This window comes from Oncorhynchus masou, chromosome 6 (assembly GCF_036934945.1).
Source record: "Oncorhynchus masou masou isolate Uvic2021 chromosome 6, UVic_Omas_1.1, whole genome shotgun sequence".
Taxonomy (NCBI): Eukaryota; Metazoa; Chordata; class Actinopteri; order Salmoniformes; family Salmonidae; genus Oncorhynchus; species Oncorhynchus masou.
The window spans coordinates 83,358,727-83,481,362 of record NC_088217.1 but is presented as its reverse complement, the minus strand read 5'-3'; the positions used below and the strand labels follow the sequence as shown (position 1 = coordinate 83,481,362).

General features: G+C 44.5%; 2 protein-coding genes and 2 pseudogenes across 2 annotated transcripts; 1 reads left to right on the top strand and 3 right to left on the bottom strand.

Annotated features, from left to right (window-relative positions):
- Positions 1 to 2,793: 2,793 nt before the first annotated feature.
- Positions 2,794 to 8,517, top strand: LOC135541719 (T-cell surface glycoprotein CD3 zeta chain-like; the record flags this gene model as incomplete). Its single annotated transcript, XM_064968028.1, has 7 exons — positions 2,794 to 2,918; positions 6,838 to 7,010; positions 7,141 to 7,182; positions 7,262 to 7,336; positions 7,441 to 7,474; positions 7,585 to 7,655; positions 7,963 to 8,517. Coding segments are annotated over 7 exons (586 nt in total), but the record flags the coding sequence as incomplete, so codon positions are not given.
- A 149-nt stretch (positions 8,518 to 8,666) lies between these two features.
- Positions 8,667 to 20,653, bottom strand: LOC135542814 (POU domain, class 2, transcription factor 1-like; annotated as a pseudogene).
- A 732-nt stretch (positions 20,654 to 21,385) lies between these two features.
- Positions 21,386 to 33,384, bottom strand: LOC135542813 (serine/threonine/tyrosine-interacting-like protein 2; annotated as a pseudogene).
- A 15,755-nt stretch (positions 33,385 to 49,139) lies between these two features.
- On the bottom strand, positions 49,140 to 112,846 carry LOC135542811 (prolactin receptor-like). Its single transcript, XM_064970032.1, has 9 exons — positions 112,543 to 112,846; positions 78,809 to 78,921; positions 57,184 to 57,325; positions 55,532 to 55,701; positions 53,276 to 53,454; positions 52,292 to 52,445; positions 52,059 to 52,146; positions 51,744 to 51,813; positions 49,140 to 51,171 (listed from the first exon to the last, which is right to left on the bottom strand). The coding sequence occupies exons 1-9, from the start codon at positions 112,554 to 112,556 to the stop codon at positions 50,446 to 50,448; spliced, it is 1,656 nt and encodes a 551-aa protein (XP_064826104.1). The 5' UTR covers positions 112,557 to 112,846; the 3' UTR covers positions 49,140 to 50,445.
- Between the last annotated feature and the right edge of the window lie 9,790 nt (positions 112,847 to 122,636).

Sequence of the window (122,636 nt, the reverse complement as noted above, 5' to 3'; positions counted from 1 at the left end):
TCCTCTTACACGCTTATTAGAGAACGTGTCAGTGTTGTCAATAGCTTCTCCACTTTGAGCTTTATGATTTGCTCATTGTGTTTGCATTAGAGAAACAATCAATGTATTTCAACCTCTCCATTTAATTTTCAGTTAGCGGTTCTCTCCTTTCTGCCAGTTGGCTGTGCCATTTTGGGGAAGCTTTGTTTTTGAACCCGTCATAGAACAGTGTTTGGTGTGAGATACATTACTGTAACCATGACAGGGTTGGGGTTGTCTCTCACTCATATCCCACTGAGACAGAGAACCATGTAGGAGGGCCTTCTGTTTCCGCTCTCAACAACACAAGAGTTTGAAAGTTGATACTACCAGTTACACTAACTAATTAAATCCCAATGACAAAAAATGCAATAGTCTATTCAAAATGTTTTAATGCAATTCATCCAGCTAAATTGCACCCTTAATATTGGCCTGTGTGTTAAACTAAACTATGCTGTCATTGCTCAACAGGCTCTAAAGACTGATCAGCAATCTCTGAAAAATAAAACATAAACATGTTTTTTTTACTACTCAAATCATCTGATTATGTAATTGAAACAAACAGTGTCTTCAGAGGCAAAAGCTGAATGGAAATGTATTCGTCTTCCAAAAGAGTTTTCCGTGGGTGAAATCACATCACTCAATGACGGTACATCAAAGTTGCTGAGTGTCACTTTTTAAACAAGGATTTTAACACACCTACTTGATTCTCTCTTTCCAACAAACTTCTTCCGAGAAATGACAAATGTTGATGTCACCACATTGCAAAATAATCTATCAAAACAAAGATTTCAGTCCGTTTCCTTTTAGGAGACCAGTGGATAGATGGTATGTTCCATCAACACGTCACTGGCAGTACATGGTGCTAAAGTTGGCAATAAAAGACCTCAGCAGCAAACTCTTTAACAACAATTAAAACGCTTGTGACCTTTGACCTTACATTCAAATTGTCACCGTTTACCTGTGGCCACTGCACTGGTCAGGCCTGAGATGGACTAGACTGAGGCTACTATTCAATCAAACACACAATCCTTGTTTTATGGGCTATTTCAAAATGAACTCTCCCTTAATGTAATAATCAATGTTGGATTCACATACTCAGTGAAAAACAGGCGAGGTTCCCACACAAACGTAGACAAATTCCAATATTTCTGTTTAAAATATTTTTTTCTGGCAAATTCACATGCATACATTCACACACTCAAAACTGTGCAATATATTATACAACTGGAATCTGTTGTGTCTCAGGGTTTGAAATACGAACTCTGACCGCAATGCAGAGAGAGAGACCGAGATATGGCCTTGTAGCGATGCAGCTATTTCTTAAAAATAGTTATTAGGAAACAACCTGCGGAGCTCATCATGTCAGGTCTGATACACCTGCCCCCCACCACTTGTATCCATGCCCCCCCAGCCTCTCACTGACAGCTTCACACTCAAAGCTTCCTGTGTCAGATATCACTTCACGATGATCTGCGATCTAGTACATGACCGTAATCATACCTCACGTTTCATGGTGCTGGGGTTAATCACATTACATTAAATTTCCTGTCAGTAGACCTCTTACAGGACATGTGGTTTCTCCATATCCCTGTAGTTCAGTTTGGAGTGTGGGTGTAGTTGACCCTAACCTAAGGCGCACAACATGTAATCAGGGTTAACCTTCACTTGTTCACGTGTAAATGTGTTGCACAATGGAAGTATTGCACAATATGGTGCTATAAAGCATCACATTTGAGTATGAAGTAATGATGAACACAGATCAATTTTTTTAATGTCAACCTTAACGTGATGAACTATCTGGAGCAAGTACTTTGAATTGGAGACAAAGTATTGCGGGGTGGCAGGGTAGCCTAGTGGTTAGAGCGTTGGACTAGTAACCGGAAGGTTGCAAGTTCAAACCCCCGAGCTGACAAGGTACAAATCTGTCGTTCTGCCCCTGAACAGGCACTGAACACACTGTTCCTAGGCCGTCATTGAAAATAAGAATTTGTTCTTAACTGACCTGGTTAAATAAAGGTAAAATTAAAAAAAATGCTGTTCCTGCCACATGTGTTTGGCCCTTTCTGCAGAGGCCCCTGAGGAGGCTTTAACCACACTAAGGTTTACCTGTGGTGGGAAGGGAGAGACTGTCTGTAAGGCGACCACAGCCACGATCATGGCAGTGCTAGTGATAGTGGAAACGTCTCCCTCCTAGGTCAAAAGACAAAAAGTTACTGAAAACTAATCAATTGTTTACTGAATGACCTCATTGTAAATGTTGTTTTGTAGTATGTACACATTAAAAGGTGCTACTGTTCATTTAGTCAATCACTCACTCAATGTCCAATTCCGCTCAGTAAACTGTAGGCCATCTGTCATTAAACATCAGAATCCTCTTTTATTCCTACCCAGAATATGACTTGGTGCTGCTAGCAATTAACAATCTAGTGAGAGAAACAGAATTTACACAAACTGCTCTATTCATTCCGATCCGCTTTAGCCAACATCCGCACAGCGGCCGCTTCGGAGGTGCCGGAGGTAGGACTGTGTTAGGAGCTGTCAAATCCACAAGCGGCTCCTGGCATTATACCTAAAGCGGACATTGCCATTGGCTGCACGGAGTGGCATGAACAGAAATCCCATGCAGCCTTGTTTCTAAGTCAGAACAGTGGAATGTGAGATGTGATCTCCACCTCCATTATGACGATAGAAACGATTTCGTTGAATGTTTTTCAATGTGAGCGTCATGATTTCTAGAGCCTCCACTTTCTCCTTCTGAACTTCTAACGCCAGTGGGACAGTGTGGCTTCGTGACAATGATCGCAAGAGCAGCTGCTCGCCGATTTGTTGGCGCCAGCGCAGTTCCACCTCCTTCGACAACGGCGAAACATCTGCTATGCGGGTGTCTGCTATCGCCGGTTAACCCTTGATCTGATTGAAGCCAGAGTTTACATACATTATACAAAAAAGTCAAGTGAATACAGTTGATGCGGTGTGCAACGCTGTGCACTGCCTCCGTCCTCAGTCTCTACCGTTTACACTGAGTGTACAAGACATTAGGAACACCTGCCCATGACAGACTGACCCTGGGATCTTTGATGACAGCTGTTAAATCCCTTACTGATGTCAAAATCCACTTCTCCCCCCCACTGTTTGTCTGTTATCTTCCGTCCAGGTACCTAATGAATACGACCCAGCACCAGTCTGCTACTGGAGCCCTGACCCTGTCTTCTATGAGTCACATCCTGTGTTCTGCCATGGCTTTTAGTGCAGGTGACATGAGGCGATGGACATTTTCTTTTAGGCTGGTTCAACAACCCTGGTGGTACAGTGCTGCTAATGCAGCCGGACAAGTTCATCGGACCACATATCCTCCCTCTCTCATTCACTGACTGACACATGAGCTCTGACATTCAATAGCTTCTGCCTCCGTCCCACATGATTCACTGACTGACACATGTAGACTACTGCTCAGCCTCCTCTCTCATTCACTGACTGACACATGTAGACTACTGCACAGCCTCCTCTCTCATTCACTGACTGACACATGTAGACTACTGCACAACCTCCTCTCTCATTCACTGACTGACACATGTAGACTACTGCTCAGCCTCCTCTCTCATTCACTGACTGACACATGTAGACTACTGCACAACCTCCTCTCTCATTCACTGACTGACACATGTAGACTACTGCACAACCTCCTCTCTCATTCACTGACTGACACATGTAGACTACTGCACAACCTCCTCTCTCATTCACTGACTGGCACATGTAGACTACTGCACAACCTCCTCTCTCATTCACTGACTGGCACATGTAGACTACTGCACAGCCTCCTCTCTCATTCACTGACTGACACATGTAGACTACTGCTCAGCCTCCTCTCTCATTCACTGACTGACACATGTAGACTACTGCACAGCCCTGGTGGTCATTCACTGACTGACACATGTAGACTACTGCACAGCCTCCTCTCTCATTCACTGACTGACACATGTAGACTACTGCTCATCCTCCTCTCTCATTCACTGACTGACACATGTAGACCACTACATATCCTCCCTCTCTCATTCACTGACTGACACATGTAGACTACTGCACAACCTCCTCTCTCATTCACTGACTGACACATGTAGACTACTGCACAACCTCCTCTCTCATTCACTGACTGGCACATGTAGACTACTGCACAACTTCCTCTCTCATTCACTGACTGGCACATGTAGACTACTGCACAACCTCCTCTCTCATTCACTGACTGACACATGTAGACCACTACATATCCTCCCTCTCTCATTCACTGACTGACACATGTAGACTACTGCACAACCTCCTCTCTCATTCACTGACTGACACATGTAGACTACTGCTCAGCCTCCTCTCTCATTCACTGACTGACACATGTAGACTACTGCTCAGCCTCCTCTCTCATTCACTGACTGACACATGTAGACTACTGCACAACCTCCTCTCTCATTCACTGACTGACACATGTAGACTACTGCACAACCTCCTCTCTCATTCACTGACTGACACATGTAGACTACTGCACAACCTCCTCTCATTCACTGACTGACACATGTAGACTACTGCACAACCTCCTCTCTCATTCACTGACTGACACATGTAGACTATTGCACAACCTCCTCTCTCATTCACTGACTGACACATGTAGACTACTGCTCAGCCTCCTCTCTCATTCACTGACTGACACATGTAGACTACTGCTCAGCCTCCTCTCTCATTCACTGCAGGTGCAAGCGGACAGCAGATTGCAGTAGAAAACATCTCCACATCTCCACATCTACATGTATTATTACTAAACAGCAAGGGCTCTGTGCATGCAGACAGTTACCTGGAGGTCACATGATCATCCAGACACACAGATCAGGAAAAAAGAGAATTGAACTTTTCTGAATGTGGAAACACACACACACACACAACCTCCACACTCATTCACACACACATGTAGACACACACACACTTGTCTTTGTATTCACTGACTGACACATGTAGACCATACATATCCTCCTCTCATTCCCTCTGAAGGTAAACTCAGTTCAAGGCCAGGTGTTCTTAATGTTTGATACTCAGTGTATACTGTATACACTTCTTAATTTACTGACCACAGTGTTTCAGTGTCTCAGCCATCCTGAGGCCTGACCACAGTGTTTGTGTCTCAGCCATCCTGAGGCCTGACCACAGTGTTTCAGTGTCTCAGCCATCCTGAGGCCTGACCACAGTGACTTGTGTCTCAGCCATCCTGAGGCCTGACCACAGTGTTTGTGTCTCAGCCATCCTGAGGCCTGACCACAGTGTTTCAGTGTCTCAGCCATCCTGAGGCCTGACCACAGTGTTTCAGTGTCTCAGCCATCCTGAGGCCTGACCACAGTGTTTCAGTGTCTCAGCCATCCTGAGGCCTGACCACAGTGTTTCAGTGTCTCAGCCATCCTGAGGCCTGACCTCAGTGTTTCTATGTCTCAGCCATCCTGAGGCCTGACCACAATGTTTCTGTGTCTCAGCCATCCTGAGGCCTGACCACAGTGTTTCAGTGTCTCAGCCATCCTGAGGCCTGACCTCAGTGTTTCTATGTCTCAGCCATCCTGAGGCCTGACCACAGTGTTTCTGTGTCTCAGCCATCCTGAGGCCTGACCACAGTGTTTCTATGTCTCAGCCATCCTGAGGCCTGACCTCAGTGTTTCATGTCTCAGCCATCCTGAGGCCTGACCACAGTGTTTCAGTGTCTCAGCCATCCTGAGGCCTGACCACAGTGTTTCAGTGTCTCAGCCATCCTGAGGCCTGACCACAGTGATTCAGTGTCTCAGCCATCCTGAGGCCTGACCACAGTGTTTCAGTGTCTCAGCCATCCTGAGGCCTGACCACAGTGTTTCAGTGTCTCTTTCAGTGTCTCAGCCATCCTGAGGCCTGACCACAGTGTTTCAGTGTCTCAGCCATCCTGAGGCCTGACCACAGTGTTTCAGTGTCTCAGCCATCCTGAGGCCTGACCACAGTGTTTCAGTGTCTCAGCCATCCTGAGGCCTGACCACAGTGTTTCAGTGTCTCAGCCATCCTGAGGCCTGACCACAGTGTTTCAGTGTCTCAGCCATCCTGAGGCCTGACCACAGTGTTTCAGTGTCTCAGCCATCCTGAGGCCTGACCACAGTGTTTCAGTGTCTCAGCCATCCTGAGGCCTGACCACAGTGTTTCAGTGTCTCAGCCATCCTGAGGCCTGACCACAGTGTTTCAGTGTCTCAGCCATCCTGAGGCCTGACCTCATGGTTTCATCGGCTTCTGTAATCCTGATTGCGCCCTTATCGTCAGTCTCTCTCTTGAAGGGAGGCCAAACTGTTTCTAGATCAGATATGTCCTAGTGGAAATGACAGATAAGGAGGGGGAGGGTGTATTTTGCAGTCCATGGACCGATACCTATCGTTTGGATGTGGCTGATTTGGTCTCTAAGCTTTAGTCAGTCCTGGTACAAAGTAATTTGGAAATAGGTCTTTGCTGATGCCATATAAGTAACAGAAACACACACCTGGGGCTCACATAGGCAGTTATACCACCTCAGACTCAGAACGTGTTGCAGCTGAGGAAACCACTGAGCTAGATACAGCTCCACTCACCCCCACCACAAAAGGCCTAGAGTCACAGCAACCACACTGAGCCTGACTGTCATATGACTGTCTTCCTGAGACGCACAGAGAGAGAGAAGTGAAAAAGTTAACTGTTTCTGTTCTATACATGTGAGAAAGTGAGTGCACATAGACACATACCCACTCTCACCCACACACCTACTTCCATTCACCTTCCTGACATAATCTTTCTATCAGTGAGGGGTGGGTTTTACCGGGGTGTTTGTGTGTGTGTGTGTGTGTGTTCTCATTAATGTCAACCTCTCCCCTGCAGAGGCGCTGACCCCACTGTACGACCCTAAACTCTGCTACATTCTGGACGGCTTCCTCCTGCTCTATGGTCTCGTCATCACTGGACTGTTGCTCAGAGAGAAAGTGAGTCCAGGTTTACACACCACTATATGGGTAGATGCAGATTAACCTCTGACTGGATATACGGGTACCAGTTTGTTTTAGGACCAGTTATTGTCTCAACATATTTGGCTGATCTCTCTCTGTCTTGTAGTTCTTCAAGGGCAAGATATTGGAGGATGACGATATCTACACTGTGAGTAGTCGTGTGTGTGTGTGTGGCAGGGGGGGGGGTTGTGTTAATGATCCTGGAACACTGTCCCTGTGTTTTCTAGGATCTGAAACCTACGGACGGGGGCGGTTATGGACGAATAAACAGAAAAGATCCAGAGAGTGCAACGGCACGCGATGTAAGTGTGTGTGGATCTATATGTCGTGTAGAAGAATGAGATTCGTATTACCCCAATCATGCATCAAAAGCCTGATTCTGTGTACCTTGTTATATTATTCACAGAATCGCAGGAATAATGACGACACTTACACGGTACGTGCATTACCCAACATACAGTATCATTTCATGTTAGTTTAGATATTATAATAGATATGGATGTTTCTCATAACTCACTGTTTCCCTTCGCAGTCCCTTAAAAACCAACAGACGACACGTACAGGGAGATCGCTGTGAAGGACAATCAGCGCCGCAGGAACAGGAACGACCAGGTGTACCAGGTGTGTAGTTGAAGTTTATTTGTGGGATGCACAGGATACACATGGTTCACACAGTCCAATGAAACGCTTACTTGCACGTTCCCTATTGACCACGCCCCACCGCTGAAACCAACCAATTAACAAGGCCCGAATACACAAACAGCCCTTTCACTATTAGTTTCTCTCTGAGGGGACAGTGGTAGGGAAGTAGATGAGAGGGAAGGAAGTGTGCAGTGAGAGGTTTGGAACAAAGTGGATGAGGCAAGGGTTCAGTGAGAGATTTGGGATGAATCCTAGTTGACTGTGTCCCCCTCCATCTCTCTATCAGGGTTTGAGTGCCGCCACCAAGGATACCTATGACTCTCTCCAGATGCAGCCTCTCCCTCCTCGCTAACAGAAACATCATGGAGGATCACGCCTCGTCCAGCGGTCTGTCCTGTTTGCCTTTCTATCTGCAACCAGTATACTGCTACAGCGTTGTTGTATGCAACAGTTACATATCCCTCTTCTCAAATAATTTTAAATTGGTGAATAGTTATTTACCCACCAACATCTAATCACTGATATCTAGAACAGTCCTTGTTGTGTAAAAAGTATGTTTGCAGTTGTGTTACTCCCTTTTTATCTTACAGGCTGTTGTTGGAAAATTTGTAGACTTTTGTGCCAGTAACAATTTCATAACTGTCTTAATATATGAACTTGATTATATGTTATCACTATTTTATGACTTTAGCTCGTCTCTTCCCCCCCCCCATACACCCCCAGTCTGTAACCTTTGACCTTGAAACTCATTCTACCAACCCTTCCTCATTGGCTACTGCTTTTCTAGTTTATACCTGGAGTAATGTAATTAAATAATAAATCTGTAGGTTGTTATTTTGCATACAGTGTACAGTGTAATTGTGTTCTCTTCCCCTCATGTTTATAATGAATAATGTGCCTCAGCACTATAATAAAACCATTACAAAGATCTGATTATCAGGTTTGTCCTTTACCACTGAGTCTTCTTCTGCAAAGGAGAGACACAATGGCAACAATGTTACTACTTTTAATGTTTATAACCAAGTTACAGTAAGAGATTTTTCATATACATTTGTAAGTAAAAAAAAAACAATGTAATCCCCCAAATACAGCAGACAAACAGGTCAACAAGATGGGACATAGTTAAACGACTACGGTCTCCCTACGTTGTTCCCGTGACAACAGTGTGGCGTGATAGTAGTTGATATAGCAGTAGTAAGCTAGTATACTGTTGAGTGGGTGTGTTCATCATCTATGTAGTCTGCCAAGTAGTGACATCACACCTTGCATTGCCACAACCATGGGTGTCACCACCTAGTGTTAGTGTGACAACTGCTACCTCACTAAACGAGACAGGACGAAGTAGGGACCAGATTTGGAGTGGTGTACTGTAATCCGTTACGTTATCAGAAAAAAATCTTGTAATCAGATTATACTTTGGAAAAACTAGATTACTTCTTGGTTTACAAAAATGTTACATTGACACCTTTCTGTTTTATCAATTACATTAAATTAGGCATTGAAAACGCGAGTCAGACCACAAGTCAGAGACCACTATGACACAACAAATGTGTTTGTTTGGATCATTTTTGTCAACTTCTAATGCCTCTAAGGGGAAAGTAATCAGATTGTTACTGAGTAATCTAAGTTAGTTAACTGTTTACAATTTCAGATAACTAGTAACGGTTACATTTAGAAAGTAACCTACCCAACTCTGTGTGGGTGTTAGAAAAAGATATGCAGGCCTACACTTTTTGTTTTTTGTTGTTAAAGTATTAAATCACAATACACAGGCAGTGAATCGAGGCAGTGAATCCTAAAACATCCAAAAAGACCTTCCATTTGACCATCTACCAACAGTAAGATCATTCTGCATTGACATCCATACTGAATGAGAAAAACAAACAATTAAGCTCTTTTCAAAACACACTTTCTGCTTGACGATATCTTCCCTGAAATGTACCATATTATACATTGCGCTTTGGATGCCAGTGCTTGGTTCTGTATCGGTCTACTACAGTATAAATACGCTGTAGGGACGGGAGTAGAAAGGGCAGCGTGAAGAGACTGGGAATGGCCGTCAGAGGCCGGGATTCAATCCGGTCCTAGGTTATAAAGGTATTACGTATTTTAAAGGCAATGTTCCCTGCTTTTGCAGAGGTCCCATTCACGATAAATGCTGCATATGTTCAGCTCAATCAGAAATTGCCTTTAAAAGCCACAACGCCTATAACCCTGCGATCGGATTGAATCCCGGCCAGAGTATTCTTTGGTATTTGTGTAGATGAAACATTTAGCAGGATTTTTGCTTTGGAATACAGCTGGAGGAAAATATCTGCCCTCTACTTGATGTAGAAACAAAACAAGCAGATGTTAAGGGGTGGGTAATCATTTAGACTCCAGGGCCACATCGGGATTTCAAAATTCAGCGGAGGGCTGCACTTTTTGGGGCCCAGAAAAAGGGCAGTTATTTTAAAACGTAAAAGGTCCATTATAATTTAGTTTTAAAAGTTCAAAAGTTTCCTGGAGTGTTTTTTCATCTGGCCATATGTTGCCGTCACCTGCATTACTTGGCGTACAAATAAAACTAAGACAATGTGTAAGAGATGTGATGACTAACTGCACAACATTCAGGTAAAGCGACTACAAAGGACAGCAGCACCACTGATCTAAGTGTGTGTGTGTGGTAGAGCGTTATGTCTTTGGTTTCTTTTGAGATGCTGCCTCCTGGTGTTGAATAGGCCCAACAGTCCCAGATGAACCCAGCACTAGACAGCCTGTCCCCCCCAAGACTGGAACCATCAGTTAGGATGTTAGTAAAGTTTACAAACAGGTTGTTTTCTAACCTGCATTAAGTAGTAGTCTGCAGATACCATATATCCCATCCATTAAGGCCACAAAATAAATCATTTTCTCCCTTGTGATGAAAACATAAAGGCATGAAAAGTACACAGTGAAAACTTCTGGCTTTACATTTTTTTGATAAAACAGCACAACACAAAAGTAAAACAGAACGCAGTACATTTCCTTAGTTACAAGAGGACCATAATGGAAACAAGCATTTGGACTTTGTGTTTATATCCTCAGTTTGGTATGTGTATCTGTTGCCAGGTCAAACAAAAAAAAATCATGGATTTTAAATTGTCAAATCAAATCATTAAACTGCAAGTCAACAGGCCAGAAACGGATCAGTCCACACCCTGTGGTGTACTTTGGTCCAGTCACAACATTTCTATCCTACAGAGGATGTTAAAGATAATGCACTACATTCAATTACAAGAACCTACTAGTTCAGATAGAAAACAGGAATATTTAATGTATATATATTACTTGCATGTGAATAGAGCGCTAGACGTAAAGTAAAAATGACCCTCGGATACATATTTCAAACTTCTCAATATAGCAGAGCAAACCCACAACAAAGACTCCAGCAGAGATACAACTACATTTCCATAAGGCTTTGCAGGAAACCCCCAGAACAAACACACTCCACCAAGAAAAGATCTAGCCATCAAACCAGCTACAAAATGAAAACGCTAATGCTTTGGTATTTAGGATCAGACAAGAATAAAGTACCATTTGGGTGAATATATGACATAATAGCAGTAGTACTGGACACTGCAGTTACAGTGCATGTGGAGTCAGCTCATGTTGTGTATCAAGATATGATTCTCTGCTGTCGTCACCGTTTCAAACGTACAGCAAAGCTACAAAAAAAACAGGTAAACATTTCTACATTCTTAGAATTGATGGTTTCAGTTTTGCTTGACTATATATTGTTTTCTTGCTGCTGAGGTATTTCAATATATTATGTTGAGTCAGTACTGATTGCAGTACCCGGGGCTCTAGTGGCAGCATATTGGTCTTACGAGAAAGAATAAGCTCAGAGAAGGCCAGACCTGGACAATCTCCTTTAACTTGTACATGCAGTGACTCACTGGGAAATGGCTGTCCTGAGAATTACTTCAAGAGCATTACTCTTGTAAATACCTTCTTGAACTCATGTAATCCAAGGCAGATTCAGTATGGGCCATGCAACTCCACTATACTACTGACACCTTACCCTACCTTCTCCAGACACTCTTTTTGGTATCCTACCTGTCTTCTATAGACCTCGGCATAAGGGAGGAGAATATCAGAGAGAAACATCTTTGTTAGTCTTTGGAAAGTCCCCTTCAAAATATTGCATTAATCTCTCCCGCTCTGGAGAGGTCCATTAGATTAATCCCTATGTTACATTACACTAGGGTGATGATAATATAGAGCTAAGTCTAGTACACTAATATTTTTTGGGTTGGATAAAGGACATTCCAAGTTCTCTTGAAGTCTGCTGTTTTTAACTCTTCCCAGAGACTGCAGTAAAGCTCTCTCACAGCCTAGTGATTCTTTTTAAAGAGTTGGAACTATGTTGAAAAACATGTTAAAGCAACAAAACTTAATAAAAGTTTTGAAAAATGTACAAACGGCAAATATCAGAGCACACAACTAACCGCACAAAGAACATTTTAGGTAACATGGAAAAACAAGCAGAGAAATCTAATCTTTAGTTGTAAATCTGATGTCAACGGTCCAGGCCTGTACAACACGCCCTCAAGTAAAACTTAAAATTAGAGAACCTAACACACAGATCATCATGAAATCTCTCTAGAAAGTTAATCCATGTCAGTTTCATTCAATACTCAGCAAAATAAAATCAAACACACATTTTTGGTTTTAGAAGCAGTTCTGAGGAAAAAGAGATTCTATTGCCAAATCTCAATCAATCTTCGAAAGGACCGTTAGGACCCCTTGTGGCAGAGATAGGGAGGAAAACATCTTAATATTTTTCCAACAACAACTTTTTGGTGGTAGCAAAAAGAAACAAAGATTAAATAACGACCAAATGAAGAGGAGGAAATGGGGAGCGACCCACCCCGCGAGTTCATTCATTGGGCCTTAGAGGCTCTGACGATGGTGTTGACTGGTGTGGTTGCCGTGGTGATGGTGTTGGTGCCAGCGGTGAGTTGCAGGCTGAGGGCACTGGCAGGGATGAAGCTGACAGGGTTACTACCCAATAAGGACAGGCTCTGGGGGTTCAGGAAGAGTGGCGTGTTCACCATGCTGGGGGCGGAGCCAGACATGCTGGTGTTGGCAAATAGCAGGTTCCCGTTCCCGTCCAGGGTGGTGATGGGGAAGGACCCGCTGGAGGCCAGAGCTGTGAGGAAGGAGGAAGAGGGAAGGTTAGACTAGCATAGTGACTGGGGATCATTTCTCCCTGAGAAAGCAAGGGTTCCACATCCCTTCTTGTAACCAAAACAACCCTATTTCAGAGCTCTAGTGACTTTTAAACAAGCCAGAAAAGAACACATTAAATGCATATTTAAGTATGTATATAAAGGTGCATAGTAGCAGGGTGTACTTGCCACTCAACACACCTTGGATGGTGGCTAGCGCTCCTCCAAAACCTGCAGTAGTTAGGTTCAGTAAGGCCCCCCTGGAGGAGCAATGAGTCACTTATGTGATAATGGACAACATCTTTTTCACTTAGATACCGAGTGGAAACAGCACTTTGTGTCTGTGTGAGCCTCACCCTGTGTTGAACTGCGATGAGGGCATGAGACCCGGGCTGATTCCCGCCGCTGCAGCCGCCATTGCAGCCAGACCCCCGCCGTTGCTGTAGAGCATTTGCCCCGCCTGCGTCATGGTAACGGCTGGCTGTGACATGGTTGTCACGGAGGAGGAGGGTGTGAGGGACATAGAGGGGACTGTAGGGGTGCTGGAGATGACGGATGCTGTGTTGCCGTTGGCTGGCACCAGGGTCCTGTCTAGAACACAGGATGGTCAACATTACACCATATAATTAATATACTATCAACATCAAATAAATAGCTACAGGACAAAAGACAAGTCTGCATCACCTTCAGCGATGAGGGGAAAAAACTATCAATAGTTAGTCTGGATATTATTTTTGACGGCATATCGTATCGTTTTGATAATATATTTTTGCGCTAGTTTGCTGTACCAGCACTATTTTTTCTTCATAGCTTCAAATCAAATTTTGTTTTGTCACATACACGTGTTTAATAGATGTTGTGAAATGCTTGTTCTCCATCTTCTATTTAAATAGGAAGCCAATTTGTTTTCAGCACTTGTATTTCCCTGACTGATCAAAAGCAGTTCTCATGTCTCTCCCTCGTCCCTCTGCAGCAGACATATGGTGAGCAACATTTTTGGAACATCGAAATCGCAATAAAAATCATAGTATCAAATCGCAATACATTGTGAAACGTAATACATATGCTATCGGCACCTAAGTATGGTGATAATATGGCATTGTGAGGTCCCTGGCAATTCCCACGATCGTAGTCTGGATAAACTAATGCGGAATTGCTACTACCCATCAGTGTTGGGATTAGTTACTTGAAAAAGTAATATTACTCATTACATTTAACAAAAGTAACGGTTTATATTACTTTGCGTTACTTTCATGAAAAATATCTCAAAAGCTCAGTTTGACTGTGGGAGAGAGGAAGGTGAACAGCTCGCTCTACTTACTACCTCGGCTTTGATCACTAGTTTCTCCTTTCATCCGTGGCGCTGCCTTCCTGTGTCAGTCTACAAGTGCTGCACTATACAGTATATGGGCTGCTTAATTAGCCATATATAATGTAAGCCAAACATCAGCTATCAGTTGTGGTTATAGCCTGCACGTATATGGACCCATAGAGATGCAGAGGACGCACTTCCACTAGACGGTGAAGCCCTCTTTGGGCTTTGCCATCACAGAGACTATCAATGGAAAGATCAGACGAGTACACCCAAGACTAGAAAAACACACACGTACCTGTGAGGCTGAAGCTGGTGACAGGCAGAGAGGGGTGACAGTCACAGTGGTCTGGGGTACAGTGTTCACCAGGCTGGCAGTAGTAGGGGACGAGAAGATGGACTTCTGGAAATCTGAGCTGCTGGGAGGGTTGATCCTCTTCTCCTTCTGCCGGCGGTTACAGAACCACACCCGGATCACTTCCTTCTCCATGTTCAGCTGGTCTGCTATCAGGGAGATCTCGTCTGATGACGGCTTCTGGTTTTGCTGCAAGGGGACAAAAAGCACCAGACTCAGTGAGGGAAAGTAGACACCTAGTGCTGGCAGTGGTCTGTAGACACCCCGACTACTTCTAAATGCACGGCGTACAGTCAAACATCCCTTATTTGGGTCGAGCTCTTCTAAAAGGCATCTAAATCTCGTCTGAACAGGTACAATCTTCCTTGTTAGAACCAGGTCTTACCTGGATGAAGCTCTTCTCCAGGGCCACACGGATGTTGGTGTCGATGCTGGTCCTCTTCTTGCGGCGCCGGCTATTGAGGTCAGACGCCAGGCTGGGTGACCCGTGACCAGAGCCCAGGGGACTGAGGCTGGGGCTGGACTCTGAGCTCACATTCTCTGCAGCCAGAGGGACAAGGAGAGTGGGTCAGAAAACCCAGTGGGAGAAAAACTCAGATACACTACCCAAATATAAAAATGTACACAATGACAGCATTTAAAAAAATTAAAATAACACACACACCTCCCTTATGAGGACCTACCTGCGTCGTTGAGCCACTTCTCCAGCAGCGGTTTCAGCTTACACATGTTCTTGAAGCTCAGGTTGAGTGCTTCAAAGCGGGAGATGGTGGTCTGGCTGAAGTCATTACCATACAGCTTCCCCATGGCCAGCCCCACGTCACCCTGGAGGGAGAAGAGAGGGGGCAGGGAAAGTAAGACTGACATCAACCAGGTTGGTAGTATATAGGGTGAGTTCCCTTCCTTAAAAAATGTAGTTTGATGCACTGAGTATTTCGGAAAAAAACCTCAAGTACAATATAAATGCAATCCCTGGAACTCTTTCATATCTTGTTTCAATGGCAAAATAATGGAGGGAAGAAAATCAGTTTTGGATAAAATAATTTATCACAAACACAAAAAATAAAATAAATTATGAGCGTATTACAGCGGAAACCAGTCCAGAGTCCCTGCGCCATACCTGTGTGAAGCCCAGTCTGATCCTCCTCTGTTTGAAGGCCTTGGAGAAAATCTCCAGCTCCTCCAGATCATTGGCATCCTCCAGAGTGGGCGTGCCCAGACCTTTAGGGGGCGGGGTCTGGCTGTGGATGAGGAGCTGGCCAGGGGTGGCAGTTATGGTCCGTGTGGGAGAGGCCGGCTGTGTGCGATAGGAGAGAAAGATAGAGGGAGGAAGAGACGTGCATGGTCTGTGTTCCTGTCCTGAAACAACCCACAGCCACTAACAATTAGGCTATTGTGAAAAAGTGTGTTTCCCCTGACCTGTGGGGCAATTGTGATAGTTGGAGTCTGTAGGAGGTTGGCTTGGCTCTGAGGTAGTTGAGTGAGAAGATTTTGGGCTTGCAAAAGATCTGTCAAATGAGAGATGGTTTAGTGAAAGGTCCTGAAACATGAAACTACTTCAGTGCTGGTGTATAGCTTACTATGATACTGAAACATACTGGGCTGTCCCTGTGGAGTCTGGGAGATGAAGAACTGAGGCTGTAGCTGGGTGGCCATGGAATGACCTGGCTGGACCAACACAAACTGCTGCAGGCCCTGCTGCTGGAGCTGAGAGAGAGGAGCCAGTGTTAGACAAGTATGAGTCACTGTGTGTGAGTGAGTATATAACACTACAGTAGATCTCTTACAGGAGTGATGTGTATAGGCTGGGACAGTGGTAGTTGGGTGGTGATGGGGGTGGCTGCGGAGGCAGAGATGGCGGCCCCCGTGGTGCTGCTGTTCTGGGCCTGGCTGGCGGAGTGCTGCTGAACGGCTGCTGCAAGGAGCTGGGCCTGAGCCTGCTGGAGAAACAGCTGCTGCTGCGCTGGAGACAAGGTCAACTACACAAACAAACAGGGAGAGAGACAAGAGAAGAGATTGAAGGAGAGAGTGTGTGACTAAGAGAGATAAAAGGGGGCGTGTAGGTGTGTATCAGAGATTTAATCTGTGGCTTAAACCCTACTACTTTTAAATTATAAAAAGCCAGTGCAACCTATGGGGATATGACTGCAGAGAGAAGGTGGGAGTATTATAATCAAAGACTGGTTATGAGGTATATGTAAATTGGCATACATTTGCATATCCACCCCACCTGTTTCTAAGCGACAGTTGGAGTGGGCTAATTAGCATGCAGCAGACAGCGCGCTGGTTTTTTGTTTCAGCGAGAGGAGGCATGCCAGGCAGCAGGCTGCTGTACTACCATTTTAACGGCTAGTTCCAAGCTGGCGCCAGGGTAGCGGGCTAAAGGCGTCACCATGGTAACGCTGGACGCAATGAATGGACCCTTGAGTAGCCAAGGGGACGGGATCTTATCCGTCTTGCCTTGGTGTTAGATCATGTTGGCTATGGAGCTAACTGACTGATGGCTTGTAGAGTATTAGAGACTAAAAGTATGCAAATTAGCATTTCTGGATTTTGTTAAAAAAAAGAATAAAAATAATATGAGTAATGCGTGGGAGTGTGTGTGTTACCTGTTGCAGCAGAGCCTGTGACTGTGCGTTGGTGAGGGACATGACAGTCTGCTTCTGAGAGTCCCGGCCATTGGTCAGCACGCCTAGAGACGGAGGTCAGTCAGAACAACACAGTCAAAATCCTCCAACATACATCTTTACATTGGACCAAATATACAGACTCAAAGTTGTTACTACTCTGTTACCACAGTACAGCACCGAGGACAACACCATCGAACCTCAAGTCAGTTCAGCACTACATATTCTGTGATGGAAATTAAACAGGCCATAATATATAAAGACGGCCAAGCTCATTCCAAGAAACACATATTCCATGACATACTAAAGGCTCTAGCTGTAGTCAAAGAAAGGCTGTAGAAACTCACCTTTGACTACGTCCCCATTCTCCATGGTGCTTTTACTGGGCACTGACAGGTTGATTATCGTGTCTGAAACAGAGGGGACAATAGAAGCTTGTAAACCAGACGGCTCGGAAACAGCACATGACAATTCATTTATTCCTTCAGAAAACAAATTCAAAGGATCAACAAGTGTAGAATTCCACAAACCATCACAGGTGTTCTGGAATACTCTATTGTCATGACACGCGGTCCAATACTACTACTAGCATACCAATTGAATAGCACTGTATCCAAACCCAAAACATTGCTTCATTCAAGTGGAATGTGGTATGTTAGTGTGGATATTGGAACAGATCTCTCACACTGCTCTGCTCACCGGCTATTGCAGTGTCCACAGTCTGTGGCATCACCGGCGTGCCATCCAGGCCAGCTGGCACTGACCCCGCTCAGTTGGGCCCACTGACCAGGAGCAATCAGAACCCAGAAGACTGGCACAGCCAGGTGTGTTAAACAGAACACAACAGGAGGAGATCCGTCTAGTGTTCTCTTTCGCTCACTGTAACAACTAGCTGCTCAGCACACCGCCTCTCTCACTGTAACAACTAGCTGCTCAGCACACCGCCTCTCTCACTGTAACAACTAGCTGCTCAGCACACCGCCTCTCTCACTGAAACAACTAGCTGCTCAGCACACCGCCTCTCTCACTGTAACAACTAGCTGCTCAGCACACCGCCTCTCACTGTAACAACTAGCTGCTCAGCACACCGCCTCTCACTGAAACAACTAGCTGCTCAGCACACCGCCTCTCTCACTGAAACAAATCAACAAGAGTGTGGCAAAACAGTATTTCTGTCTTTTTCTCCTCATTTTCTCTCTCTCTCCCTCCCTCCCTGTGGAATGGAACAGAAACAAAGAGTGCAGCTGGCAGCGTAGCGCCCATAACGAAGCAGCGTAATCAGTATTCAGCTGATTAGAGCCGTATGCAAATTCAGCCCCCGTTTCTCATTAAGCCAAGGCGCCTGCTTTGAAGTTGCGGAGAGCAATTCATTTCACACAGAGCTCCGAAAGCTTTCTGCATAATTCAAAAATCTCTATAAATATTTATTAGCTAATTTGCATATTAATTGGATAGCTTTTAAGGAGTACGTGGCACGTGCCAAATAAGTTCACTCTTGTGCGCACTCTCTCCCTCGCAACTCTTATAATTTGAGGGCGAGGGGGATAAATTACTTCCAAGCTGTAGGCCCCACTTTGCCATTTGATAGCAAACTGATAGTAAACTTTGTTTCCAAATCCAAGACATGAAGGCGTGAGTGAGTGTAGGACTACGCAAACCCTTATCATGGCCTTCTCTTCAATGGCAAATCTCCAAAACAAAACATATATGACATTGAATTTGTATACGAGACTGATGGCTGTAGGCCTACACTGAACATGTTTGAGCTTCAGCAGACAGTTGTGGATAAGAGCCTTGAGTTCCATAAACCTAATTGGCACACAATGCATTATGCAAATCATTCAATTAATAGAATTTCAGATTAGCAATGAATTATGCTTTCATGTTATTGAAAGCCCAAATGCATAATGCAAAGTAGATAAGGGAGAGAGAGCGCGCACAGGAGAGAGGGGGCAGAGAGAGATGGCAGAGAAAATTCAGCGTATTCAAATAACAGACATCCAAAATATGCAAAACACCGATCATATTCTGTGAAATTGGAGCTGAAAAACAGTGCATAAGATTCCTCCTGAGCATTGGAGGCCTTGACACAGGGCTTTATGACACTCCGTAACATTCTAGAAGAGGTCCTTTACCTTCAGGTACACCACTACAGGAATAGACGGTAGTAAAAGGAAAAATGTGAAAGGAATAGGCTAAGTCAAAAATGTGATTGTTTTCAAAGAGACTAACTGATGGATAGCCTATGTGATGAGTAGTCTACATGAGATCTACAGAAGACCTTGTTCTTCCATCAACCTCTAGTACTACTAGTACACCGTGGGGTGGCTAGGGAGGGATCTCCTACCCAACTGTGTCACATTTACTCTTCAGAAAACATGGGCTGAACTGGTACAACTATAAAAGTTATTCCACTGGCATGCCTGTAGGCCTAGCGGGGAAGACACAAACAATGACAAACTTGGCCATTTCAATTTCAGTCTGCTTTCACTAGCAAACAGAACAAACCAGTTGGGAACAGTAGCCCTCTTTGCACAAAAAGTATTCAACCTGATAGCTAGTCTGTGACCTTGGCCTGGAACAGGTACATGCCTGTAACCAGAGTTACAAACGTGGTGGCAAACTCCACTCCAAGCGGTTTAACATTCTATCAAAAAGTTTTCGTTCAAATGTCGAAGAGAAGTTAGGAAAACTACGCTATAAAGATGTCAACGTTTCCATGGATTTTCAGAGTTTTCGTTGGTGCGATCTCATTGATACTGTACCCATAACGTTGACCGTGTTCATTGCTACAGTCAAGTTACTGTAGCCAGCGAGTAATGAAAATAAGTGATCTCCTCCTAGCGGTAACCCTCCCCCCAACTGCATTGCAAATAATAGATTTACTATTATTAGATTTACTGCAATTGTTGTATCAAATCCTCGCTAGATTCTTTCAAATTATTTCTAAACATACTTCTGAGATAAATGAATATGCAAAATGTAGCTAGCTGCTAGTTAGCACGAAGTAACACTAGCTATTTGCTAGCTAGTGTCCATGCAAGCGAAGCTAGCTCGTTAACTATTGCCTTTTTTTCTGTAGTTATGTTCCATTACATTTTTTGTAAGTGAGTTAAATAGCTAGAGCAAACAACTCAACAGCGTTGCCGATTACAGATAAAATATGTTAAATCGCTGTGACTTTTGGCTATGAATATGGAACGCGCACCACACAAAGGAGGGAATGTCTTCTCCTCGAACGACAACAACAATCCTGGTCAGCTTTTTTCCTCATACACGCGCCGGGTAAGATTGTAAACTAGAGCAACCATATGGTGCTGGTCTTTTCGTTTATTTGTCACGGAGTCAGACATAATAAAATATAATCTGCAAATGAATATGTAAAATGTAGTAATGATTACCTGGTCCTGAACTTTCATATTGGCTCATTACTCCTCCGTCAGCCATATTGAATATTTAAAACAAATGCATTCAGTCAACTATAGAAGCCCTCCCACCCAGGTTGTCACTATTTGACCACGCTAGAACCGACGGAAGTAGGCCTACAGCGCTTCAAAACCCCCAAACACGATTTTAAACACTTAGACCCGACCAACCACCAACCCTAACATAATCCTACAATTCGTTTTAGAACAGATATCGTCTGTTCTAGCTCAGTTCTGCATATACTTAAAAACCTTTTGCCCGTCTAGCATGTTCATCTAGTCACTAGCCTAACACTCACTTGGCATGAGAGACAATAACACAACTACAAATAAACCATGGCAGAGAGTAGTAATGACGTTTTTCTTTCGCAAAGTGGAATAGTAGCATTGACTATGTTATTTGCGCGCGTGTATGTCTTCTGGCTTGAACTCTTCGAGTGCATACAGTACATGCCCATACTTGTAGGGCTAGACAGACGCTCAATAGGATATTGACTGCCTTGTCAAAGTGTGTCTTGCTGTAGTCTTCTATCCATAATATAACAAGTAGATAGTATGTATGGGGTAAAATATTGTGATAAAAAGCACCCAGTTCAGTAGAGATGAATATGTTGAGTTCCCCTTACAATGTTAAGTGCTATGCGATTTGATTATCATAATTCCTTTTATTCTGTCTTCTATTCTTCTACTCTGTCTCATGTTTTCGTTAAAGATGTGATCAACTAGAATCCAGGTCAGTGTCCTTAGGCATGAGGAATGAGATAAAAATAAAATAAAACAACCAGATAATTGCTTTAACATTTATTGCAATTATAAATGCTTTGAAATGGATTGTGTTTGTGCTCCAAAAATTGTACAGCATAAATATTTTTTGTCTTGAACAGTAATCTAGTTTAGATTGTTTTGTAGGTTAGTTGTTGCATTTTACAATCAATGCAACAAACAGCAGACGTGTGTTACTCTACTTGTACTGCACAAACAATGCAGTTAGGCTGAGGCAATATTTAAATATTCATATTTTGCGTCCATTTGATTATAAAATAGACTATGAGAAATACACTCGTTTGAGTTTAGAAAGCAAAGTGCACATTTTCCCTTTTCCATTATAATAAAGCTTAGATATTTGATTTAGATGAGTATTTACATGTCAGAATGATCTATAACAACTACCTATAGAATTATAAAGGTCACCCCACTTCTGAAAATAAAAAGACCACAAGCGATGTTCTAAGAAAGGTGGCTTGTGTAGCAAGTGTGCAATTTTAATTTATTAGCTGAAGAAACATATTAACATTGGATTGAGTTTCTTTCATACTATAAGTGTGACACTGTCTTTGATTGGTTAAGAGTCATTGCTTCTGTAACCATTTGACTTTGATTCTTGTTGTGCCCTCCAAGCTGCAACGATGTCATCGTCCTGCATTTCTGCCTCAGCCCGAGCCCGAGACCTCTGCCTAAGCTCGCTGAGGAATCTGTCGACATCTTCTTCCTCTTCCTTTTCTTCCTTCCTTTCTATCCTCCCCTCCGTCTCCCCTCCACTCTCATTTTGTGAGTGATGAGTAAACTTCCTCTTCGATGTATAACTCTCCTCTTCTTCCTCCTCTTCCTCAGTGGCTGTGTAGGATCTTCTAGTCCTGTAGCTGCTGGAATCCACGCTGTTGGAAGAGAATTTGCCAAGTACACGTGAGTCTGTGTCTGCCTGGAATCTGGAGCGATATCTGGATGCGACTTCATACTCCTCCTCTTCTTCTTCCTGCTCAGACGAGTCCCTCCGACCTCCGAAGTTATACACGGAGGCAGATGGCCCTGGATCAGTCTCGTCTTCTGCACTATAGGACGCTGGATTAATTGAAGGAGGCATGACGTTGGTTAGCCAATCATCAACACTGGTGTTCTTTTCTTTCTCCAGAGCGGTGGAGAGATTTAGGCAGCCCGAAAGGCCATAGCTTCGCGTAGGTGCTTTCTTTTTCTCTGGTGCAGGTGGGAGAGACGTCTTTATCTTTCCCGTTAAATAGTCATCCTCCTTCTCTTCCTCCTCTTCGCCCTCGTCCTTGGGCTTCTTCTTCTTGTAGAGTGTGCTGCGCTTGTTATCTTCGACGATCTTCTTCATCCCGTAGCAGGCCATCTTGTTCCTCATCTCCGACTGCATCTGCTTGTCCATGGAGTCCAGCTTCTGTAGGTTGACCTGGTCGGCAAAAAGGCTGTAGAGGGGCACGCTGGTGGTGGTGATCTTGCTCTTACGGGAGCCCAGACCGGAGATGCTGGAGAGATTACTGGTAGAAGAAGCAGCACTTCTACCAGAGAGCACAGACTCGGCCCTGCCAGCACTGACACCGTGATGAGCCAGCGAGCTTGAATAGGACGCTCCACTCAGCATAGAAGCCTTGTCATCGTCCAAGCCACGTCTTGCTGGCCCTACCACACTAGATGTCCCACCGAAACTTAGCACCGATCCAGCCTGGGACGGGGAGGCTCATCTCACGCTCCTTCTGGATGAGGGTCTCGGACACCACATTGGCGATCCAGTTCTGAATGCTGGACAGGTCGACCATGGGCTCCCCACCAGGTCCCTGCATTGTGGGCACAGGGATCATGGGGACTTGGGGAATGCCCTGCGGAATTCCTGAGCCCATAGAGGCCTGAGATCTGGTGCTGCGGGCTTGGGATACAGAAGACCTGCCACTCAGCATGGACATGTTGTCATCATTGGCAACACGTCCAGTTTGTGAGCCGTCAGGCTGGGCGAAGAAGGCAGAGAGTGGCAGGTTGCTTCCGCTCATGGAGCTCTCCGTCTCCCAGCCACACATGGACTGACTCTCCTCCAGCGTCTTCCGCGAGCGCTCCAGGAGCTCCTCCCGCCTCTGTCTCCTCTTGGCTGTGGCCGAGTCCTCGCCACGGCTCATCTCCACAATGTCATCTTTTGTTGCCTTGTTGTCCTCTCCAAGCCGCTTCGCCTGTTTCATCTTCCAGGTCTGGTAGGCTGTCAGGTTGACGTCCTCCAGTGCCGGAGTGCGGGCCTCAGCATCGCCATCTCCCTGCTCCCCACTGCCCCATACACCCCCGGCTCTTTTCTCCCCATCCCTCCCTTCGTCATTCTTATTCCAGCCAAACTGGATCCTCTTCACCCTCCAGCGCTCCAGGGGAGTTAGGTTCTCCTTGTTCCTCTTGCAGAAGTTATACATGGAGCTGGTGTCTGAGAGCACGCTCTCCACGTCGTCCTTGATTGTCTGCTTCTTATTTTGTATCCCCTCCATCGCCGTGCTCTCACTGTTGTTGTCGTCGTCCTTCTTGCAGTAGCGCGCTGCCGCCTGCTCCTCGATCTCCTTCAGACGCTGCTTCCACAGGTCAGAGTAGCTGCTGCAACTGGCCGTGGACACTGACTCTGAGGGGGAGTGCCGCGGGTGCCGCTTCAGGCGCTCTTTCATGGCCTGGACGTCCTCACTGGTCACGCTCTCCAGGTCTTCTGTTGCCCCAGGACCCCGCATGCCCCCCAGGAGAGACTCCTCGTCCCCAGCCTCGCTCATCAGCTGTCGCTCCCACCACTCCTCGCTCTGGTACTTCTCGTTCCTCCTCTGCCACTCGCGGATCATGCTCATGCCATCTTCATCCCCATCCTCTGTATCCTCCCCACCGTCGCCAGCGTCTTTTCCTGGCAGGGCCAGGCCCTCTGTCGTCTCTGCCCGATCCAGGCCCATCCGCAGCCCTCCAAAAACACCGTCCCTGAGGGCGGCGGCTGCGGCAGACGAGGCCACGCTACTCATCACACTTTGGCTGTCCTCCTCCTCCTCCATCATAATGGAGTGGGCCTTCACGCCCATCATGCTCTCTTCGTCGTCAAACAGGTGGGCGCGAGTGTGGGCGTCGATGACGGAGCATTGGCTGAGGGTGTCGTCATCATCGTCATCACGCTCCTCTAGTAGCGTCTCGTTAAGCTGACGCAGCTGTTTTAGGAAGCCCTCGTTGGGGTTGATGGGCCGCTTCTTCCTCAGAGTGGTCAGTGCCTCCATGATGGTCATGTGTTGGAAAATCATGAGGTAGGCAGCCACCAGCACAGCGGAGCGGCTCTCGCCCATCATAGAGGACACCAGGACCTTACCTGCAGGAGAAGAAGACAAAAACACACTTCCCATTGGTTACACTTGCAATTTATATGTAGTTAATTAAAGATACATTTGCAACATAAGGGATAAGCAAATGACAATACTGATTTCATGAATCTGAAAGTATTAGGTACCAGTTTGATGATAACAGCTGTAGCTGTAGGAGGCTAATACATTTTATGTGCAGGTAGAGCCAGCATGACGTCTGCTCTGCAAGGACACTCTATAACCAGCAGAGGGCTGTATTCCCTTCCAGGTGTGACTGTATCACTCCTAAACACTGTACCCCCCCCCCAGTTATAAACTCTGACATCATAACCCATGATATGATAACCCCAAGGTGCCAGGTTTGTAATGTGATGCGTTGCATACTCCCTCCCTGTAGCGGAAAGGACTGCGAGGACCACAGACCCACACCTATGACATGAATACTAGTTACTACTGCCTGACATTTAACCTGATTCTTAACAAATATGTGTTTATTTAACTCAAGCGGTCAGTGGATCTAATCTATTTGGGGTTTAATTAGAGTTGGGGCGGGGAGGGGGGGGGGGTGAAAAGCTTTAGAAGATGATTCACCCGCCTAAACAGAGTCCAGATATAGCTAGGCTATCCCTGTCCATTGGCTCTGAGTGACCTCCCTAAAATAAGACTGACGGCCACCCCTGGTTATGATGAGTAATTAGGAGTAGTCTATAGATTAGTCTAGAATCTAGATGGAACTCCAAGTAGTCTCTGGATTGTTCTAGAGATGGAATTCCAAGCCTCATCATCACTGGGTCCAGTTAAGCCAAAGCAAACAATCCAGAGATTGGTTCTACTATGTCCAGGTCAGCCCAGACTCAAGGTCAATGGAAATGGGAGAAAAACATGAGATCACACAAGAAGACGTTCATATCGTATCCATTAAATATCCTGGTAATAGCTCTCCCTCGCTGTCTGGTAGGATAGGTGGAACTTTCACCATATTACTTTGATCAATCAAATCCAGGTAGATATACAAATGCATAGGGTGTAGGGTCTGAGGTGGGTCCATTGAGAATTGGGCCTTGATCCACCAATAAGAACACACAAAAGAACACTGACTCACCCTTGTGTGTCAACAGGGCCTCATCCAGGAACTCAGCGCAGGTTCTGAAGTGAGGGGAGATGTCAGACTCTGCAAAGTCATCTACCTCGATACCCATGTAGCCGATGTTCATGCCAGCGTAGAAGGCCTCCCTGTGTAGACCCCGGTACCGTGGGCAGCGTTCAGGATGTGGGTGATACCCATGCGCTTCAGACGAGCTTTATTGACAGCCACAGATCTGCAATACAGAGGAAGGAACAAGCAACACTGTTGTTGTTGTGGTCAGGCCACTTTTACAAAGTATTATAAACTGGGTGGTTCGAGGGATGAATGCTGACTGGCTGACAGCCGTGGTATATCAGACCGTATAACACGGGTATGACAAAACATGTCTTTTTACTGCTCTAATTACGTTGATAACCAGTTTATAATAGCAATAAGGCACCTCTGGGATTTGTGGTATATGGCCAATATACCACGGCTAAGGGCTGTATCCATGGTATATTGACCATATACCACACCCACTCGGGCCTTGTTGCTTAATTATACCATAGGAGGTGAACAGCTATCTATCTGTCATTCTATTGACACTCAGTGAAGTTGTCTATGGTGAAAGTGAGGTGGGGATAAATCTAGCTGGAATGATGTTCCATGAGCTATGCATATAACACTGTATTTTGAAGGGCGGAGCATGTGTGTGTGTGTGTGTGTGTGTGTGTGTGTGTGTGTGTGTGTGCTTGTGTGTGATGGGTGTATGGGGAGATGTAATGCATACAGTAACCTCCACGGCACAGTGAGTGACTCACTTCTCAGCGATGAATATGTTGTTCCACACCTCGTCCACAGGGTTGTTGGGGGCCTCCAGGCGGTCCTGTACCATGGCCCGCTGGATGTCCATCACACAGGGGGTGTTATAGGGGCTGCGGTCATCGATCATGTCCTTCACCCGGTTGTACAGGTCCTCCACCATCAGCTGTTCCGCTGTCTCCAACATGCTGTCTGGGGTATTCTCTGCCCTGATACCCCGTTGTGGGAGCTCTGAGGAAAGGAAAGAGCAGACTATTCAGATACACACACACACACACACACACACACACACACACACACACACACACACCCTACTGCCTAATCCACAATATTACATAATTCATTGCATCTAAACGTGTAAGTAGGCTACAGACAGTGGCTAGATTGAAGGAAATAACTTTGTGCTGCAAAACTCCCCACCCTCTGTGTCAGTCTTTACAAACCATACCAGGAGTATGTCACATTTGCAGACAGCATCCGTTAAGGATAGACAGCTGCTGCAGGGACACCCTGTTAGAAAGCAAAGTAACCTATTCAAAGTTAGTTAGGAGCATAATTGTGGTGTGTTGGCGAACGCATTATCCCAATCAGACAGTCTAGCTATGGATAATGGCTTGGACGTCTCTAGCTGGATATTGCCATAATGAACACATTGTATTCTCAGGTAAGAGATAGAGGTGATTACTCTAACGCTACAGTATAATCAAATCAAACTTTATTTGTCACATGCGCCAAATACAACAAGTGTAGACTTTACCATGAAATGCTTACTGACAAGCCCTTCAAACCTCATAAGGATCCGCCCCTTTAAAAAACAAAACACAAAACATTTTTGTCTAAAATGACATACCCAAATCTAAATGCCTGTAGCTGAGGCCCTGAAGCAAGGATAGGGCTATTCTTGATATCATTTGAAAGGAAACACTTTGAAGTTTGTGGAAATGTGAAAGGAATGTAGGAGAATATAACAAAAAATGCAAGAGTGTGCACAGGTTCCATTTAGATTTTGGCCACTCAAACAAAGTAGACTGATGAACCATTGAATTTCTGTTCAAAATGTATTTGTGCAATTTGTTCATTAATAACTTTTCAAGTTCAAAACTGTGCACTCTCCTCAAACAATAGCATGGTATTATTTCACTGTAATTTGTAAATTGACAGTGCAGTTAGATTAACAAGAATTTAAGCTTTCTGCCAATATCAGATATGTCTATGTCCTGAGAAACTTTCTCGTTACTTACAACCTCATGCTAATCGCATTAGCCTACGTTAGCTCAAACGTCCCATGTGGGACCCACTGATCCAACAGTGCAGTTCAAGAAGAGTTAAGAAAATATTTACCAAATAAACTAAAGTAAAAATGTTTTTTTTTTTAAAGTAAAACAATAAAATAACAATAACGAGGCTATATACAGGGGGTACCGAGTCAGTGTGCAGGGGTACAGGTTAGTTGCCGTAATTTGTACATGTAGGTAGGGGTGAAGTGACTATGCATAGATAATAAACAGCGAGTAGCAGCAGTGTAAAAAACAAATGGAGGGGGGGGGGGGGGGAGGGGGGTGTCAATGTAAATAGCCCGGTGGCCATTTGATTAATTGTTCAGCAGTCTTATGGCTTGGGGGTAGAAGCTGTTAAGACTTGGTGCTCCGGTACCGCTTGCCGTGCAGAAAGTCTGTGACTTGGGTGACTGGAGTCTCTGACAATTGAATTGGTTTTCCTCTGACACCGCCTATTATATAGGTCCTGGATAATAGAGCATTGCATTGCAGTGCATGCTGTATGTATACAATGTCTCTCTGGACTGTCTTGGATTGATTATTGAACTGCTTTTTAAGCTAAATACAATTTACCCTTGTATTAAATATCTCTGTCAGGCCGAAAAAGAAGTAGCTTTGTCCGAGACATTGTGTAACCAACCGAATGGCCATTCGGGGACAAACCACAGCTTTATCTCTATGGGACAAATACAATATGTATGTGGAGCCAGGCACACGCAATGTGCTTGGCACCAGTACAGTATTTTTTTAACTAGGCAAGTCAGTTAAGAGCAAATTTTTATTCACAATGACAGCCTACCAGGGAACAGTGGGTTATCTTGACCTTGTCAGCTCTGGGATTTGATCCAGCAACCTTTTGTTTACTGGCCCAACACTCTATCCACTCTATGGCCACTCTAACCACTAGGCTACCTGGCCCAACACTCTACCTAACCAACCAGTAGGCTACCTGGCCCAACACTCTAACCACCACTAGGCTACCTGGCCCAACACTCTAACCACTAACACTCTAACCACTAGCTACCTGGCCCAACCACTAGGCTACCTGGCCCAACTCTAACCACTAGGCTACCTGGCCCAACACTCTAACCACTAGGCCCAACACTCTAACCACTAGGCTACCTGGCCCAAACCACTAGGCTACCTGGCCCAACACTCTAACCACTAGGCTACCTGGCCCAACACTCTAACCACTAGGCTACCTGGCCCAACACTCTAACCACTAGGCTACCTGGCCCAACACTCTAACCACTAGGCTACCTGGTCCAACAAACCATTAGGCTACCTGGCCCAACACTCTAACCACTAGGCTACCCACTGGCTACCTGGCCCAACACTCTAACCACTAGGCTACCTGGCCCAACACTCTAACCACTAGGCTACCTGGCCCAACACTGGCCCTGGCCCAACAACCACTAGGCTACCTGGCCCAACACTCTAACCACTAGCTGCTCTGCTCTGTATAAGGTGAACCTGCAAACAGGACTAGTGATGGCTGTTTTTCCCCGGCTTTCTTTGTGGTTCCACCCTTCAACTTTCTTTAACCTTTCGAGAGCTTGGGATAAGGTTCTATCTGTATTTTAGTCAACATGTAGTTATTGACAGCCTTGTTCTGTTCAATGTTCTCTACCTATACAGTAGTCTAAATACCCCAGTTTATGTTAAGTTCAGAAGAATACAAGATAAAAGTAGTTCAAACTACTCATTCAAACCAATGAGGGTTCAGAACTTCAAAGCCAATTATCTCAGAATCATCTTTTTCTAGATAGAACCTTATAGTCCCAAGCGTTCACTTTGTCGACAGCCATGCTTCTCTAGGTGAACAGCATTTATAAAACTGTATTCTGCCAATATGAAAGCTTTCATTTAGATGTTTTAAATCATAATGTTCAGATCCACTCACCAAGACAAAAAAACAGCATGTGAGTTATGTGTGGTTGGTGGAATGAATCTGTGTCTCACCCTCGTTGATGATTTGTTTGGCAGCTATAGCTGAGGACAGGTGAATGGGCTCCATATAGATGCTCTCGGCATCCGACCCTGATATCATGGAGAATCTGGACTCAGAGATCACGGAGAAACTGCAAAAGTATAGAGACATAGTCATAACCATATAAATATAATTACTAAGCAAACCGGGGAAGGGGGGGGTGATTGATTTAGCCTGACATGCAGGATGAGCGGAGTTGGCACTTTTGGGACATTTAAACAGCTTTGAAAATTCCAGAAAATTATGTCATGGCTTTAGAAGCTTCTGATAGGCTAACTTACATCATTTGAGTCACCATTGGACCACACAGCCGCCATACTGCTCAGGAAGGAGACGCGTTCTGTCTCCTAGAGATGAACGTACTTTGGTGCGAAAAGTGCAAATCAATCCCAGAACAACAGCAAAGGACCTTGTGAAGATGCTGGAGGAAACAGGTACATAAATATCTATATCCACAGTAAAATGAGTCCTATATCGACATAACCTGAAAGGCCGCTCAGCAAGGAAGAAACTACCTGCCAAAACCATCATAAAAAAGCCAGACTACGGTTTGAAAATGCACAAAGATCGTACATTTTGGAGAAATGTCCTCTGGTCTGATGAAACAAAAATAGAACTGTTTGGCCATAATGACCATTGTTATGTTTGGAAGAAAAGGGGGGAGGCTTGCAAGCCGAAGAACACCATCCCAACCGTGAAGCATGGGGGTGGCATCATCATGTTCTGGAGGTGCTTTGCTGCAGGAGGGCCTGGCGCACTTCACAAAATAGATGGCATCATGAAGGAGGAAATTTCTGTGGATATATTGAAGCAACATCTCAAGACATCAGTCAGGAAGTTAAAGCTTGGTCGCAAATGGGTCTTCCTGTAAGGGGCGCGTGACTGGCTGCAGGGAAGTCAGGCGCAGGAGAGCAGAACTGTGTAATAACCGGAGCAGTTTAATAAGCAAAACCAACGGTACCCAGAACAACAAAATATTGGTACAAAATATCCCGTCGTGAACCAGTCAGAGTGCACAAGCACTATACATGAAACAATTTCACACACAGACATGGAGGAACCAGATGTGTGGGAAAACAAGACAAAACAAATGGAAAATGAAAGGTGGATTGGCGATGGCTAGAAGACCGGTGACGTCGACCGCTGAATGCCGCCCGAACAAGGAGAGGAACCGACTTTGGCGGAAGTCGTGACACTTCCAAATGGACAATGACCCTAAGCATACTTCCAAAATTGTGGCAAAATGGCTTAATGACAACAAAGTCAAGGTATTGGAGTAGCCATCACAAAGCCTTAACCTCAATCCTATAGAACATTTGTGGACAGAACTGAAAAGCGTGTGCGAGCAAGGAGGCCTACAAACCTGACTCCGTTACACCAGCTCTGTCAGGTGGAATGGGCCAAAATTCACCCAACTTATTGTGGGACGCTTGTGGAAGGCTACTCAAAATGTTTGACCCAAGTTAAACAATTTAAAGGCAATGCCTCCAAATACTATTTGAGTGTATGTAAACTTCTGACCCACTGGGAATGTGAGGAAAGAAATAAAAGCTGATATAAGTCAATCTCTCTACTATTTTTCTGACATTTCACATTCTTTAAATAAAGTGGTGATCCTAACTAACATAAATCAGGGAATTCTACTAGGATGAATGTCAGGAATTGTGGAAAACTGAGTTTAAATGTTTTTGGTTAAGGTGTATGTAAACTTCCGACTTCAACTGTATGTATTTGATCCAGGTCTAGTGTGCATCATAGTGTGTGACAGTAGTAATCAGTTCTTGTGAGCACTTCTGATGAAAGACATTCTATATGCTATAAAATTGACATGGCTATACTCTCTACAAATTGACGAAATTGTGCTTGGAAGCTGAATTGAAGTTGGACAATACATTTATTTAACACACTATTAGAGCCCTTGTCACGCCCTGACCTTAGAGATCCTTTTTATGTCTCTATTTTGGTTTGGTCAGAGTGTGAGTTGGAGTGGGCATTCTATGTTTTGTGTTTCTATGATTTTCTATTTCTATGTTTTGGCCGGGTATGGTTTTCAATCAGGGACAGTTGTCTATCGTTGTCTCTGATTGGGAACCATACTTAGGTCCCCTTTTTCCCACCTGTGTTTGTGGGAAGTTAACTTTGTTTGATGGCACATAGCCTGAAGCGTCACGGTTTGTTTTGTATTGTTTATGGTTTTTTCGGCGTCATTTCGAATAAAAGAGAAAATGTACGCTCATCACGCTGCACCTTGGTCCAGTTCCTTCAACAGCCGTGACAGCCCTGGGTGGGTCATTTCCCATTACAGAACTACAAGAACAGTGGGTCTCCACGTATGCTTACCTGCTTGGGGAGGGACAGCGGAGATAGTGGGACTGAATAGATTTGACCTTAGTCGCCTCCTTTTCTCTCTCTCCATCAGGCACCGTCTGATCGCCCTCGCTTGGTGACGCCATGGCAACGCAATCCTTCCTTTCTTCTCTTCAAGGATGTGGGAAACAGAAATTCCTCTGATTCACAGAGGAAATTCATTGGTGAAACAAGCTCAGATTAGAATTCAAGGAATGTACTAATGGACAAAACACAAACTATTTCAGACACATACACACAGAATATGGTTGATAGTTACTGTGTTTTCACTGGATTCCCAAACACAATTATGTGTGTTATGAAAGCAGACATGCCTCTTTCAAAGAAAATCTAGTTCTTGATCCTGGAAAGATGTTCCAGGAAATCTGAATGTCTCTGTCATTACCATAACATTAAAACCTGAATGTCTTTGTCATTACCATAACATTAAGGAAACCTGAATGTCTCTGACATTACCATAACATTAAAGCCTGAATGTCTCTATCATTACCATAACATTAAGGAAACCTGAATGTCTCTGTCATTACCATAACATTAAGGAAACCTGAATGTCTCTGTCATTACCATAACATTAAGTGTTAACCTTGCCTCATAAGAAGTGCATCATTCTAACATATTGCTATTTCTTCACAGCCACATAAACATCTAAGACACACAGCCTCCATTTGTGGATCATGACAGACTAGAGAGATGAAAAGGGCTGTATCAACTGTTCATCACATAAACCCAATAAATATGATGAGGTACGTATGCTTCATCACTCTTAACCCTACTGATAGTCAACAGGCAGTCACTTACTGTCACATCTGAAAAACTGCAATCATCTGAGATTATACTGAAAGCATGAATGTGCGTATGTGTTTTGTGTGTGTGTGTGTGTATGTCAGCCTGAGTATTTATTTTTAGCAACAAGGACAGCTGCACAGAGCCTTCAGGCCCAGTGGTGTGACAGAGCAGTGACAAGAGGGTGAAGATATCACAGTTCTGTCCCGTAATCTCCCCTCCCCCCACAAAGGTGAACCTAACCTCGACCCTTAACCTCAGACGTTGTCTCTTACCTGAGCTGGTTTTAGCTGTGGTCCGCCTTTCACTGTCAGGACGTTGGGACTGTGGGATTGTAGGGGGCCGAGAGAGAGACCTAAACCAAACTTATAAGAGAGTCCCCAACCCTATCTGCCGCCCCCTCCCCCACCCTTACCCCTTTGTGGACACTCCCCCTGACACCTTACACCCCTGTGACATCACCACAGCTTCTCTCAGAGGAACATTATTAACCCTGTGAGCCTGGGGTCCAGCCAAGTCCACATACAAAGGTGCAGCAATTGGTTAAACACACACAAATATCTGTTTATTTAGATGGACAATGGATGCACGTCTGATTCGTCTTATAAATCTGTTATTATTTGTGTGTGTGTGTGTGTGTGTGTGTTTTGATTGTCATTCTATTTAGGGGGTCTGCAGTCTAGTTATCTCCAGCTGACAATGTGTCTGGCTCTAAATATATATATAGAGAGAGAGAATGTAGGCGAGAAGAGAAGTCACTGGGTCGGGCTCTTACACCTACCTAAGGACACACAGAGACACACGCTGAGACACACACATAGACACACACACACATACACACACACACACACACACACACACACACACACACACGCACACACACACACACACACACACACACACACACACACACACACACACACACACACACACACACACACACACACACACACACACACACACACACACACACACACACACACACACACACACACACACACACACACACAGAGACACTAACACACACCAAGACACACACATATACAATACCAGTCAAAAGTTTGGACGCACCTACTCATTCAAGGGTTTTTCTTTATTTTTCCTAATTTCTACATTGTAGAATGATAGTGAAGACATCAAAACTATGAAATAACACATATGGAATCATGTCGTGTCCAAAAAAAGTGTTAAATGAATCAAAATATATTTTATATTTGAGATTCTTCAAAGTAGCCACCCTTTGCCCTGATGACAGCTTTGCACATTCTTGGCATTCTCTCAACCAGCTTCACCTGGAATGATTTTCCAACAGTCTTAAAAAAAAGTTATATACTTTGTTTTTATTGTAGGAACACAACGAAAGTACAAATAAAGTAAAATAAAAGAACAACAAAAAAGATCTGTCAGTTACAGTGCACGTCATACCTTCATCATATTAGTTAAATTGACATCTTTGAATTAGACCTTTTTCAAGTACGAAATGCATTTTCCCAGTATTCCTGACCTCTCTCCTCTTGTGTTCAAAGGTCATATGCTCCATGCGGTGTCTTTCTTTTACAATGTCTATCCATTGTGTCACTGTGGGAGGGTTTTTTTGTAGCCATTTCCTAGTGATAGTCTTTTTACTGGCTGCCAGTAAGACCTTCAAGAGGTACTTTTCTCTATTGTGTAAGTTATCAGGTATTTCAACCAAGTACAAAGAAATTAATTAGAGAGAAATGCATCCACTGATTTTGTCTACTGTATATTTTTATTACCATGTCCTTATTTCCCTAAACTGACTGTATGAGTATCTCTGTCAGCGTAGTCTCCATGTCTTTCCATTTGGATTCGTATTCTGAATTGCACCAACACACCAGAGGTCTCAATGGGCTGACACATAATCATCTTTTAGGTTTGGTAAGGCCATACCCCCACAGTTGTTTGGTAATTGTAAGGTTGTATATCTAGTTCTTGGTCTCTTCCTGTTCCAGATAAACCTTGATATCCATTTATACCTAAACTGTTTAGGCAGGATTTCTATGGGCAGTGATTGGAACAAATACAGTAACCTCGGCAGGATGTTCATTTTGATTGTTTCAATTCTACCACTAAGATCTAAGAGAAGTGAATCCATCTGTCTAGGTCATCATATATTTTCTTGTTGATGTGATCGTAATTCATGTCAAAGTTTGGGTGTATCTTTTGGTAGATATACTCCAAGATATTTAATGGATGAAAAGGTCCAGTGGAAGTTATACCTGCTCTTGCTGTGGGGTATAATTATATACTAGGGCTTGGGTCTTGTGTACGTTAAGCACATACTCTGAATATGTTCCACATGTATATAAAACATCCATCAATCCAGGTACACTTGAGCCTGGGTCTTTAAGGAATAACAGAACGTCATCAGCATACATGCATATTTTATGTTCACTGCCTCTTATTGTTACTCCCTCTAAAGTTGGGTCCTGTCTTAATGCCTGTGCCAATGGTTCGAGGTACAAGGAGAAGGGTGTGGGTGAAAGATTACAGCCTTGTCTTGCCCCGTAGTCACAAACAAGACCTGGTGGAACCGAAAATAATAAGGGCGCCTATTTCGTAGCTTATACACATTGGTTAATTACAAGTGAAAACTATATCGGTCATGCTTGCATGTCATGAATCCTCCCCTTGATATGCCCTTCTGTCACCCGTTGTCAATGTGTCATTAATCCTTAGTTCAAATATATGTTATTAACGTGACGCAGGCCTAACATTCTTCTTTCGCTACTGATCTGCTTCATACTGAATCCATTCTAACCATAGGTTAGAATCCCGATAACCAGTTTCCATCTCAATTACTTCCTTAAGATCTTTCATCTGAACTATCCACACCGGCTCTTGGCTCTGGACAACTCCACGGTCAGTATCTGCTTTGTCAGGGACCCTGCTTGTATTCTGGCTGACTATAGAGCTATCATCTGCTCTATCCCTGGAATGCACTAGGTTATCAACTGAAACCCTTACTTTCACTACACTCCATCTTCTTCCATACTGGGTATGTAGATTTATGTAGCCCTCTCACATGATGTGAGCTATAACCTGTTTTCATGAACTACACAGGGACTTGCATAGATGTCTTCCATAATGGCTGCTCTTAGTCCTAAACTGCCAAGGAGTCAGAGGCCCCATTTGGTCTGCATAGAACTCCACTGAGACATCCTTCCCAATCCCACTCTCACTTCCTGTTTTTCCAGATCAAGTGATCTCTTATGCTTGGTTAATACTAAATCCTCATTGTCTAACTATGTGTCAATATTAACCTCTGGCCTTCTCGGGGTTCATGGTGTATCAGGAATATAATTTATAATTACTTTACCTTAAAACTAGTATTCCAAATGACCACAAATTCATTATCCAAATGGCCCTCCCCTGAGGCTGATCAGACCCCAAGAGATAGCCATGATAAGGTCAAAGGTCATACCACCCTTTTATAGTCATGTTCCATACCACATTAGACATATTAAAGAACCCTTTATCCTTAAAATAAAAAAAAATCACTTGTGTAATTAAAACGCATAAAACTCCATATGTGAGCGTGCCCCTCTAAAATACCTTTGCACTAAAACAAATAGTCCTAACAAATGTTTTATGTGTGTATATTTGCAAACCTTAATGAAAAAAAAAAAAACTTCCAGGCCCTTTTCAATTTGGTCGTTAATGGCCTCAATCTCACCAACTCTCCCCAAGATTATAGTCCCAGGAAACATCCAAAAGAGAGTCAATAAAACTCCCATTCTCCCAGAAAAAAACACAAAACGCACTAGCATTCACTATGCTACATCGATTCAGAAACTCTAAAGTGAACTATAAACCAAACCTAATGATAATTCCTCTTTACCTCATATCATTAATCATAAGTTTTAATTAACGTCAATGTATATGTATACTTAAGTGAACATGCTACCCTTAGATACAATTAACCTGATAACATTATTATCTAAATGTAATACTTTTTCCCTCTGTCGCAAATATGGTACATTTCTCAGTGTAAGAAATCAGTCATTTAATCCCAGGTATTTAATAAAAATGTAAACGTGTTCTCCCATGGCTCCTTCAATTTACATATTTAAGATAACTTCCATCCGTCCCGGAAGAAGGAATCCTACTCATACATCAGATAATACAATGTTTAATTAAGTAAAATCAACACCTAAAATCTACCATAACCAGTAACCAAATAAACAAACCAAGAATCAATTACCATCAGAATACATTATCACAGTGTTTTACAATTCAAACATTCAGATCTCCCTTTCTTACAGCCAAATATTGTCCAATGAATGCCACAAATCAATGATGCCCACCTAGCGAATCTGTTGCTAGTTTTAGCATCTTTTCTGACTACCCTGACGACATACAGTTACTTTTAAAAATGTATTTAGAAATTTTTATCAACTTCTGAAAAGTGACTCAAAGCAATAATGCACGCATTTTCCTTCTAAATGACACAAACAATTTTCTCTGTCACCCTCAGTCACCACCTCATTGCCGTGGCGACAAAAGTGCCTTGTGAGTGATGTCATCAACAGGCGCTGAGTCCATTCCCAGGCCGCAACGACAAATTATTGTTGGCTGTCTGCAGCAGCAGTAGTAGTACGGGTTCGATAAACCAAACCTAATTTATCACATCTGTTGGATCTTGAATAGAACTTACAACATCAATCAATATCTCTCAATTCGCTAAATTTATAAGAACATTTCGATGGGCACAAATCTATCGTAATTGTCTCTTCATTATTATTTAGAATTCATTACATTTAAGTAACTGTCTCTTCTTTGATACAGCATTTTAATTACGACTCCATTCCCAATACATTATTCAAACAGATCATTTAGTGAACAGACGTCTCACCTCAAAATTCGCTTTGTTATTTTTTACATTTTAAATAAATTAGTCACTCAATTTAACCTAAACAATCCATTAAAAAAGTTCCATGTATATCTTATACAAACACTAGCGACCATATCTTTCTCGGCAAAACATACAATTAGTTTAATTACAATCAAAAACTCTGATTTTAGTCAAAGCACTTACTGGGAACTGAACCCGGGCCTCTCGCGTTGCAGGCGAGAATTACAATTGTCTATATTCATAACTCCGGCACCGAGACAACAAAAATAGCCCTAATTTAAAAGGCCAAGTTTTTCCTCAGCAAGGATTCTCATTAATCTCGCTCTCTACTATTTAGGCATAGTTACTATTGTGACTCTTGAGTTATTAGGTTATTAGGTCTCACTCGTGAGCGAATTATCGTTCCTTATGACTCTTGACTTGTTAATGATTTCCTTCTTTAAACTTACTCCTCCATGTCGGGCCAAAATAAGTGTTCCTCTTATCTCTTCCCTGCATTATTTTTCATCTCCCGTTAATTCCGGGACCTCCTGCCCATTGCTAGTTAAATCCTTGCCGTTACTAGTAGCTATGGTATTTAATCACTTATCTATGCCTTTCTATTTTTTTTACCTTCTATGTCTGTGTATTTCTACGATCTATGTATGTGCTATTTACCATTACCTAGTTACAATCTATGTGCATGTATTTCTATGATCTTTGTTTGTGCTGTTTACCGTTACCTAGTTACAATCTATATGCATGTATTTCTATGATCTTTGTATGTGCTGTTTACCGTTACCTAGTTACAATCTATGTGCATGTATTTCTATGATCTTTGTATGTGCTGTTTACCATTACCTAGTTACAATCTATGTGCATGTATTTCTATGATCTTTGTATGTGCTGTTTACCGTTACCTAGTTACAATCTGTGCGTATGGATTTATATGATTCTCTTCCCTGGAAACGTATATATAGCGTTGCTATCGACCGGACATTAGATCTCACTTCCACATCTATAAGTTATTACCCAGAGGACATACATCCCTTGTTAAACTCGGGTTGTATTCATCCAATCTCACTTCGCTATTTTTAAGTTTCCCTCCCACTTTTTTGGATATTATTTCTTTCAGTATTGAATAGGTTCAGTTGTTCCGTTCGCCTAGAATTACCCTGCCTTCTCACCAAGTCTAATTTATCCTCACTTGTTTTAGTATATCTATCCACTACCTTTCATAGTCAGACTACTTCCCATATACAGATAGACTACTTAGGTTAAAACTTTATTTAGGTATGCCTTTTGAATGAATGGCTATCCTATTTGTACAGAACGACCGTCCTATCTAACAAAACGTACTATATCCCACCCTTAATAACCCTTCGGCTTGCAAAACCAGGATTTATTAAGTTCTATTTCATTAACGGTAGTGCACCTTACCACAGGTAATTTCAGACCTGTCACACACAATCCTTGTATATTGGTCATACAGGTAACTGTAACGGGATTCTTCCGTCGAAGGAGAGGCGGACCAATACATAGCGTGGTTGAAGTTCATGTTTTTTTAATAAGAAAAACTATACATGAACAAACTACAAAATAATAAATGTGAAAACCCATAACCAGTCCCGTGTGGTACAAACACTGACACAGGAGACAATCACCCACAAAACCCAACACAAAACAGGCTACATAAATATGGCTCCCAATCAGAGACAATGACTAACACCTGCCTCTGATTGAGAACCATATCAGGCCCAAACACAGAAACAGACAGGATATCCAACATAGAATGCCCACTCAGACCACACCCTGACCAAACAAAACATAGAACATACAAAGCAAACTATGGTCAGAGTGTGACAGTACCCCCCCGCCAAAGTGCGGACTCCGGCCGCAGAACCTGAACCTATTGGGGAGGGTCTGGGTGGGCATCTGTCCGCGGTGGCGGCTCTGGTGCTGGACGTGGCCCCCACTTCACCATAGTCTTAGTCCGCCACATGGTCCGCTTCCGTGTCCTCCTAACCACGGCGACCCTTCTAAATGACCCCACTGGACTGAGGGGCAGCTCGGGACAGAAGGGCAGCTCGGGACAGAGGGGCAGCTCCGTACTGGCTGACGACTCTGGCAGATCCTGGCTGACTGGCTGCTCTGGCAGATCCTGGCTGAATGGCGGTTCTGGCAGATCCTGGCTGACTGGAAGCTCTGGCTGCTCCATGCAGACTGGCAGCTCTGGCTGCTCCATGCAGACTGGCAGCTCTGGCTGCTCCATGCAGACTGGCAGCTATGGCTGCTCCATGCAGACTGGCAGCTCTGGCAGCTCCTTGCAGACTGGCAGCTCTGGCAGCTCCTTGCAGACTGGCAGTTCCTTGCAGACTGGCAGCTACTTGCAGACTGGCAGCTCCGGCAGCGCTGGACAGGCGGGAGACTCCGGCAGCGCTGGAGAGGAGGAAAGCTCTGGCAGCGCTGGAGAGGCGAAGCCTACTGTCGGCCTGGTGCGTGGCATATCAGGCCCAAACACAGAAACAGACAAACAAGACATCCAACATAGAATGCCCACTCAGATCACACCCTGACCAAACAAAACATAGAACTTACAAAGCAAACTATGGTCAGGGTGCGACAGTAACCCAACACATCTGTTTGGAATAGCGAAGTTCCTGTTATTTATCAATTCTAAATATTTTTAGAACATCAAATCAAAGATAACTTACATCATTACTCCCAAATTCGAAAATAAAGACTATTTACCGTCGTCCTGTAGACTGGGAAAAGCAATGCCGGTTTGATTCTGTCACCTTCTCTGTCGACCTTAGCCAACATATACCAGCCTGTTCTTTAACCTCAATTCAGAGGCCAGGTCTTTAAATAACGAGACTAGACCCGCCCGTGCAAGGTTTTCGGCTACTACCTTTGGACGACAGAGGCAGGTCTTGGATATCCGGGCTCGAAGGAGCATTTGTTAGTATAATTTCATTATTCCAATATGTTTTCATTAATTGAATTAACTTAGTCTATTTTATGAAACTTTGTAAGATTCTTATTTGTATAAAATAGACAGAGACCAGTCTTATCAAAAATAGATAATAGTATTTATTCTCGGAGCGCGCTGCCATGTAACTACGAACAACATTTTATATACAAAATATGACGTCATAGGTCATAAAATATTCTTTCTCCCAACAGTTCAAAAGTTCATTCGAGATAAACCTTCTGAAGTTTTCATCCATCACCATTCAGCAGACAGTTCCAGCTAATGGAAAACCTAAGAAGACACATACTGCCTTATCTGAACATTCCTGAGCTAAGTTGAGTCGGTTCAACCATACGTTAATTACCCTTTCTGCTTACTTAAAAAAACACCTCCAATCTTCTCCAACCTGGCTGGAATGGTATTTATTTAATGTAATTACCCCCTGTTTCAGGCTCCACAATCCCTCACTCATGAATTCATATTGTTAATCAGATATAATAATAAAACAGAGTATAAGTTTACTTAGTTACAGTTCTATTTAAAATGGGGATATTGTTTAGTCATTATTCATAAAATTCCTAACACCTATTCTTGTAGACTGTGAAGTTCTTCTTTGTTTTCTCCAAGTTTCTGGTTAATGTCCTTCTTGAACTCATTTAGTTATTTTCTTACATCTTCTCGAAGTTCCTCTCGTAAGCCTGTGAGCGCCTTTCGCAATTCCTCCTTTATCACCTCACGAAATGAGGGTTATTTTGCTGCTGCTATCTTACTTGCGCTAGCATTAGCCATCTCGGGTTCATCGACGATTATATCTTCTGCTGTCTTGTTACGGGCTGTTGTTGTAGCTCCGCGACCTTAAGCTATTTTCCCCTTTCCATTTTGCGTAAGTTATTACAATGCTCAGAGTAAATACTTGAATTTAGGGGGGGGGGATACCCAACCAATGTGCAGTGTGAAAAACTAGGCAGCCATTTCCTAAGTTGTGTCACCGGAACCCCCTTTTCCAACAGTCTTGAAGGAGTTCCCACATATGCTGAGCACTTGTTGGCTGCTTTTCCCTCACTCTGCGGTCCAACTAATCTAACACCATCTCAATTGGGTTGTGGTCAGGTGATTGTGGAGGCCAGGTCATCTGATGCAGCACTCCATCACTCTCTTGGTCAAATAGCTTTTACACAGCCTGGAGGTGTGTTTGGGTTATTGTCCTGTTGAAAAACAAATTATAGTCTCAGTAAGCGCAAACCAGATGGGATGCCATATCGCTGCAGAATGCTGTGGTAGCCATGCTGGTTAAGTGTGCATTGAATTCTAAATAATTCACAGACAGTGTCACTTGCAAAGCACCCCCACACCATCACACCTCCTTCACCATGCTTCACGGTAAGAACCACACATGTACTCTACATCTCACAGCAGTTGGAACCAAAAATCTCAAATTTGGATTCATCAGATCAAAGGACAAATTTCCAGCGGTCTATGTCCATTGCTCGTGTTTCTTAGCCCAAGCAAGTCTCTTCACCTTTTGGTGTCCTTTAGTAGTGGTTTCTTTGCAGCAATTCGACCATGAAGGCCTGATTCACAGTCTTCTCTTAACAGTTGATGTTGAGATGTGTCTGTTCCTTGAACTCTGTGAAGCATTTATTTGGGCTGCATTTTCTGAGGCTGGTAACTCTAAGGAATTTATCCTCTGCAGCAGGTCTTCCATTCCTGTGGCAGTCCTCATGAGAGCCAATTTCATCATAGCACTTGATGTATTTTGCAACTGCACTTGAAGAAACTTTAAAAGTTCTTGATATTTTCCGTATTGACTGACCTTCATGTCTTAAAGTAATGATAGACTGTAATTTGTCTTTGCTTATTTGAGCTGTTCTTTCCATAATTTGGACTTGGTCTTTTACCACATAGGGCTGTCTTCTGTATACCACCCATACCTTGTCCCAACACAACTGATTGGCTCAAATGCTTTAAGAAGGAAAGAAATTTAACAAGGCACACCTGTTAATTAAAATGCATTCCAGGTGACTAACTCATGAAGCTGGTTGAGAGAATGCCAAGAGTGTGCAAAGCTGTCATCAAGGCAAAGGGTGGCTACTTTGAATAATCTCAAATATATTTTTCTTTGTTTAGTATGCACAGCTGTCATCAAGGCAAAGGGTGGCTACTTTGAAGAATCTAAAATAAATATTTTGTTTGTTTATCACTTTTTTGGTTACTACATGATTACATATGTGTTATTTCATAGTTTTAATGTGTTCACTATTATTCTATAATGTAGTACAAATAGAGAAAAACCCTGGAATGAGGTGTGTAGGTGAGTCCAAACTTTGGTTCTGTACTTTACACCCTTTCTGCCTCACCCTATGAAGAACCATCAACATATCTATTATCAGGTCTGGGTGTGCCTTTAACTTCCCTTCTTTCAGTGCAACCAGGCTGGCAGCAGAGTCGGAACACAAAATTACTATTTTAGGCCCCACTTCTTCCACCCGTACCAATGTCTACACTAGTGCTAGCATTTCAGCAGAGAAGACTGAAACTCCATCAGATAGCCACCTCCCCTAGTATATCCGAAACAAACCCTGCTCTCCCACTGCCTGGATCCTTTGATCCATCTGTGAAGATACCAGATCCCAGGCCCACCGCAGATGGGCCACAACCTCACGGAGACCAAATTCATTCCAGGTGACTACCTCATGAAGCTGGTTGAGAGAATGCCTAGAGTGTGCAAAGCTGTCATCAAGGCAAAGGGTGGTTACTTTGTAGAATCTCAAATATATTTGGATTTGTTTAACATTTTTTGGTTACTACATGATTCCATATGTATTATTCCATAGTTTTGATGTCTATTATTCTACAATGTAGAAATTAGTAAAAATAAAGAAAAACCCTTTGAATGATTCGGTGTGTCCAAACGTTTGACTGGTACAGTACACACACACGCACACACACACAAATACAGAGAGAGACACACATACAGTTTTCTGTCGACAGGTTTGGCATTTCACTGACATTTTCATTGGATAATGACGTGGAATCGCATCTGCCCTTTAAATATTTGAATACCAGCTGCGATAGATGATGGTTATTTTAGCTTTCAGTGAAGTGCAACACTCGCTACTAGGGAATTCCTGCCAGAGTCGATCAGAGGTAGTGGTGTGTCCGTGTGTGAGAGTGTTCAGGAGAATGGACGAGGCTGAAGTGGAGACAGGTCAGCAGTAGGCTTTATTCACTGCATGGGAAAGATCTTGCAGCAGGGGACATAGCTTCCAAAACAAACAACATAACTCACCCACCCCACCGTATCCAATGTACAGAACAGAAACAATTTGACCTGACTGCTTCTACGTGTCCTATATGGCCTTCACAAATACCGCTGTTGTCTGTGTTATTGTGTGTGTGTGTGTGTGTGTGTGTGTGTGTGTCTATCTCGTTAGAAAAATATATAATTTCAGTCTACCAGTGTGAGCACTTATAAGGACAGGAGAGTTCCACACAGTCAAGTCAAGGCACAAACTTGAAGCGGCACAGCAGAGTACAACAGTGAACAGAACAGTATGACAACACAAAGAAAAGCACTGTACAGGACTACTGATGGCAGAGAAACCACCTGACTTCATAGAGAGGGGGGGGAGCGAGAAAAACCAAGAGAGAGACATTAAAAACATAATTTAAATCTTAAAAATGTACCAACACGTAAAACAGACTGACCAAGGTCCATCCACAGGGCCAGTGTTTCAGACTAACCAAGGTCCATCCACAGGGCCAGTGTTTCAGACTAACCAAGGTCCATCCACAGGGCCAGTGTTTCAGACTAACCAAGGTCCATCCACAGGGCCAGTGTTTCAGATTAACCAAGGTCCATCCATAGGGCCAGTGTTTCAGACTAACCAAGGTCCATCCACAGGGCCAGTGTTTCAGACTAACCAAGGTCCATCCACAGGGCCAGTGTTTCAGACTAACCAAGGTCCATCCATAGGGCCAGTGTTTCAGACTAACCAAGGTCCATCCACAGGGCCAGTGTTTCAGACTAACCAAGGTCCATCCATAGGGCCAGTGTTTCAGACTAACCAAGGTCCATCCACAGGGCCAGTGTTTCAGATTAACCAAGGTCCATCCATAGGGCCAGTGTTTCAGACTAACCAAGGTCCATCCACAGGGCCAGTGTTTCAGACTAACCAAGGTCCATCCACAGGGCCAGTGTTTCAGACTAACCAAGGTCCATCCACAGGGCCAGTGTTTCAGACTAACCAAGGTCCATCCACAGGGCCAGTGTTTCAGACTAACCAAGGTCCATCCACAGGGCCAGTGTTTCAGACTAACCAAGGTCCATCCATAGGGCCAGTGTTTCAGACTAACCAAGGTCCATCCATAGGGCCAGTGTTTCAGACTAACCAAGGTCCATCCACAGGGCCAGTGTTTCAGACTAACCAAGGTCCATCCATAGGGCCAGTGTTTCAGACTAACCAAGGTCCATCCACAGGGCCAGTGTTTCAGACTAACCAAGGTCCATCCATAGGGCCAGTGTTTCAGACTAACCAAGGTCCATCCACAGGGCCAGTGTTTCAGACTAACCAAGGTCCATCCATAGGGCCAGTGTTTCAGACTAACCAAGGTCCATCCACAGGGCCAGTGTTTCAGACTAACCAAGGTCCATCCATAGGGCCAGTGTAACAGACTAACCAAGGTCCATCCACAGGGCCAGTGTTTCAGACTAACCAAGGTCCATCCACAGGGCCAGTTTAACAGACTAACCAAGGTCCATCCATAGGGCCAGTGTTTCAGACTAACCAAGGTCCATCCACAGGGCCAGTGTAACAGACTAACCAAGGTCCATCCATAGGGCCAGTGTAACAGACTAACCAAGGTCCATCCACAGGGCCAGTGTAACAGACTAACCAAGGTCCATCCATAGGGCCAGTGTAACAGACTAACCAAGGTCCATCCACAGGGCCAGTGTTTCAGACTAACCAAGGTCCATCCACAGGGCCAGTGTTTCAGACTTACCAAGGTCCATCCACAGGGCCAGTGTTTCAGACTAACCAAGGTCCATCCATAGGGCCAGTGTTTCAGACTAACCAAGGTCCATCCACAGGGCCAGTGTTTCAGACTAACCAAGGTCCATCCACAGGGCCAGTGTTTCAGACTAACCAAGGTCCATCCATAGGGCCAGTGTTTCAGACTAACCAAGGTCCATCCACAGGGCCAGTGTTTCAGACTAACCAAGGTCCATCCATAGGGCCAGTGTTTCAGACTAACCAAGGTCCATCCACAGGGCCAGTGTTTCAGATTAACCAAGGTCCATCCATAGGGCCAGTGTTTCAGACTAACCAAGGTCCATCCACAGGGCCAGTGTTTCAGACCAACCAAGGTCCATCCACAGGGCCAGTGTTTCAGACTAACCAAGGTCCATCCACAGGGCCAGTGTTTCAGACTAACCAAGGTCCATCCACAGGGCCAGTGTTTCAGACTAACCAAGGTCCATCCACAGGGCCAGTGTTTCAGACTAACCAAGGTCCATCCATAGGGCCAGTGTTTCAGACTAACCAAGGTCCATCCATAGGGCCAGTGTTTCAGACTAACCAAGGTCCATCCACAGGGCCAGTGTTTCAGACTAACCAAGGTCCATCCACAGGGCCAGTGTTTCAGACTAACCAAGGTCCATCCATAGGGCCAGTGTTTCAGACTAACCAAGGTCCATCCACAGGGCCAGTGTTTCAGACTAACCAAGGTCCATCCATAGGGCCAGTGTTTCAGACTAACCAAGGTCCATCCACAGGGCCAGTGTTTCAGACTAACCAAGGTCCATCCATAGGGCCAGTGTTTCAGACTAACCAAGGTCCATCCACAGGGCCAGTGTTTCAGACTAACCAAGGTCCATCCATAGGGCCAGTGTAACAGACTAACCAAGGTCCATCCACAGGGCCAGTGTTTCAGACTAACCAAGGTCCATCCACAGGGCCAGTTTAACAGACTAACCAAGGTCCATCCATAGGGCCAGTGTTTCAGACTAACCAAGGTCCATCCACAGGGCCAGTGTAACAGACTAACCAAGGTCCATCCATAGGGCCAGTGTTTCAGACTAACCAAGGTCCATCCACAGGGCCAGTGTAACAGACTAACCAAGGTCCATCCATAGGGCCAGTGTAACAGACTAACCAAGGTCCATCCACAGGGCCAGTGTTTCAGACTAACCAAGGTCCATCCACAGGGCCAGTGTTTCAGACTTACCAAGGTCCATCCACAGGGCCAGTGTTTCAGACTAACCAAGGTCCATCCATAGGGCCAGTGTTTCAGACTAACCAAGGTCCATCCACAGGGCCAGTGTTTCAGACTAACCAAGGTCCATCCACAGGGCCAGTGTAACAGACTAACCAAGGTCCATCCATAGGGCCAGTGTTTCAGACTAACCAAGGTCCATCCACAGGGCCAGTGTTTCAGACTAACCAAGGTCCATCCACAGGGCCAGTGTAACAGACTAACCAAGGTCCATCCACAGGGCCAGTGTAACAGACTTACCAAGGTCCATCCATAGGGCCAGTGTAACAGACTAACCAAGGTCCATCCACAGGGCCAGTGTAACAGACTAACCAAGGTCCATCCACAGGGCCAGTGTTTCAGACTAACCAAGGTCCATCCATAGGGCCAGTGTTTCAGACTAACCAAGGTCCATCCACAGGGCCAGTGTAACAGACTAACCAAGGTCCATCCACAGGGCCAGTGTTTCAGACTAACCAAGGTCCATCCACAGGGCCAGTGTAACAGACTAACCAAGGTCCATCCACAGGGCCAGTGTTTCAGACTAACCAAGGTCCATCCACAGGGCCAGTGTAACAGACTAACCAAGGTCCATCCATAGGGCCAGTGTAATAGGAACACAGTGTTTTAGTACAGAGTATTTAAGCTACTCATTGCATCATATCGTACTGTGTGTGTTATCATCGTTATCCAGTGTGTTAAATGGCTAATGAACTGCTTCCGATGTTATTAAACTGTACCCCGACATTTCAAATGCTCTGAGACTGGTTTATTTCACAGGTGATGCATATTATTTGTTTCTCCATGTTTCTTTCAGAAAACAATGCATATATTTAGTGTAAAAATCCTCTGAAAATAATAGACTGCCATCCACACACATTCAAGGTTATCTTCCTAGCAACTGGGAGCGTCTTACTTTTGTCATTATAAAAGCCTCCATTTTCTAAATAGCATACATGCCCTCCTATTCACCAGGAAAGCTTGTCAAAGAAGATTTCATGAAGAAATCACTGTGAAAAACACATCTACTCAAGTATGTGGGTGTGGTGAAAATGTCTTGTTCCTGTACATAACATTAGACACTTTAACCATTGTTTGTCAACTTCAGAAGATGTGTTTTCTCCCTACTCGTCTGGTCGCCTCATTTTCTATGTAAAAATCAATCAAATGATCACAGTGCTCTTTTCTTTAGCCTCCTCTCTTTTCTCCCCTGAGAGAGTGTTATGTTCTGGTAAATAAGTGCTTTCAAATCCAGCATGTAGTTAATAATCAGAGCACATGTAGCACTGCATAGTGAAGGCTGTTTTACAGACCGAAAATTATAAATGTTACCAAAAATGCAATCTGTAGTTTCATTTCTGACCAAAAATTCAATAAAAGGAAAACAAGTTTTGAGTGTATGTATGTTTGTGCCGTCACACGGGACTGAAAGTAGATTGCACCTTTACTGGGTTGACTCCCTACTGTATGCTTGGTTGTGCCGTCACACGGGACTGAAAGTAGATTGCACCTTTACTGGGTTGACTCCCTACTGTATGCTTGGTTGTGCCGTCACACGGGACTGAAAGTAGATTGCACCTTTACTGGGTTGACTCCCTACTGTATGCTTGGTTGTGCCGTCACACGGGACTGAAAGTAGATTGCACCTTTACTGGGTTGACTCCCTACTGTATGCTTGGTTGTGCAGTCACACGGGACTGAAAGTAGATTGCACCTTTACTGGGTTGACTCCCTACTGTATGCTTGGTTGTGCCGTCACACGGGACTGAAAGTAGATTGCACCTTTACTGGGTTGACTCCCTACTGTATGCTTGGTTGTGCCGTAACACGGGACTGAAAGTAGATTGCACCTTTACTGGGTTGACTCCCAACTGTATGCTTGGTTGTGCCGTCACACGGAATGAAAGTAGATTGCACCTTTACTGGGTTGACTCCCTACTGTATGCTTGGTTGTGCCGTCACACGGGACTGAAAGTAGATTGCACCTTTACTGGGTTGACTCCCTACTGTATGCTTGGTTGTGCCATCACACGGGACTGAAAGTAGATTGCACCTTTACTGGGTTGACTCCTACTGTATGCTTGGTTGTGCCGTCACACGGGACTGAAAGTAGATTGCACCTTTACTGGGTTGACTCCCTACTGTATGCTTGGTTGTGCCGTCACACGGGACTGAAAGTAGATTGCACCTTCACTGGGTTGACTAACTACTGTATGCTTGGTTGAGTTCCTGAGTATGAAGCATACAGTTAAATCTGGGATTTAGTTCATGGATTGAACCCAGACAGTTCACTTTCTAAGTGTACTTTACTGTTATCATTATTATTATTATTATTATAACATTGCCTCGTTATATTTCTCGTCAATAGTGCATTTGATATATTAAAGTATTTCCTCTGTAATTCATTCATTCTAATAATTACAATAATTTCTCTCTAAAAATACATTTATATTTGAAGAAGTGTACTGCTCTCTTGGTCTGGGTGTTCAGATCTTTGGTGTGCTCCACTGTTCTCTAAATGCAGGCTAACTTCTGCCAGGGCCTCAGAACGGCTATGACTGGTCTCAGTGAAGTACAACTGCTATTCTTGCATTCGTCAAACTTTTCACAGAGCCCTAAAACCTGACTGTTAAAAATCGTATCGTCTTTCACAGAGTGGTTGGTCATTAATTCTACATCCAACAACAAGAGAGTTCGCAGGCATTATTTTCTAACAAGATTGGACCGAAGAACAGGTGAGTATATTGACCTTTCAGTGACTCAGTCCACACAACAACAGTTGCAGTTCTATGGAGAATATATTGTTATTGTTCAAGACACTTTGCAAGTTTATGTTTTTGTTCATCTTGTCAGACTTTCTGCGTCAAAAGGAATCCATCTTGTATCCCGACCTCGGCTCTGCTCTGAAAGAAAACCTCACAGTCAAATGCTTCATCTCTGATTCCCCGCAGAGAGAATGTAGTCAGAACATGGTCCCTGCCATATCAGCAGTGAATAGAGGTGGCAGCAGTGTCTGTCCAGCAGTGTCACTGTCATTTGACAGGCAAGGGGGAGGGGGGGATAGACACAGAGGACTCATGTCCCAGGCCGGTGCACTCACAAAAACACATCATTATGTTAGTATATTAAGTAGGTATATTCAAAGGTCCATCCATGAGTTTAACATCCTCATTTTAGCCTGGAGTAATTCCTGTTGCTGTGTGTGTGTGTGTATGTGTGTGTGTGTGTGTGTGAGTGTGTGTGTGTGTGTGTGTGTGTGTGTGTGTGTGTGTGTGTGTGTGTGTGTGTGTGTGTGTGTGTGTGTGTGTGTGTGTGTGTGTGTGTGTGAGTGTGAGTGTGTGTGTGTGTGTGTGTGAGTGAGTGAGTATGTGTGCTAACTGGTCACACCATGTTGCCCTGTGTGCCAGTGGTTCCAGGCAATAAAGGCACAGCCACTTCACTCTGCTCCACACTCTCTGTCTCCATCTCTGTCTCTACCACTGTCTCTCCTAGAGCACTCCCGTTGGCTACTGCCTCCATCTTCTTAGCCAGGTAGTCATCTAACTGGCTGCTCTTCTCCAGCCCTCCTTCCTCTAGCTCCTCCTCCAGCTGTACGTAGGGGCTGTGTTTCAGGTGGTTGGGCAGGCAGGGCACCAGATGCACTTGTCCGTTGTCACCCAGCACGTTCACGCACGTGTAGAAGTCCTGGGTGGATGATGGGGGCGGGGCCTGCTGGTCCGTAGGCGGGACGGGGGTGGGATCCACCATCATGCTGTAGTCAGTGCCCGGGAAGACCAGAAGCTCTGGCTGGTCGGGGTTTGCTGTTGGCCATTCCCACGGGGTCCGGAAGGCTTCCACTGGAGCCTGGCAGTAAGGGGCGGGGACTGGGGTGTAAGAGGCGGGGACTGGTGTATAAGGGGCGTGGCTAGAGGTTGTCTGGACCAGTAGTTGGCTGTGGATGGCCATATCATAATCCTCCTTCCAGACTGCTAGGGCCCCCGGGGGAGCCTGGAGAGATTGGTTGCTGTCCATGGTGACAGGGTCCCAGACCTCCTCCTCGCTGTAGCTTGGGGGCTTATAGCCATGGAAGGAGATGAAATGACGGTTGATCTCATCAAAGCCCCCTTTCTGAGAGAGAAGGAAGGAGGAGAAAGAGGAGGGGGAGGGGTTAGAGAAGATAGGAAGGGGAGGGGATAGAGACGATAGGAAGGGTAGGGGTTAGAGAAGATAGGAAGGGGAGGGGATAGAGAAGATAGGAAGGGGACAGAGAAGATATGAAGGGGAGGGGTTAGAGAAGATAGGAAGCGGAGGGTTAGAGAAGATAGGAAGGGGACAGAGAAGATAGGAAGGGGAGGGATTAGAGAAGATAGGAAGGGACAGAGAAGATAGGAAGGGGAGGGATTAGAGAAGATAGGAAGGGGACAGAGAAGATAGGAAGGGGAGGGATTAGAGAAGATAGGAAGGGGACAGAGGAGATAGGAAAGGGAGGGGTTAGAGAAGATAGGAAGGGGAGGGATTAGAGAAGATAGGAAGGGGACAGAGAAGATAGGAAAGGGAGGGGTTAGAGAAGATAGGAAGGGGATAGAGAAGATAGGAAAGGGAGGGGTTAGAAAAGATAGTGAGAAGATAGTGAGTTACAATGAGTTATAAGTCATCAGGTTGGTGTGTGTGTGTGTGTGTGTGTGTGTGTGTGTATTTACCTTCAGAAGCAGGGGATTGATGCCTCTGATGCGTGGTTTGGGAATTGGAGGCAGAAGGAATGCTTTTATCCTACAGTGAAAGAGAGAACCATCAATACACTTTCTACATTTATATTTCATGATATTACAGCCTATGTAGCATGTGTCTGTAATATAGAAGGGTTTATATATCAATACAAGATCGCTCCTGCACACATTTATCTCTTAACCTGTCCTTTATGTAAAGAATAAAACGCTGTATCTTAAGTATTTGAAAGAAATCAAACATGTATTTGATGTTTATATAGTTGTTTACGTGTGTGTGTGCTTCCCTACCTCTTGCCCTGTAGGATAAATCCAAAGCCGATGACTAGCAAGAACATGACCCCAACACCGGTCACCAAAAGCAGAGCCAGCAGCTTATCTGTAAGGGACAAAGACAGCACACGTCTAGATCATTCCGTATGCCAACACTGTAATATGGGTCATATAACAGTGCTTCAGATTAGGAGTTGACTGTGGGTAGGTGCAGACAGTAACTGAATCATCAGACAGTTAAGAGTCCCTACCGGGGGTAGATTTGACTGGGACACAGAGTAGGAGAGGGGTGCTCCACTTGCTCCAGAGGCCGTTGTTGCGGGAACGGCATCTCACCCTGACAATGTACTCTCCTACCGGCAGATCCAGCAGCTCCAGACAAGGCTCTCTCAGCAAGCCCTTCACCTGCAGACACACAGGGGGCGATAGTGAGCTGTCAGTAGCAGTTACAGTACACATACATCATTTAGCAGATGCTCTTATCCAGAGCAATTTACAGTAGTGAGTGCATACATTTTTCATACTGGTCCCCCATGGGAATCAAACCCACAACCCTGGCATTGCAAGCACCATGCTCTACCAACTGAGCTCCACGTGATAGAGGTGACAGAAGGTGATAGAGTAGTATGATACTGGTTAAAGTGACAGTTTATATCTGATACTGTTGAAATAATATATACTGTTAATATATAATATATACTGTTTAAAAAAGATCCTTCACCGTTCAGCCAGGCTAAACCAACTAAACCTGCGTTTCTGTTTGTTTCTGTTCTTTCTCTTCTCTCATCTGACAAAGAGGCAGGATCATCGGTCGTAACGTGGGTAACAAACAAACCCCCCTGTTAACTGTGAAATAAACACATCTTCCTCTTAAAGAATCAATCACGGACATGACATGCTTCCCACGTCACACGCTTAACACCCTCAAATAGTGATGATAAACACTGCAACTACACCCCTCCCTCTCTCTCCCCCTCTCTCTTTCCCCTCCCCCTGTCTATTTCCCCTTCTCTCTTTTCTCCCTCCCCACTCTCTTTCCCCCCTCTCTCTATTTCCCCCTCTCTCTTTCCCACTCTCCCTCTTTCTCTCACGCGCTCTCTCTTTCGCTCTCTCCCTCTCTCTCCCCCTCTCTCTCTCCCGCTCTCTCTTCCCCCCCTCTCTCCCTCTCTTTCTCTCTCTCTCTCTCTCTCTCTCTCTCTCTCTCTCTCTCTCTCTCTCTCTCTCTCTCTCTCTACCTTCCAGTTGTTGGGCTCGGCGATGCGTCGGTACTGCAGCTCGAAGACCAGGGTGATCCAACCGTACTGGATGTGGGAGGGATTGGGGTAAACCCAGGACACCATGGCGGTGCGGCCAGCTTCCTCCTCCGTCTCGTTCAACAAGGTGTAGGTCAAGTTAACCGGAGCCTCTGTCTCCACTGCAGACAGACAGACAGACAGACAGCGGAGAGAGCGTTAGGACATGGACAGAGAGGAAAGAAGTGAAGCCAAGAAAACTGCATGGCGTGGGCTTGTTATGGTTGTATGCTTCACAGGGAGCAAAGAAGAGCTAGAACGTAAGTTGAAAGGAAAAGGCCTAGACTGGTAGTCACGGGGAGGGGTGAATACACAATGAACAGCAAACAGGATGTGGAGGGACAACAGAGGAGACAACAAGCAACATGCTGAGGTAATGGTACATGAATGGGGTTATCTTTTATAATGAACATGGAGAAAGGCCAGTTGGAAGGGGTATCAGAGTAAGAAGGGGAAGCTGAATAGGTTCTGAATGACACATCTCTATTGTTACCGTGAGAAAACGCCTAGAGCCTGGAGAGGAACCCTTCTATTTTCCTTCACATGCGCTACTATTCTCTGTGCATACGGAAGCACAATGTAGACATGAGTGGTGACTGTTTGCAATGCGCATACAGTATTGAACATTCACATGCACATGCACATGCACGTGTACACAAACACACACACACACACAAATCAGGGTGCTCTTTCCATCGGCTTTGGGAGTGCACTCACTGATGGAGAAGTAAGGGGAACAGAATGGCTCTGATGTGATCAGATGTGCCCTGCTGGGAGGGGACTAACTCCCATTGGACTGGGTTGAAATGAGGAAGAGCTGACGTCACACACACACAGGGAGAGGAGGCGTGGCCGACGCCAGACACACAGGAAGAGACATCACAAATATCAGACACAACAGTGGATTAACACAACAGTCATAGGTTGAGCTGAAATAGCACCCTATTCCATATACTATAGTGTACTGAAATAGCACCCTATTCCATATACTACAGTGTACTGAAATAGCACCCTATTCCCCTTAGGTTCTGGTCAAAAGTAGCACACTATCTAGGGCAACTAGAAAGGCAACTAGATTCAGCGGTGGGACGACTTTTGTTGGAGCTAATGGTTGGGGGGCTGGAAAATAATGATAATAATTTGTACACTGCAAATTGACCACAATTATGCCCAAAAAGAGATTGTATTTGAAAATAACAGTAATAATAATTTTATACCTTGATTACATTGAGACAACATCACATATTTATCTTTTTATTTACATTTGTGTGAATACTTGGGAACAGATTTCCTAAATTAAACTCAATTTTAGCTGAATTGTTGCTGATTTTACTGTTTTTTTGGGGGGGTAAGAGAAATCGCTAGCCAGATGGTTTTAGATCTCGGGAGCAGGATGCCGTTCCAGACTGAGTGGAGCCCCCAGGTGGTCTATATCAGGGGTTCCCAAACTTTTCCACTTGGGGCCCCCATTCCAGCATTGGGGAACAGCCTGCGCCCCCCCCACGCATGCACCATGTCTATTTCTATGGGCACAAGCTCTGTTCATGACACAAACTGTTCACACCCTTAGTTTAGCAGGTTTCTGTAATTCTACACATTTTGTCATGGGGTGAAAAGAACATTTATCAGTTTTAAAGCTAATTTTATTGCAATTCTATTCATTTTGCCATGTCTAATGTTATATTTGAGTGACTAAAAACATCCAACAATATCTATGGGCTAAAAAACATATAAATAAACTTTAGCTAACATGGGCTAGTTGAGCTGGACATTTCTGAGAAGTTATAAATAGCTCTCTAAGTTATGTAATGACGAACATGATAAGAGGAACTGATGATGTACTACCCAATTTTGACCCAGTTTGACCGTGGTCTATATCACCCTGTTCCTATATCATCCACATCCAGGCAGTGGTCTATATCACCCTGTACCTATATCATCCACATCCAGACAGTGGTCTATATATATCACCCTGTTCCTATATCATCTACATCCAGGCAGTGGTCTATATCACCCTGTACCTATATCAGCCACATCCAGACAGTGAACTATATCACCCTGTACCTATATCATCCACATCCAGACAGTGGTCTATATATATCACCCTGTTCCTATATCAGCCACATCCAGACAGTGAACTATATCACCCTGTACCTATATCATCAGCCACACGAGACAGTGATTTATCTCTCCCTGTACCTATATCAGCCACGTCCAGACAGTGGTCCTTGGAGCTGAACACTCCGTGGGAGGTCCTGGCCATCACGTTCATGCAGTATATGGTCCAGATTGACGTGTGGCCGCTGTCAAAGTGACAACTGTTGGGGCCGCCCGTTATATAGTCTGGACACTCACGCCTCGGCCCCTTTCTGTGACAAACAAGAAAGGAATGATATGGTCAATTCAATTCAACTCAACTCATTTCTTTGAATGAAGACGGTCTCTTAGGATACATTGTTCCTACACAATGTGATAGAATGAAAATACCTGCATTTATTGGGGGAAAAAGCCTTGAAATTAAAAATTAAGAGTAATTCAAGGCGTTTTTAATGAATGCAGGATTTTATCCTCTACCAATCCTGCAACAAGGAAAGTACAAGGTGTGTACTATGTATATATACAGTATATAGTACATGATGTGTATATATACAGTATACAGTACATGGTGTGTACATATACAGTATATTGTTCCTGGTGTGTGTATATATACAGTATATAGTACCTGGTGTGTGTATATACAGTGCCTTCGGAAAGTATTCAGACCCCTTGTCTTTTTCCACATTTTGTTACGTTACAGCCTTATTCTAAAATGTATTAAATAAAATAAAAACTCAGCAATCTACACACAATAAACCATAATTTAACCAAGAATTTGTTCTTAACTGACTTAGAATATATATATATATTTTTGAAAGGCACACACCTGTCTATATAAGGTCCCACAGTTGCCAGTGCATGTCAGAGCAAAAGCCATGATGTCTAAGGAATTGTCTGTAGAGCTTCGAGACAGGATTGCATTGAGGCACAGATGTGGGGAAGGGTACCAAAACATTTATGCAGCATTGAAGGTCCCCAAGAACATAGTGGCATCCATCGTTCTGAAATGGAAGAAGTATGGAACCACAAAGACTTTTCCTAGAGCTGGCCGCCCGGCCAAACTGAGCAATCGGGGGAGAAGGGCCTTGGTCTGGGAGGTGACCAAGAACCCAAAGGTTACTCTGAAAGAGCTCCAGAGTTCCTCTGTGGAGATGGGCGAACCTTCCAGAAGGACAACCATCTCTGCAGCACTCCAGAAATCAGGCCTTTATGGTAGAGTGGCCAGACAGAAATCTTTCCACAGTAAAAGACACAAGACAGCCTACTTGGAGTTTGCCAAAAGGCACCTAAAGGACTCTCAGACCATGAGAAACAAGATTCTCTGGTCTGATGAAACCAAGATTGAACTCTTTGGCCTGAATGCCAAGCGTCACGTCTGGAGGAAACCTGGCACCATTCCTACGGTGAAGCATGATGGTGGCAGGGATGTTTTTCAGCGGCAGCGGCTGGGAGACTAGTCAGGATTGAGGGAAAGATGAACAGAGCAAAGTACAGAGAGATCCTTGATGAAAACCTGTTTCAGAGCACTCAGGACCTCAAACCGGGACAAAGGTTCACCTTCCAACAAGACACCCGATCTAACATCTCTGGAGAGACCTGAACATAGCTGCGTTTTCACTTTGTCATTATGGGGTATTGTGTGTAGATTGAGGAGGACATATTTTTATTTAATCCATTTTAGAATAACGCTGTAACTTAAAAAATGTGGATTAAGGGGCCTGAATACGAATGCACTGTACAGTAATAGTACGTACTCTAAGGAGTAGGTGAGGCTGTAGGTGACGTTGTCGTCACTCTCGGAGTTGTTGTCAAGGGGATGCCACCAGCAGGTGAAGACCTCCATGTTGGGCGAGCGGCAGTAGTAGATGTGGGGCCGGGTCGTCACGGCAACAGCACCTGGGGGATAAAACGAGAGGTTAATGACTCTAACAGTCTCTATGGATATCTGCATTCACTGTCGGCTTTTTTCTAACAGACTGATATATTTTTCTATGCACTGTTCTGGTGAATACACGGATCAACAATTTATAAACATGAAGAAATACATGCCAAAATCATTCAGCTATCAAAATAATCCATATTATAAAACGTCAGCCTCTGAACATTTCACCGGGCCTCTCAGGTGCCTTGGTTGTCAGGGAAACTCAAATCCAGGTTCATAACATTTGGACTAATGCAAAAAACTGTTAATCCAGGTTTATGACATTTGGGCGAACGCTAATAACTGTTAATCCGTTAACAATTATAGAAGCTCACAAAAGGTGAGGTGAGTTTGTCTGGATGGCGATGAGGGGAACAACCCCATGTGATACAAACGAAGGAAGTTTGAACACTAGTGTTTTGTGAAGTGATTTTCTTCTTATGTCATTGAACTCGAAACAGAGATCTCATATGTTTGAAAACAAACAGTTGTAAAGCATAGCACACACACTGAAGGGGGGGTCTAGTTGCACCAAAAACAAGTTGAAGCTAATATACAGGTTGGTCTTACGACTCTTGTTGAGAGCAGCAGCTGGTAGGAAACTGAACTGAACCCCAAATCAAACAGCAGGACCTCGTGAGAAGGATTACATCTCCAACAGTGACACTCAGGCTGACTGGAACAAACAGTTACTGTTTAAATCCATTTATTTCCCTGAAGAAGCCCATTATGTAACTTACAGTGACGTGGACACTTATGAGATAAACATTGTATAGACAGTACATTTTTCTTTAATGATAAACCCATGATATGTTTTATGAGGCTATTAAACCATGACAAGTTTTATGAGGCTAATGAACATGACCGTCTTGAATAAGGCTGTTCAATTGACAGTTAATGTTCTATGTACAGTATTTCCCATGTCAGGAAATACAGTGTTATTGAGGCAGTACGGCTGTGACAGACTAACTTGCGTCACACACACACACACGCACGCACACGCACGCAAACACACACACACACGCACGCACACGCACGCAAATACACACACACACACACGCACGCAAATACACACACACACACACACACGCACGCACGCACGCACACACACAAATACACACACACGCACACAAATACACACACACGCACGCACACACACACACACACACACACACACACACACACACACACACACACACACACACACACACACACACACACACACACACACACACACACACACACACACACACACACACACACACACACACACACACTCCCTGCTGTGGAGGTGCATCCAGGTAACATCTGTGGAGAGACTTATAATGAGGTGAGGTCACAAGAGAGAACAGGCCTTGACCTACCCATTGTCTAATGACTGACTGAGATTACTGGTCCACTGAGAAGTATAACTACATACTGTACTTCTTAATGGACCAGTAATCTCAGTCAGTCAGCAAATTAAACAAAAGCAAAGAATCTTGCCAATGGATTTTTTAAGAATCACAAATCCTACTAGGAAAACAGGACCACTCTGGAAACTGGCCTTATAGACTACATGTGATAGGTATATATAACAGTACAGACACTGTGCTGTACTTTAGATAGATATTACATTGGCAGTTTCCTATTCATAGGCGCTTGGCAGTGTTTGAGGCACACATAGAGAGCTTTGGGAAAGTATTCAGACCCCTTCCCCTTTTCCACATTTTATTACGTTACAGCCTTATTCTAAAATTAATTAATTAAAAATCCTCATCAATCTACACGCAATATCCCATAACTACAAACCTGAAAACAGCTTTTTAGAGTTTTTTTCTAATTTATTAAAAATAAAATACGAAATATCTTATTTACATAAGTATGAATTTGAGGCACATAATGAGTTATTCATGACAACAACGAACAAGATGAAAATAGGGTCTATGTACCAAGTCAACATACATACTGGTGTGTCAACCAGAGGGTCAATATACTGGTGGGAGGAGCGATAGGAGGACGGTCTCATTGATGACGTGGATGTCAGGTTGGATTAAATGTGGAAGACACCATTCAGTTGAATGCATTCAGTTGTACAACTGACTATGTATCCCTCTTTCCCACTCCTTTCATTGTAATGGCTGCAATGGAATACATGGAACTTTGACTCTATTACAATGAGCCCATCCTCCTATAGCTCCTCCCACCATCCTCCTAGGATGTCAAAATACAGTAGCTCTATATGCCAGTGTTTGTGGGTGGGGTCTAATTGTCTGAGCGAGACAAGCTGTCTGTAGGTGACGTGTGTGTGCATGTGTGTGTGTGTACATGTGGGTGTGCGCAACTAACACTGTTACTGTGGTGAAGAGCCATTACACTCTGGCTAATCCCAGCTGCAGATATCAGTAAACAGGAAGTAGAGGAAAGTAGATTTAGAAAAAGGACGACAATGCCTCTGAAGATGTTCCTCCTCTCTACGTTTTCTACCATTCATGTGATCTGGATTTTCTCCCTTCCTTCCCTCCTGGGCAGTGCAGTAATCACCTTACTGTGACATGTATTTCCCATTCCAGTCTCAACTATACCCTGTCTGGGTTGGTTCAATACCATGGTTCTCCCTCCAGCACCAACCTATCCTACACACAGTCCTAAGTCAATTCAGCTGTCAGTACCACTAAAGCAGACAGCAACAACTCCCTTCTGTGGTTTGATGGTTCAGCTAGTTCACTACCGGGGCTGTGAGAGCTTACCTCCTCAACGAGCTGAGAGCTCCACTACATATTAGACTATGAACAACCAGCTGAGAGCTTACCTCCGTTACGTATTAGACTGTGAACAACCAGCTGAGAGCTTACCTCCGCTACATATTAAACTATGAACAACCAGCTAAGGGCTTACCTCCACTACATATTAAGACTATGAACAACCAGCTGAGAGCTCCACTACATATTAAGACTATGAACAACCAGCTGAGAGCTCCACTACATATTACACTATGAACAACCAGCTGAGAGCTCCACTACATATTAGACCATGAACAACCAGCTGAGAGCTCCACTACATATTAGACTATGAACAACCAGCTGAGAGTTTACCTCCGCTACATATTAACACTATGAACAACCAGCTGAGAGCTCCACTACATATTAGACTATGAACAACCAGCTGAGAGCACCACTACATATTAGACTATGAACAACCAGCTGAGAGCTCCACTACATACTAGACTATGAACAACCAGCTGAGAGCTCCACTACATATTAGACTATTAACAACCAGCTGAGGGCTTACCTCCACTACATATTAAGACTATGAACAACCAGCTGAGAGGTCCACTACATATTAGACTATGAACAACCAGCTGAGGGCTTACCTCCACTACATATTAGACTATGAACAACCAGCTGAGAGCTCCACTACATATTAGACTATGAACAACCAGCTGAGAGCTACACTACATATTAGACTATGAACAACCAGCTGAGGGCTTACCTCCACTACATATTAAGACTATGAACAACCAGCTGAGAGCTCCACTACATATTAGACTATGAACAACCAGCCGAGGGCTTACCTCCACTACATATTAAGACTATGAAACCCCAGCTGAGAGCTCCACTACATACAAGACTATGAACAAGCAGCTGAGAGCTTACCTCCGCTACGTATTAGACTATGAACAACCAGCTGAGAGATAACCTCCGTTACGTATTAGACTGTGAACAACCAGCTGAGAGCTAACCTCTGCTACATATTAGACTATGAACAACCAGCAGAGAGCTTACCTCCGCTACAATTAAACTATGAACAACCAGCAGAGAGCTTACCTCCGCTACGTATTAGACTATGAACAACCAGCTGAGAGCATACCTCCACTACGTATTCGACTATGAACAACCAGCTGAGAGCTTACCTCCGCTACGTATTAGACTATGGACAACCAGCTGAGAGCTTACCTCCGCTACGTATTAGACTATGAACAACCAGCTGAGAGCTTACCTCCGTTACGTATTAGACTGTGAACAACCAGCTGAGAGCTTATCTCCGCTACATATTAAACTATGAACAACCAGCTAAGGGCTTACCTCCACTACATATTAAGACTATGAACAACCAGCTGAGAGCTCCACTACATATTAGACTATGAACAACCAGCTGAGAGCTCCACTACATATTAGACTATGAACAACCAGCTGAGGGCTTACCTCCATTACATATTAAGACTATGAACAACCAGCTGAGAGGTCCACTACATATTAGACTATGAACAACCAGCTGAGGGCTTACCTCCACTACATATTAAGACTATGAACAACAAGCTGAGAGCTCAACTACATATTAGACTATGAACAACCAGCTGAGGGCTTACCTACACTACATATTAAGACTATGAACAACCAGCTGAGAGCTCCACTACATACAAGACTATGAACAACCAGCTGAGAGCTTACCTCCGCTACGTATTGGACTATGAACAACTAGCTGAGAGCTTACCTCCGCTACGTATTAGACTATGAACAACCAGCTGAGGGCTTACCTCCACTACATATTAAGACTATGAACAACCAGCTGAGAGCTCCACTACATATTAGACTATGAACAACCAGCTGACAGCCCCACTACATATTAGACTATGAACAACCAGCTGAGGGCTTACCTCCACTACATATTAAGACTATGAACAACCAGCTGAGAGCTCCACCACATACAAGACTATGAACAACCAGCTGAGAGCTTACCTCCGTTACGTATTAGACTGTGAACAACCAGCTGAGAGCTAACCTCCGCTACATATTAGACTATGAACAACCAGTAGAGAGCTTACCTCCGCTACAATTAAACTATGAACAACCAGCTGAGAGCTTACCTCCGCTACGTATTAGACTATGAACAACCAGCTGAAAGCATACATCCGCTACGTATTATACTATGAACAACCAACTGAGAGCTTACCTCCGCTACGTATTAGACTATGAACAACCAGCTGAGAGCATACATCCGCTACGTATTATACTATGAACAACCAACTGAGAGCTTACCTCCGCTACGTATTAGACTATGAACGACCAGCTGAGAGCTTACTCCCTCTACATATTGGACTATGAACAACTAGCAGAGAGCTTACCTCCGCTACGTATTAGACTATGAACAACCAGCTGAGAGCTTACCTCCGCTACGTATTAGACTATGGACAACCAGCTGAGAGCTTACCTCCGCTACGTATTAGACTATGAACAACCAGCTGAGAGCTTACCTCCGCTATGTATTAGACTATGAACAACCAGCCGAGAGCTTACCTCCTCTACATATTAGACTATGAACAACCAGCTGAGAGTTTACCTCCACTATGTATTAGACTATGAACAACCAGCTGAGAGCTGACCTCCGCTACGTATTGGACTATGAACAACTAGCTGAGAGCTTACCTCTGCTACGTATTAGACTATGGACAACCAGCTGAGAGCTTACCTCTGCTACGTATTAGACTATGAACAACCAGCTCAGAGCTTACTCCCTCTACATATTGGACTATGAACAACCAGCTGAGAGTTTACCTCCTCTACATTTAGACTATGAACAACCACCCGAGAGTTTACCTCCTCCACATATTAGACTATGAACAACCAGCTGAGAGCTTAACTCCGCTACGTATTAGACTATGAACAACCAGCTGAGAGCTTACCTCCGCTATGTATTAGACTATGAACAAACAGCTGAGAGCTTACCTCCACTACGTATTCGACTATGAACAACCAGCTGAGAGCTTACCTCCGCTACGTATTAGACTATGGACAACCAGCTGAGAGCTTACCTCCGCTACGTATTAGACTATGAACAACCAGCTGAGAGCTTACCTCCGTTACGTATTAGACTGTGAACAACCAGCTGAGAGCTTACCTCCGCTACATATTAAACTATGAACAACCAGCTAAGGGCTTACCTCCACTACATATTAAGACTATGAACAACCAGCTGAGAGCTCCACTACATATTAAACTATGAACAACCAGCTGAGAGCTCCACTACATATTAGACTATGAACAACCAGCTGAGGGCTTACCTCCACTACATATTAAGACTATGAACAACAAGCTGAGAGCTCAACTACATATTAGACTATGAACAACCAGCTGAGGGCTTACCTACACTACATATTAAGACTATGAACAACCAGCTGAGAGCTCCACTACATACAAGACTATGAACAACCAGCTGAGAGCTTACCTCCGCTACGTATTGGACTATGAACAACTAGCTGAGAGCTTACCTCCGCTACGTATTAGACTATGAACAACCAGCTGAGGGCTTACCTCCACTACATATTAAGACTATGAACAACCAGCTGAGAGCTCCACTACATATTAGACTATGAACAACCAGCTGAGAGCCCCACTACATATTAGACTATGAACAACCAGCTGAGGGCTTACCTCCACTACATATTAAGACTATGAACAACCAGCTGAGAGCTCCACCACATACAAGACTATGAACAACCAGCTGAGAGCTTACCTCCGTTACGTATTAGACTGTGAACAACCAGCTGAGAGCTAACCTCCGCTACATATTAGAATATGAACAACCAGCTGAAAGCATACATCCGCTACGTATTATACTATGAACAACCAACTGAGAGCTTACCTCCGCTACGTATTAGACTATGAACAACCAGCTGAGAGCATACATCCGCTACGTATTATACTATGAACAACCAACTGAGAGCTTATCTCCGCTACGTATTAGACTATGAACGACCAGCTGAGAGCTTACTCCCTCTATATATTGGACTATGAACAACTAGCAGAGAGCTTACCTCCGCTACGTATTAGACTATGAACAACCAGCTGAGAGCTTACCTCCGCTACGTATTAGACTATGAACAACCAGCTGAGAGCATACATCCGCAACGTATTATACTATGAACAACCAACTGAGAGCTTACCTCCGCTACGTATTAGACTATGAACGACCAGCTGAGAGCTTACTCCCTCTATATATTGGACTATGAAAAACTAGCAGAGAGCTTACCTCCGCTACGTATTAGACTATGAACAACCAGCTGAGAGCTTACCTCCGCTACGTATTAAACTATGAACAACCAACTGAGAGCTTACCTCCGCTACGTATTAGACTATGAACGACCAGCTGAGAGCTTATTCCCTCTATATATTGGACTATGAACAACTAGCAGAGAGCTTACCTCTGCTACGTATTAGACTATGGACAACCAGCTGAGAGCTTACCTCCGCTACGTATTAGACTATGAACAACCAGCTGAGAGCTTACCTCCGCTATGTATTAGACTATGAACAACCAGCCGAGAGCTTACCTCCGCTACATATTAGACTATGAACAACCAGCTGAGAGTTTACCTCCACTATGTATTAGACTATGAACAACCAGCTGAGAGCTGACCTCCGCTACGTATTGGACTATGAACAACTAGCTGAGAGCTTACCTCTGCTACGTATTAGACTATGGACAACCAGCTGAGAGCTTACCTCTGCTACGTATTAGACTATGAACAACCAGCTCAGAGCTTACTCCCTCTACATATTGGACTATGAACAACCAGCTGAGAGCTTACCTCCTCTACATTTAGACTATGAACAACCACCCGAGAGTTTACCTCCTCCACATATTAGACTATGAACAACCAGCTGAGAGCTTAACTCCGCTACGTATTAGACTATGAACAACCAGCTGAGAGCTTACCTCTGCTATGTATTAGACTATGAACAACCAGCCGAGAGCTTACCTCCGCTACATATTAGACTATGAACAACCAGCTGAGAGTTTACCTCCACTATGTATTAGACTATGAACAACCAGCTGAGAGCTGACCTCCGCTACGTATTGGACTATGGACAAACAGCTGAGAGCTTACCTCCGCTACGTATTAGACTATGAACAACCAGCTCAGAGCTTACTCCCTCTACATATTGGACTATGAACAACCAGCTGAGAGCTTACCTCCTCTACATTTAGACTATGAACAACCACCCGAGAGTTTACCTCCTCCACATATTAGACTATGAACAACCAGCTGAGAGCTTACCTCCGCTACGTATTAGACTATGAACAACCAGCTGAGAGCTTACCTCTGCTACGTATTAGACTATGAACATCCAGCTGAGAGCTTACCTCCGCTACATATTAGACTATGAACAACCAGCTGAGAGCTTACCTCCGCTATGTATTAGACTATGAACAACCAGCCGAGAGCTTACCTCCGCTACATATTAGACTATGAACAACCAGCTGAGAGTTTACCTCCACTATGTATTAGACTATGAACAACCAGCTGAGAGCTGACCTCCGCTACGTATTGGACTATGAACAACAAGCTGACAGCTTACCTCCGCTACGTATTAGACTATGAACAACCAGCTGAGAGCTTACCTCCGTTACGTATTAGACTGTGAACAACCAGCTGAGAGCTTACCTCCACTACATATTAAGACTATGAACAACCAGCTGAGAGCTCCACTACATATTAAGACTATGAACAACCAGCTGAGAGCTCCACTACATATTAGACTATGAACAACCAGCTGAGAGCTCCACTACATATTAGACTATGAACAACCAGCTGAGGGCTTACCTCCACTACATATTAAGACTATGAACAACCAGCTGAGAGCTCCACTACATATTAGACTATGAACAACCAGCCGAGGGCTTACCTCCACTACATATTAAGACTATGAAACCCCAGCTGAGAGCTCCACTACATACAAGACTATGAACAAGCAGCTGAGAGCTTACCTCCGCTATGTATTAGACTATGAACAACCAGCTGAGAGATAACCTCCGAAAAACCAGCTGAGAGCTAACCTCTGCTACATATTAGACTATGAACAACCAGCAGAGAGCTTACCTCCGCTACAATTAAACTATGAACAACCAGCAGAGAGCTTACCTCCGCTACGTATTAAACTATGAACAATAAGCTGAAAGCATACCTCCGCTACGTATTAGACTATGAACAACCAGCTGAGAGCTTACCTCCGCTACGTATTAGACTATGGACAACCAGCTGAGAGCTTACCTCCGCTAAGTATTGGACTATGAACAACCAGCTCAGAGCTTACCTCCGCTACATTTAGACTATGAACAACCAGCTGAGAGCTTACCTCCGCTACGTATTAGACTATGAACAACCAGCTGAGAGCATACCTCCACTACGTATTCGACTATGAACAACCAGCTGAGAGCTTACCTCCGCTACGTATTAGACTATGGACAACCAGCTGAGAGCTTACCTCCGCTACGTATTAGACTATGAACAACCAGCTGAGAGCTTACCTCCGTTACGTATTAGACTGTGAACAACCAGCTGAGAGCTTACCTCCGCTACATATTAAACTATGAACAACCAGCTAAGGGCTTACATCCACTACATATTAAGACTATGAACAACCAGCTGAGAGGTCCACTACATATTAGACTATGAACAACCAGCTGAGGGCTTACCTCCACTACATATTAAGACTATGAACAACAAGCTGAGAGCTCAACTACATATTAGACTATGAACAACCAGCTGAGGGCTTACCTACACTACATATGAAGACTATGAACAACCAGCTGAGAGCTCCACTACATACAAGACTATGAACAACCAGCTGAGAGCTTACCTCCGCTACGTATTGGACTATGAACAACTAGCTGAGAGCTTACCTCCGCTACGTATTAGACTATGAACAACCAGCTGAGGGCTTACCTCCACTACATATTAAGACTATGAACAACCAGCTGAGAGCTCCACTACATATTAGACTATGAACAACCAGCTGAGAGCTCCACTACATATTAGACTATGAACAACCAGCTGAGGGCTTACCTCCACTACATATTAAGACTATGAACAACCAGCTGAGAGCTCCACCACATACAAGACTATGAACAACCAGCTGAGAGCTTACCTCCGTTACGTATTAGACTGTGAACAACCAGCTGAGAGCTAACCTCCGCTACATATTAGACTATGAACAACCAGTAGAGAGCTTACCTCCGCTACAATTAAACTATGAACAACCAGCTGAGAGCTTACCTCCGCTACGTATTAGACTATGAACAACCAGCTGAAAGCATACATCCGCTACGTATTATACTATGAACAACCAACTGAGAGCTTACCTCCGCTACGTATTAGACTATGAACAACCAGCTGAGAGCATACATCCGCTACGTATTATACTATGAACAACCAACTGAGAGCTTACCTCCGCTACGTATTAGACTATGAACGACCAGCTGAGAGCTTACTCCCTCTACATATTGGACTATGAACAACTAGCAGAGAGCTTACCTCCGCTACGTATTAGACTATGAACAACCAGCTGAGAGCTTACCTCCGCTACGTATTAGACTATGGACAACCAGCTGAGAGCTTACCTCCGCTACGTATTAGACAATGAACAACCAGCTGAGAGCTTACCTCCGCTATGTATTAGACTATGAACAACCAGCCGAGAGCTTACCTCCGCTACATATTAGACTATGAACAACCAGCTGAGAGTTTACCTCCACTATGTATTAGACTATGAACAACCAGCTGAGAGCTTACCTCCGCTATGTATTAGACTATGAACAACCAGCTGAGAGCTGACCTCCGCTACGTATTGGACTATGAACAACTAGCTGAGAGCTTACCTCTGCTACGTATTAGACTATGGACAACCAGCTGAGAGCTTACCTCCGCTACGTATTAGACTATGAACAACCAGCTCAGAGCTTACTCCCTCTACATATTGGACTATGAACAACCAGCTGAGAGCTTACCTCCTCTACATTTAGACTATGAACAACCACCCAAGAGTTTACCTCCTCCACATATTAGACTATGAACAACCAGCTGAGAGCTTAACTCCGCTACGTATTAGACTATGAACAACCAGCTGAGAGCTTACCTCCGCTATGTATTAGACTATGAACAACCAGCCGAGAGCTTACCTCCGCTACATATTAGACTATGAACAACCAGCTGATAGTTTACCTCCACTATGTATTAGACTATGAACAACCAGCTGAGAGCTGACCTCCGCTACGTATTGGACTATGAACAACTAGCTGAGAGCTTACCTCTGCTACGTATTAGACTATGGACAACCAGCTGAGAGCTTACCTCCGCTACGTATTAGACTATGAACAACCAGCTCAGAGCTTACTCCCTCTACATATTGGACTATGAACAACCAGCTGAGAGCTTACCTCCTCTACATTTAGACTATGAACAACCACCCGAGAGTTTACCTCCTCCACATATTAGACTATGAACAACCAGCTGAGAGCTTACCTCCGCTACGTATTAGACTATGAACAACCAGCTGAGAGCTTACCTCTGCTACGTATTATACTATGAACATCCAGCTGAGAGCTTACCTCCGCTACATATTAGACTATGAACAACCAGCTGAGAGCTTACCTCCGCTATGTATAAGACTATGAACAACCAGCCGAGAGCTTACCTCCGCTACATATTAGACTATGAACAACCAGCTGAGTTTACCTCCACTATGTATTAGACTATGAACAACCAGCTGAGAGCTGACCTCCGCTACGTATTGGACTATGAACAACAAGCTGACAGCTTACCTCCGCTACGTATTAGACTATGAACAACCAGCTGAGAGCTTACCTCCGTTGCGTATTAGACTGTGAACAACCAGCTGAGAGCTTACCTCCACTACATATTAAGACTATGAACAACCAGCTGAGAGCTCCACTACATATTAAGACTATGAACAACCAGCTGAGAGCTCCACTACATATTAGACTATGAACAACCAGCTGAGAGCTCCACTACATATTAGACTACGAACAACCAGCTGAGAGCTCCACTACATATTAGACTATGAACAACCAGCTGAGAGCTCCACTACATATTAGACTATGAACAACCAGCTGAGAGCTCCACTACATATTAGACTATGAACAACCAGCTGAGAGCTCCACTACATATAAGACTATGAACAACCAGCCGAGGGCTTACCTCCACTACATATTAGACTATGAACAACCAGCTGAGAGGTCCACTACATATTAGACTATTAACAACCAGCTGAGGGCTTACCTCCACTACATATTAAGACTATGAACAACCAGCTGAGAGGTCCACTACATATTAGACTATGAACAACCAGCTGAGGGCTTACCTCCACTACATATTAGACTATGAACAACCAGCTGAGAGCTAACCACTACATATTAGACTATGAACAACCAGCAGAGAGCTTACCTCCGCTACAATTAAACTATGAACAACCAGCAGAGAGCTTACCTCCGCTACGTATTAGACGATGAACAATAAGCTGAGAGCATACCTCCGCTATGTATTAGACTATGAACAACCAGCCGAGAGCTTACCTCCGCTACATATTAGACAATGAACAACCAGCTGAGAGCTTACCTCCGCTATGTATTAGACTATGAACAACCAGCCGAGAGCTTACCTCCGCTACATATTAGACTATGAACAACCAGCTGAGAGTTTACCTCCACTATGTATTAGACTATGAACAACCAGCTGAGAGCTTACCTCCGCTATGTATTAGACTATGAACAACCAGCTGAGAGCTGACCTCCGCTACGTATTGGACTATGAACAACTAGCTGAGAGCTTACCTCTGCTACGTATTAGACTATGGACAACCAGCTGAGAGCTTACCTCCGCTACGTATTAGACTATGAACAACCAGCTCAGAGCTTACTCCCTCTACATATTGGACTATGAACAACCAGCTGAGAGCTTACCTCCTACATTTAGACTATGAACAACCACCCAAGAGTTTACCTCCTCCACATATTAGACTATGAACAACCAGCTGAGAGCTTAACTCCGCTACGTATTAGACTATGAACAACCAGCTGAGAGCTTACCTCCGCTATGTATAGACTATGAACAACCAGCCGAGAGCTTACCTCCGCTACATATTAGACTATGAACAACCAGCTGATAGTTTACCTCCACTATGTATTAGACTATGAACAACCAGCTGAGAGCTGACCTCCGCTACGTATTGGACTATGAACAACTAGCTGAGAGCTTACCTCTGCTACGTATTAGACTATGGACAACCAGCTGAGAGCTTACCTCCGCTACGTATTAGACTATGAACAACCAGCTCAGAGCTTACTCCCTCTACATATTGGACTATGAACAACCAGCTGAGAGCTTACCTCCTCTACATTTAGACTATGAACAACCACCCGAGAGTTTACCTCCTCCACATATTAGACTATGAACAACCAGCTGAGAGCTTACCTCCGCTACGTATTAGACTATGAACAACCAGCTGAGAGCTTACCTCTGCTACGTATTATACTATGAACATCCAGCTGAGAGCTTACCTCCGCTACATATTAGACTATGAACAACCAGCTGAGAGCTTACCTCCGATGTATAAGACTATGAACAACCAGCCGAGAGCTTACCTCCGCTACATATTAGACTATGAACAACCAGCTGAGTTTACCTCCACTATGTATTAGACTATGAACAACCAGCTGAGAGCTGACCTCCGCTACGTATTGGACTATGAACAACAAGCTGACAGCTTACCTCCGCTACGTATTAGACTATGAACAACCAGCTGAGAGCTTACCTCCGTTGCGTATTAGACTGTGAACAACCAGCTGAGAGCTTACCTCCACTACATATTAAGACTATGAACAACCAGCTGAGAGCTCCACTACATATTAAGACTATGAACAACCAGCTGAGAGCTCCACTACATATTAGACTATGAACAACCAGCTGAGAGCTCCACTACATATTAGACTACGAACAACCAGCTGAGAGCTCCACTACATATTAGACTATGAACAACCAGCTGAGAGCTCCACTACATATTAGACTATGAACAACCAGCTGAGAGCTCCACTACATATTAGACTATGAACAACCAGCTGAGAGCTCCACTACATATAAGACTATGAACAACCAGCCGAGGGCTTACCTCCACTACATATTAGACTATGAACAACCAGCTGAGAGGTCCACTACATATTAGACTATTAACAACCAGCTGAGGGCTTACCTCCACTACATATTAAGACTATGAACAACCAGCTGAGAGGTCCACTACATATTAGACTATGAACAACCAGCTGAGGGCTTACCTCCACTACATATTAGACTATGAACAACCAGCTGAGAGCTAACCTCTGCTACATATTAGACTATGAACAACCAGCAGAGAGCTTACCTCCGCTACAATTAAACTATGAACAACCAGCAGAGAGCTTACCTCCGCTACGTATTAGACGATGAACAATAAGCTGAGAGCATACCTCCGCTATGTATTAGACTATGAACAACCAGCCGAGAGCTTACCTCCGCTACATATTAGACTATGAACAACCAGCTGAGAGTTTACCTCCACTATGTATTAGACTATGAACAACCAGCTGAGAGCTGACCTCCGCTACGTATTGGACTATGAACAACTAGCTGAGAGCTTACCTCTGCTACGTATTAGACTATGGACAACCAGCTGAGAGCTTACCTCCGCTACGTATTAGACTATGAACAACCAGCTCAGAGCTTACTCCCTCTACATATTGGACTATGAACAACCAGCTGAGAGCTTACCTCCTCTACATTTAGACTATGAACAACCACCCAAGAGTTTACCTCCTCCACATATTAGACTATGAACAACCAGCTGAGAGCTTAACTCCGCTACGTATTAGACTATGAACAACCAGCTGAGAGCTTACCTCCGCTATGTATTAGACTATGAACAACCAGCCGAGAGCTTACCTCCGCTACATATTAGACTATGAACAACCAGCTGAGAGTTTACCTCCACTATGTATTAGACTATGAACAACCAGCTGAGAGCTGACCTCCGCTACGTATTGGACTATGAACAACTAGCTGAGAGCTTACCTCTGCTACGTATTAGACTATGGACAACCAGCTGAGAGCTTACCTCCGCTACGTATTAGACTATGAACAACCAGCTCAGAGCTTACTCCCTCTACATATTGGACTATGAACAACCAGCTGAGAGCTTACCTCCTCTACATTTAGACTATGAACAACCACCCGAGAGTTTACCTCCTCCACATATTAGACTATGAACAACCAGCTGAGAGCTTACCTCCGCTACGTATTAGACTATGAACAACCAGCTGAGAGCTTACCTCTGCTACGTATTAGACTATGAACATCCAGCTGAGAGCTTACCTCCGCTACATATTAGACTATGAACAACCAGCTGAGAGCTTACCTCCGCTATGTATAAGACTATGAACAACCAGCCGAGAGCTTACCTCCGCTACATATTAGACTATGAACAACCAGCTGAGTTTACCTCCACTATGTATTAGACTATGAACAACCAGCTGAGAGCTGACCTCCGCTACGTATTGGACTATGAACAACAAGCTGACAGCTTACCTCCGCTACGTATTAGACTATGAACAACCAGCTGAGAGCTTACCTCCGTTACGTATTAGACTGTGAACAACCAGCTGAGAGCTTACCGCTACATATTAGACTATGAACAACCAGCTGAGAGCTTACCTCCGCTACATATTAGACTATGAACGACAAGCTGAGAGCTCCACTACTACAGCTTACCGCCGCTACATATTAGACTATGAACAACCAGCTGAGAGCTTACCTCTGCTACATATTAGACTATGAACGACAAGCTGAGAGCTTACCTCCGCTACATATTAGACTATGAACAACCAGCTGAGAGCTTATCTCCGCTACATATTAGACTATGAACAACCAGCTGAGAGCTTACCTCCGCTACATATTAGACTATGAACGACAAGCTGAGAGCTCCACTACTCCAGCTTACCGTATTATTAGACTATGAACAACCAGCTGAGAGCTTACCTCTGCTACATATTAGACTATGAACGACAAGCTGAGAGCTTACCTCCTCCACATATTAGACTATGAACAACCAGCTGAGAGCTTAACTCCGCTACGTATTAGACTATGAACAACCAGCTGAGAGCTTACCTCCGCTATGTATTAGACTATGAACAACCAGCCGAGAGCTTACCTCCGCTACATATTAGACTATGAACAACCAGCTGAGAGTTTACCTCCACTATGTATTAGACTATGAACAACCAGCTGAGAGCTGACCTCCGCTACGTATTGGACTATGAACAACTAGCTGAGAGCTTACCTCTGCTACGTATTAGACTATGGACAACCAGCTGAGAGCTTACCTCCGCTACGTATTAGACTATGAACAACCAGCTCAGAGCTTACTCCCTCTACATATTGGACTATGAACAACCAGCTGAGAGCTTACCTCCTCTACATTTAGACTATGAACAACCACCCGAGAGTTTACCTCCTCCACATATTAGACTATGAACAACCAGCTGAGAGCTTACCTCCGCTACGTATTAGACTATGAACAACCAGCTGAGAGCTTACCTCTGCTACGTATTAGACTATGAACATCCAGCTGAGAGCTTACCTCCGCTACATATTAGACTATGAACAACCAGCTGAGAGCTTACCTCCGCTATGTATAAGACTATGAACAACCAGCCGAGAGCTTACCTCCGCTACATATTAGACTATGAACAACCAGCTGAGTTTACCTCCACTATGTATTAGACTATGAACAACCAGCTGAGAGCTGACCTCCGCTACGTATTGGACTATGAACAACAAGCTGACAGCTTACCTCCGCTACGTATTAGACTATGAACAACCAGCTGAGAGCTTACCTCCGTTACGTATTAGACTGTGAACAACCAGCTGAGAGCTTACCGCCGCTACATATTAGACTATGAACAACCAGCTGAGAGCTTACCTCCGCTACATATTAGACTATGAACGACAAGCTGAGAGCTCCACTACTACAGCTTACCGCCGCTACATATTAGACTATGAACAACCAGCTGAGAGCTTACCTCTGCTACATATTAGACTATGAACGACAAGCTGAGAGCTTACCTCCGCTACATATTAGACTATGAACAACCAGCTGAGAGCTTATCTCCGCTACATATTAGACTATGAACAACCAGCTGAGAGCTTACCTCCGCTACATATTAGACTATGAACGACTAGCTTACTGTATCTCCACTGTATTAGTGCTATGACTGTGGTAATAGAGGGGCTGTGCTGTGAGAGCTTACCTCCACTGCATTAGCACTATTAGGTGCAGTAGTCATAACACTAGTTAGAGATGGTGAGTGCTTAATTGAGTAGGATACAGAATACCTGAGACAAATTAGACGGGTCCAGTCAGAGTAAGGTCCTCTATCCCCAGCCCCTGCCCCCGGCCTCTATCCCCATAATGTTTTATCCAAAGTGCAACAACAACACTAGCATTTTTAGCACCGGCAAATTGAATATTCATTTTACTTAAGCACACTGAAAATGTCACTAATTTGTTCCCTTCTGTCCTTGATCAAGCTTCTGTTCTGTCAAAAGGGAATGTATTGTACTGTACTGTACTGGCCACATTGTCCATGATGAGTCTCCCACTGTGGGTTCTGAAGAGCTGCAGGGTACACAGACCAGTCAGTGTAGGACGTAGTAGAATTGGCAGCCTTCATGTCCTTCTCTCCACCCTATTCTCCCTGAATGAGTTTACATGCAGCCACATTATCTGACGATGATAAACTCATGTAAGGGGAAGATGGTGGAAATAGTCTAATACGCTGTTACCTTAGCTCAACAACTGCTGCCTTACTTTAACAACTAGCAGGCTAAGCAGATGGCTTAACCAGGAACAAACTGGTACCTCGGCAGCTCAGCTAAGTATATGATTATTCAGTCGCTTCCCATAAACCGATATCAAGGTTTAACCAGACCAGCTGTCTTCCTCCCTCTGTAGAGGCAGCGTTGCTATGTCCGTGGAGGCCGGCAGGCAGGTAGGCCTGATATATAATTCACAACTCATGTTCTGTTTTATTCACTGAACAAGCAGCGAAGAGCAGGGTATCACACAAATGACAAGCTGACGACCAGGTTCCACAATGAGAGGATTGCTGTCTGCCCCACATCTGTTACTCAGACTGGAGGGGGAACGAGACAACAGAATTAGGAGCAATGCCTACTTTTGTTTCAGTTAAATGTTTTCCACAGGAAGGATGAAAATGCTGCGTAATAAACCCAAGTGACTGAATAAGAAAATCTCTTCAGTCCTGGTCGACAAGCATGTGGACTGTGGAGGCATTTTTACATCCTAGAATAAACACAATTTATTATAAATTAAACTAGTTATCTAATTATTGATTTACCTAATCAGCAAGCCCGTGATTAGTTGAATCAAGTGGTGATGCACTGACTGTAACTAAAACCTGGGTACCACCTGGACTGAAGAACACTGTTGTAAAGTATTCCACAAAAGAACAAACATTGGAAGTCCCTGGACCGTTTCTAAAGAGAGAGCCACCAGCAAGGCATTTGGTCTTAAGCATGGCAGTGGCTGATTCAATGGGGCACACTGGGCTCTCTGTGTCCACTTCTGAGAATTTAGACATTTTTCTCTTGAACTGAACGCTGCTCTACAAACAACAAATGGGTGCCATACAGACTGAACCCATGGAACGACAGGAATTACCTCCTTTGCCCAAACAAAGTGGAACGATGGGCACCAGAAATAGAATCCAATGTCAATTGGACCGCAATGTTGCGACTACTGCACAGAGAGACACACAAAGACACAGATACAGCCAAAGAGATACACAGAGACACCCACAGAGATACACAGAGACACCTACAGAGAAACACAGAGACACGCACAGAGATACACAGAGACACCCACAGAGATACACAGAGACACCCACAGAGACACCCACAGAGATACACAGAGACACCTACAGAGATACACAGACACCCACAGAGATACACAGAGACACCTACAGAGATACACAGACACATACAGAGATACACAGAGACACCCATAGAGATACACAGAGATACACAGAGACACCCACAGAGACACCCACAGAGATACACAGAGACACCTACAGAGATACACAGACACCCACAGAGATACACAGAGACACCTACAGAGATACACAGACACATACAGAGATACACAGAGACACCCATAGAGAAACACAGAGATACACAGAGACACCCACAGATATACACAGAGACACCCATAGAGACACCCACAGAGATACACAGAGACACCTACAGAGATACACAGAGACACCCACAGAGATACACAGAGACACATACAGAGATACACAGAGACACCCATAGAGATACACAGAGACACCCACAGAGATACACAGAGACACCCACAGAGATACACAGAGACACCCACAAAGATACACAGAGACACCCACAGAGATACACAGATATACACAGAGACACCCAAAGAGATACACAGAGACACCCACAGAGATACACAGAGATTCACACAGACTCCCACAGAGATACACAGAGACACCCACAGAGATACACAGAGACACCCACAGAGATACACAGATACACCCACAGAGATACACAGGCAGCCAAAGAGATACATAGAGACACCCATAAGGATACACAGACACCCAGAGATACACAGAGATACACAGACACCCACAGAGATACACAGAGACAGCCACAGAGATACACAGCGACACCCACAGAGATACACAGAGACACCCACAGAGATAAACAGAGGCACCCACAGAGACACCCATGGAGATACACAGAGGCACCCACAGAGACACCTACAGAGATACACAGAGACACGCACAGAGATACACAGAGACACCCACAGAGATACACAGAGACATCCACAGAGACACCCACAGAGATACACAGAGACACCTACAGAGATACACAGACACTCACAGAGATACACAGAGACACCTACAGAGATACACAGACACATACAGAGATACACAGAGATACCCATAGAGATACACAGAGACACCCACAGAGATACACAGAGACACCCACAGATATACACAGAGACACCCACAGAGATACACAGAGACACCTACAGAGATACACAGAGACACCCACAGAGATACACAGAGACACATACAGAGGTACACAGAGACACCCATAGAGATACACAGAGACACCCACAGAGATACACAGAGACACCCACAGAGATACACAGATATACACAGAGACACCCAAAGAGATACACAGAGACACCCACAGAGATACACAGAGATTCACAGAGACACCCACAGAGATACACAGACTCCCACAGAGATACACAGAGACACCCACAGAGATACCCACAGAGATACACAGAGACACCCACAGAGATACACAGAGACACCCACAGAGATACATAGATACACCCACAGAGATACACAGGCAGCCAAAGAGATACATAGAGACACCCATAAGGATACACAGACACCCAGAGATACACAGAGATACACAGAGGCACCCACAGACACACCCACAGAGATACACAGAGACACCCACAGAGATACACAGAGGCACCCACAGAGATACACAGGCAGCCACAGAGACACCCACAGAGATACACAGGCAGCCAAAGAGATACATAGAGACACCTATAAGGATACACAGACACCCAGAGATACACAGGGATACACAGAGACACCCAGAGATACACAGAGGCACCTACAGAGATACACAGACACCCACAGAGATACACAGAGGCACCCACAGAGACACACACACAGATACACAGAGACACCCACAGAGATACACAGAGTTACCCACAGAGACACCCACGGAGATACACAGAGGCACCCACAGAGACACCCACAGAGATACACAGAGACACCCACAGAGATACACAGAGGCACCTACAGAGATACAGACACCCACAGAGATACACAGAGGCACCCACAGAGACACACCCACAGAGATACACAGAGACACCTACAGAGATACACAGAGGCACCCACAGAGATACACAGAGGCACCCACAGAGACACCCACAGAGATACACAGGCAGCCAAAGAGCTACATAGAGACACCTATAAGGATACACAGACACCCAGAGATACACAGGGATACACAGAGACACCCAGAGATACACAGAGGCACCTACAGAGATACACAGACACCCACAGAGATACACAGAGGCACCCACAGAGACACACACACAGATACACAGAGACACCCACAGAGATACACAGAGTTACCCACAGAGACACCCACGGAGATACACAGAGGCACCCACAGAGACACCCACAGAGATACACAGAGGTACCCACAGAGACACCCACAGAGATACACAGAGGCACCCACAGAGATACACAGAGGCACCCACAGAGATACACAGGCAGCCAAAGAGATACATAGAGACACCCATAAGGATACACAGACACCCAGAGATACACATAGATACACAGAGACACCCAGAGATACACAGAGGCACCTACAGAGATACACAGACACCCACAGAGACACCCACAGAGATAAACAGAGGCACCCACAGAGACACCCACGGAGATACACAGAGGCACCCACAGAGACACATAGAGACAGTCTATCTAGTGGACTTTGAGGTCAGGGTGTAGTGGGATGTGTGACTCACCGTCTCTGTGGTCATTGTCTGGCTGTAGAAGGTTCTGGGTCAGGGCACTGCATGCTACCCGGGGCAGGACAAGGACCAGCAGCCACAGCATCACACAGCTGTTCTCCAACGATCTGCCAACACACAGGCACACATGCACACACGCACGCACGCACGCACGCACGCACGCACGCACGCACACACACACACACACACACACACACACACACACACACACACACACACACACACACACACACACACACACACACACACACACACACACACACACACACACACACACACACACACACACACACACACACACACACACACACAGGATACAGTTACACATCTGACTGGGGGCCTACTGTGTATTTATATAGTCATCAACATCTGTGTTCATCCCCTGATTCAAATCCCCCTGGGGACAGATGGACCTGTGTGTGTGTGTGGGTGTGTGTGTTCCTGTGCCTGTGTATAATTCCCTGGGTCAAGTCTGACAAGCCCAAGCCAGTGCCTCTCATCTCAAGACTATTCATGAAGGCAGACTGGGAGTTAAATAGAGCTAGAGAGTAGTAGCTTATTCTACTAATCAAGACTAGTGTACATTTATTCAGTTATAGAAGCCCCTTGGAAAAGACCACAGAGCTCACTTAGTCATGTAGGACCGGCCAGCCACAAAGCCATCATTGTCCAATGTTAGCATCGATGGGCTAATTATTTAATTTGGCTGTCTGGTTATCAGCGGTAAGTGAAGATAAACACGGTAAATAAAAGCAAAGTAAATGTATTTGTAATATTACTCAAAGGTGCTCATTCTAATTTCCTAAACTTTCACTTTAAGGACAGTTTTTGTGATTCTGAGGTGATTTCAGTGATCCTAGTTTACTGTTTCAGTTGGTGGTGGACTGTTGGGGGTTGTTTGAGGCTGTTTGGAGGGTCATCTGGTGACACAGCAGTCAGAACATGGTGACACGTGTTCCGACAAAGCCCAGTAAAGTTTGAGCATTTGAGCACTAGATATCAAGCCTTTTAGAACTGTACTCGAAAGACAAATACTGCACCAAAAAAGCTTAACAGCTTAAAACGGACATCAAGAAAGATAAGAGATTTGCTCCAAACAACTCCCACCGGTCCCTATGTCATCAGTCATTGGGGATAATCGGATTTTTGATCTGTGGCTGAAGCAAGTCACCTGCCTCTCCTCCTCTATCCCCAGTCCCTGTCCCTGTCCTCTAACCCCAGCCCCTTCCCCCAGCCCCTGTCCTCTATCCCCAGCCCCTTCCCCTGGCCTCTATCCCCAGCCCCTTCCCCTGGCCTCTATCCCCAGCCCCTGTCCTCTATCCCCAGCCCCTGTCCTCTATCCCCAGCCCCTGTCCTCTATCCCCAGCCCCTGTCCTCTATCCCCAGCCCCTGTCCTCTATCCCCCTGCCCCTGGCCACTATCCCCAGCCCCTGCCCCCGGCCTCTATATCCTGCCCCTGCCCTCTATCCCCAGCCCCTGCCCTCTATCCCCAGCCCCTGCCCCCGGCCTCTATCCCCAGCCCCTGGCCTCTATCCCCAGCCCCCGGCCTCTATCCCCAGCCCCCAGCCCCTGTCCCCGGCCTCTATCCCCAGCCCCTGCCCCTGGCCTCTATCCCCAGCCCCTGCCCCCGGCCTCTATCCCCAGCCCCTGCCCCGGCTCTCTATCCCCAGCCCCTGCCCCCGGCCTCTATCCCCAGCCCCTGCCCCCGGCCTCTATCCCCAGCCCCTGCCCCCGGTCTCTATCCCCAGCCCCTGCCCCCGGCCTCTATCCCCAGCCCCTGCGCCCGGCCTCTATCCCCAGCCCCTGCGCCCGGCCTCTATCCCCAGCCCCGGCCTCTATCCCAGCCCCGGCCCCTGCCTCTATCCACAGCCCCTGCCCCCGGCCTCTATCCCCAGCCCCTGCCCCCGGCCTCTATCCCCAGCCCCTGGCCTCTATCCCCAGCCCCTGCCCCCGGCCTCTATCCCCAGCCCCTGCCTCTATACACAGCCCCTGCCCCCGGCCTCTATCCCCAGCCCCTGCCTCTATCCCCAACCCCAGCCCCTGCCCTCGGCCTCTATCCCCAGCCCCTGCCCTCTATCCCCAGCCCCAGCCCCTGCCTCTATCCCCAACCCCAGCCCCTGCCCTCGGCCTCTATCCCCAGCCCCTGCCCTCTATCCCCAACCCCAGCCCCTGCCCCCGGACTCTATCCCCAGCCCCTGCTCCCGGCCTCTATCCCCAGCCCCTGCCCCCGGCCTCTATCCCCAGCCCCTGCCCCCTGCCTCTATCCCCAGCCCCTGTCTCTATCCCCAACCCCAGCCCCTGCCCTCGGCCTCTATCCCCAGCCCCTGCCCTCTATCCCCAGCCCCTGCCTCTATCCACAGCCCCTGCCCCCTGCTTCTATCCCCAGCCCCTGCCTCTATCCCCAACCCCAGCCCCTGCCCTCGGCCTCTATCCCCAGCCCCTGCCCTCTATCCCCAGCCCCAGCCCCTGCCTCTATCCCCAACCCCAGCCCCTGCCCTCGGCCTCTATCCCCAGCCCCAGCCTCTATCCCCAACCCCAGCCCCTGCCCTCGGCCTCTATCCCCAGCCCCTGCCCTCTATCCCCAGCCCCTGCCTCTATCCCCAACCCCAGCCCCTGCCCCCGGACTCTATCCCCAGCCCCTGCCCCCGGCCTCTATCCCCAGCACCTGCCCTCGGCCTCTATCCCCCAGCCCCCGGCTCTATCCCCAGCCCCTGCCCCTGGCCTCTATCCCCAGCCCCTGCCCCCGGCCTCTATCCCCAGCCCCTGCCCCCGGCCTCTATCCCCAGCCCCGGCCTCTATCCCCAGCCCCTGCCCTCGGCCTCTATCCCCAGCCCCTGCCCTCGGCCTCTATCCCCAGCCCCTGCCCCCGGGCTCTATCCCCAGCCCCTGCCCCCGGGCTCTATCCCCAGCCCCTGCCTCTATCCCCAGCCCCTGCCCTCGGCCTCTATCCCCAGCCCCTGCCCCCGGCCTCTATCCCCAGCACCTGCCCTCGGCCTCTATCCCCCAGCCCTCGGCTCTATCCCCAGCCCCTGGCCTCTATCCCCAGCCCCTGGCCTCTATCCCCAGCCCCTGGCCTCTATCCCCAGCCCCTGGGCTCTATCCCCTGCCCCCTGGTCTCTATCCCCAGTCCCTGGGCTCTAGCCCCTGCCCCCTGGCATCTATCCCCAGCCCCTGGTCTCTATCCCCTGCCCCCTGGCCTCTATCCCCGGCCCCGGTCTCTATCCCCTGCCCCCTGGCCTCTATCCCCAGCCCCTGCCCCCGCCTCTATCCCCAGCCCCTGGTCTCTATCCCCAGCCCCTGGTCTCTATCCCCTGCCCCCTGGTCTCTATCCCCAGCCCCTGGTCTCTATCCCCTGCCCCCTGGTCTCTATCCCCAGTCCCTGCCCCCGGTCTCTATCCCCAGCCCCTGCCCCCGGGTCTCTATCCCCAGCCCCTGCCCCCGGCCTTTATCCCCAGCCCCTGGTCTCTATCCCCAGCCCCTGGACTCTATCCCCAGCCCCTGCCCCCGGTCTTTATCCCCAGCCCCTGGTCTCTATCCCCAGCCCCTGGTCTCTATCCCCTGCCCCCGGTCTCTATCCCCAGCCCATGGTCTCTATCCCCAGCCCCTGCCCCCGGTCTCTATCCCCAGCCCCTGCCCCCGGTCTCTATCCCCAGAGCTACACACTTAGATAAAAGGCTTCCGAAATTATTTTTAGTTCTATGTAGAACCCTCTGTTTAAAGTGTTCCAAATGAAACTCAAAGGGGTTCTTTCTACCTGCAACCAAAAAGGGTTCTTCAAAGGGTTTTCCTAAGGGGACAGCCAAAGAACCATTTCAAGAGTGTACGTCACTGCTCAAACCCCTGATCCGCTCAGAGGCTGGTGCTTTTTGCCCCGCCCACATCCTTCACCAAGCAGCCCCTTCCTTCTCCCCCTCCTTCCCAAGCTGCAACCTCACAGCTTGGGCTGCCCTCGGGAGCTGGAGGATAAGAAAGGATCGTCTGTCTCTCAATCTCTCAAAGGGCTTTACTGGCATGGGAAACATATGTTTACATAATAGTTAATAAACAAAAGTGAAATAAACAATAAAAAAAAGACTGGTAAACATTAAACTCACAAAGGTTCCAAAATAATAAAGACATTTCATGTCATATTATGTCTATATACAGTGTTGTAACAATGTGCAACTAGTTAAAGTACAAAAGGGAAAATAAATAAACATAAACATGGTGTTGTATTTACAATGGTGTTTGATCTTCACTGGTTGCTGTCACGCCCGGATCTGTTTCACCTGTTCCTGTGATTGTCTCCACCCCCTCCAGGTGTGGCTTGTTTTCCCCAGTGTATTTATCCCTGTGTTTCCTGTCTCCCTGTCCCAGTTCGTCTTGTATGTTTCCAAGTCAACCAGCATTTTTCCCGTTGTCCTGCTTTTTGCTATTCTCCTTTTTCTAGTCCTCCCAGTTTTGACCCTTACCTGTTTCTGGACTTTGTACCTGCCTGCCTGACCATTCTGCCTGCCTTGACCACGAGCCTGTCTGCCCCGCCTGCCTGACCATTCTGCCTGCCTTGACCACGAGCCTGTCTGCCCCGCCTGCCTGACCATTCTGCCTGCCTTGACCACGAGCCTGTCTGCCCCGCCTGCCTGACCATTCTGCCTGCCTTGACCACGAGCCTGTCTGCCCCGCCTGCCTGACCATTCTGCCTGCCTTGACCACGAGCCTGTCTGCCCCACCTGCCTGACCATTCTGCCTGCCTTGACCACGAGCCTGTCTGCCCCGCCTGCCTGACCATTCTGCCTGCCTTGACCACGAGCCTGTCTGCCCCGCCTGCCTGACCATTCTGCCTGCCTTGACCACGAGCCTGTCTGCCCCGCCTGCCTGACCATTCTGCCTGCCTTGACCACGAGCCTGTCTGCCCCGCCTGCCTGACCATTCTGCCTGCCTTGACCACGAGCCTGTCTGCCCCGCCTGCCTGACCATTCTGCCTGCCTTGACCACGAGCCTGTCTGCCCCGCCTGCCTGACCATTCTGCCTGCCTTGACCACGAGCCTGTCTGCCCCACCTGCCTGACCATTCTGCCTGCCTTGACCACGAGCCTGTCTGCCCCGCCTGCCTGACCATTCTGCCTGCCTTGACCACGAGCCTGTCTGCCCCGCCTGCCTGACCATTCTGCCAGCCTTGACCACGAGCCTGTCTGCCCCGCCTGCCTGACCATTCTGCCTGCCTTGACCATGAGCCTGTCTGCCACTCTGTACCTCCTGGACTCTGATCTGGTTTGGACCTTTTTACCTGTCCACGACCATTCTCACCTTTGGTTTAATACACATTGTAAGACTCCAACCATCTGCCTCCTGTGTCTTTATTTGGGTCTCACCTTGTGCCTTGATAGTTGCCCTTTTCTTGTGGCAACAGGTCACTCATCTTGCTGCTGTGATTTCACCCAATAGATATGGAAGTTTATAAAAATTGTAATTGTTTTCAAATTCTTTGTGGTTCTGTGTAATCTGAGGGAAATATGGTCTCTGTTTCTCTCCCTCTCTTATTCTGTCCCAAGCAGGAGTATCTGGTCACCCTGTAACACCTTATGAGTGACAGCGACCTACAGCTAGTGTTCAGCCAACCACAGGGATGCACAATAACCCGCTACCCTGAAAGGGGAATCCTTTTCAAGTGAACCTGTTCATGCCCTCCCCTCCGCCGTGTGCTATGGGCTCTCCATGTCTTTTTGGTCAACTGATCAACTGACCACCTGACTCAACAGACCAATTAGTAAAGACAATAGTTACACTGTAAAAAAAATCCTGTGTCTGAATATTACTGTGCCTTAATGACTGATTTATATATATGTCTACTCATTGGCCACAAAGCCAATGGTTGGTTGAGTTGAACCTTGGAACAGTTGGATTTCATTCAAAAACGTAGCTCTACCAGACACCAGTGTACTGTATTGTTACTGTATATATGAGTAACTCCACTTGACTGTGGTCCGGAGGGAGGCGCTCACATGAGGTTTGCATGGTGAAGTAGGTTAAAATGATGAACTATGTAGGGACTTAATGTCTGAGACGGCAGAACAGCATCCCAGACAACTGTCACAGGAACAGAACTAGCTCCTTGACCATGTGCTATACAAAACATTAGGAACACCTTCCTAATATTGAGTTGCACCCCCTTTTGAAAGGGTTCCACAGGGATGCTTTTGACTCTAATCCTTCCCACTGTTGTGTCAGATTGGCTGGATGTCCTTTGTGTGATGGGCCATTCTTGATAAAACGGGAAACTGTTCAGTGTTAAAAACCCAGCAGCGTGGCAGTTCTTGACACACTCAAACTGGTGCGCCTGGCACCTACTACCATACCCCGTTCAAAAGACACATATGTTTTGTCTTGTCCATTCCCCTCTGAATGGCACATGCACAATCCATGTCTCAATTGTCTTAATGCTTAAAAATCCTCCACTTCATCTACACTGATTGAAGTGGAGTTAAAAAGTGACATCAATAAGGGATCATAGATTTCACCTGGATTCACCTGGTCAGTCTGCCATGGTGTTCTGAATGTTTTGTACACTCAGTTTAAATGTATAATACAGACTTTTACATGTGTGAAACAGGACAAATAAAAGCACTCACCTAATTATTTTGTATAATTGTTTATTCAAATTCTTTGCGGTAGGGAAGTTCCATAATTTCCTAGAGAGACTGGGTGAACTTTTCTGAGATTGGGTAACCTTTCCAATAGTTGCTTAGGCTACTGCAAGTGTTTCAGTCTCCAGCCATCGATCATCATATCTGCCAGAGATTTCCACAGCAAGAAACATGAGCATTCTTCAACTGAATGGTTCACGCCTGATGCCCTCAATTGCCCTTCGTGCCCACTCCAATACCCTATAATTCTGTATTTCTTTCTGACTGTAAGGTGTATACAGGTAGGCCAGAAAAGCTACATCACTGATTGGAAGATGAGTGGCAACCCTGATTAGAAGCACCTGCTGCTCATCGGTTGCTCACTTGTGTTCCCTGCAAATGTGGTTCTCAACTCAAATAAAATTGTACCTACACACTGAAGAAGGCTGCAGAGCCAAAACGTCTGTGTACGCTATTCCAGATGCAGTGAAAATAATAACAAAAAGAAAAGGAAAATGAAGTAAGATTTATGAGAGATCTTTTTGTGTGCAGACACATTACACCTTTTGTTTGTCATTCTTCAACTTATGAAATGAGTTTTATTTGATCCCCTCAAAATCAGTCTGATGTTGGCTGGCGGTCCTTACCGCCGGTCCTTACTGCTAGCAGTCCAACTGATGTTGGCCAGCGGTCCTTACCGCCGGTCCTTACCTCTATCAGTCCAACTGGTGTTGGCTAGTGGTCCTTACCACTAGCAGTCCAACTGATGTTGGCTAGCGGTCCTTACCGCCGGTCCATACCGCTAGCAGTCCAACTGATGTTGGCTAGTGGTCCTTACCGCTAGCAGTTCAACTGATGTTGGCTAGTGGTCCTGACCACTAGCAGTCCAACTGATGTTGGCTAGTGGTCCTTACCACTAGCAGTACAACTGATGTTGGCTAGTGGTCCTTACCGCTAGCAGTCCAACTGATGTTGGCTAGTGGTCCTTACCACTAGCAGTCCAACTGATGTTGGCTAGTGGTCCTTACCGCTAGCAGTCCAACTGATGTTGGCTAGTGGTCCTTACCGCCGGTCCTTAACGCTAGCAGTCCAAGTGATGTTGGCTAGTCGTCCTTACCGCCGGTCCTTACCGCTAGCAGTCCAACTGATGTTGGCTAGTGGTCCTTACCGCCGGTCCTTACCACTAGCAGTCCAACTGATGTTGGCTAGTGGTCCTTACCGCTAGCAGTCCAACTGATGTTGGCTAGTGGTCCTTACCGCTCGCAGTCCAACTGATGTTGGCTAGTGGTCCTTACCGCTAGCAATCCAACTGATGTTGGCTAGTGGTCCTTATCGCTAGCAGTCCAACTGATGTTGGCTAGTGGCCCTTACCGCTAGCAGTCCAACTGATGTTGGCTAGTGGTCCTTACCACTAGCAGTCCAACTGATGTTGGCTAGTGGTCCTTACCGCTAGCAGTCCAACTGACGCTGGCTAGTGGTCCTTACCGCCGGTCCTTACCGCTAGCAGTCCAACTGATGTTGGCTAGTGGTCCTTACCGCTAGCAGTCCAACTGATGTTGGCTAGTGGTCCTTACCACTAGCAGTCCAACTGATGTTGGCTAGTGGTCCTTATCGCTAGCAGTCCAACTGATGTTGGCTAGTGGTCCTTACTGCTAGCAGTCCAACTGATGTTGGCTAGTGGTCCTTACCGCCGGTCCTTACCGCTAGCAGTCCAACTGATGTTGGCTAGTGGTCCTTACCGCTAGCAGTCCAACTGATGTTGGCTAGTGGTCCTTACCGCTAGCAGTCCAACTGATGTTGGCATGTGGTCCTTACCACTAGCAGTCCAACTGATGTTGGCTAGTGGTCCTTACCGCTAGCAGTCCAACTGATGTTGGCTAGTGGTCCTTACCACTAGCAGTCCAACTGATGTTGCCTAGTGGTCCTTACCGCTAGCAGTCCAACTGATGTTGGCTAGTGGTCCTTACCGCCGGTCCTTACCACTAGCAGTCCAACTGATGTTGGCTAGTGGTCCTTACCGCTAGCAGTCCAACTGATGTTGGCTAGTGGTCCTTACCACTAGCAGTCCAACTGATGTTGGCTAGTGGTCCTTACCGCTAGCAGTCCAACTGATGTTGGCTAGTGGTCCTTACCACTAGCAGTCCAACTGATGTTGGCTAGTGGTCCTTACCGCCGGTCCTTACCGCTAGCAGTCCAACTGATGTTGGCTAGCGGTCCTTACCGCCGGTCCTTACTGCTAGCAGTCCAACTGATGTTGGCTCGTGGTCCTTACCGCCGGTCCTTACCGCTAGCAGTCCAACTGATGTTGGCTAGTGGTCCTTACCGCTGGCAGTCCAACTGATGTTGGCTAGTGGTCCTTACCGCTAGTAGTCCAACTGATGTTGGCTAGTGGTCCTTACCACCGGTCCTTACCGCTAGCAGTCCAACTGATGTTGGCTAGCGGTCCTTACTGCTAGCAGTCCAACTGATGTTGGCTCGTGGTCCTTACCGCCGGTCCTTACCGCTAGCAGTCCAACTGATGTTGGCTAGTGGTCCTTACCGCTGGAAGTCCAACTGATGTTGGCTAGTGGTCCTTACCGCTAGCAGTCCAACTGATGTTGGCTAGTGGTCCTTACCGCTAGCAGTCCAAATGATGTTGGCTAGTGGTCCTTACCACTAGCAGTCCAACTGATGTTGGCTAGTGGTCCTTACCACTAGCAGTCCAACTGATGTTGGCTAGTGGTCCTTACCGCTAGCAGTCCAACTGATGTTGGCTAGTGGTCCTTACCACTAGCAGTCCAACTGATGTTGGCTAGTGGTCCTTACCGCCGGTCCTTACCGCTAGCAGTCCAACTGATGTTGGCTAGCGGTCCTTACCGCCGGTCCTTACTGCTAGCAGTCCAACTGATGTTGGCTCGTGGTCCTTACCGCCGGTCCTTACCGCTAGCAGTCCAACTGATGTTGGCTAGTGGTCCTTACCGCTGGCAGTCCAACTGATGTTGGCTAGTGGTCCTTACCGCTAGCAGTCCAACTGATGTTGGCTAGTGGTCCTTACCACTAGCAGTCCAACTGATGTTGGCTCGTGGTCCTTACCGCCGGTCCTTACCGCTAGCAGTCCAACTGATGTTGGCTAGTGGTCCTTACCGCTAGCAGTCCAACTGATGTTGGCTAGTGGTCCTTACCGCTAGCAGTCCAACTGATGTTGGCTAGTGGTCCTTACCGCTAGCAGTCCAACTGATTTTGGCTAGTGGTCCTTACCACTAGCAGTCCAACTGATGTTGGCTAGTGGTCCTTACCGCTAGCAGTCCAACTGATGTTGGCTAGTGGTCCTTACCGCTAGCAGTCCAACTGATGTTGGCTAGTGGTCCTTACCGCCGGTCCTTACCACTAGCAGTCCAACTGATGTTGGCTAGTGGTCCTTACCGCTAGCAGTCCAACTGATGTTGGCTAGTGGTCCTTACTGCTAGCAGTCCAACTGATGTTGGCTAGTGGTCCTTACCACTAGCAGTCCAACTGATGTTGGCTAGTGGTCCTTACCGCTAGCAGTCCAACTGATGTTGGCTAGTGGTCCTTACCACTAGCAGTCCAACTAATGTTGGCTAGTGGTCCTTACCGCTAGCAGTCCAACTGATGTTGGCTAGTGGTCCTTACCGCCGGTCCTTACCACTAGCAGTCCAACTGATGTTGGCTAGTGGTCCTTACCGCTAGCAGTCCAACTGATGTTGGCTAGTGGTCCTTACCGCTAGCAGTCCAACTGATGTTGGCTAGTGGTCCTTACCGCCGGTCCTTACCGCTAGCAGTCCAACTGATGTTGGCAGTGGTCCTTACCACTAGCAGTCCAACTGATGTTGGCTAGTGGTCCTTACCGCTAGCAGTCCAACTGATGTTGGCTAGTGGTCCTTACCGCCGGTCCTTACCACTAGCAGTCCAACTGATGTTGGCTAGTGGTCCTTACCGCTAGCAGTCCAACTGATGTTGGCTAGTGGTCCTTACCGCTAGCAGTCCAACTGATGTTGGCTAGTGGTCCTTACCGCCGGTCCTTACCGCTAGCAGTCCAACTGATGTTGGCAGTGGTCCTTACCGCTAGCAGTCCAACTGATGTTGGCTAGTGGTCCTTACCGCTAGCATTCCAATTGATGTTGGCTATTCGTCCTTACCGCCGGTCCTTACCACTAGCATTCCAACTGATGTTGGCTAGTGGTCCTTACCGCTGGTCCTTACCGCTAGCAGTCCAACTGATGTTGGCTAGCGGTCCTTACCGCCGGTCCTTACTGCTAGCAGTCCAACTGATGTTGGCTCGTGGTCCTTACCGCCGGTCCTTACCGCTAGCAGTCCAACTGCAACCAGCGGCCGCAATGGCCCTCGAGGAAAAGCTAATCCAGCATTCAGAAGGGTCCCCCTAAAACTGTCACTAGGAATGATCATGTGGCCATTAATGTGGCTATTACATGTAGTGGGAACAGAAAAGTAATTTGCAGTTTGATTATTATTGCTAAACTGCAACAGTTATCCTTACAAAAAGGATCTGTTCGTTTAACCGTGACATTTTGGAATGTTCAACTGAAATTGTAACTAAGTAACATGTTTGCTGCAAGTAGAACACTTGTTGAACTCACCTCAGGGAACACTGGAACTCTGCCAACATTCCGTTTGAGCTCTTTGTCCTCAGACAAATCTCTGATGACATTTTGACCTACTAAAACTCTTTCAATGGCCCTCACAACATCGCCTGAAGACCTCCTCAAAATAGCCTCCTACTCAGAAACCTTTAATCTCTTTTTAGAACCCAGGTAGACAGTCTAGTGGTGCAGTACTGTGACCCAAATACAGATCATAAGGCATAGGGCCATGGCCCAGTGTAGAGTGTCCAAGCCAATACACTACATATGTGCAACTGACATTGACATTTTGCTGTGCCATCACATAGGATGCTTAGTACACAGTGTATGTTCGGCCCCCTGGGTTGAAGTCAATTCCATCTTAACTTCTCATCCCCAGTTAACTGTACAAACGGCAGTTGAGGACAGTAATGAAAGACGCCTCATAGAGAATGATTGGCCATTGCCACTGCACTTTAAAACTCACTGGTAAACAGACTTAGCCTTATTCATCATGTCATTCAGCCTCTCTGAATAAGATAGAAGGAGTTGATATTGCCCACAGAGTATTATTTGCCTCTTTCACCAGAAGAGTTACTGGACTGTAAAGCTGCTCCACTTTGATGGAACATCTTGGTTTTTCTTTCATGTCCAGCAGCAAAACAAAAATTAGAAGTGGTCACCTTGGTACCAAGAGAAGGCTCTCCATGGTTACAAATGCAACTCTCTCTTGTGCAGCAACAACAGGGAGCCAACGTGTTCTCTTTTAGAGGTTTTGGCACATGGCTTATCTGATCAGGACAAAAGGCGATTGCTGGGTCACACAGTTACACCTGGAGATTAAATCAATGTAACAGATGATTTTCCATGGACTTGGAAACAACTAATCCCCTGTTCTACTTTCTCTCACTTACATAACAAACCAAAATATTTTCTGAGATTAGTGAGGACTTTCAGATCCAGGGAATATAATAATAAAGCTGGGAATATGGGATATAGAGACAATATGGGATATAGGGACAATATGGGATATAGGACAATATGGGATATAGAGACAATATGGGATATAGGGACAATATGGGATATAGGACAATATGGGATATAGAGACAATATGAGATATAGGGACAATATGGGATATAGGACAATATGGGATATAGGGACAATATGGGATATAGAGACAATATGGGATATATGGACAATATGGGATATAGAGACAATATGGGATATAGGACAATATGGGATATAGGGACAATATGGGATATAGAGACAATATGGGATATAGGGACAATATGGAATATAGGACAATATGGGATATATAGACAATATGGGATATAGGGACAATATGGGATATAGGACAGTATGGGATATAGAGACAATACGGGATATAGGACAATATGGGATATAGGACAATATGGGATATAGAGACAATATGGGATATAGAGACAATATGGGATATAGGACAATATGGGATATAGGACAATATGGGCTACAGGGACAATATGGGATATAGGACAATATGGGATATAGAGACAATATGGGATATAGGGACAATATGGGATATAGGACAGTATGGGATATAGAGACAATATGGGATATAGGACAATATGGGATATAGGACAATATAGGATATAGAGACAATATGGGATATAGAGACAATATGGGATATAGGACAATATGGGATATAGGGACAATATGGGATATAGGACAATATGGGCTACAGGGACAATATGGGATATAGGACAATATGGGATATAGAGACAATATGGGATATAGGACAATATGGGATATAGAGACAATATGGGATATAGGGACAATATGGGTTATAGAGACAATATGGGATATAGGACAATATGGGATATAGAGACAATATGGGATATAGGGTCAATATGGGATATAGGACAATATGGGGACAATATGGGATATAGGACAATATGGGATATAGGGACAATATGGGATATAGGGACAATATGGGATATAGGGACAATATGGGATATAGAACAATATGGGGACAATATGGGATATAGGACAATATGGGGACAATATGGGATATAAGGACAATATGGAATATAGAGACAATATGGGATATAGGACAATATGGGGACAATATGGGATATAGGACAGTATGGGATATAGAGACAATATGGGATATAGGGACAATATGGGATATAGAGACAATATGGGATATAGGACAATATGGGGACAATATGGGATATAGGACAGTATGGGATATAGAGACAATATGGGATATAGGGACAATATGGGATATAGGACAATATGGGATATAGGGACAATATGGGATATAGAGACAATATGGGATATAGGACAATATGGGATATAGGGACAATATGGGATATAGGACAATATGGGATATAGGGACAATATGGGATATAGAGACAATATGGGATATAGGACAATATGGGATATAGGGCAATATGGGATATAGGGACAATATCCTAAAATCACAGACATGTCATTACTATAATGATGGTCCTTGAGGTTGGAGAAATCATAGACCTGTCATTACTATAATGATGGTCCTTGAGGTTGGAGAAATCATAGACCTGTCATTACTATAATGATGGTCCTTGAGGTTGGAGAAATCATAGACTTGTCATTACTATAATGATGGTCCTTGAGGTTGGAGAAATCACAGACCTGTCATTACTATAATGATGGTCCTTGAGGGTAGTGAGATCACAGGCCTGTCATTACTATGAAGATTGTTTTTAGTAGAATGGTTCTTATAATGCCTGGGGACCTTTGTAGTCATCTTACTATCTGTGAATGTGTTATAGAGTTTGCCTGTAATGTTGCTTTGCTACTACTGTCATTGTGCATAATGTTTAACGGACATCTTCTTCCCTTACCAGCTCACATCTAGACTGGGACTCAGGACCTTTGTCTCACAAATACATGTGACTGCCCCATTGATGACGTCTTAGACATATACGCCACCGATAAACTATTAGGTAGCTCGGGTGGAGACAATTTAAGCTGAGGAGTGATATGGTTAAATGCCCATCTGGAATGCATCCTGTGTTATGTATTGTGTTAGGCATTTCCCTCTGGATAAGTTATTAAATTCCAATATAATCCAATAATTCAATAAGCATCTTGGAGAAAAACAAAAGGGATAATGTCCACCACTAAGTAAACAAAACATTTAGAAATAATTATCATGGGGCTTATTTTCATATCAAGGCAATCTTGAAGAAAAACAAGAGTGCCTTGATGAGAAGAAAAATTAAGTCCCACAATACATTTTTCTACATTTTTTTATTTACTAAGTAGTGGTCATTATCCCCTTTATTTTTCTCCAAGATTCTGAATTAGTGAATTATATTGTAATATAATAATTTATCATGTCATAGACTAGCCAAAGAGCACCTTATAACAAGCCTCAAATATCTTATAGTTATTATACATTCAAGCGCACCAGCACAATGATTTTCCTCCCCAATAAGTAAGTTATTTATCACCAATCAAATCCAGGAACAAGTACCAAGAGCTGTAGCAGCTGACGTTACTAAACTGCTATTACAATGCTATTCCATAGTCAGTAAGCTAGTCGTATTCTGTATCATGACGATAAAGCATTGTGAATCAGCAGTAAAGATCGTGTGCTTTGATTGGTCACTGTGTACAGTACGGGGGGGGGGTTAATACATGGCCTCAGGTGCAATCCACTAGTGCTAATTCTATTAAGCATGAGGGTTACTGGGACAGCATCTGACACGGAAAGCTGCTCAACGTCTTGCACTCGTTTAACCTATAATCCAAAATAAAGATGCACGCACAAACACAGACACAGTCTCTCGTGACAGACTCGTCTCTCGTGACAGGCTCGTCTCTAGTGACAAGCTTGTCTCTTGTGACAGGCTCGTCTCTCGTGACAGGCTGTTAACATAGCTGGCCAGTGTTTACGTGAGATTTGGCTCTACAAAATTATAGCCTGCAAATGTCCCATGTTTTGAATGTGTATTTTGCTGCAAGGACTTTTGGTGAAAAGTATTAACTATATACATCAATATACGGTGCATTCAGAAAGTATTCAGACCCCTTCCCTTTTTAAAATTTTGCTACGTTACAGCCTTATTCTAAAGTGGATTAAATAAAACATTTTCCTCATCAAATCTACACACAATACCCCCTAATGACAATGCGAAAACAGGTTTTTAGAAATGTTTGCAAATGTATTAAACATATAAAACAGAAATACCTTATTTACATAAGTATTCAGACCCTTTGCTATGAGACTCAAAATTGAGCTCAGGTGCATCCTGTTTCCATTAATAATTATTGAAATGTTTCTACAACTTGATTCGAGTCCACATGTGGTAAATTCCATTGATTGGACATGATTTGGAAAGGCAAACACCTGTCTATATAAGGTCCCACTGTTGACAGTGCATGTCAGAGCAAAAACTAAGCCATTATGTCTAAGAAAGTGTCCATAGAGTTACGAGGCACAGAACTGGGGAAGGATACTAAAAAATGTCTGCAGCATTGAATGTCCCAAAGAACAGACTGGCCTCCATCATTCTTCAATGAAAGAAGTATGGAACCGCCAAGACTTTTCCTAGAGCTGGCCGCCCGGCCAAACTGAGCAATCGGGGAGGTGACCAAGAACCCGATGGTCACTTTGACATAGCTCTAGAGTTCCTCTTTGGAGATGGGAGAACCTTCCAGAAGGACAACAATTTCTGAAGCACTCCACCAATCCGACCTTTAAGGTCGAGTGGCCAGACAGTAGCCATTTCTCAGTAAAAGGCACATGACAGCCTTCTAGGAGTTTGCCAAAAGGCACCTAAGGGACTCTCAGACCATGGGAAACAAGGTTCTCTGGTTTGATGAAACCAAGATTGAACTCTGTGGCCTGAATGCCAAGTGTCTGGAGGAAACCTGGCACCATCCCTACGGTGTAGCATGGGAGTGGCAGCATCAAACTGTGGGGATATTTTTCAGCGGCAGGGACTGGGAGACTAGTCAGGATTGAGGGAAATATGAATGGAGCAAAGTACAGAGAGATCCCTGATGAAAACCCGCTCCAGAGCACTCAGGACCTTCCAACAGGACAATGACCCTAAGCACACAGCCAAGACAATGCAGGAGTGGCTTCGGGACAAGTCTCTGAATGTCCTTGAGTGGTCCAGCCAGAGCCGGGACTTGAACCCAATTGAACATCTCTGGAGAGACCTGAAAATAGCTGTGCAGCAGCGCTCCCCATCCAACCTGACAGAGCTTGAGAGGATCAGCAGAGAAGAATGGGAGAAACTCCCCAAATACAGGTGTGTCAAGCTTGTAGCATCATACCCAAGAAGACTTGAGGCTGTAATCTCTGCCAAAGGTGCTTCAACAAAGTACTGAGTAGGGATGCACGATACATCGGTGAACACATCGGTGAACATATTGGAATCAACCAATATTAGCTAAAAATGCCAACATCGGTATCGGCCCGATGTCTAGTCTAACGCCAATGTGCAAAACCGATGTCAAAGCTGACTTGCATACCTATATAACGTAGGTACATGACATAATGACCCCACGTAAAATTTTGCAATACACACGCAACACAGCATTCCTAACCTAGCCCACAATGTCTGCTGTTTGGATCGAGCAATCAACAAGTTGAGCAGATTTGAAAGAGTAAGAACATTTCAGCGAGACAACTCAAGGTGAAATCCATTAACGGCAAGATTATGGAATTCATTACCCTTGACAATCAACCGTTCTCTGTCATGGGTGATGTTGGCTTTCGCCGAATGGTCGATCGCCGGTACACACCACCAAGAACGCTATTTTTCAGATGTTGCCATACTGGAGTTACACAGTAATAGCGTCACTGCTATTAGCTTCACCACATACTATGGAACGCCGTTTGGGTCTTTGCGTGTCAAAAAAAATACACGTCAAATAACACTACTTGACACATTAAATAAGCTTTAAATGAAACACGTCAAATAACACAGTTCTATTATAGAATGTTGTGTGTTCTGAATTTGCATGTGCAAGCCAAGCGCCATCACTACTATCAGTAGTGCTGTCAAAACTGTACAAAAAGTATGTAAACAAGCAAACACCGGCCACGAACGATGTGTTTACAATACTGCGTTGGTAATGAAGCATTATTTGTTTGGCCGCAAATTCTGGGGTACCTAGCAAGCACCAATAAAACCAGCCTGAAACCAATGACCAGTAGAAACTGCAGTCATTTTCATTATTCTTAGCAATGATTTAGGAATCCTTGTGAGTAAGTATTAGCTAGGTAGCCACTTGTTGTTCGCCTATTGAAATTGAACTTCAGTTCATAAAATAAATAGCTAGCCAGCTACTTAACCCTGTTAACCCTTAACCCTAGCTCAAAGCTAACGTTATAAGCAGCCAGTTAGCTTCATCGAGCTCGACCGGACCGGATTATGTGTTGTGAAGCTAGCCACAATAAGGATTGAAACAATAGTGGAATTTGCGGTTTGCCTGCAAAATAAAAGTACCTCTTTGAAAGTGATGTAGAAGGTTACAATTGGTGGAACCATGCCATATTTAGACTAGATAATGTTAAACAAGGTTAGAATGTGAAAATGAAATGGGGTATCAATCTATTCGGTGACACCCACAGAACACAACTGTGAAGCGTTTACGCAAATATTAGCGTTGTAGCTCTTATCGCAGGACTGTGTCTGTGTGAAATCACATACCCAGTCAGCCTATTGTATGTATTAACATTCATATTGCACTGTACAGCTTTACCTAAGGATCGGGGATCAATGAAATGGGGTATCAGTCTACTCAATAGCCAAGATATTTTCCCAACGTCCTCCTCTGAGTTATTAGACTCAAAAACATTCACGCAGTATTGTTTTTCCTCTTGAATAGTGTTCAATACACTTATAAATGTGGCTCAATTCACAGTTGTTTCAAAGTCCCGCAATAAGAGCTAATGTTCTCTGGGTGTCACTGAGTAGACTGATACTCCATGTCATTGATCCACAATCCATAGGTAAGGCTGTACAGTGAAATAAGTATGCCCCCAATGCAATTCTAAAGTATAATACTTCCAGTGTGAATTCAACAGATTTTTGTCAAATTAACAACTTATTGTCTTTTGTTGATTTTATATAACAACATTCCAACCTCGTTTAGCATGATCTATTCAATTATGGCATAATTCTACTATTTGTATTAATTTGCATCACTGTCAATGACATACTTTTATTTTGAAGGCTAACCGTAAAGTCCACTATTGTGGCTAATCCTTATTGTGGCTAGCTTCACATAGATGGGTCCGCCCACTATTAATCAAATAAGAACTGTCTTATAAATGAGGGTTATTTTAGATGATGACACCTAGCTATATAGTTAGCTAGCTAACTATAGCTACTGAAACAGATTATGTCATTTTGCTATGTTTTTGGGGAAGAACATTGTTTGCATCCATGAGCTAGCTAGCTTTTTTTATGACCAGCACTGTAGGTGCGCGAGACAACTTTACCAGCCTCATAGCATACGTATCGATGAATCGTTGTGACATATGAAATATGAGTGATAGTGTAATCAATGTGTAGTAACTACGTAAGAAATGAATGAACGCGCTAAATTATTATGTGATGTGCAGTCATATTCAGGCCCTGATTGGTCAACAAGCTTATTTGACACATCAAATAGTGTTATTGACACACAAAGACCCAAACGGTGTTCCAATCCTGGTTGGGAATGGTTGAGAATGAAATGACTGAACAAATTAACAACGAGCACAGCAAGTAAGTGAAATAAATAGGTTTTGATTATGTTTTACTGGTAATGGAGACATACATAAATGCCAAAAAGATAACTTTTTGGGCAGTGTGTGTGTGTGTGTAACCTTTATTTAACTAGGCAAGTCAGTTAAGAACAAATTCTTATGACGGCCTGCCCGGACAAACCTGGACGACGCTGGGCCAATTGTGCACCCCGCCCTATGGGACTCCCAATCATGGCCGGATGTGATACAGCTTGGATTCGAACCAGGGACTGTAGTGACGCCTCTTGCACTGAGATGTAGTGCCTTAGACCACTGCGTCCATGTGTGTGTGTTAACTATGTAACTGTACTAGAATGCTTAAAAGGCCCCTAAAATGTTAAATATCGGTTATCGGTATCGGGGTTTTTTTGGCAAGAAAAATATGGGATATCGGTATCAGCCAAAATGTGTACTAGTGCTGAGTAAAGGGTAAGAATACTTATGTAAATGTGATATTTCTGTTTTTTATTTTTAATACATTTGCAAAACAATCTAATAACCAGTTTTGCTTTGTCATTATGGGGTATTGTGTGTAGATTGATGATGGGGGGGGGAAACTATGTAATCCATTTTAGAATAAGGCTGTAACGTAACGAAATGTGGAAAAAGTCAAGGGGTCTGAATACTTTCCGAATGCACCGTACATCTCAAAATAAACATTGATGATCTCCCTGTCTCGCTCAGAGATAAAACAATAAATAAGTGCCACAAAAATGTGTGTATGAAAGTTTCCTTAGCAACAGATACAGTTGCCTTGCAAAAGCATTCTGACCCCTTGGATTTATACACATTTTATTGTGTTACAAAGTGGGATTAAAATGGATTTAGTTGTCATTGTTTTGTCAACAATCTACAAACAATAATCTAATGTCAAAGTAGAATATATATATATATATATTTTTTTAGATAAATAAAAAATGACAACTAAAATATCTTTGTTGCATAAGTATTCAGCCCGTTTGTTTAGACGCGCATTAATTAGACCAGGAGTCAAATTTGGCTTAAATATCACATAATAAATGACATGGACTCTGTGTGAAATAATAGGGGTTGACATGATTTACGGTTAACCCTTCCTCTGTCCCCTATACATACATCTGTAAGGTCCCTCAGTCAAGTATTGAATTTCAAGCACAGATTCAACTACAAAGACCAGGGAGTTTTTCGAAAGCCTCATAAAGAAGGGCAGTGATTGGTAGATGGGTAACAATAACAAATCAGACATTGAATATCTCTTTAATCATGGTCAAGTTAATAATTATGCTGTGGATGATGTATCAAACCACCGTCCTTCTGAACTGAGATGTAGGACAGGAATGAAACTGATCAGGGATGTTACCATGAGGCCATTGGTGATTTTAAAACAGTTCAATGGATGTGATGGGAGAAAACTGAGGATCGATTAACAACATTGTAGTGACTCCACCATAATTACTTAAATGACAGTGAAAATAATATAAATATACAGAAAAAAAGATTCCAAGTAAGGCATCTTGTATGCAACAAGGCACTAAAGTAATACTGCAAACAAACAAAAAATGCTGCGAAGGAATACACTTTTTGGCCTGAATGCAAATCCTTATGTTTGGGGCAAATCCTGGTTCAGTCAAATTTACACACTGGGAGAGGAATTCACCTTTCAGAAAGACAATAACCTACAACACAAAGCCAAATCTACACTGAAGTTGCTTATTAAGAAGACTGCAAATGTTACTGCGTGGCCAAGTTACAGTTTTGACTTAAATCTGTTTAAAAAAACGTACTTTTGCAAAGCACTGTGGTTCTATTTTGTTTATAATAACCCTTCTGTCTGTCTGTCTCCCTGTGTTTCTGTTTCTGGAAGGCCAGGGATTTACACAACGTGCTGACAGCTGAGGGAATGTCCCTGAAGCCTGGCTGCACGTGACATTAAAGCTCTTGTAAAGTCCCTCTCCCTTTTTCTCCTTTCTCCCTCTCTTTATTCACATGTTTATCTCACACTCTGTCCATGATAAGGCCCCAGCTCAAAGTCCCCCTGCACATGCCATTCAGAACTCGGTGAACTCTGAACTCGGTGACCTCTGAACTGCAGCGTATTTGGTGTTTTATAAGCGATGATGTAATGTGTTCAGATGACTGGAGAGGAGGAACACGATCATCTAAGATAAATGTGTGAAAACAGACATACCTCCTAGTGGAACAGGGCCATCAGCCAACTACTGGGAAAGAAGAGTGGGACCCGTTGTATTAGGGGTTGGGTGAGACAAGAGCAACATAATGTCTAGTAATCTGATCATTGGCAAATGAGTGAAGGAGTAGATGTTCTATTGGGCTTTTGATACAATCATTTCAGGTCTCCCTCGTAAAAGACTAGCCTGACTTTAATGAGACTTCCTGGATAAATAAATAAAAAGCCAATAATGGTTATAAATACTAGCATGGCCAGTGGCCACCTGCCAATCACCTCAGATACAGACAGTATCATCATATCATTATTATTTCTGTCATATTATTATTATCATCTCACGCTGTTATTTTGTTATTGTAAATTAGTATCAAGTTCAAGACACTTGACCCTCTGGGCTCTTTAGTCATCCTTAACCTGTTATGATGACGAGGCCGGTCTTACATGTGCATATGGGTTGAAGTGAGGTCCTCTATGTGTACTGATGCACCACCTGCAGCACACTGTAATTCTGTCTCTCTGGCCTTTAGGTAAGTGATACGAGTACATTGCTACTTCTATGTACAATCTCAAACATAGTGGATCTATTTTCATTGTGGATCTATTTTCAAACTACTGGCTCAGTAAAGGTGCCCTATGGGTAGGAGGGAGTTCTATAGGTAGTCATTATGATAATACCTGGCTGACAGATAAACCGTCCATATTGTACTCAGTTCACACATGCAGTATGTATCAGAGACACTGAGAAGGCGGAGGAGAGGGGATCAGAACCCATGACAACGCCAGAGCCTAGCACTGACATACACACACACACACACACACACACACACACACACACACACACACACACACACACACACACACACACACACACACAAACACACAAACACACACACACACACACACACACACACACACGTGTTAGCTGTAGTCATGCCGACATATCTAATGAAGCAGAACTTTTCTGTTAGCTGCTCCCCATGGGGCCGGTTATGGCAGCCTCTAGTTCATCAATATTCTATTCTCCCATTTAGTATTCTTCTCTGCTAATCATTTTTCTCCATGGATTTTGACTATTTCATAAGGGTAATTCTTTATGTAAGTTTCTATCATTATTATTATTTAACAAAATTTGTATTATTTGTTCAATTATTTGTTATTTTAGCATTATGTTTACCCATGTGTGTGTTCAAACAGATTAATGAATCAATAAAGAATTAAAGAAATAGAGGACAAAGAGTTATGAATCCAAATGGCTCTCTCAGCAACAGGTTGTAATCCAAACTCTCCAACATGGCTCTCTCAGCAACAGGTTGTAATCCAAACTCTCCAAATGGCTCTCTCAAACAGGTTGGGCTCTGGTCTCAGCAACAGGTTGAAATCCAAACTCTCCAACATGGCTCTGGTCTCAGCAACAGGTTGTAATCCAAACTCTCCAACATGGCTCTGGTCTCAGCAACAGGTTGTAATCCAAACTCTCCAACATGGCTCTGGTCTCAGCAACAGGTTGTAATCCAAACTCTCCAACATGGCTCTGGTCTCAGCAACAGGTTGTAATCCAAACTCTCCAACATGGCTCTGGTCTCAGCAACAGGTTGTAATCCAAACTCTCCAACATGGCTGTAATCCAGACCAAAGATGCCTGGAAGGGATTTTCTTATGTTTACCCCAGATCCCCTATAACATTTTTATCATCCCTACTGATTTCAAACTAGATTAATCGGAATGGCCGATGAATTAGGGCCGATTTCAAGTTTTCATAACAATTTGGACACCAATTTGGCAGATTTTTTTTTTTTTTTTTTTTACACCTTTATTTATTCTGTATTTAACTCGGCAAGTCAAACAAATTATTTTTTTCAATGACGGTCTAGGACCGGTGGGTTAACTGCCTCGTTCAGGGGCAGTACGACAGATTTTTACCTTGTCAGCTTGGGCAATTCAATCTTTACAGTTAACCAGTCCAATGCTCTAACCACCTGCCTCTCATTGCACTCCACGAGGAGACTGCCTGTTACGCGAATGCAGTAAGCCAAGGTAAGTTGCTAGCTAGCATTAAACTTATCTTATAAAAAATAATCAATCAATCATAATCACTAGTTAACTACACATGGTTGATGATATTACTAGTTTATCTAGCGTGTCCTGGTTTAGATCTTATCTGTCGGAAAGATATCAGTTTGTCTCTGTGAATGGTTTGTCCTCTGACAAATCAACTGTAAATTTCGGTGTTCCTCAAGGTTCCGTTTTAGGACCACTATTGTTTTCACTATAAATTTTACCTCTTGGGGATGTTATTCGAAAACATAATGTTAACTTTCACTGCTATGCAGATGACACACAGCTGTACATTTCAATGAAACATGGTGAAGCCCCAAAATTGCCCTTGCTAGAAGCATGTGTTTCAGACATAAGGAAGTGGATGGCTGCAAACTTTCTACTTTTAAACTCGGACAAAACAGAGATGCTTGTTCTAGGTCCCAAGAAACAGAGATCTTCTGTTGAATCTGACAATTAATCTTAATGGTTGTACAGTCGTCTCAAATACAACTGTGAAGGACCTCGGCGTTACTCTGGACCCTGATCTCTCTTTTGAAGAACATATCCATACCATTTCAAGGACAGCTTTTTTCCATCTACGTAACATTGCAAAAATCAGAAACGTTCTGTCCAAAAATGATGCAGAAAAATTAATCCATGCTTTTGTCACTTCTAGGTTAGACTACTGCAATACTCTACTTTCCGGCTACCCGGAAAAAGCACTAAATAAACTTCAGTTAGTGCTAAATACGGCTGCTAGAATCCTGACTAGAACCAAAAAAATTTATCATATTACTCCAGTGCTAGCCTCCCTACACTGGCTTCCTGTCAAAGCAAGGGCTGATTTCAAGGTTTTACTGCTAACCTACAAAGCATTACATGGGCTTGCTCCTACCTATCTCTCTGATTTGGTCCTGCCGTACATACCTACACGTACGCTACGGTCACAAGACGCAGGCCTCCTAATTGTCCCTAGAATTTCTAAGCAAACAGCTGGAGGCAGGGCTTTCTCCTATAGAGCTCCATTTTTATGGAACGGTCTGCCTACCCATGTCAGAGACGCAAACTCGGTCTCAACCTTTAAGTCTTTACTGAAGACTCATCTCTTCAGTGGGTCATATGATTGAGTGTAGTCTGGCCCAGGAGTGGGAAGGTGAACGGAAAGGCTCTGGAGCAACGAACCACCCTTGCTGTCTCTGCCTGGCCGGTTCCCCTCTTTCCACTGGGATTCTCTGGCTCTAACCCTATTACAGGGGCTGAGTCACTGGCTTACTGGGACTCTCTCATGCCGTCCCTGGAAGGGGTGTGTCACCTGAGTGGGTTGATTCACTGATGTGGTCATCCTGTCTGGGTTGGCGCCCCCCTTGGGTTGTGCCATGGCAGAGATCTTTGTGGGCTATACTCAGCTTTGTCTCAGGATGGTAAGTTGGTGGTTGAATATATCCCTCTAGTGGTGTGGGGGCTGTGCTTTGGCAAAGTGGGTGGGGTTATATCCTTCCTGTTTGGCCCTGTCCGGGGGTGTCCTCGGATCGGGCCACAGTGTCTCCTGACCCCTCCTGTCTCAGCCTCCAGTATTTATGCTGCAGTAGTTTATGTGTCGGGGCTGGGGTCAGTTTGTTATATCTGGAGTACTTCTCCTGTCCAATTCGGTGTCCTGTGTTAATCTAAGTGTGCGTTCTCTAATTCTCTCCTCTCTCTCTTTTCTCTCTCTCGGAGGACCTGAGCCCTAGGACCATGCCCCAGGACTACCTGACATGATGACTCCTTGCTGTCCCCAGTCCACCTGGCCGTGCTGCTGCTCCAGTTTCAACTGTTCTGCCTTATTATTATTCAACCATGCTGGTCATTTATGAACATTTGAACATCTTGGCCATGTTCTGTTATAATCTCCACCTGGCACAGCCGGAAGAGGACTGGCCACCCCACATATGCTCTCTCTAATTCTCTTTCTTTCTCTCTCTCGGAGGACCTGAGCCCTAGGACCATGCCCCAGGACTACCTGACATGATGACTCCTTGCTGTCCCCAGTCCACCTGGCCGTGCTGCTGCTTCTGTTTCAACTGTTCTGCCTTATTATTATTCGACCATGCTGGTCATTTATGAACATTTGAACATCTTGTCCATGTTCTGTTATAATCTCTACCCGGCACAGCCAGAAGAGGACTGGCCACCCCACATAGCCTGGTTCCTCTCTAGGTTTCTTCCTAGGTTTTGGCCTTTCTAGGGAGTTTTTCCTAACCACCGTGCTTCTACACCTGCATTGCTTGCTGTTTGGGGTTTTAGGCTGGGTTTCTGTACAGCACTTTGAGATATCAGCTGATGTACGAAGGGCTATATAAATAAATTTGATTTGATTTTGATTTGATTCCTGCATATAATCAATGCGGTGCGTATCGTTGCTCCAATGTGTACCTACCCATAAACATCAATGCCTTTCTTAAAATCAATACACAGAAGTATATATTTTTAAACCTGCATATTTAGCTAAAAGAAATCCAGGTCAGCAGGCAATATTAACCAGGTGAAATTGTGTCACTTCTCTTGCATTCATTGCACGCAGAGTCAGTGTATATGCAACAGTTTGGGCTGCCTAATTTGCCAGAATTTTACGTAATTATGATATAACATTGAAGGTTGTGCAATGTAACAGGAATATTTAGACTTATGAATGCCACCCGTCATCATTAGTCATTTAGGTCAACATTGGATCATTCAGAGATCCTCACTGAACTTCTGGAGAGAGTTTGCTGCACTGAAAGTAAAGGGGCTGAATAATTTTGCATACCCAATTTTTCAGTTTTTGATTTGTTAAAAAAGTTTGAAATATCCAATAAATGTCGTTCCACTTCATGATTGTGTCCCACTTGTTGTTGATTCTTCACAAAAAAATACAGTTTTATATCTTTATGTTTGAAGTCTGAAATGTGGCAAAAGGTCGCAAAGTTCAAGGGGGCCGAATACTTTCGCAAGGCACTGTAAATTATGCTGACACCAATCTAAAATATAATTTCTCCATACAGAAATAATCCAAGTTACATATTGGTCCATTTGATCAGAAAGGTGTGCTATTTAGCAATAAGCATTATCACCTGTAGCCCAACTGATGCAGCATATTGTCAATAAAGAAATAGACTGAACCATAGGGTTGATAAAGAAATAGACTGAAGCATACCGTCAATAAAGAAATAGCACTGAACCATAGGGTTGATAAAGAAATAGACTGAACCATAGGGTTGATAAAGAAATAGACTGAACCATAGGGTTGATAAAGAAATAGACTGAACCATAGGGTTGATAAAGAAATAGACTGAACCATAGGGTTGATAGAGAAATAGACTGAACCATAGGGTTGATAAAGAAATAGAAATAGGGTTGATAAAGAAATAGGCTGAACCATAGGGTTGATAGAGAAATAGACTGAACCATACCGTCAATAAAGAAATAGACTGAACCATACCGTCAATAAAGAAATAGACTGAAGCATAGGGTTGATAGAGAAATAGACTGAACCATAGGGTTGATAAAGAAATAGACTGAAGCATAGGAAATAGCACTGAACCATAGGGTTGATAAAGAAATAGACTGAACCATACCGTCAATAAAGAAATAGCACTGAACCATAGGGTTGATAAAGAAATAGACTGAACCATAGGGTTGATAAAGAAATAGACTGAACCATAGGGTTGATAAAGAAATAGACTGAACCATAGGGTTGATAAAGAAATAGACTGAACCATAGGGTTGATAAAGAAATAGACTGAACCATAGGGTTGATAGAGAAATAGACTGAACCATAGGGTTGATAGAGAAATAGACTGAACCATACCGTCAATAAAGAAATAGACTGAACCATAGGGTTGATAAAGAAATAGACTGAACCATAGGGTTGATAAAGAAATAGACTGAAGCATAGGGTTGATAGAGAAATAGACTGAACCATAGGGTTGATAAATAAATAGACTGAACCATAGGGTTGATAAAGAAATAGACTGAACCATAGGGTTGATAAAGAAATAGACTGAACCATAGGGTTGATAAAGAAATAGACTGAAGCATAGGGTTGATAGAGAAATAGACTGAACCATAGGGTTGATAAATAAATAGACTGAACCATAGGGTTGATAAAGAAATAGACTGAACCATAGGGTTGATAAAGAAATAGACTGAACCATAGGGTTGATAAATAAATAGACTGAAGCATAGGGTTGATAAAGAAATAGACTGAACCATACCGTCAATAAAGAAATAGACTGAACCATAGGGTTGATAATGAAATAGACTGAACCATAGGGTTGATAAAGAAATAGCGCTGAAGCATAGGGTTGATAAAGAAATAGCTGAAGCATAGGGTTGATAAAGAAATAGACTGAAGCATAGGGTTGATAAAGAAATAGCGCTGAAGCATAGGGTTGATAAAGAAATAGACTGAACCATAATCAATAAAGAAATAGACTGAACCATACCGTCAATAAAGAAATAGACTGAACCATAGGGTTGATAATGAAATAGACTGAACCATAGGGTTGATAAAGAAATAGACTGAAGCATACCGTCAATAAAGAAATAGACTGAAGCATAGGGTTGATAAAGAAATAGCGCTGAAGCATAGGGTTGATAAAGAAATAGACTGAAGCATAGGGTTGATAAAGAAATAGCGCTGAAGCATAGGGTTGACAAAGAAATAGACTGAAGCATAGGGTTGATAAAGAAATAGACTGAAGCATAGGGTTGATAAAGAAATAGCGCTGAAGCATAGGGTTGATAAAGAAATAGCGCTGAAGCATAGGGTTGATAAAGAAATAGACTGAAGCATAGGGTTGATAAAGAAATAGCGCTGAAGCATAGGGTCAATAAAGAAATAGACTGAACCATACCGTCAATAAAGAAATAGACTGAACCATAGGGTTGATAAAGAAATAGACTGAACCATAGGGTTGATAAAGAAATAGACTGAAGCATAGGGTTGATAAAGAAATAGGCTGAAGCATAGGGTTGATAGAGAAATAGACTGAAGCATAGGGTTGATAAAGAAATAGACTGAAGCATAGGGTTGATAAAGAAATAGCGCTGAAGCATAGGGTTGATAAAGAAATAGACTGAAGCATAGGGTTGATAAAGAAATAGCTGAAGCATAGGGTTGATAAAGAAATAGCGCTGAAGCATAGGGTTGATAAAGAAATAGACTGAAGCATAGGGTTGATAAAGAAATAGACTGAAGCATAGGGTTGATAAAGAAATAGACTGAAGCATAGGGTTGATAAAGAAATAGACTGAAGCATAGGGTTGATAAAGAAATAGCGCTGAAGCATAGGGTTGATAAAGAAATAGCGCTGAAGCATAGGGTTGATAAAGAAATAGCGCTGAAGCATAGGGTTGATAAAGAAATAGCGCTGAAGCATAGGGTTGATAAAGAAATAGCGCTGAAGCATAGGGTTGATAAAGAAATAGCGCTGAAGCATAGGGTTGATAAAGAAATAGCGCTGAAGCATAGGGTTGATAAAGAAATAGCGCTGAAGCATAGGGTTGATAAAGAAATAGGCTGAAGCATAGGGTTGATAGAGAAATAGACTGAATCATAGGGTTGATAAAGAAATAGACTGAACCATAGGGTTGCCTATCTGCATTTACACTATTAGGCTAATCATGTCCTAGATCACAAACTCTAAACAATATCTTGCTTAAAGTTAGCAATATATTGATGACTTCAATGTCACCAAAAAACTATTTTTTAAACACTATAATGTAGTGTTACACTTAACCCCAGTCTTCACTACAGTATGTGCTCATGGTGAATTGCGGAGCCTAAATCATGTTGCCTCTAAAAGCTCTGGTGCAGCTTGCTCAGTTCGCTCATAGATGTAGGCATGATACTCCACTTTTAACAATGCCCATTAAAACTGCTTTCAAATGTGTTTTCCAGGCGGGCCCCGGCACAATTTAACCCTTGACCTTAAATCCCCTGGTACCCAACTGATATCAGGGCTGACCAATCAGAGATCTGGGTGCCTTGCGTTCTGCCGTTACCATAGCAACACCCTCCATAGCTCGGTTCATAAGAGCGGGGGGGATTTACAGTGGCTCTGTTGAGCTCTGTCAATATAGATGGAAGCCAAATCGATATGGTACGAAGGGATTTCACAGCTCACTGAGGCGTGTGGATCAGCCAGCAAGCAGCCAGTGCCCAGTACACATACCGGTCTGGGTCAGAGAGCTGCACTGAACCATTAAACACACACGCACGCACGCATGCACGCACGCACCACAGGTTGCATATACACACTGATAGCTAGGCACACACTCAAACTAATGCTAAAGCCCAACAAAAAAAGGCATATGCGCACACACACACCAAAGCACACACTCCCTGCAGAGCAGATAAAGACTAACACAGTGCGCTGTGATTAACCAGAGAAGCACTGCAGTCTTCTGCCATTAATTAGACACCTACTAATTAATGCAGAGCCACACACTGCTTCACAAAGGAACTACTGAGATAAACACACCCCCATGGCCACCCAGCAGCCTGGCAGAACTCATATGTAAACAACAACAATAAAGAAATACAAGATTGTTATCCCTCCTCTGGTTATTGACATTTTATTTGTAAATGTCAGAAATTCGGGAAGCAACAACCATTCTTCCACAAGACCAAGGAGCGGAATCAGCTCAGCTGTCAGTCTTGATCAAATCCCCAAAAAGCCCATGTTTAGTTCCTTGTTAAATCTTATTCATGAAATTCATACAGAAAAACACAAGGCTAAAAGAGTAAAAGGTTTGACTCCATTACCATGTAAATACTAAGCAGAATAATTACAAATACAAATGGCATTACAATGTTTGTTACTATACTGCAGGGTTCCCCAACTAGCACGGTTTTATTTGGACCCCCAAGTTTTCTGAGCAAAAATAAGATAATTATTATTTTTTTTAATTTTTTTTACATTATCATTGTTGGACATAAAAGACTTCAAAAACACCAGGAAATCAGCTACAATTGATTTTAATTTTAGAAATCGGTTCCCAAGTATTCCCACGCAAAATAAAGAGACATGATTGTATAGAAATAAATGTAAGCAAGGTTTGAAATTATTGTGTTTCAGTCAATTATTATATCTGTTTGGGATTTTTGCAGTTAATTTCCAGTCTACAAATGATCTATAATTATGTTCTGACTCTCCGACCATCCGCTCAAGAAATAAATCATCTCGTGGCTCAATCTAGTTGATGATCCCTGCTATACTGCAATAAATGCTTGACTCCATTACCATGTAAATACTAAGCAGAATAAATACAAATACAAATGTCATTATAATGTTGTTACTATAGTATACTGTGTACACAGGTACGGTATTTATAAGATCAGTTATCATTGTTTCCTCCTTGAGTCTTAATTGATCAATCAATGTCACAGGTTGGCTGGAGAATGCGCAATAATCCAATCAATCAGCACCCAATCAATTCAATTAAATAAGCTCCTATCTGGACAGCAATTGGCTATTTCAATGCTTCAGATGGTACAGAACGGAGTAGGCCGACCACATACAGACATAGTCCAATTAAGAACCAATGCCATCAGGCATTCACTTTCATGTGAATACCTGGGTAGCAATGAATCCGTTTCAGCCACACAGATTTTCTTTCAGCCATCAAACCTATGAGGTGTTGTACTGACTCAAACAATGTTTGAAGGGTAAATGGCAAGTTCAATTTACAGTGGCTCTGAAGAGATTTGTCAATAGAATTTCAATCAATCAAACTTTTGATTGATTGATTGATCAATTGATTGATACAGAAAGTTGCTCCTTTGGAAGGTCAACAAGTGTTTTACAGTCCAGATAAGTCTCTGACCTAAACATATGGTCCAACGGTAATCCCACGACACCCTCAAAACCTTTACACGCTCACACACATGCAGGACAAGGAGTATGTTAGTGGCCTTGTAACTACAATGTAATGTTAGTGTCTGTGCATTAGTTTTAGTATTCATATGTAGACTCCTTTTTTGACCATGTGACCTGACTAGAAAAACTGTGTGTGTGTGTATGTACGAGTATACTGTGTATCCTCTGTATATATATGTGTACGTGTATACTGTGTATCCTCTGTATATATATGTGTATGTGTATACTGTGTACGTGTATATATGTACAGTATGTTTAAACATGCATATTCACACGTTTGCGTTCCCATTTTGCTCATGCAAAAACAATCATTGATCAAAACCCCCATATGATTGTAACTAAACAAGACAGCAGCACATCATCAGAAGCCAGTTCCAAATATTACAATTGACGAATGCATGATGTGCAACACATTTTCCCACTGTTTACTTACACACATTGGTTGAATGATCATTTCCTCCTCGGTCCTCACTTACAGAGAAAGAGTCAGGACATCAGCCTCATCAGTCCTGCAGTAGACCAGTAGCTATTCTTCACACACTTCAGGTCTGTTTGGATCCGGCAAAATGACTCTGTCATGGCCGACTCTTTCGCTTGAGCTGCCGTTAGCTCAGACCAGAAGGTCTGGAGAGGTACATTACACGCAGCTATCTTTGGCCTTCTCCTGACTGCCGTGGCTGATCCACAGCGAATGAGGTTTAGCACACAAGTGTGTGTGTCTACGTACTAGCACGGAGCTCCGGATTGACCCATTCTCTATCCACCTGGTTTCTGAGAAACCACAGCCCATAGCACGGTGACAGCCCCCTCGGGCAGCGTACTAACACAGGCAGGCAGACAGAGGCACGGAGGCATTCCATCGGCATAACAGAGGCACTTGGGGTCACTGATGCTGACAGAGTAGGCCTCCTTATCAAGTGGGTAGATAGATCGACACACATACACTTGCATTCCGATGCACATATTTTTTGTCCAATTGAATATGTATATTCACACACACGGACGGACGGATGCACACACGCATACACACACACACACGCACACACACACGCATACACACACACAAGCATACACGCACACACAAACATGATCTCTACTTACTCAATACATAAAGCTTGGAATAACTTATTTTTCTCATTATTTGACTGAATCAGTTATGTATTAACAGCTGTAAGGTTTTATCACAATCACCCTTTGTGATTAAACAGACACCCTTGTCATATGCTAAATGTTTTATTAACAGAATATGATATGGAGATAAGTATTTATATAACGTTGAGGGTGTAGTGTGTTTCAATAGTCAATGTGTCAACAAGATGAATGTGTGACCCAGAGTTCCATAGTTCCAGCTTGTATAAGACATATGCTGATGATCGTACGCATGATCACTCCAGTCAACCTGGCCCATTGTGAACTGGTTACTGATACGCTTCATGGGACTGTGAATACATGCTTGACAAAGAGATGGAAGTCATCCCTGAAAAGAATTAGAAATAATAAACAAGCACATTTATTTCCCTCTTAATTATTGAGAAATTGTACGTTTTTGTTGTAACCTTCTTTCATATCAAGTTGCAGCAATAGGTATGTTTTAAAGGTGATTTGAAAAGGGGTTCTCTGGCAAAGACGCTCTCTGTCCTCCAAAATGGGAGAAGAGGTACTTAACTGCATATTATGAATTTTTGCTTGTTTGTTTGTTATTTTTATGTTATTTATTTCAGGCTGTGTTTTTTATTCATGTTATTGCCAATTGAGACAGAGAAGTTGCAGATTGCACCTCTAAATTGTGTTCAGGTGATTTCTTCCTTTAAGAAATGCTATTTAAGTAATAGAAAAAGCAACTTTTCTGCCGTGTTAAGGAAGTGTTGTTGCATTTTAGCATGACCCAAGTACAACTCCTTGACATAATGATGTGGTGCTAAAGTCTGGCTGAGCTGAGGAGCTGGTATATACAGCTGGGTAGGCTGTGGTTTGACTTTATTATATTTTATTGTCACATACTGGCGCCAGGAAGGCAATTTAAGGATTTTGGGCACTGGCCAGCCAGGTTAATAGAAAGACATTTCTACTAGCCCAGGTGACATTCTCTGTAGCCAAGGGTCCAAAAGCCCAGTCTGAAAACCACTGGCTATGGACTAGCTTCATTTCCATCCCTGGTCGGCGGTGTTGCTGCTTATCAATTTGGATGGACCCAAATGTTGTTTCTTGAAGAGAAGAAACCTTTTGATTTCCACACAAAATCTATTACAAATTAATTTACATGAACTCTGCCTTAATAAATCACATATTGTAGCCTATCAAAAACATTCAATTAACACCAGGGCTTCATACCAGAGCATTGCATTCTGCATCACATATAGGCTATTCTACCATACAACTTTGTTAATTTAGAAGCTGCCTGCAATGAGCAATGAAATGTAGTAGACTAGGCTACTATTGGTGATAGGCTATTGTATGTAGTAGCCTGCTTTTGGTGTTCGGCTATTGTATGCGTTAGACAAATGCAGAGAACTAATTCATCCATTGCAAAAATGTAGCCAATACAATGCAGTCAGTAATAGTAACTCCACACAGATAAAACAAAACAGAAAATAAGAATACGCTAGACTACAGCAATGAAAACGAAAATAATGGATTTAAAAGTGACACCCGGATGTGGGAATTTACCTGAAAAATAACATGAATGTTCTCTCTCTCCTTCGGAATATCCCTGGTCCCAAACTCTGAGCGACTGTCTGCTTCTCACGCAGATTTTGATCAGTGATGGCGCACGGAATTATCAAAGAGACCTTCGAGGAAATCTTCGGCTAGTTAGACAGAAGACCATGTCCAGTCACCCGCTTCACACGCTCATGTAATTGTGCCTTGAAGGTGAAGTGCTAAAGATATGTATTCTTCAAATAATAACGAGTCACAGTGACATGCCAAAATATGTAACGCATACGCCAAACTCCTCAAACCATCGGTGTCTGTACGCGTCAACGGTTGGTTGTTCGCTATGTTCGAAGCTTCTCTCTGCAGCCAGCGCACCGGTTGGCGGTTGGTTGGCGCGCGCCTCACGGATTATTGCCCGGCCCCCTCGTGTTTTCCAATACCTTGACACATTGTTATGGCTTTCTCCCTTTATTTTTACGAGTGACCTGCGGCCAAGTTATTAGTCTACGCATAATTACAAATCTGTGCAATTGGAGTCAAGTAAACGTGTCTGCTGCTGATTGCAAATTGACACACTTGGTCTTGGCAATATGACAGCTCCCCACACACTCACTCAGTAAGATATGACTGAAGGCAGTTCACTTAGCCTAATAATCATTTTACATGGATTGAATTTTTTGTAAGCATACTTTATGGCTCGCAAGCATGACAGGTCAACGTTAGCCTGTATTTAGGTTAGGTATCTATAGATGGTTCGTCCCATCTCCTATGTACTAGATTATTTTTTATTTATTTTACCTTTATTTTACTAGGCAAGTCAGTTAAGAACAAATTCTTATTTTCAATGACAGCCTAGGAACAGTGGGTTAACTGCCTGTTCAGGGGCAGAATGACAGATTTGTACCTTGTCAGCTCGGGGATTCAAACTTGCAACCTTTCGGTTACTAGTTGCAGTTGCAGTTGTGGTAGCCTACCTTTCGGTTACTAGTCCAACGCTCTAACCACTAGGCTATAAACTGGGTGGTTTGAGCCCTGAATGCTGATTGACTGAGAGCCATGATATATCAGAACTATACCACGGGTATAAAAAAAACATTTATTTTTACAGCTCTAATTAAGTTGGTAACCAGTTTATAATAGCAGTAAGGCACCTCTGAGGTTTGTGATATATGGCCAATATACCACGGCTAACTAAGGGCTGTATACAGGCACTCTGCGTTGGGTCGTGCATAAGAACAGCCCTCATCCTTGGTATATTGGCCATATACCACACCCCCCTCGGGCCTTATTGCTTAAATACACACACACACACACACACACACACACACACACACACACACACACACACACACACACACACACACACACACACACACACACACACACACACACACACACACACACACACACACACACACACACACACACACACACACACACACACACACACACACACACACAGATCCCTACACAATCCCAACACTGTGAACAGTTTGATAAACAAAGCGTGGCCTTTCTCAGAGTTGAATCCTCACTCTCTTAGTGTCGGAGCCTCTGACGGCATCTGTGTGGACTGGAGTGTGCTGCTAGCTGGCCTTGCTGGGACCGGAGCTGAAACAAGAGAGAAGTGTTTTCCTAATTACATTTAACTGCCTGGTGTAATCTGCTTTATCTGTTTCAACCAGAGACAAGGGTCTAATTGTGTCCCCCGCAGACGGTGGCAGGGTGTGGGCCGCTCCCTACCAGCCAGCAGCCTGACCCATGACCAGAGAGAATCAGCCAGAGTCAGGAGACTCTCCCCAGGGATACAGGCTTTTTATGAGCCTCCCATTCCTCTGACTTACATCTAGACATGTGTTAAAGCACATGTGGTTATGATAAAGCCATCGGTGTGGGGTTATGATAGGTTAGGGTAGGCCGATTCCTACTGCTGCAGGGGGACAGATACTGTATCTATACTGTAACATATATAACCTACCAAGCTTTAAACTTTAAACCCAGCGCTGAAATGTAGGACTATTCCCTCATTGATTTGGGCTACTTTGTGTGGGAGAGAGAGCACTCAGCCTCAGGGTGTTTGTGTGGGAGAGAGAGCACTCAGCCTCAGGGTGTTTGTGGGGGAGAGAGAGCACTCAGCCTCAGGGTGTTTGTGTGGGAGAGAGCACTCAGCCTCAGGGTGTTTGTGTGGGAGAGAGAGCACTCAGCCTCAGGGTGTTTGTGTGGGAGAGAGCACTCAGCCTCAGGGTGTTTGTGTGGGAGAGCACTCAGCCTCAGGGTGTTTGTGTGGGAGAGAGAGCACTCAGCCTCAGGGTGTTTGTGTGGGAGAGAGCACTCAGCCTCAGGGTGTTTGTGTGGGAGAGAGAGCACTCCGCCTCAGGGTGTTTGTGGGAGAGAGAGCACTCAGCCTCAGGGTGTTTGTGTGGGAGAGAGAGCACTCAGCCTCAGGGTGTTTGTGTGGGAGAGAGAGCACTCAGCCTCAGGGTGTTTGTGTGGGAGAGAGAGCACTCAGCCTCAGGGTGTTTGTGTGGGAGAGAGCACTCAGCCTCAGGGTGTTTGTGTGGGAGAGAGAGCACTCAGCCTCAGGGTGTTTGTGTGGGAGAGAGAGCACTCAGCCTCAGGGTGTTTGTGCGGGAGAGAGAGCACTCAGCCTCAGGGTGTTTGTGTGGGAGAGAGAGCACTCAGCCTCAGGGTGTTTGTGTGGGAGAGAGCACTCAGCCTCAGGGTGTTTGTGTGGGAGAGAGAGCACTCAGCCTCAGGGTGTTTGTGTGGGAGAGAGAGCACTCAGCCTCAGGGTGTTTGTGTGGGAGAGAGAGCACTCAGCCTCAGGGTGTTTGTGTGGGAGAGAGAGCACTCAGCCTCAGGGTGTTTGTGTGGGAGAGAGAGCACTCAGCCTCAGGGTGTTTGTGTGGGAGAGAGCACTCAGCCTCAGGGTGTTTGTGTGGGAGAGAGCACTCAGCCTCAGGGTGTTTGTGTGGGAGAGAGAGCACTCAGCCTCAGGGTGTTTGTGTGGGAGAGAGAGCACTCAGCCTCAGGGTGTTTGTGTGGGAGAGAGCACTCAGCCTCAGGGTGTTTGTGTGGGAGAGAGAGCACTCCGCCTCAGGGTGTTTGTGTGGGAGAGAGAGCACTCAGCCTCAGGGTGTTTGTGTGGGAGAGAGAGCACTCAGCCTCAGGGTGTTTGTGTGGGAGACGAGAGCACTCAGCCTCAGGGTGTTTGTGTGGGAGAGAGAGCACTCAGCCTCAGGGTGTTTGACTAAGAAGAAATCCTCCTGCAACTCCCCATTATCACCAGACCTGGGCTCTGAAGCACCCATTCAGTAGAAGAACAACTGGTTGGACTGATGGGGGATGAATACTTCACATCTATGATGACTAGATGACCGCTGCTTCAACAGCACCGTGGGAATCAAACTGATTGCCATAGCAATGGTCCTGGAAAAAAGGGTCAGGGAACAATATTTCTATACCCAAAACACTTCTATCCAGCCCTTTTGCTGACCACAGAGTCCCTTACTAAGGGTGAGGATTACAATATCAACCATCTCAATACCGATCTGTACAAAATACAAAACCTATCTGCATTGTATTGTATAGATGTTGATGTTTAGGGTTAGGGTTAGGGTTATCATGTGTGGACAGTAACACTGAGACAAATTCTTTGCACCTACTTGTTGCATGGCAATAACATTTTCTCATTAATTGAGATTCTGATTAATTACAAAAGGTGTTATATAAAGATTCACATGATCTAAATTGATTGGATAAGGTTGTCCTTGTCCTCGCCTGCCTGCCAACATGTAAGTCCAATACAAAGGACTTCACCACAGTGTGTATGTGTGTGTGATATCGATCTTGTATTTATTTATTTATTGTTGTTAACAAATGAGGTATGCCAGGCTGCTGTGTGGTCGTGGAGGTGTATGTTTATCTCAGTAGATCCTTTGTGAAGCAGTGTGTGGCTCTGCATTAATTAGTAGGTGTCTAATGGCAGAGGACTGCAGTGCTTCTCTGGTTAATCATGTGTCAGCACATTGAATTAGTCTCATCTGCTCTGCAGGGAGTGTGTGTGAGTGTGTTAGAGACGACACCATGGTATTTCAGGTATGGTGCACTGAGTGTATCATACGTTTGAAAAGCACTTTACAACTGAAGTTGCAGTTGTGGTAGCCTATGTCCTGTGCAGTATGTTCATGCCTACACATGTGGTCACATGTCCAGACAACGGGGAGACATCCAGGGAGACAGCTATTCATTAGGTTTCACTTCCCTGTCAACTCCCTGAATAGATGAACCATGACATTCCATCATGTTTTAGTCAATTTGAAGCACCTGCTCCCCTCAGAATCAGAACTGATTGGCACTCCCTGCAATCCCCGGTCGTTGATGTATAGAATAGGCCTTAGCTACAGTATGCCATGCGTCTGTATACTAAGCACCTGTCTGTGTACCCTGCTCTGTCTCTCTGTACCCATGCCATGGTGGAATTTCACAGGAGAGCGCTCCAGAGTGCATTCATATGTGTCTTGTGATCAGACAGTCTATTCGAGGTAGACTGAGCGATATGGTACACAAAGTAAACAGCATAGTCGGTCAATTTCCGCAACAACTAAGAGCGTTGAAGCGCAAGGCTAAACTTCTCTGCTGTTTTGGTCTCGTACCTACCACACTCTAGCAGCGTGAAGCGAACCCACACAGTCGCAGACACCGTGTGTGACTGTGAGAGTGAAGTCCTGCATCTCACTCATCTCAATGTGCGGTGCTGCTCGTGGCAACATCATTTTGCTGAGTCTATCTTTAAGGAAATTGTTTTATGGCCATATGTAGTATAGGTAGTGTGTGACTTGACATGGCCACATTATCTCCCTGTAGTAGGAAATCATGGGTTGACATGGCCACAGTATCTCCCTGTAGTAGGAAATCATGGGTTGACATAGCCACAGTATCTCCCTGTAGAATGGATCATGGTTTGACATGGCTACATTATCTCCCTGTAGTAGGGATTGTGGGTTGACATGGCCACAGTATCTTCCTGTAGTAGGAAATCATGGGTTGACATGGCCACAGTATCTCCCTGTTGTAGGGATCATGGGTTGACATGGCCACAGTATCTCCCTGTAGTAGGAAATCATGGGTTGACATGGCCACAGTATCTCCCTGTAGTAGGAAATCATGGGTTGACATGGCCACATTATCTCCCTGTAATAGGAAATCATGGGTAGACATGGCCACATTATCTCCCTGTAATAGGAAATCATGGGTTGACATGGCCACATTATCTCCCTGTAGTAGGAAATCATGGGTTGACATGGCCACATTATCTCCCTGTAGTAGGGATCATGGGTTGACATGGCCACAGTATCTCCCTGTAGTAGGAAATCATGGGTTGACATGGCCACAGTATCTCCCTGTAGTATGGATCATGGTTTGACATGGCTACATTATCTCCCTGTAGTAGGGATTGTGGGGTGACATGGCCACTGTATCTCCCAGTAGTAGGAAATCATGGGTAGACATGGCCACATTATCTCCCTGTAGTAGGAAATCATGGGTTGACATGGCCACATTATCTCCCTGTAGTAGGAAATCATGGGTTGACATTGCCACATTATCTCCCTGTAGTAGGAAATCATGGGTTGACATGGCCACAGTATCTCCCTGTTGTAGGGACCATGGGTTGACATGTTCTCTGTTTTTTAGAGGGATGTTGATTGCCTGTTAGAACCTAAAGCCTGTGTTGTTTAGTGCTGCTGGGAATGGACACACACACACACACACACACACACACACACACACACACACACACACACACACACACACACACACACACACACACACACACACACACACACACACACACACACACACACACACACACACACACAGACCCATTTTATTTCTGATCTGTGTACTGTATGGTCCCTAGAAAAACCGTTCAGGGAGTAAAGTTGGACCCCAAACTGTCTCAGCCAATCAGAATCATCCTGGGAAAGGATCTCTAGTAAAACCTGACATCTGGGAGGACAGGGAATATGGACAATACCAGTGTGTGTTTGTGTGTGTGTGTGCGTGCGTGGGGCTGCTCTTGTGCACAACGCAACACTAAAGCTGAGAGGCGACGTTATGAGGGAACACGGCTGGCAAGGAAGCCCGAGAGGCAGCACCAAACATTTTTCTGGGGGGGTGGCAGAGTCAGGATGGAGACCTGAGCCAACTCCCCGTGCTTACCGTGGCGGACGTCGTACTGGTCAGGCACCGTGTTGTGCGGTGGAGCGCACTGTGTCTCCAGTATGCGTTCTTAGCCAGGTGTGCTACATCCCAGCTCCCCGCATCTGCTGGGCTAGGGTGAGCATCCTGCCAGGAAGGATTGTGCCAGCCCTGCTCTCCAGACCTCCAGTCTACGGCCCAGGATGCCCACATGAAGAGATTATCACATTATGTTACATTATGTCACATACTTTATATCATTTAATAGAGGCTGGTTGGAAACATTTTGGACAAACATTTTGCACAAACGTATACAATATGTACAGTACTGTAGTAGTCAAAAGTTTGTACACACCTACTCATTCCAGGGTTTTTCTATATTTATACTATTTTCTACATTGTAGAATAAAAGTGAAGACATCAAAACTATGATATAACACTTATGGAATCATGTAGTTACCAAAAAAGTGTTCAACAAACAAACAAATATTGAATATTTGAGTTTCTTCAAAGTAGCCACCCTTTGCCTTGATGACAACTTTGCACACTCTTGGGATTCTCTCAAGCTGGTTAAGTGTGCCTTGAATTCTAAATAAATCACAGACAGTGTCACCAGCAAAACACCCCCACACCATCACACCTCCTCCTCCATGCTTCACGGTGGGAACCACACATATGGAGATCATCCGTTCACCTACTCTGCATCTCACAAAGACGCGGCGGTTTGAACCAAAAATCTCAAATTTGGACTCATTAGACCAAAGGACAGATTTCAACTGGTCTAATGTCCATTGTTCATGTTTCTTGGCCCAAGCAAGTCTCATATTCTTATTAGTGCCCTTTAGTAGTCGTTTCTTTGCAGCAATTTGACCATGAAGGCCTGATTTACACAGTCTCCTCTGAACAGTTGATGTGTCTGGTACTTGAACTCTGTGAAGCATTTATTTGGGCTGCAATTTCTGAGGCTGGTAACTCTAATGAACTTATCTTCTGCAGCAGAGGTAACTCTGAGTCTTCCTTTCCTGTGGCGGTCCTCATAAGAGCCAGTTTCATCATAGCACTTGATGGTTTTTGCGACTGCACTTGAAGAAACTTTAAAAGTTCTTGACATTTTCCAGATTGACTGACCTTCATGTCTTAAAGTAATGATGGACTGTCATTTCTCTTTGCTTATTTGAGCTGATCTTGCCATAACATGGACTTGGTCGTTTATCAAATGGGGCAATATTCTGTATACTGTACCACCCCCAACTTGTCACAAAACTGATTGGCTCAAACGGATTAAGAAGGAAAGAAATTCCACAAATTCACTTTTAATAAGGCACACCTGTTAATTGAAATGACTACCTCATGAAGCTGGTTGAGAGAATGCCAAGAGTGTGCAAAGCTGTGATGATTCTGCATGATTCCATGTGTTATTTCATAGTTTTGATGTCTTCACTATTATTCTAAAATGTAGAAAGTTGTAGAAATAAAGAAAAACCCTTGAATGAGTAGGTGTGTCCAAACTTTTGACTGGTACTGTATGATGGATTTATTTAATCCATTATATTTGTGTTGTATGTGTTTCTGATTCTGGACTTTTAAATCGTATGTAACCACAAGGCTGTGGACACAATTTTATTTTGTGTGGACAGCAATGAATCTATTGCTCTCTCTATCTACACATGTCAAGTGCGGTGAGGTTAAAGCTAATTGTTAGGTTCCAGAATTGGTGCACCTGACTCCCGAGACCCACTATCTCTCTTTTCATCCCACTTTTCTCATCTTTTTTTAATCATCTGCAATGGGTGAAGATGAAAGATCCTGTGCACTGTCCACACTCAACGAAAGCAGGAACTAAAAGGAAGACGATACAAGCAGATGTTATAACAGTCGTATCAGTGAGGATAATCACGGGTGTTTGTCAAAATAGGTATTTGCTAACTGTTTTAGGTTAATTAAGTGTATTCATGTGATTGAGTATATTAAGTCCAGGATGTGGTATTGTTGTAGCAAACAGTGGGACAGGGAAGCGAACCTGGGTGGAGTGGGGTGAAAGGCAAACATCCAACACATCGCACTAATAGGGTTAACCCCGTTGGTGGTAATTGTATTATAATAATAAATTGTTGTTCCACCTCAAAAAGCACAAGAAAGATTTCAACACCCACCATCTCAGATTTTTCTGAAATCGTTTCTGTAGTTAGAAACAGATAAGATTAGCATTACTGAAACATTATTTTGTTGAAAGATTATTTTAACTTTGATAAATATAGCTAATTGATAGCACCTAAATAGCACCTAAATTGTTCATTTAAATGTATAGGATATACATATAATATTCAATAAATATAGTACCCAACATCATCACAACAAATTGGCGAGTGCCTATATTTGTCCAATTTACAAGAACGCTTTACATGCATGCATGAATAGGAAATGTGTTCTATGCATATCCCAACTCGACCTGAGAGGTCAAAGCCTGGGTTTGCCATTCGTGAAGCAATTCACTGCCTTGCTCAAGGGCACATTGACAGATTTTTCATCTTGTTGGCTTGGGGATTTGAACTAGCAACCTCTTGGTTAATGGCCCAGCGCTCAAACCGCAAGGCCACCCACTAGGCTCAGATAGCGAGGATTGTTACATTATTATGGTGTACGAATGCGTGAATCGATGATAGCTGCGAGCTATCCACACTGCAGCTATTATGGTCTGTAGGTAAGATATTCAAACCCACACATTCAGCACCACTAGTCATGAGATCCCTGCAGACTCAAATTAACCAATGACGCAAGGCATTCGTCTAAAGGCATGTGACTCAAATGAGATATAGAGCTTTTTGCTCAATGATTCATGGGGCCTATCCAAGACATCCAGCTCTCTGGTGGGCCTGTGCGGGATGGGGATGCAGCCAAGCGAGAGACAAGGCTGGCTAATGAGGGAGCGGATGTCCTGTCCTCTAGGCCTGATGATGTTTAAAAATATCATTTTTTTCCCTTTTTAAGCTGTGAATAGCATTTCAGCTTTGTTAACAATATATAATATACAGTGCCTTGCAAAAGTATTCGGCCCCCTTGAACTTTGCGACCTTTTGCCACATTTCAGGCTTCAAGCATAAAGATATAAAACTGTATTTTTTTGTGAAGAATCAACAACAAGTGGGACACAATCATGAAGTGGAACGACATTTATTGGATATTTCAAACTTTTTTAACAAATCAAAAACTGAAAAATTGGGTGTGCAAAATTATTCAGCCCCCTTAAGTTAATACTTTGTAGCGTCACCTTTTGCTGCGATTACAGCTGTAAGTCGCTTGGGGTATGTCTCTCAGTTTTGCACATCGAGAGACTGAAATTTTTTCCCATTCCTCCTTGCAAAACAGCTCGAGCTCAGTGAGGTTGGATGGAGAGCATTTGTGAACAGCAGTTTTCAGTTCTTTCCACAGATTCTCGATTGGATTCAGGTCTGGACGTTGACTTGGCCATTCTAACACCTGGATATGTTTATTTTTGAACCATTCCATTGTAGATTTTGCTTTATGTTTTGGATCATTGTCTTGTTGGAAGACAAATCTCCGTCCCAGTCTCAGGTCTTTTGCAGACTCCATCAGGTTTTCTTCCAGAATGGTCCTGTATTTGGCTCCATCCATCTTCCCATCAATTTTAACCATCTTCCCTGTCCCTGCTGAAGAAAAGCAGGCCCAAACCATGATGCTGCCACCACCATGTTTGACAGTGGGGATGGTGTGTTCAGCGTGATGAGCTGTGTTGCTTTTACGCCAAACATAACGTTTTGCATTGTTGCCAAAAAGTTAAATTTTGGTTTCATCTGACCAGAGCACCTTCTTCCACATGTTTGGTGTGTCTCCCAGGTGGCTTGTGGCAAACTTTAAACAACACTTTTTATGGATATATTTAAGAA

Excerpts from the sequence above, each read along its gene's own strand:
- LOC135542811 (XM_064970032.1), bottom strand. Across the intron at positions 55,702-57,183 it reads AGCCTCACCTACTCCTTAGA|AAAGGGGCCGAGGCGTGAGT; the intron begins GTACGTACTATT and ends TGTTTGTCACAG. Across the intron at positions 51,814-52,058 it reads TTTATCCTACAGGGCAAGAG|GATAAAAGCATTCCTTCTGC; the intron begins GTAGGGAAGCAC and ends CTTTCACTGTAG.